This window comes from Nomascus leucogenys, chromosome 5, assembly GCF_006542625.1.
Source record: "Nomascus leucogenys isolate Asia chromosome 5, Asia_NLE_v1, whole genome shotgun sequence".
In the NCBI taxonomy this organism is placed as follows: domain Eukaryota; kingdom Metazoa; phylum Chordata; class Mammalia; order Primates; family Hylobatidae; genus Nomascus; species Nomascus leucogenys.
Genome location: NC_044385.1, coordinates 113,934,042 through 114,078,220, shown reverse-complemented (window position 1 = coordinate 114,078,220; position 144,179 = coordinate 113,934,042). Strand labels below are relative to the sequence as shown.

General features: G+C 34.7%; 1 long non-coding RNA gene across 1 annotated transcript in view; it reads right to left on the bottom strand.

Moving 5' to 3' along the window:
• The window catches only part of LOC105739825, a 3,516-nt gene extending 1,550 nt beyond the window's left edge, over positions 1-1,966 (bottom strand). The window contains exon 1 of the long non-coding RNA XR_001115807.2: positions 688-1,966. This is a non-coding gene — a long non-coding RNA (uncharacterized LOC105739825). The remainder of the gene's footprint in view (positions 1-687) is intronic.
• Between the last annotated feature and the right edge of the window lie 142,213 nt (positions 1,967-144,179).

Genomic DNA, 144,179 nt, shown 5'->3' with positions numbered 1-144,179 from the left:
AAGATTATGAGAACACAGAACTAGGCACCTAACCCACACTGGTGGGTATGCATGCTTGGAGGGATGTTCAGAGAGGAGATAAGGAAAGGAATTAAGATACAAATAATTATTGAAATAAGTATTAAAGAATTAATAGATATTAGAAAGACAGAGAGTAAAAATAAAGCCGTTCCAAACAGAAGGAAAAATATCATCAAATGTACAGAGGAAAGCAAGCAAATAAAAAGCAGAATGTATGTGGGTTACAATATATTACAGTATTGTACAATATACAATACAGTAGGACAGTGTTGGTATGCAAAACGCATGTCAAGAGAGAAATAGTTGAAAAAAGTGATCATTGCTCTGCTTGAGTTTTCATCTGTGGCTAAAATGTTTGATATACACATAAAGAGGACAAGAGAACTACTGATAGATATGACTACATTATTTAAATCATTTTGTAAAAATTAAAACCAAATACATAGTTCTAAGCACTTTTGTTCACCAGTTTATTTATTACATCTCAACACCCTTGTGCTTTGCATGTGATATCTATTCACAATAAAAATTATTTATCTAAAATATTAGGAACATCAGATGATAATGAACTGTTATACGAACATATTTACATTCTCACGTTTGTATTTTTGTATTGGAGGAAAAGCAAACTAATCATCGATATATACAATCCTCAGTCTGTCTTACCTGAGCAAAAGCGTGATATGATTATTCCTTAAGAAATTTCGAGGCAGGTGAATCAGAATTAATTCATTTAACAAGTATTTGTGGAGTCCTTTCTATGTGTCTGGTGCTGTTCTGGACAGAGAGGATAAAACGGTGAATGGATACTGGCATATTTCTAACACTTAAAATCATAGGGTCTAGTGGAGGAGGCAGACATCCATCAAGTAATCACAAAAAATAAATGTTAACAACGTTACAAGTGTTATATGACACATACAGAGATGGTAACAAGAAGATTCTATTTAATCTGGGAGTATTGTCTCTCACAGGCTCTAAAGGAGGCAAAAAAGTTAACTGTGATCTAAATATTGAATCAAAATTAACTAGATAATGGGAGACAGAATAAAGGGATTAGAAAGGGTATTTCAATCAGCCTGGTCAATATATGCAATTCTCACTAGAATGAGAGTGCATAGGCTGTCTCTGGAACGAAATGAAGGCTGAAGAATGTGTTATGGGGAAAGGACGGAGAGGAAGTGTGGTGTGATGGCAAAGAGAAAGGACATGAGCAAGTCTGGGTAGAAACTCTAGGTGCCAGACCAAATAGAACTTTGTACTTAGTTCAAAAATTTTTTATCCAGAGTTTTTGTTTTGTTTACCTTCTAACATTTTTTTAAAATTTGAAATTAATTTCAAACTCCCAAAAAGCTGCACAAATAAAATAGTTCAAGGAAGAGCCTTATACACTTTACCAATTCACTTGTCATAACTTGCCCTGTTTGCTTTGTAATTTATTCATTCTCTCTCTCCCTTCCTCTTTCTCGCGTGTGTGTGTGTGTGTGTGTGTGTGTGTGTGTTCCGGAACCAGTATGAGTAGTCTGACTGTCCGTGTTTTAGCCCTGAATGTCCTGTGTCCCAGGAAACCTATCAGTCCAAGATAAAACATAACAGTTAGTCACTCTAAAAGTATCCAGCCTGTGATGGAATATTGCACTTAGCTATCATGTCTCTTATGATTTCTTTTAATGTGAAATTTCACACATTTTTAATTAAAGTTGTACATTTTTCGCAGGATATCAAATCTAGACATGCAGTTTGAACAGCTATGTATTAATGTTCATCCTTTTATATATTAGTATCTTATGGTCCAAACAAAGTGTTATCTGCAACACTTTAGAACAAAACAATAAATTGTGTAATAATGAGTCAAGAAAAGGAGACTTAAGTTGGATTCAGAGCTCTGATAGATGCATACAAAATTAAAATATAAAAAAGTCATTGTTTGTAAAGAGTTGTGTTAGATTAAATATTATAGTCAATACACACACTGTATAGTTATTATAAATTTAATCAATGCTAAAGGAATACTTTAAGAACCCCTCAAAAATTAATTATGAAGTTTCATCATTGACTAATTAAATATCTGTAGTTCTCTTATAATGCTATGTGTTTATCTTGTCCACATAATCAAATGTAATGATCAAACTCATTTTTTACCCTATACTAGATTCGTATTATTGCTGAAACACATTACCAAAAAACGGTTGCTTGAAACAACACAAACATATTATTTTACAGATCTGGAAGCCAGAAGTCCAAAATTAGTCTTGTGGGAATAAAATCAAAGTGTCCACAAGCTAGTCCCTTCTGAAAGCTCCAGGGAGAATCTGTTCCTGTCTTTGAACTACTCATAGCATCATCATTTTTTGTGTTCCTATCATTCCAATCTCTGCCATTGTCATCACATTACCTTCCTTCTAATCTCTGATACTTGTGTCCTTTTAAGGATCCCCATGATTACATTGGGCACATCCAGGTAATCCAACATGATCTCACAACTTAATATCTTCAACTTAATCAGTTATACAATGTCTTTTTGCAATGAAAGGAAACATATTCACAGGGTCTGGGGATTAGTACGTGGACATTTTTGGGGTGCCATTATTCAGTTTACCATAGCTCCCAAATTCTGTATTGAGTTCAGATCAGATATGTAGCTCCTAAACACACAAGTACCATAAAGGCTACTTGTCTGAAACTCAGCTCACTTGTGCCTACCAAGTCCTCCTTTATCTAATTTATGAATCTCCATTTGAACTTTCTTCGGTTTTTTTTTTTGAGACCGAGTCTCGCTCTTTCGCCCAGGCAGGACTGCAGTGGCACTATCTCGGCTCACTGCAAGCTCCGCCTCCCGGGTTCAGCTTTCCCAACTTAAATTTATCACATCCAGAGATATGTTAGTCATCTAAGGCACTCTTTCTTCCCTACTGCTCACACATATCCAGGGATTAAATCTCATCTGTCCTTCCTCCTTTGCATCTCTACTGCTGTAATCTCAGTTGAGGAAGTCACAAAGTGCACTGAGATGCTGACTGAGGTGTCATTCCTAAGAACAATGTCCATTCTTTAGAGTCTGGATACTTTCAGCTCATTTTTTTTTTGTAGCTCATTAAATTTCATCAATACTTAAGTACTTGCAATTTCCGCAATGTGTTTTCTTACTTTTTTTTTTTTTTACTGCTATGGAAACTAGAGTTCATCACATAGAAAGCTATGGCTATTTTGAATGACTTCATACATACGTATAGTCTTATATGCACACATTTTAAAAATAAATGTTCCTTCCATGCATAAAAATTACTGTATCACTTCAAATATGTTTTTGCCACAGACTGGTACAAGACTTCTTGATGGGGAGGGCAATCTGAACAGTCAGCTCAGCTTGCAATGCGCCCCTTTGGAGGCAGTTGTCTCTGCATCACTGTGACTCTTTTCCCCAAACTGTGTTTTATGGAACTCTGGGCCAAAGTATTAGAGCTTCTACAAAAACAGTAAGATGTCAGTGATTGAACAATTTTAGTAACAGAGTTAACGTACTAAACTAGGTTTCTTAATTGCAAGAATTTTCAGAGACTTCAGTATTTTAATAATATTGTGATTTATCACATAAGTATACATGTACTGTGTAGAATTATTCAAAGGCTTTTAAAACCAATTCTCCACTTATTTTCTCAGAAAATCAATCAGCTATTGAACAACTATTTTTCACAAAACACAACTCAAGCTACTGTTTTGCTTTACCCTCATACTAGTTTCTTGTGGCTGCTGTCACAACTATCACAAATTTTGTGGTTAAAATAACATAAACTTACTCTTTCACAGTTCTAGAGGCCAGATACCTGAGTATCACTTGGCTGAATCAAGGTGTTGTGAGGACTGTGCTGCTTCTGGAAGCTCTAAGAGAGAATCTACACCTTGCCTTTTTGAGCTGCTAGTGGCTGCCTTCATTCCTTGGCTTGCGGCCCCATCACTCCAACCTCTGTTTTCATATCACCCCTTTATCTGTGTGAGAAAAGTCTCCATCTGTGTCTTTATAAAGACACATATCATTGCATATGGATCCACTCTGCTAACCCAGATAATTCACCTATCTTAAAGGTGAATTATTTTTGGATATTAATAATCTTAAAATATTAGCTTAGTCATATCTGAAAATACACTTCTCTCCAAATAAAACCTTGCAGGTTGGGGTCAGCAGGTTATGCTCTATTTGCCCTCTCTTCAAAATTGTTAATTTTTTTTTTAGTTACCATACATGAAACACCTCCACTATACACAAATAGGATGCATAGTCATACACTGATTGACAGTGTAACATCAATAGGTCTGAACTCTGACTTAGGCAACCTGGGTGCTTAAACTGTGTGTACCCTACAATATTATTTAAACTATCCCTATATACCCAAGCTGCATAACTGCAATTCTTTTTTTGATAAAGTTTTTCTCTCTGTTGCCCAGGCTGGAGTACAGTAGCATGATCACAGCTCACTGCAACTTTGACTCCCTGGGCTGAAGCAATCCTCCCACCTCAGCCTCTTAAAGAGCTGGGATTATAGGCAGGAGGCCACACCCAGCCCATAACTGCAATATTGATGGGCTAGATTGAATTATTTAATTATCCTTTTTAAAAAAATTGAGTGCTATTTTTAATATAGCAGTGTAAACTATCCATTTGTGAGCACCTGTTAGAATATGAGCTCCACAAGGACAGAGAGCAGTATTTCTCTCACACTGGCATGTAGTAGACACTGAATAGGCATAAAATAAACACAAAAATTTTTGTGTCTCAACTTTTTTAAGAGAATGTAATAAAATGTAAATACTGTGTATGTTTATACAAAAAATAATTAAGTTTTACACTAACAACTGATTTCATGAGAGGCAAATTATCAAATAACCACTGATTATTTCCGTGGTTAAAAAGTTGCTTTTCTCTAAATTTAGTTACCTATAACTTGTTGATAAAAGTAGAAGTTGTAATATAGTTCATCCTCAAGTGAAGGTCAGTCAGTTAGAACTTGGCCATTCAATTATGTGGGGAGTAAAAAAAATGTATGCCAATAAAGCTACTGGTAAGACTTAGCAAAAGACGTAACTATCACTCCATTCATGAGAGCAGCATACAACATTTCTTCTGTATAAGATTTTCCACCCTCTATCCATCTTGCCATTTATTCTTCAGCTCTGTGATTTAGACAAAATGTTTGATATAACCAGGCAGAGCCTGAGGACATCAGAAGGCATGAAGGAAATATTGCTTATACCCAAGTAATCAGGAGTGCAATGGAAGTGAGGGTTGTTATTATAAAGGGTTTGGAAACCTCTTCGTGAAAAGATCAAAAATAAGCTGCCAGAAGAGGGTGTGACAGGGATATGGGCTATTCATTGTTAGTGGTCTTGGACTTTCCCTACTCCCTCCCTTCCTTCCTCTTGGGCAATTCAGTTTCCCCCAGCCTTGTTGTGGTGTGTTTGCATCCTCAGTCTTGTCTACAAGAACTCCTAGACTTGCCTTAGTCTCCAAGGTCTCTGTTTTCTGTTATTGTTTTCTTTTTCTACATAAAAAAAGGATTATGGCTCCTTTCCCTTGTACTTGTCCAGGTTCTGTGTAGCAAAAGACTGGGGGAAACTGGATTTACTATAAACAACTGGTAGCTTAAGAGATAACTTAAAAGAATTATTAATTTACCTAAAACAGAAATTGAGTGATTTAAGGTAAGTTGTTACAAAAATCAATTTTTTTTTTTTCTCAGTTATCTCCTAAGATAGCTCCCAAGGACCAGAACAATTACACTCATCATTATACACAAATGACTGAAGAATGGCTTGTGACTCATATAATACTGTTGCAGTCAGCTTAGCCCTTAGTTCAGCTAGGACCAAGTTCTTGTCCTGTGACTAAGAAGAATGAGGTACGTGGATACTGGAGAGTGAGTAGAGTAGGATTTATTAGCAAAAGGAAAGCTCTCAGCAAAGACAGAGGGCCTGACAGCAAGTTTCCAGAAATGGGGTGGAGTTCTGGGTCTTTTATGTGGCAGAAGCCAGGAAGCCTTCTGTGGGTTTTGCCCAAATGGGAGGAGTAAACTTTCCTCCTAGGGGTGTTGCATCTGCACATGCCTGGGCTTGGCCAGAGTGACTCCACCTTGGTTATTACCTATGAGTGCCTAAATGAAACCTATTAGTCGGAGGATAAAACCACAATGCTAATATCATGTTAATGACATTATAATGAGCTGGGTCAGGTTAAGGACATTTAGGTTGATTTACTAAGCCTGCACCTAAGTTGGGACAGTTCCTTCTGAGCAACATCCTGGCACAAGAAGTTCTTAACCACATTTCTTCCTATCAGCTGCAGAGGTGGTGTAGGTGCTGTCTTGTGGTTGTTCCTGTGAACACTGCCCTTCTCTGTCCTTCTCCCGAGGCCCTCTCTCTCTGTCTGCCTAACCAGCCCCTAACTGCATCCTTTCTCAATACTTTCTTCTTCATCCAGAATCTCTCCTCTTTTAAACAATCAACAAACAGAAAGAAGACTCAACTTGGCTGTGATATTCCACCGTAAGAATATCCAGGTCTAATCCATACACAATTAAATCCTTGCATTTACTTTTCCCAACAATATTTTGTTTTGGAATCATCTGTGAAATATTCTCCCTTGCCATAGAAGTCAATAAGACTCATTTTGCTTTATTCATAGATTTATTTACTTCAGATGGGAACTTTCTAATTTGATAATGATTAACCAATTATGGACTATGTTTCTATAACTAAGCAGATATTTTACATGTGAGAAAATTTTAGAATTTGCCTAAAGACATTTATAATAAGAGTTTCAAGAAAAGGTAAGGTTTCAGTTAAAAGTTTCTATAGTATGGATGAAATGTGATTAAGACAGTCTTAGTTGAGCCTGGCCCCTGACAAATGAGAAGATATGGGAAGTACATGTTAAGAAGAACCAGATACAATATTTTTAATAACACACATGGATCTACTTTTTTTTTTTCCAGAATATATCCTAAAACAAGAACTTCAAAAAACCCAGCTTGTGCTTTTGAAGACTAAGGTTCTGTAACTCAAGTTTCTAATCAATACTTTTAGATAGGCAGGAATAAAAAATTCTCTTAATGGGTACAATATTTGGTTCCAAGTTCCTCTAGAGAGGAATTTTACCCCATGTATATAAAACCTATGAAAGCAGAAGTATACCTTATAAACTCCTCTGATGTTTTATTATGAAGAATTTTGTGCTGACTCAACTAAGATCAGTAAATCAGTTACTTGATATTTCAGGATTATGAGTTTGTTTTTTTTTATGTGGGAAAATACTCAAGAAAATGATATATTTTATTATTTTGGGAGAAGAAAAGAGATATTAAGCAACTTGAAGTTAGCTTTCTGCTAAGGGTGAGCTAAAATCGCTATTAAATAAGTGCACATGAGACAAATGTTCCTTTAAAAAATCACATTGTGACATTCAAATTGATGTAAATATCTTCTTTTGAGAAATGTATATCAAATATGTCAGAGGAAATCAGTGAATTAACTAGTATTAATTGCATTTAACATTTTATTCTAAAAATACTATTTTACATAAGAAGTTATTTTTAAAGTGACTTTTATTTTACTCATTTTAGAATTTTTTAAGTAAGATAGTAAATTATGATGTATAGAAAATTCAGATTGATTTCTCTCTTTGAATTGTATACATTAAAGGAAACCTCTGTAATTGTCAGGATTTATTTACTACATGGAAGTAGATTTCCATCGGATTAACCTTTCATTTTAAGATATGCTGCTTAATTGGAGTTGCTATTTTTTTTAATTGTGAAGAGTAGATCTTATGACTAACTGGTTTTATGTAAACAATCCCTGCTTGTAAACAAAACAAAACTTTGTGCTTATATTGTAAAATGATGCACTCACACTACAGTTGAAAAGTGAAGAAATATTATAAGTGCTAAAAATTACTTGCATTTTGTAGCCTAGAAGGCAATATGCAATTTTCAGCTTATAATGTCACAGAATATTTATTAAAACTTATTCTATAAACTGATGAAATAAAATGATAAATATATAAAAGTATGAAATATTTTTCAGACATATTAGCAATGACTCAGGAAAACTTTTAAATTTATTTTTAAAATAGCTATGTTCATTTGTGTGAGAAAACTTTAAAAATCATATACTATTTCACTATCATATACTATTTCACAGGAGGTAATATTAATAAAAATTGTGGGTTTTAATTTATGCTAAGAAGTTAACCACTACATCAAAGTAGTACTTTAATTTTAAAATTCTAAGAAATAGTTAAAACATAGAAATTGTTAATATTACATGTATTCTTCCAATAATTTACAGATGTTCTAATACTATTTTCAAAAATATTAAGGGGTATGAGGACATTTTCTTTCTATAATGCTAAAAGAATGCATCATAAAACAAAACTATATATTGACTATGTTATAACTTGTGTGTGGGTAATTTTAAATAGAAATTTAAGCAAAACCTGGGAAACACGTGATCATAGTGTTTAATTTTTCGTAATGTTATTTGGAGTGACTTGTCTCCTTTTTTTCTATATATGTTCTGAATAAACCAATCATTTACATTTAATGTAAATGAATCACCTATTCAGTTAAAAATAAAGTGTGCTTTAGAATATAGGACTTTTTATTAAAAATAATTTCTATAGAATATTCCCTATAAATACTTTTATTATGTGTTTATTTTCTCCTGATAAACTATAGATCTTGAACTAAAAGATCTTAGTTAAAAGACAAAATAAGTGAAACTGTGAAATAAAAATGGTATTTAAAATGGAAATTGTACCTTTGCCTTCTAAAATTATTACATAATTCAAATTATTCATATCAAGAAGTCTGAATATTGCTCCCCTCCATATGTAAAACCTTGTTAGAGAAAGGAATGATAAAACCTAGTCACTGCCAGTGATTCTTTGTTGCAAAGAATGAGAGCCAAAGGGGAAAAAAAGGGCCCTTTCTTACACTGGTCTCCTTAGCAAGCAAATGCTTAAATTCATAAATGATGGGGAAATGAAGAATTGAAGAACTCTGAAGAGTCAAATGAAAGGAAAGCATATTGGAAAAGAAGGGAAAGAGATAGTGCTGTTGTACCAAATGAAGAGTTATGCAGACTTGGAATGCACTTGGGAGCCACCTACAACCACAGGAGAAACCTGCATTAGGATAAATTTTAAACTCTGATTGGCATTTCAGAAGATGGAAAGATTCTGGTTTATTTACAACACTGCTAATATGCTGGATGACTTTATCACTAGGTTTATTCTGATATAAGCTTATACATTTCCTATTTGTTTAAACTATAACCTTCATCAAAGGCATTCTAACTGATATATTGTCTTTAAGTAACCTCAGGTGGCAACCAGGGTTTCACAGGGATATAGCGATATCAAAATATGCTATTGCATCTCCAAGGAAACTAGAACAGAAAACAGAAAACTCACTAGGATAAAAATGCCACCATAGTTTCTCTATTTCTGTCTAAATCTTTGAGGTCATGACATTAAGCTTCAGTCTCTCATTTTATCTTCACCTAATCTCTGTGCAACTTCTGCATTTTTCCCCCTTTCTCTTCACTGTCTCTCCACTTTGCCACATATTTTCCAATATCACATTACCTCTGATATGCAACACACAAGAAAGTCAAGTAGACAACCTGGTTTTCAATTTCAAATTCCCAGGAGATAGATTACTGACATCTTCTGAATCATTGTTTGACTATTGCAAAGGAAAATTTTTCTTAATATTTCATGTGGCAGAAAGGAATTGACTATTGACTGTGTTAAAATCAGTTGCTCTATTCTATATTTCTAAGTAATAAATTCTCTTCAGCTTTTGACAGGAAAAAATCATACGCATCTATTGACAATTTCTATGTTACTTAGGTGCTTTTTTGTTGTTGATCATTCAACAGACATTTCTTTTTGAGTGAAAAATGACATATGTGTTTAAAGAACTTCCCTTGAATAAAGGTGGGCTGGATATCATGAAAACGCTTTTTAAAAAAATTTAGAAAACTTGATTAGGAATTCGCTGCCTGAAGAGACTTAGCTGGTACAAATAAGGGGACAAGTAGTTGGTGTCTGTTCTAGGTACTATTGTTGTATAATAATCCATACTAATTTTGAGGTATAAAAGAGTTGTTCTATTGGACTCAGAAATCCTGAGGCCTAGGATTTCAAGAATGAAACAATAATGGCTGGCTGTACTCATTCATGTCTTAGGCCTCAGCAGGAAGATATTAAGTGATACAGGACTTAACTTATATGAGCTGGAATCATCTGGAAACATCTTATTTCTTCTATCTGGCAATTGATGATGGCAGTCAGTGGAACCTCTACAGTCCATCAGCTGAAATGTGGCCTCTCCATGTGATTTCTTCACGTAGGTTAGTTAGGACTTCCTCACAAGATGGCTTCCGGTGGATTCTAAAAGCAAGTATCTGAAGAGAGTAAGAAAAGTATGTGCTATTTTGAACACCTAGCCTCAGAAGATACATAGTGATACTTCTAGCATACTCTTGTGTTTGAGGCAGTTATGATAGTTCATGTGGTTCAAGGGAGAGGACACTTGGAAGGAATGTCAAAATTAAATCCTTAGAAGAGCTTGTGAGGTGGGAGATATTGTAGCTAATCTTTAGAAAATACAATTGCCACAAGGCTTTTATTTGTTCTAACAATCTTTAAGGATCCATGTCTGTGCCAAAATCAAAAGGCTCTATCAGCATATGTGAGATGAGCACAGCAGCTTGCCCATCTAAAGTGTCGTCAATATGTAAATGTCGTAGACATAGAGCTCTGAATCAACAAAAGGGTAGTCTACGGTTACCAACACAGCCTGACGAGTGGCTATGAACAATTCTGGCAGCAAGTATATATTTTTAAATGATTTTTAATTCTGTCCTTTAGCTTCAATTAAGAGGGTACTCCATAAAACTGTGTATCGTACATAGGCATCTAATAAGGCAATAAAGTTATTCAGATTGGATTTGTCTTGTACTACCCTATTTTTCTACCTGTTCTTTAATATTCCCTCAAGCAGCTAAGTATGCAACTGTGTTAATGATCTGTTTACATAAAAGCTTTACATAATTGTTATGAAATTTTGTAATTTGTCATGTGTACTACCACCTCTGAAGAAAAAAGTTTTTTTTAATCTTTGCACTTTATCTTCTATTTAATTTTATAATATACTACATTGTTCATCAAATTTTACCTTTTTTTTCTTGGAACTGTGTGTTAAATTTCTATTTTTTGCATGCTAGTGTCTCTGTGGTAATATACTACAGACTTAAATGAGACTCAAAGGTTTTTAACAGTTGGAAGGCAAGTACTCAATATTTATCCTGAAGTTGCCATGGCTACTAATGCAGACAAAGTTTACTGATCAAGTTCAAGCTAGAGATAGCCAGAAAAACACAAGGGGTCTCATTAATGGTTTCAACGATTAACCACAGTGAAAAATAGTGACTGAATGTTCTGTCTTGGTTTCCTATTCTGTTGTTCTCACTAAAGATAAAGTGAGACTACTTAGGAAAATATATACCTAAGTAAATATAGTTTGATAAGTGTCATTCATACTGTTGATAAGATGACAGGGCAAAAATTACTCTAATTTTACTCCATTATCACCTGAAAACACTAATGTAAATGATTTCTGGCCATTATACTTCACCTAATATCACAGGCCAATAAGCCTCTGCTATTGACTAAATATTCGTATTATACTTTTAATGCATTAAATATTACTGAAAACCTACAACATTAAGAAAATATATAATTGTGTGTGTGTATGTGCATGTGTATGTATCCAATATAGTCTTACTCAGAATAAAAAGAGGATTTCTTTTCTTAGGATTAATCCATCTTAGTTTGTTTTTGCCATTTAAATATTATACTTGTTTATACTTTAAATGCTAAATTATCAGTAAGCCTGCATATAGTCCTGTTTAAAGTTGATCGATCGTCAAGAATATGGTTATAAAGGTAAATTCATTTTCAATTTCACTCAAAGGTTGTTGCTAATTAAATCTATAATGATTTTAACATAGAATGATTTTATGCAGTTAGAATACACTCAGTTACTAGAATAGAATATCCAAATACTTTTTGGCTTAAGAAATAAAGAGAACACCTAAGAAGCAGCCTGAGGTATTTGGATCTAGAGCCTGGGCACTGATTCGTTTGATTTATTGAAGAATTACTGAATCTAAGTTTTTCCCAGTCAGTACATTGTTGATGACCCTGTCCATAATTCGGAAGATTTCAATCATAGCCTTGAATATCACATCCTTGCTATTTATCAATATACAAAATTGCCTTCAAATCCGTCATCTTTCTTAATACACTACTGAATTATTGAGTTCCACTGGGGGAGGGTAGTAATCTCATTTTGCTACTCCTAAAACTTGTTTATTCTGATAAATTGTCTCCTGCCTTCTACCACGATACTTTAGCATTCTTTAACCTCTGTTATCTACTCATAAACATGGAAGAATCATTGTTCGTTCTTGCATCAAAGTTACACTCTCTATTCCAGCCCCAGTATTATGTATGTGAACAATTGCTCAAAATCCAAATAATATAGAACAATCTGGAAAAAAATGTTAAACTCCAGCTGGCCCCTGCTCATTGGGTTGGATAATACAGTTTTGAAAGTCATTTTACCTAATCCTAATGCACCTATATTTGTAAACCACCAGTGCTTATGCAGAAAGCTCAGGATGTTTGATTAATGTCATTCTAATAATGTGACTTTTCCAAATGCGGGGTCTGATGTCAACACTAAATGTGAAATATCTCTATTTTCTGCAAAAATGTTATTTTTAATTATTATGTTTTTTGGTGTCTAAAAATATGCAGGCTTTTTAAATGGTTTACTATACAATTTTGGACAGGTCATTGTTTGGAACAGGAAATTTTAAAACATAAATCTGTGCGTAACTCATCATTAATATCTCTGGTAGATACCAGTGCAACTGCAGATCTTTTTTCTCCATTTACTGGCTGAATGAATTTGAACATTTTTCTTGACCTTTCTGATATCATGTTTCCTCTTCTATAAAACGCATGTTCTTTTTGAAAAATTGCTAATCATTGAGCTAGGTACCATAAAACCAAAAGTGAGTCAATTGTCATGGCTCTATCAGAATTCTAGTGTGTAGGGGGAAAAAAGACTCAACTCTTTATAAAAGCAGAGTGAAAGAGTATTTGCATAGTATTACTACAAGAATGTTTTAGAATCGTGAAGGACCATTAATCTTTAAGGGAAGACAGGGAGGATTCTTGAAAGAGAAAATATCAAAAGGAGTCTTATAGTTTGAGTAGTACATGCTAGTAGCAAAAGAAGGCTATTAAGACAATCTAGGAAGAAGCCTCTATATAGAATTCAGAGCTTTGACAGTGCAAGTAGGCTAACCAACTATTCCCAACGGCCTGGGACCAAAGGGTTTCTCAGGATTCAGTATTTTAGTGCTAAAAATTGGGCAGTCACGCTCAAACCAGGACTATTTTTCACTATAAAAGTGAACTGTAAATTAAAAAAAGGTAAGGACGCTAAACATAAGATCTACCTTTTTAGTACATTTTAAGTATACAATACAGTATTGATAACCTTAGGCACTCTGCTGCATAGTGGCTCTCCAGAACTTCTTATCTTGCATAACTGAAAGTTCATACCCTTTGACACTATCTCCCCATTCCCACTACCCCAGCTCCTGTTATCCACCATTCTACTCTCTGCTTCTGTGACTTTGACATTAATAATAAAGGGATGGGAGTAAACTATGGAAGATAATGGACACGTGTATGACCTTGATGGAGGAGATGGTTTCACAGATGGATATTTATCTTCAAACTCATCTAGTTGTATACATTAAATACACACAGCTTTTACCTATCACATCTTAGTAAATTGGTTTAAAAATAAAGTCAATCATGGTGTGGTGGGCAGCTTCTAAATATCTCCCCAGTAGTAGCCCTGAGGAAACCTCACCCTCGACTGTGAGCTGAACCTAGTGATTTGCTTTTAAAATCTGAACACAGTAAAAGTGATGGGATGTTTCTTCTGAGATTAGGTTATGAAAGATCTCTGGTTTCCTTCTCACTTGCTCTCATTAACTCTTATTCTGAGGGAAGCCAGCCACCACATTGTGAGATGCCCTATATCAAGGAGAAACAAACAAACAAAAAACAAAATAAGAAAATAAAGTAGGCCTCCAGCCCACAGTCAGCAAGGAATTAAAGCATTCCAACAATTTCATGTAATCTTGGCATGAATTCTCCCTCAGTCAAAGCTTCATTTGAGACCATGCCTCAGACACCTTAGTTTCAACCTCATGAGAGAAGCTAAGGCTGAGTTACCCAGCTAAGCCACATTCAGATTTCTGACTCATTGAATATGTGAGATAATAAATATTATTTATAAAGTCTCTAATTGTTAGGTAATTTGTTACATGGTAATAGATAACCAAAATATATAGTATGGTTGAAGCAGAGTGTGCTCAGCTGGAGCGTGGAGCGTGATAGAATGTATGTGGTGGAAATGTGGTTTTAGGCAAGATTTTAGAATGATTTAATATCCGTATGTAAAGGCACCTCCTTCTCTTCCTTCTTATTAATGATAGATTTTTCTGTCAGTAATATTATCTTTTTTTCTCCTGATTTCCTGCTTCCACTTTTCTTACTTTATGCAATAAATTATCTAAAAGTACAAAAAATTATTTAAAATTGAAAAACATGTTAATCTCTTATTCATACATTGCAAAGGAAGTCATCATTTGCAGTATCATCATTGTTACTCTGCTTTTTTGCTTAGTAGGATTGACAACATTTATAAGGAATCGTTTATCTGTATATTTTCTTTCAAATTGCCTATCTCTATAAACTATTTCTGTTTGGTTTCATCACGTGTGTGACAGCTGTCCTGTGCCTGTCACAAAGTAGGTGTTTTATAAAATTTTGTTTACGTGATTGATTTAATATTTACATATTCATTCTGAAAAATTAAACCTAAGCTTCTCTAGGAAAACTACATAAAGTAGTTCATGTCATATTAGGATATTCCATGAACTTACTCATCCTTTAGGAGACAGTAGACAGTATATATATATATATGTGTCTGCGTGTGTGTGTGTTTTTGTGTGTGTATACACACACAGATAATACATAGAAAATAGAAATTACTGATAATGGAAATTACTGATAATAAAAGGGCAATTAATTTAGAGAAAGGAAGAATATCTCTTCCAGCTTCTCCTCTATTATGGAGAATATTTTGTCCCAATTACAGTACAATTATCATATAAGAAAATTAATTACATGAGAACATATATTAATCAGGTAAAAATATGTAGACTGAGATTTAAGTATGATAGATTGAAACATGCACAATGCATCTGAAGATAAAGAAATGTTTATATTGTATCTGTATAAAGAAGTTCTAGTTTAATTTCTATAAGGAAGATAATTTCTAAAACAGACTAAATTCCTACAACCATTATAATTGTCTTGTCTATCCCTTTCTTTTCTTTCATTCTTCATTCATGTATTCATTATAACACAAAAGTTTATTGCTCACATTTTTTGTACCACGTTCTGAGATAATTTGCTATAGATAGTACAATAAATGTCCACAGACTATGTCCTAAAAAATACAATGATACGCTGCAAGAATAATCGTATGTGTCATTGGTCCATCCAAACATCCACAAGTAGGCATCATATCTATTAGCTTCTCCATGAGTGGTGTTCTCGTATGACCTTCAAAAAGTTTATCATAACTTTCCAAAGTCCAAAGTTTGACTCATATAAATGTTAATATTGTCAAGTGAATCTAGAAAATAGCATTGCCACATTGTAAAGGTTTCTGGTCATTCTAATCTCTATCTTAAACTTGCATTTTGACCGGCTACTATATAAGGGAGAAAGATATAAAGGTCTCATAGATGTCAAAGTGTGACCTCTTATATTATGAAACATTCTTTTCTCCCTCAAAAATGTACACTTAAAGCAAATTTCATCAAAGAAAATTTAGCTTTTAAATTGATTTCCACTAATAAATAAGTTGTATCTTCCTAAGTGTTGAAGGTCTAAAACAAACATGATGAAGGATCCTCAGTTTCCCCTTTGTTTCCTACCTTTGTCTCCCTTCGTCCTACATCTCTTTCTGGTGAAGCTTGAAAGAACAACTGCTAAGCTTGCAAAAAGCATTCTCAGAGGGTTCTGTTTTGATTATTAGGATCATACCAATGCACTAATGTAGTGTGAGAATGACTTTTGATGGGAAGTTTCACTTAGAGACAGAAACTATTGCCTCAGCCAAAATTACAAGAACACTTTATAAAAGACAACTTATAAACCTTACAGACACCTTATAAAATCCCCAAACCTATTTTGATCATGGGGCCATCTGGTCTCTGGTGCTCCCTTATAGGCTGATAGGTGTAAGATGAATAAAGCTTTTACCTAAAATTTGACTGTTTTATATATTTTTTGAACATAGGAATGCAATCACCAATTGAAATACAACATTTTAACAATAAAGAATTTGTGATGAGAAGCAAATTCTGACTTGTATAAGCCTATATCATCTAACAATTTATTTATAATTATATTTATTAGAAAGTCTTACTTTCAAGCTATCTTCAAAATGTATTACAAAAGTCTACGGTAACCAAAATGGCATGACAGCGGTATAAAATCACAATCATTCACAGATCATGAAATGCAATAGAGGACCCAGAAATAAATCCACAGTTACGGCCAATGTACTTATTTTTCAGAGATTCCAAGAACATACATTGCAGAAAGAAAAGGCCACCATCTTTAATAAATGGTTCTAGGAAAATTGAATATTGATATGCAGATAAATGAAACTGGACCCCTGTCTCTCACCATATATAAAAATCAACTCAAGATGGATTAAGCAGTTACGTGTAAAACCTGAATCTGTAAAAAATACTGAAAGAAAACATGGGAAGAATATTTCAGGACATTGGTCTAGGCAATGGTTTTATGGCTAAGACAACAAAAGCATAGATCACAAAAAGAAAAATAGACACATAGGACTGTATTAAAGTAAAAACCATCTGTGTAACAAAGGAAATAATGAACAAAGTGAAGTGACAACCTACTGAATGGGAGAAGATATTTGCAAATTATTTATCCAACTAATCTAGAATATACAAGGAACTCAAACAATTAAACAGTAAAAATAACCCCCACAAGTAAACCTATTAAAAAGTGGGCAAAAAACTTGAATATATATTTCTGAAAAGAAGACATACAAATAGCAAACATGGATATGAAAACATGTTTAACATCAGAGAAATGTAAATCAAACCACAGTGAGACATCTTACCCAGTTACAATGGCTATTATTAAAATGACAAAGAATAACAGACATTGGTAAGGATGTAGAGAAAAGGAAACACACACTGTTACTTGGAATGTAAATTAGTACAGCTAATATGGCAAACCATATGAGGACAAAAATTAACTCAAAATAAATTAAAGACTTAAACATAAGACCTAAAATCATAAAAATCCTAGACAAAAACCTAGGCAATATCATTCAGGACATAGGCATGGGCAAAGCTTCATGTCTAACACACCAAAAGTAATGGCAACAAAAGCCAACACTGACAAATGTGATCTAATTAAACTAAAGTGTTACTGCACAGTAAAAGAAACTACCAGCAGATTGAACAGGCAACCCTACAGAATGGGAGAAAATTTTTGCAATCTATCCATCCGACAAAGGGCTAATATCCAGAATCTACAAAGAACTTAAACAAATTTACAAGAAAAAACACAACTCCATCAAAAAGTGGATGAAGGATATGAACAGACACTTCTCAAGAGAAGATATTTATGCAGCCAACAAACACATGAAAAAAAGCTCATCATCACTGGTCATTAGAGAAATGCAAATCAAAACCACAATGAGACACCATCTCATGCCGGTTAGAATGGCGATCTTTAAAAAGTCAGGAAACGACTGATGCTGGAGAGGATGTGGAGAAATAGGAATGCTTTCACACTGTTGGTGGGAGTGTGAATTAGTTCAACCATTGTGGAAGACAATTCCTCAAGGATCTAGAACTAGAGGTCTGTGGCAATTCCTCAAGGATCTAGAACTAGAAATGCCATTTGAATCAGCAATCCCATTACTGGGTATATACCCAAAGGATTATAAATCATTCTACTATAAAGACACATGCACACGTATGTTTATTGTGGCACTATTCACAATAGCAAAGACCTGGAACCAATCCAAATGTCCATCAGTGATAGACTGGATAAAGAAAATGTGGCACATATACACCATGGAATACTATGCAGCCATAAAAAGGATGAGTTCATGTCCTTTGCAGGGACATGGATAAAGTTGGAAACCATCATTGTCAGCAAAGTAACACAAGAACAGAAAGCCAAACACTGCGTGTTCTCACCCATAAGTGGGAGTTGAACATTGAGAACACATGGACACAAGGAGGGGAACATCACCCCTCAGGGTCTGATGAGGGGCGAGGGGCTAGGGGACGGATAGCATTAGGAGAAATACCTAATGTAGGTTATGGGGGTTGATGGGTGCAGCAAACCACCATGGCACGTGTATACCTATGTAACAAAACTGCACGTTCTACACATGTATCCCAGAACTTACAGTATAATTTTAAAAAAGAAAAAAAACACAAAAAAACCCTAAAACTAGAGGCACACAATTCAGTAATCTTGCTACCAGGTATTTATTTAAAGAAAAATAAGTCAGTATATAAAAGGGATACCTGCAATCACAAATGTATTGCAGCAATATTCGTGATAGCAAAGATATGGAATCAACCTAAAAGTCCATTAATGGAAGAACGGATAAAGAAAATATAGTATATATACACAATGGAAAATTATTTAATCATTAAAAAGAATAAAATCATGTTTTTGCAGCTGGAGCATGGATGAATGAAACTGGAGACTATTGTGTTAAGTGAAAAAAGTCAGGCTCAGAAAGACAAATATCACATCTTCTTACTCGTATGTGGGAGTTTAAAAAGTTGATTTCGTGAAGATAGAGACTAGAATGATGGACATCAGAGAATGGAAAGTATATTTGGAAGGGGGGGATAAAAAGAGGTTGATTAATGGGTACAAATATACAGTTAGAAGAAGGAATAACTTTTCATATTTGCAGAGTAGGGTGACTATAATTAACATCAATGGTTTGTATATTTCAAAAAGCTAATAGGACTTGAGATGCTCCTAACACATCCAAATTATACTCCAGGTAATTGATACCCCAGATAGTCTGACTTGATCATTACACATACTATGCATATGATAAAATATCACATGTACCCCATAAGTATGTATAAATATTATGTATCAGTAAAAAATAGTGTGGTGCCAAAAAAGCACTTGAAAAATAAAATAAATTTTAAAAGTCTTGAAGATATATTCACATTAAAAATATTTTATAGTATTTTCTACTATTGTGAATTTGAGGCATTAGTCAAACTAGAATATTGTTGAAATATTTTGATACTGTTTGGTATATTTATCAATAATTTTTTTGAATTACCGAACATAGGGTAGAGTGACAGCAAATTGGAAGATAAATATGTAATTCAAAGTGACAATAATGGCATCCATTTTGTTCTAGATTCTGAGAGGTTTCTTAGAAACCATTAAATGATAAACTAAATATATATTTGAGAAGCAAATTCTGACTTATATATATATATTACATGTGCCCATATTTGGAAAGGCCTATAACTTTGTTCAATATATAAATGACCCAACCATTTAACATGTCACAAATTTTGTGACTTTGTTTAATTTATTCTTTTGTTAATGTTTTTAGTCATATTCATCATTCTGAATGGAATGAGATGAAGACTTTATTAGAGTACTCAGTGTTTCCATAGGCAATGGAAACCTCTTCAATTCAGCTAGTAGTAATGTGAAATCATTTTTGGAGGTTATTCAATATATGCACAGATAATTTATGTTATGCCCTAACTTAGCCTTGAAAAACATTTTACATTCAATATATTACTTACATTTTATCTACTTCAAATCAAAAAGTCAAAAAGTATTTAATTGTTAAGGATATTTGAATATGATTTGCAGTTCTCAAGATACTGCAACAAAATCATTTTCTTATTCAACTAATAAATCTCAAGTTGAGTAATGTTTCTTGGTAATTGAATAGGACTTTAACATTCACAATTTTACACTCTTTTAAAAAGCTGATTTATTAACCATAATCTATGTAATTATTATTAAATAAATATAGGGGGAGGATGGATATTTGACAGATTTTCAGAAATATTATTCTGTGGCTAATAAGTTATAAAACTGTGATTTCATCTTCCTGTTCATTTTTTGGTAGTTGTCCCATGTTTTCACTTTGGAAATTTATAATTAAAAATTTGGTGTTTGAACAATTAATTCCTAAATAACAATATAAAAGCATAATCAACATTTTTATCTAACTGTGTCTTCAAAAATATAAAAGGCAAATCATGCAAAGAAAGGCCATATGTTTGGCATTAGCACTTTTTGAAAACTTTGAACAAATTTCTTTGTTTTATGTGTTAAAACCAAATAATAAACGACATAATAATTATATTTAAATTGGAATTTATATTCAGAAGACATTCAACAACAAATGGATATCAATGGTGGTCTGTGATTCAAAAGGCCAACCAAAAAACAAAATAGAAATACATGTTTAAGACAAAAGAATACGAGATGTTATTTATGTTGTGTTTTAATTACATATATTAATATATTGTTATATTTTAAAGTCATTACATGTTGTGCATTACACTAGATGTAATTAATGATATTTGGGGCTATTTATAACAATTATGGTGGTCATTTTTTCAGTTTATTTTATGTATAAACAAACCTCTCTCTAAATAAAATCAGGGCAATCTGTTTTCAAGGATTCAGATATTCCCACTTGCTCACTCCTGTTTCAAGTTTTGATTATACTCCAAGTAAAAATCATAGTATATGTATTTGTAGTGGTCAAAGTTGTGTGTGAAGGTCATTTTTTTCTAAATCAAAAATGATATTTTGGTATTAATAAGTAAGATATAATGATCCTTTTTATTTTCCATATAACAGCAAATATTACAAGAAGTAAAAGTGCTACTTTGGTGGAAAACTGAAAATAATAATCCAGAGTGCAGTAAGATACCATTTAGTTGTAAATATTGTAGCAAGAAAACAAAATGTGAGATCATGGCAATATTTTTTTACTTCCAGTTGGAAAATTCAACAATTAGGAAATTAAAATACACCTCAAGTAAACATTTTTGGCAAAATGGTTTTTAAGTTGTGTTGAATGATTGGAATAATCATAATTCATATCTGTGAACTAGCAATCAGTACTTAAAATCAATAAATAGTAATAATTTCTTTATTCTAAATATGTTGTCTATCAATTTCTTATTTATTTTTGGAAAACATTGCTTTTTAATAATATAATAAAATCTTTATTAATCAAACTGTGGAAGATTATGTTTGTCTTTTAAATATATATGTTACTTAAATGACAATGTAAATTAGTGACTCTTTTAGTAAATAGTTACTAATTATTGGCATTATCACTTCACAGCATGAATATATTATCAAAGCAAGCTTTGCAAATTAACAAACCTAAAGAAATTATAACCTTAATAAATTGTTTTGATATCTTTAATTATGTAACCATTGATTTTATTTATATTACATAAATTAAATTCAAACCTTAGAAATCAGGGGTTAGACTAAGATTTAAAAGGTCAGCATTGTGAGGGCAACTGTGATTATGGTAGATAATAATATGTCTGAGTTCTTTGATTTTAATTAAGACATAGAGTCTGGCATTGTGGAAAATTTATTATTGAAACACTCAGTATAAAGTTATTGAAACACTCAGAATATAAATTTCAACGAAAACTCAGTAAATGTTGTTTTTTAACCAATTTTGTATGCCTTTGCTTTCTAAAGTCTAGATAATTAAAGATGCTAGATTATAGTTCTGGTTTTGGAACAGTATGCTCAAAACAACAACAAATAATAACAGTGATAAAAATATCCAGAAAAAATGAGATAACTAAATTAATGAGAATTAATAATAGGAAACAATGAGGAAAAAAGAAATTCTAAAACCTTAATTTATATGCTAATACAAATTAAAGACCACTGTAAAAGGCCAATTCTTTACTAATTTTTACATTATCAAGAAATACATGTTGGCCAGGTGTGGTGGCTCACTCCTGTAACCCCAGAAGATCACAAGTGGCCAAGGTGGGAGGATTGCTTGACCCCAGGAGTTCAGGACCAGTCTGGGCAAAGTGGCAAGGCCCCATCTCTACTAAGAATAAAAATTAAGCCAGGTGTGGTGGTGTTCACCTGTGGTCCCAGTTACTTGGGAGTCTGAGGCAGAAGGATCACTTGGGCCCAGGAGACAGAAGTTGTAGTGAGGTGAGATCACGCCACTGTACTCCAGCCTGTGTGACAGAGACAGACCTTATGTAACAAAAACAGAAACAGAAACGAAAGGAAAGAAAGAAAGAAAGGAAAGAAAAAGAAAAAAAGAAAGAAAGAAAGAGAAAGAAAGAGAGAGAGAGAAAGAGAAAGAAAGAAAGAAAGAGAAAGAAAGAGAGAGAGAGAAAGAGAAAAAGAGAAGAAAGAAAGAAAGAGAGAAAGAAAAGAAAAAGAAAAGAAAGAAAGAAAGAAAAAGAAAAAGAAAGAAAGGGAAAATTAATTATAGAAAATGTACAAAATAGTGTAAAAGTTTGAAAAATTTGAAAAAATGGCTAAGATGATTAAACAATTGTTCATTTAATTTAAGTTTTAATGTATATTTTTATATAAATAGAAATCATATAAGCCATATAAATCTTGGTTTTGATGTTTTACACCAGCATTTTGCATTTTATTAATTTTATATAATCATAACTCTTAATATTATACTATTAAGTGGATATACTGTGATACAGTTATATTTCTACTTTTTCTTTTATTTTATGCTTTGGATATTCTTCCCTAATATATTGTCTTTTTATTATGTTCATATTAATACATTGACCATCCATATTATCTGTATTTCTATCATACTCTACATTGTGAAATTCCAGATCATATTAAGACATTATATTGCTCTAATTAGTGTCATGACATTATTATGTAACAAACCTCTGTCAACCATATTTTGGTTGATTTTTCTACTTTTTTCTTCCCAGAGAAAAATCTAGCATATTTTGTTAAACCGCATGGCTAAACTCCTATAAAATGGGGATTCAATTTTATTTAAATATCTAGTGATATTTAACAAAAGCTGACATATTTTCCATATTTAGTTTTCAAGAGTCAGGAGGCATACATAAAAGATGAATAATATACACAACAAGTAAAAAAAAGTAGCAATTATAATTACAACCAAAATTTCTGGACCACTTAATGACAGATATAAAGATTAAATTCCAGGAGGTGCAGTGGCTCACGCAAGTTGGGAGGCCAAGGTGGCCAGATTGCTTTAGTCCAGGAATTCGAGACCAGCCTCGGCAACATGGCAAGACCCCGTATCTACAAAAAAAGTTGGCCAGGTGTAGTGGTACATGCAGTTTGTCCCAGCTACTCAGCAGGCTGAGGCAGGAGGATTGTTTGATCTCAGGAGTTCAAGACCAGCCTGGACAATGTGGCAAAACCCCACGTCTACAAAAATTTAGCTGAGAGTGGGCACTTACCTGTGATCCCAGCTACCTGGGAGGCTAAGGTGTGAAGATCACTTGAAGCTGGGAGGTGAAGACTACAGTGAGCTGTAATCACACCACTGTACTCCAGCTTGGGTGACAGAGTGAAACCCTTTCTGGAAAAAAAAAAAAAAAAAAAAGAAAAGATTAAATTCCTCTATGACAGATGAGGCTGCATTGAGGAAATTCTACACAAAAGTTAGAAACTTCTTGAAAACCAATATTTTATAACTTTCTATTTTACGGGTTTTCATTTTTACAGATAGATAATTTTAGGACCAACTATAAATCTAGATGGCCTTTTCTCTCTCAAGGCACTGGTTTTAAATTGCAGTCAGATTTACTGTTAATGTTATTACAAGGGTCACCAGTATCATGATTATGTTTAATACATTTACAGCACTCTGTTCAACACTATAAAGAGGAGAAAAATTAAAAACTAAGAAGGTAAAGGTTGGACAAGAATAAATAAAAATGTAATTATTTACAGCTTATATCATCTATTCCCCCTCCAAAACAGAATCAAACTCTTAGAATAAGAGTCTTTTGCATGTTTGCCAACCTTAAAAACAGATTCAACAAATAATAATATTATGCAAAGCTAACAATAAATAGCTATGAAACTTACTAAATTAAGATACCATTCACAAGAGCCTATCATATAACTTGTGATATAAAGTGCGTATTTTCTTATGCGTTGACGAATTGTCCTACTCCATTGGAAGTTTGGATTGGCTTCCAGTATTTTATCTTTGCACTTCAAATGTCTTGAAATGCTTTAGAGTAACTTTATTATGAAAATTTTGGCTGACATCACTTCTTCTGGAACAAATTCATCCTATTTGTCCAACCACTTTTCTCATTTATGCCAATAAATCCACCTTCATCAAATTCCTCTGGTTGTATATTTAGAGTCTCTCCAATAGCAACAGTGTCAACATTCCCAGGTCAGCTATTTCTTCTCTAATTCCATTTACATTTGGTTCACTTCCAGAATTATCGTTTTTAGTTTCTTCTTTTTATTTTTTTTGCTGCACCTTCATTTCTGTGGGTCAATTTCTCATTTGTTTATCCATTTTTAAATTAAGTGTCACATGAATATAGCATTAGGACACAAGGAGACAGCACAATTAAATGCTTGGCTGTCTGTATGTGAACTGAGAAAGAGAAGCACAGTGACCCTTCACCAACAGACATTGAAAGAAGAGCCTTGATAGCAGCATGGCTTATAATCCTTTGAGTATATACCCAGTAGTGGGATGGCTGGGTCAAACGGTATTTCTAGTTTTAGATCTAATGGGTGCAGCACACCAACATGGCACATGCATACATATGTAACAAACCTGCACATTGTGCACATGTACCCTAGAACTTAAAGTATAATAAAAATAAATACATAAATACAATAAAAAAATTAAAAAAAATATCCTCTCCCCTGCCGCCAAAAAAAAAAAAAAAAAAAGAAAGAAGGAAGAGCCATGGTTAATCTCCGAGCATGAGGTGCACCTCTTAGTTAAATGTGATTAACATGAGGGAAGAGCTAGCAGTGAAGCTTGTGCTTTGTGAAATTACTCATGGTTAATGGACCTTGGTAACTAAATTTTGATTTGTGTGGTTGAGAGATTGATAATATTTAAATGAAGAGAGGAGAGAGAGCTCAGCGACAGCCTCAAGTAAAGACAAATCAGTAGAGGATGAAGCATTTCTTTAGTAAATGAAATTAGAAAATAAGTTTCCCCCTTGGAGAAACATGCAATTGGATATCTCCTGTAACAGAAAAAAGAGGAAATTTTAAAACTATGTTTTAAAAATATTTAAAGCAAGCTATAAAATTAACAACAGAAAATGTATATAATATCTTTGTGAATGTAGATGAGAGAAATATTTTCTTTTAAATATCCATTTTTTATTTTTCCTTATCCATTTTATTTCATTAATTTTTTAAAAACATTTTGATTGATAAATAAAATTGTATATACTCATAGGGTGCAACATAATGTTTGATATATGTATAGATTGTGAAAATGCTAAATCAAGCTAATTAACATATGTACTACTTCACATACTTATCATTTTTTGTTATGAGAACACATAATTAAGTCACAGCAGTTTTCAAGTGTACCATACCTTATTATTAATTATAGTCACCAAAATGTAGAATAGATCTCTTCAACTTATTCCTCCTGTTGAACTAAGATTTTGTATCCTTTGACCAATATCTCTCCAGTCTTCCAATCCCCAGCCTTGGCTAACCACCATTCTATTTTCTACTTTCATGAGTACAACTCTTTTAGATGCCACACATAAGTGAGATCAGGTGGTATTTGTCTTTCTGTGCCTGATTATTTCACTTAACACAATGTCCTGAAGGCTTATTCATATTACAATTTTTATTTGAGGAGGTAAAATGTTAACATGGCTCTAAAATCCAGTTTATACAAACAAGTATTCTCAGAGAATGTCCCTCTCCACATCCTTGCTACTCCATGCCCTCATTCCTCTCCTTCTCACATTTTTGTTCTGCATAAATATTAAAGGAAGTTTGAAGCATATCATAAGCTGAGACAGAACATGTAGAATATATGTGATTTAAATACATAAAAATCTTTTAGAAGTAAATAAGACCAAGTCAATGAATTACTACAAAAATTGGCATTTATTTGAAGAATAAAAATAAAATATTCAATAACCATGTAAAAAGGAGCTCATTATCCTAAATAATATTTATTTAGATGAATCACATACTGTATCATATCTCCACCACATTTTTAAAAAGTGAATGACAATATTTTTGGTGAGTATGTGGAACAATGGGAACATACACACCTACTTTTTTGTTGTGTAAATTTATGAATCACCTATTAAGTCATCTTCCACCTATTATCTACTGAAGCTGAAAATGTGCATACAGCATTAAACAGAAATTCCATTCTCATGAAGAATGATAAACATAAAATTCAGAAGTATGTTTATCCCTGAAGCAGGAGACAAAGGATGAAATGGGTGATATATTAAAATTAAGAGAAAGGATTTATTTCATAAACCGATAAGTAGATATGCTGGCGTTCATCATATCATTAATTGTAGAAGGTAGAATGATTCCCCAAAGATGCCTACCACCTAATCCCTGGAACCTGTGAATAAGTTACAGGACATGATGAAAAGGCCTTGCAAAAGTCATTGAGGTTAAGGATTTCAAAACAGGGAGATTATCCTGCATTATCTGGTTGAGCCAAATCTAATCACATGAACCCTTGAAAACAGAGATTTTTGTTTTGTTTTCTTTTTCTTTTCTTTTTTTTTCTCAAGGTAGAATCAAATAGATGTGGCAGGAGGAGAGGTTGGGGAGTTTCCAAGCACGAGTGAAACTCTACCTATCATTGCTGGAGGTGGGGGTAGGACGGATGTAGAAAACATGGGAAGGGATGCAAGCAGTTGCTGGGAACAAAATCTCTAGGCCCATGGCTGACAGCCTGCAAGGGAATGCAGATATCAGCCCTACATGTGCGAGGAACTAAATGTGGCCAGCAACCTCAGTGAGTTTGGCAGCAGATTCATCCACAGAACCTCCAGAAAGAGTACAGCTTTACTAATATTACCATTTTGACATTTTGAGGCTTTAAGCAGAAGACCCAAACTGGGTTATACTATACTTGGACTTCTGACCTATAGAACTATGAGATAATAAATGAGTGTTGTTTTAAGCCACTAAATGTACGATAATTTGTTAAGGCAGCAATGAAAAAAATGCACTAGTATGTGTACCTTACACTTATATGTAAACAATTACTGTAATTTATTTATTGATTTGTATAATAAAAATTTACCCCAAATTAATAAAAACTAAACTTGTAAAACCTTAATTTTTTATATATACTACATTAGCTAAAAAGTTAGAATACCAATTTTATATTATTAAAACATTAAAAAATAAGGACATTAAATATTAATATTAAAAATAAGTCAAACTTTTACTCAATGGAAATCTAATCCTCATGGCTTCCAGAATTAAATATGGTTTACTACATAGTGGAGAATTCAAGATTTCGAATTCGCAAAGTTGATAAACAAGTTTCACATTCTTACCACTTCATTTGTGCTGTCTATCTATGCTTTTCTGTTACAAAGGACAAAGTGAGCACATACAGGTAACTAATTTTATTTCTCAGTCAACTCAAATTTACTTTGACCCAAGCAAATGATAGTTATCCTTACTTTCCACATTTACTGGAAAAAATTGTTTTCTGTTTTGTATGTTTTCAATGAATATGTAATAAAATAGCTTAAGGCATGAGTCAGCAAACTATGACCCAAGAGCCAAATATGGAGTGCCACCTGGTCTTGTAAATAAAGCTACATTCGGAACACAACATCCACTTGTTTACTCATTGTATATGGCTGCTTGCATGCTACAATGACAGTTGCGTTGTTGTGACAGAAACCATAAGGTCTACGAGTCATAAATGATTTACTATTTGGCTTTTTACACAAAAGATTTTAAACCTTGATTTAAGAGAACATATAAATGAAAGTTTTCTAATATCTTCCTGGTATAAAAATCTATCAAAGACAAATTAGTGATAATCAATTAATTTTAAAAACAAACGTCTATGATCTTACAATATTTGAAAAATGAATAATTTAAATATATCTTCAAAATTGTTTATAAAAATAAATCTTTCAATTAAAAGAGATTGCCTGTCAAAAAAAGAACATGAAATAAAAAGATGGAAATTTGTGCCTGAAGGTATACAAGTATTTAGCATTGCATTATATTCTATAAAGCTCAACATGCCCTGCAATTTTCTATCTTTGTTTGTTTCTCCTTTATACGGAAACTAAACTTTCCCTTTCACTTTTTTTTTTTAGAAACAAATTACTGGTCCTTGATTTATGTCATTACAAGATGTTTCAATCATACATAATGATGGCTAGTATTCTTCTATAAAATAAGGTCAAAAAGTGAAACAATTAAAAGTTAATAAATATGTATCTTTTTTCTTTATGGTATAAAAGAAAAAAATAATTTTGTAGCTCATTGTTTTGCTCATAGAATTGCTAGAATTAGAAAGAATGAATTGATTTATCTGCAGTGGAAAAAAGTGAAGGTTGAAATTGGACTATATTCTACGAGAAGTGTAATTAGATAAGGTTAATGTTCCAAGCAGGATCTATATGTTCTGTTTCTAATTTCCAGTCTTCACAGAGCTTCTAAATCTTTTCTGACTCTTGGCATAGATTTAATCATCACTTTCACTGAAAATGATTTAAAATGATTTCATTCTGTGACTTACTTATACAATAATTGAGCAAGACTCCAAGACTAGTCATGGCCTAAAACAAATAGAGAAGAAAATATAAATAAGCAATAGCCAGCATATACTATGCATAATAAAATTTTATTTGCACATTTTTTCATAAGTCACCAGCATTTGGAGAAATACATTTTAATAAAATAGTTATGCATTGTTATGGCCTCCTGAGTTTTTATGTCTTTTCTTTGCTAAAAATGGATGACTATATGGAACGATTGGATTTTCTCTCTTAAGAAGGAAGACTGAGCTGTAATATCGTCTTTAAATATTCACTTCTGAAATACATCCTAAATTTTCCACTGGATAGTCCTATGAGGGGGGCATAGGGATATATAACCAGGAATCTTTTTGCTGGTATGATCAAAATAGTGGCTTGCAGAGTCTGTGATGGATGCAGAAAGTGGTTTGCTGGAAGAGGAAGATTGGAATGTTTTATTCTGGAGAACTTGAAGGTTAAATTTAATTACTTCCTTTGTTCTTAATGTAATGAGTTAGTGTTCTGTTCTTACATGGAGTCCAGATAGGAATAGTTCTATGTTCAGAAACAAAGTGTACTTGCAAAAGCTTATTTAAAAGGGAGTAAGTTAAGGATAAGAAAGGAGCAATAAACATTCTATTTAGTGTATTCAACATACACTAAACTCTTATTAAGATGCAGAGAAATATCAACTCTTGGAATGGGTGATCTGGAACACTATGTAGTATGCAATTTATAACCTATGGTTTGAGCCACCTGAGGCACACAAGTGCATGGACTCATAGCAGTTTAGCAATTCTCAGGCAATAGAAAGTTACTATCCACCCTGGCAGGAAACCTGGAATCAGCTCTGGTTGAGAATTTGTATTCATTGCTGGACAAATGTTATATTTTTTTGGAAAATAATTGTTAAATTGACAATTATGCATACATACCTGGGATAATTGAATCAGATAAAACAATGCAATCTCTCTGAATATAAATGTCTTAATCTGTAAAATATAGGAGACATTTGGTAATTCAAGAAAGTATTTTGAGGATGAAGTGACAGTGTTTAAATTGCCGGCCTCTCGAATGCTCCTAAAACCTACCTAAATAGTCCATTTCTTTGTAATTTATACATTGGGCATCTACCTTAATGCTACTAGAACAGTTTATCTATATGTAAATGTGATTAAACCGCAATCCCTCTTAATATCCAAGCAATGCCTATCTCTTCATGGCTCTGACTTTAATTTTTGTGAAATAAAACATTAAAACATTTATGAGCTGGCCCTGCCTTCCCTTTTATGTTATTCTTATAAAACACTAAACTCCTTTATTTTCTAAGTAGACAACAAATGTTCCACTTACACGGTGTGTTTACATTACTCATTTTGTCACATATGTGGGAAGGTGAGGGTAGGGGGTTTCCATTTCTAGTCATTAATGATCTGATTATTCTAATTCTTTAAGAGGCCTTAGATTTCACACTGTTGGTAAATGTCCCCTGATATAACAAACCAACAACAATCCCCCTCCACCCAAAACATAAATGGTTAGATGTTGTGTTGTTCTTCTGGAATACTAATCCAAGCTCTATAATATCACTTATTACATGTAAATTAAATCATATTTTAATATTTCTGTATTTTCATGGTTATAGTAAAATATTTGAGGGCAAGAAGAACAATTTATTCATATGTATAAACTTAGGTAATAGTGGCTAGCCTAATAAATCCACACAAAACAAAACAGAAAATACATAGTATTTTGAGTAGCCAATAGTAGTAGTCAATATATGTGAGTTAAATATCAGCATTTTATTTTACTTTATTTTATTTTTCAAAACACTGAAATTTATTATCTCACAGTTCTAGGGCTAAAAGCCTGAAATTAGTATCAAGGCTGAAATCAGTGTAGCAGGATGGCCACACACTGTCCGGAGGTGCCAGGGAAGAGCCTATTTCCCGTCTCTTCCATTCTCTCATAGGCTATCAGCACTCTTCGGTTTGTAGTCACATCACTCCAATAGCTGCCTCCATGGTTATCTCCTACATTTCTGGATGGGTAAAATTTCTCTCTACCTGTCTGTTACAAAGACATTTATAATTGCATGCATGCACTCAGATAATGCAGGATAATTTTCCAATGTCAAGATCTTTAACTTAATAATATCTGCAAAGATAATTTTCTTAAAATTTTATTTTCGATTCAGGGAGTACCTATGCAGGTTTATTACCTGGGTATATTGCCTGATGCTGAGATTTGGGTTACAAATGATCCCATCACCCAAGTACTGAGCATAGTACCCAAGTGTTAATTTTTGAAATTTTGCCCTCTTCTCTCCCTCTCCTTTCTAGTAGTCCCCAGTTTATACTGTGGCCATTTGCTGCCATCTATATGTCCATGAGAATTCAATGTTTGGCTCTCATAAGCGAGAAAATGAACTATTTGGTCTTCTATTCTACATTAATTGGCTTAGGATAATGACCTCCAGCTGCATCCATGTGGTTGCTAAGAACATAATTTCATTCTTTTTTATTGCAGCATAGTATTGCATGGTGTATAGGTACAATGTTTTCTTTTTTCTTTTTTTCTGTATATATATATATTTATTATACTTTAAGTTCTAGGATACATGTGCACAATGTGCAGGTTTGTTACACATGTATACATGTGCCATGTTGGTGTGCTGCACCCATTAACTCGTCATTTACATTGGGCGTATCGCCTAATGCTATCCCTCCCCGCTACCCGCACCCCACAACAGGCCCTGGTGTGTGATGTTCCCCTTCCTGTGTACAAGTGTTCTCATTGTTCAATTCCCACCTATGAGTGAGAACATGCAGTATTTGGTTTTCTGTCCTTGCGATAGTTTGCTCAGAATGATGGTTTCTAGCTTCATCCATGTTCCTACAAAGGACATGAACTCATCATTTTTTATGGCTGCATAGTATTCCATGGTATATATGTGCCACATTTTCTTACTCCAGTCTATCATTGTTGGACATTTAGGTTGGTTCCAAGTCTTTGTTATTGTGAGTAGTGCCACAATAAACATACGTGTGCATGTGTCTTTATAGCAGCATGATTTATATTCCTTTGGGTATATACCCAGTAATGGGATGGCTGGGTCAAATGGTATTTCTAGTTCTAGATCCCTGAGGAATCACCACACTGTCTTCCACAATGGTTGAAGCAGTTTACAGTCCCACCAACAGTGTAAAAGTGTTCCTATTTCTCCACATCCTCTCCAGCACCTGTTGTTTCCTGACTTTTTAATGATCACCATTCTAACTGGTGTGAGATGATATCTCACTGTGGTTTTGATTTGCATTTCTCTGATGGCCAGTTATGATGAGCATTTTTTCTTGTGTCTGTTGGCTGCATAAATGTCTTCTTTTGAGAAGTGTCTGTTCATATCCTTCGCCCACTTGTTGATGGGGTTGTTTGTTTTTTTCTTGTAAATTTGTTTGAGTTCTTTGTAGGTTGTGGATATTTGCAATCAGATGAGTAGATTGCAAAAATTTTCTCCAATTCTGTAGGTTGTCTGTTCACTCTGATGGTAGTTTCTTTTGCTGTGCAGAAGCTCTTTAGTTTAATTAGATCCCATTTGTCAATTTTGGCTTGTGTTGCCATTGCTTTTGGTGTTTTAGACATCAAATCCTTGCCTATGCCTATGTCCTGAATGGTATTGCCTAGGATTTCTTCTAGGGTTTTTATGGTTTTAGGTCTAACATTTAAGTCTTTAATCCATCTTGAATTAATTTTTGTATAAGGTGTAAGGAAGGGATCCTGTTTCAGCTTTCTACATATGGCTAGCTAGTTTTCCCAGCACCATTTGTTAAATAGGGAATCCTTTCCCCATTTCTTGTTTTTGTTAGGTTTGTGAAAGATCAGATGGTTGTAGATGTGTGGTATTATTTTGGTTACTGTAGGCTTGTAGTATAGTTTGAAGTCAGGTAGTGTGATGCCTCCAGCTTTGTTCTTTTGGCTTAGGATTGACTTGGCGATGCGGGCTCTTTTTTGGTTCCATATGAACTTTAAAGTAGTTTTTTCCAATTCTGTGAAGAAAGTCATTGGTAGCTTCATGGGGACGGCATTGAATCTATAAATTACCTTGGGCAGTATGGCCATTTTCACGATATTGATTCTTCCTACCCATGAGCATGGAATGTTCTTCCATTTGTTTGTGTCCTCTTTTATTTCATTGAGCAGTGATTTGTAGTTCTCCTTGAAGAGGTCCTTCACATCCTGTGTAAGTTGGATTCCTAGGTATTTTATTCTCTTTGAAGCAATTGTGAATGGGAGTTCATTCATGATTTGGCTCTCTGTTTGTCTGTTATTGGTATATAAGAATGCTTGTGATTTTTGCACATTGATTTTGTATCCTGATACTTTGCTGAAGTTGCTTATCAGCTTAAGGAGATTTTGGGCTGAGACAATGGGGTTTTCTAGATATACAATCATGTCATCTGCAAACAGGGACAATTTGACTTCCTCTTTTCCTAATTGAATACCCTTTATTTCTTTCTCCTGCCTGATTGCCCTGGCTAGAACTTCCAACACTATGTTGAATAGGAGTGGTGAGAGAGGGCATCCCTGTCTTGTGTCCGTTTTCAAAGGGAATGCTTCCAGTTTTTGCCCATTCAGTATGATATTGGCTGTGGGTTTGTCATAATTAGTTATTATTTTGAGATACGTCCCATCAATACCTAATTTATTGGGAGTTTTTCGCATGAAGGGTAAAATGGATATATACCCAGTGATAAGATTGCTGTGTCAAATTGCATTTCTGTTTTAAGTTATTTTAGAAATCTCTAAACTGCTTTCCACAGTGGCTAAATTAATTTACATTCTCACCAAAAGTGTATAAGCATTCACTTTTCTCCACAGCCTTACCAGCATCTGTTGTTTTTTGATTTTTTAAGTAATAGCTATTTTGACTGGTGTGAAATAATATCCTATTGAGGTTTTGATTTGCATTTCTCTGATGGTTTGTTATTTTGAGCATTTTTTCATGTTTTTTGGCCACTTGTCTGTCTTCTTTAAAGAAGTGCCTGTTTATGTCTTTTGCCACTTTTTAAAGAAGTTATTTGTTTTTCTTTCTTGAATTATTTAATTTCCTCAGATTTTTGGATATTAGACCTTTTATAGATGTATAGTTTGCAAATATTTCCTCCCATTCTCTAGATTGTCTATCTACACCATTGATAGTTTTTTTCTTCTGTTCAGATGCTCTTTAATTTAATTAGGTCCTACTTGTTAATTTTTATTTTTGTTGTAATTGCTTTTGAGGCCTTAGTCATAAATTCTTGCTCAAGTGTAATGTCCAGGATGAGCCAATGGTTTTTTTCTGTGATTCTTGAAATTTGAGGTTTTTAATTTAAATCTTTAACCCATCTTGAGTTAATTTTTTGCATATGGTGAAAGGTAAGGATCCAGTTACATTCTTCGGCATATAGCTAGCCAGCTATCTCAGCACAATTTATTGAATAGCAAGTCCTTTCTCCATTGCTTATTTTTGTCAACTTTGTCAAAGATCAGATGGTTATAGGTGTGCAGCTTTATTTCTGGGTTCTCTATTCTGTTTCATTGACCTCTGTGTTTGTGATAGCAGCAGTGGCCTATCTGGAATGGCTTCTGTGAAGATGCCAGCTTCAGCAGGGGAGGCACGGCTGGGGCTGCATGTTTCACAAGCCAATGAGAGCCAGAAACAAGCAGAAGCCTCATTCCCTTCCAAGTTGGCAGGGTAGGAGCCCTGCCCTTCAAGGCACAGCTGAATCTACCCATCTGCGGCTGCAGACCCAGGCATTTCTACATTCTCCAGAGCCTGGGAAGTCCCTCCGACCCCACAGGCTCAGAAATGCCTGCTCCTCCTGCCTGGCCTCTCCTTGTTCCCAGCATGCACTCTGATTTAAGAACAAAGTTGAGGGAGAGACTGGGTGGTGTTGTGACCTGGCTGGGTCTGTGCACACTCAGGGCGGTGCTGACACATTGGGCCCCTGGCACCTTGGCACTCTCTTTGGACTTGGGGCACCAGTGAGCATGTGGGCTGAGGGAAGCTCAACATGGGCCTGCAGCTGCCTCTTCACTCATGAAGCTTAGTTTGGTGGGATATAAAATTCTTAGTTGGAATACTAGCAAACCTAATTCAGCTGCACATCAAAAAGTTAATTCACCATGTTCAAACAGACTGCATAAGTGGGATGGAAGGATGGTTTAATATATGTAAATCAATAAATGTGATTCACTACACAAGCAGAGTTACCTGTGAAAACCATATAATTACCTCAATAGATACATGAAAGCTTCCAATAAAATTCAACTTAACTTCATAATAAAAAGTCTCAAAAACTAGGCATCAAAGGAACACTCCTCAAAATAATAAGAGCCATCTATGACAAACAAACAGCTAATATTATACTAAATGGGCAAAAATGGGAGGCATTCTCCTTGAGAACTAGAAAAAGGATGCTGAGTCTTACTTCTCCTGTATAACATAGTATTGGAAGTCACAACCAGAGTAATCAGAAGGCTGATAATAGGCTCCCACTATCTCCTGTTTTATGAAATGTCTGCTGAGAATCACACTGTTAGCCTTACGGGGGGGTCCCTTTGTATGTGATTGGACCCTTTTCTCTAACTGTTCTTCTATTTTCTTTAGCATTGACCATGGACAGTCTGGTGATTATATGCATAAGTGATGTTAATTTTGTATAGTGTCTCACAGGTTGATATGGTTTGGCTCTGTGTCCTTACCCAAATCTTATGTGGAATTGTAATCTGCAGTGTTGGAGGAAGGGATTAGTGGGAAGTGATTGAGTCTCCCTTGCTGTTCTCATGATAGTGAGTGAGTTCCCAAAAGAGCTGGTTGTTTAAAAGTGTGTAGCACTTCCCCTTTAACTTTCTCTTACTCCTGCTCCTGCCATGTAAGATGTGATTTCTTTCCCTTAATCTTCTGCCATATTTGTAAGTTTTCTGGTGCCTCCCAGCCATACTTTCCATACAACCTGCAGAACTGTAAGTCCATTAAACCTCTTTTCTTTATAAATTACCCACTCTCAGGTAGTTTTTTACAGCAATGTGAAAACAGCCTAATACACAGGTGATTCTCTGGATTTCTTATATCTGGATGTCTCCCTCCCTAGCACAGTCAGGGAAACTTTCTAGAAATATTTTATTTTCTCTAATGTTTCCCAGGTTTTTTAACTTTTTCTCTTTCTCCCTCAGAAGTTTCAATAATTTGTATGTTGACTGGCTTTATATAATTTCATATTTCTTGAAGACTTTGTTTATTATTATTATTATTATTATTATTATTACTTTTTTATCTGACTGGATTAGCTCAAAAGACCAGTCTTCAAGCTCCGAAATTCCTTATTTTGCTTGGGCCAAACTGTTGATAAAGCTTTCAATTGTATCTCAAAATTCCTTGAGTGAGCTTTTCAATTTCAGATTCTCTGACTGATTCCTTTTTAAGATATTTATCTCTTCATTCATATAGTGAATTTCTTGAGAAGTTTCTTTGTGTTGATTTTCAACCCTGTCTTTGTTTTTTTTTGAGCTTCCCCACAATTCATAGTGTGAATTTTTTATCTGTCATTTCCGAGTATGTTATTTCTTCATCTGTCATTTCTGTCATATCTGAGTTTTAATTTTGGTTAGGGACCATTGCTAGAGAGCTAGTGCAATCCATTGGTGATGTCACTACATTCGGATTTTTTATGGTGCCAATTATTTTCTCCTGTTTCTTCTCCTCTGTAGATACAGGCTCCTGTAATTATTAAAATTATTTTTATGCAAGTAGGATTTTTATTTTTTTCTCCATTATGTTATATTTTTTTCTCTTTCCTTTCCCTTAGGCTGCTCCCTAAGGAGTGCAACTGTAGAGAATTCTTATTAGAGTCTTTCTGCTTTTCTACTATAGCCCTATGCACTTCTTTCTGCAGGTTTTATACTTGGCTATACCCTTTGATCTACAAGCAAGTAGATTGCACTTATAGGTAACAGCCATCTGCAGCCAACATGGCTAGGTACATACTTGATCCTTGTTTACTGGCAGAAGCTCTCTGTTGCCTCAGGCAATGAGATAATTAATGACTGGTACAGTGGTCTGTGCTTGCTGCTCAGCACTGGAGGTATGAGTTCATGATGTTGGGCAACCGAGGCTGCTGAACCAGGCAAGCAGGTTCTCTGAAAGCCTGAAGATCTGCCTGGGCATAGAGTGGAGAGGCCCTTGCTGCACTACAATCAATGCCCAGAAAGTGTGTGGTGACTCATGCTGCTGAACCAGGCAAATGGGTTCTCTGAATGTCTGGAAATCTGCTTGGGCATGAAGTGCAGAGGGCCTCACTGCACCACAGTCTATGTCCACGAAGGGTGAGGAATCTCAGGCTGCTGGTTGAGGCAAGTGGGTGCTCCAAATGCCTGAATTTCTGCCTGTAGGTGGAGCAGAGAGGAATCCACTTCGCCACAATCTCAGGAGAGCAGGCTGGGGCACCCAGTAATGACACACACAAACCAGTTCCAGGTAACAAAGCTGGCGTTGGCTGCAAGTCTCACCACCCAGGATAAACTGCAGCTGTAGCAGTTTCTCTCCCACCCCAGGTTTGCAATGAGTAAAAACACAACTTGAGCACCTACTGCTGAGGTGCTTTCCACAATGCTGGCTGTGAAGGATCCTACCCTGATCCAGAGCAGGCACTCCAATCTCTGGCCCAAGACTGAAATGGCTATGTGGCCATGCTGCTGGCCCACTAAAGAATGGTGGACTTTGTATGCACCTGGATTAAAAATAATGTTCTGCTCTCAGTCCTAGGTCTGGGAAAGTGTCTGCAGCTTTTTCTAGTATCTTTTCCTCATAATATCTCCAAGGCTCTTCCCAAGTTAGCTCTAGGGCTTAGTAAAAACGAAGTACTCTCCTGCAAGTTGGGTTGCTTGGATCTTCAGTGGAAAAGTGAGTCACAGAAGGAGGCTTTCTATGTCTCTCACATACTGGGACTTCACTAACTTTTATCAGCTGGATGCTACTTGACTGTGATCTCCTGGGGATCTGGAGTCCTTCACAATTCTGGTGGATTCCTGTTTTTCTTCTTAAATTAAAGCTAATAGAGTTGATCTTTATGCACTATTTTGCAATTTCCACATGTCTCAGCCATGGTGAAAACCTATTTTCTGCCATCTTGGAGGAAAAAACTATCAGCATTTTATGGACAACAGAAAAGGAGTGCAAAATAAAATTAATTTAAAATTACCTTTATATATTCAAACTTATATAATTTATATAATTTGTTTTTTTCTATAAAAAAGACACAAATAACATTTCTGTGTATAATTTACCATCCTCATTCTTTACTAATGTCTATTATTCTGTGGGATTTTATTGACCCAGGCTTTCTTTGATTCTCAAAATGCAAGTTAACTCAATGCCAATTTTGAGAAAAAATATAAAAGTTGTGTTTAACTGTCCTCTATTTCTTAAATTTCTAGAATGTTGGAGATATATTTATTGACTTAAGCCTTTCAACATTTTTGTAAATGTTGCTTTCTATGTAAATACTCTACGGCCTTGTAAAAACATGTTTTCATTAAAAACTGCCTTTAACATGGAGGAAAATATTTGATTCAACTTAATGTTTAATGAGGTTTAATAATGAACACAAATAAATTTAGCTTATGTTTTATTGCATTCGTGCACTTAATATTTTTAAATCATATGGTTATAACTCTAACACCAATTGTTTACTTATAGTTTATTTATTTTAAGCAATTTTACTAGGAACTGTTGGATAGTGATAAGGTAGATGATGCAACATTTGTTTTTCATGGGTTCTCTCTTTGAATTTGCATGGCAGCAAAATATGTTTGAGCTTTATTTTATATCATTCTGGAAAAGATTTTGTTAGCTCTTTGTGCTGGGGAAATTAAATGGTAGTCTTACCTAGTTGAATTAAACTCACTTGTACCCTGTGATTCTTTTGAAGTAAATTGTATAACATAATGAATGGGGAAAAATCAATAGCTTTTATAAATAATTGTATAAGGCATATAAATTTAAAATATCACTGTACAATTACAAAATTCATAAAATTTAGTTTTATACTCTACGTAATAAATTTGGTAATGTAATCCAAATATAGAAATTAAATTTAAAATTTAATAAACAAATTACATTTTTATTGTTATTTTCCCACTGTTATAATTATCTACTCATTCATTCTACAAATACTCATTGTGAAACTTTTTTGTGAGGCACTCTTTTAGACAATGAGAACATATTATACATAAGATAGCAAAGAAAGTCTCTATACAAGAAGCTACTTTTTCCAAAGTGGTTTGAAAGATACTTGAAAATGATTAGATAGACAAGATAATTTCAGAGATAGAGCAATGTTATGGGGAAGAGAGTAGGATGAAATAACTATAGAAATAAAAGTTACTTTAGATACAATGGTCAGGAAATGTCTTCATGCAAAAATTCGCTAAAATTCTGGAAACAAAAACCAGTCAAGTTCATATGATGGTGAAATAAACCAGAAGGAGTGCAAAGCGAGTTAATGAAAGAATGTACATTTTATCTTCATAGAAGTGAAAAACAATCCGTGGAGGTTGAATAGAGTGTGTAATATAAAGATGGGGAAAAAATCACCTCAAAAAGACAGGCAGAGTATCTGCAGAACCATGCTGTCAAGATGTATATGCATATATAAAATACAGTTCATTTCTATGCAGTATATTCATTGTATATTTCTAGTGTGTGTGTATATATATATATCTTATATATATGGATATAAATATGGATATTCTACTAAAAAATAGATACAGAGAAGCAGTTCATAAAAACAGATAAAAGGAGGCAGATACAAGGATTTCAGTTGTAAAGCTATGATAGCATTGTAGCAGCCTACATGTAACTGCATGTACATGTAACTGCATGTACTCTTAGATGTCGTCTTCTACATTGAAAATCTCTGCACTTACACGAGTATTTTTTCATTAATTGATTTTGCAAATATTTATTAAGTTTATGCTTGTTCAAAAATGTACTAGGCATTGAGAACACAAAAATGAATTAGGTATTATCTCCAAATTGGGTACACAACACTTAACATTATGGAACAAATCCAATATATAGAAATGTGTATTAAGGACTAAACCTACAAAAGAAAGAAAAGATCTGGAGCTGACTGTGACCAGGCGGGTTTCATGAATGATTTTCAGGATGGCAAACCTAGTGTTGGTTGAGTCTAGTAAATTAATATCATGTCATTACTTCTGAATGCCACCAGTTGCTGTCTCCAGATTAGCAGAGATACAATCTACTAAAAGCAAATGAAGAAGACTCTAGTTCTATGAAAAATATAATTTGTTTAGTTACACAGCAGATTTCTGACATTCTACTTGAGAAGAATTGTCTTGAGCATGAGTGTACATTTCAGAGGTGAGTTTTCCATAAAGCCAATGAAGGTAAAGACGCATGTCTCCTCATTGCATAAACCCCTTCACAGGGCTTTAGCAAGGTGTTCACTATGATTTTTATGTCTTTAAAAGATTTTTTAAATGAAGATGGTGTCTATTTTTACTCTTCCTTTCCCTCTCCATGAGACTTAGCTTGCTGTCCATTAGCATAAATGTGGTTGCAGGTGCTTTTGGAATAAGGTTATGATTAAGGACAGTAAGGAATACATTTGGTTTCACTTTTGTGGCATATATTCAAATGGTTATAGTCAGATCCACCTGTAGTTAAGTAATTGTTAGAGGTCTCAGTTTGAAAATGCCTTCTAAGAATCTGGATGGAGTACTTCCAGTTACGTTCATCCATGAACTTTTAAATTTATTCAACTATAATTTATTGAGCACCTATCATATGTCAGGAACTATTCCAGGAATTAGGAATAGAATGGTGAACAAAAAGATATTTATCCAGCTACTAATATTTCTGACTGCATTTCTTACTGACTGTATCCTTGCTCACTTTGCTGTACACTTATGACTTTTTTTCTTCCCGTTCTTATTCCAGGTACATGTGCCCACTTTCTTGGCATCATGACCTTAGTCTAGGTATGGAAGATATGTCCACTATTTGCATAGATTCTAAAGGAGGTAGCAATGGGATTATGTAGATTTTGAAGGGAAAAGACCGTTCACCAGACTGAATTATCTTTACTTAAGAAATATCTCAAATTATTTTTATAACTAGAGGTTATCAGTGAGTATTTACCTAAATGATACAGAAAAAATAATTATTATAGAAGTGTCAATGAGTAAATTACAAAGAGTATAATGACATTTTTCTGGATTTTGTGATATATATTGTAATTTCAGTTTTATTAGCTTTGTAATTGGCTGTAATTTTACTCATTAAAAATAAATATTCATGTGCATATAAATTATTACTTATTATTTGTATCCTTTATTTCATATCGTAGAAGCTTCAAAGCCCACAAAACCTGAATCTCCCCGTGGCTACATTCACGTAAGAATGTATTGTTTATGTAGTATTTCATATACAGTTTCTCAATTAATGTCCTTTCAAATATGTATTTGGCATCTGCATTTTGCATCAGAAAAAGAAATTAAGGCTCTGAGAGTTTAAAGATATTTTTTCCCCAAGGTCATACAAGTGAATTGCGACTCAGACATACATTTTCCCATCCCAAGCCCGGTACTCTCCCATATACACAAATTTTTCCTGTTTGCATCGTGAAAAAAAGCAGGTGAATTTGCTAATTTTGGTAAAGCAGGCTATTTATGTTTCTAAACACAGTTTACATAATAATAGAAATGTTCTTAGATGTTATTTCCTTGACACAACAACATATTTCCAAAAGGGTTCATAATGCATATCCTTACGATAGTGTATTTGAGGAACTGGCTAAGGTCATTTATATGTGCAATTTTGACTAGAATATTGGTGTACCTAAAACAATCATGAAGATAATATTTTTTTCTTTTTTCTTTTTTTTGAGACAGAGTTTCACTCTTGTCACCGAGGCTGCAGTGTAGTGGCGTGATCTCAGCTCACTGCAATCTCTGTCTCCTGGGTTCAAGTGATTCTCCTGCCTCAGCCTCCCGAGTAGCTGGGATTACAGGTGTACGCCACCATGTGCAGCCAATTTTTTGTATTTTTAGTAGAGACAGGTTCCATCATGTTGGCCAGGCTGGTCTCAAACTCCTGACCTCAGATGATCCACCTGCCTCGGCTTCCCAAATTGCCGGGATTTACAGGCTTGAGCCACTGCACCTGGCTGAAGATAATTGTTTCACAAGATAATCATACACTCCTTGAGAAACGAACAACCACCAACAACAAAACAAGAATCTATACCAGAAGAATTCTCAAGCTTTTGTGAGAGTGTGAGGAATTTACCCACAAAACTGCAGTGAATCATTTTATAATAATTTATGACACTGTATTTTTGTGTTTCTAAAGTAAGATTTTAAGGTTTTAACCACAGAAGGAGTAAAGATTAAGCCAGTGAATTGGAAAATCAGAAAGCTCATTGTGCATTCCATAATATTTCCCAGACAAACGTTTTATGAGCAGCTTGTTCCAGTACAATCCAAAGTAAGCTGACAGTATACTTGTGAAAAATATTAAACATTCAATAGTTCAAGAAAGTTGTAAACTAATGTAATTTTAGGTAGAATAGTGAATAATAAAATAAGGTAAATTTTAAATTACATATATTAAATATAGAGACTCTATGTTTTTAAAATACAAAAATCTTGTAGCCTAAGATGTTTTGTTAATCAAATAAATACTAGAGAAATTCTATTTGATGTGAAATGCAAATTCTAGAGGGAAAAAATGATACAAGTGAATAATTTATTGAGAAAGAAGGTACAAATTATTCCAAGCCTGTTTTTAGTACAAGAACTTAGTGATAATTATTAACATATACCAAACTTTAGTCCCATAATACACCATTCTAAAATTAGATAGCATTTATATTTTATGCTTTCTGATATTATATGCAATTTTTATATAACCTTAGCACAAATAAATTTAACTCAAAATTTCAACTAATTTCAAGATCCTAAAAGTCTGATCTTAGGATCACCTTTTAAGTCTTTTTTCAGACTCCACATATTATCAATTCCTAACACAGATGTCTCCACCACCAACAAACATGCTGAGTCATAGGTGTTAAGAAGTAGGGAAAGATTACCATATTGTTTGATAAATTATAGTTATTTTAAATTCCATGTCTAATAATTATCTGAGTTTAGTTCTTATTATTGACATTTACCCCTGGAGTGTATTTTTCCTTCCCTTTTCTTACATCTCATTTGCTGTTCTTAAAAGACAGACACCTTTGTAGGAAGGTAGTCCCTGAGTTAAATACGGTTTATGTTTGCTGATGGTCATGACTTTCCATCTGTTAGGACTTTAATGTTGGATTTGTTTTTTGGAATTTAGTATGATGTTTGTTTTTCTTATGGTTACCATCAGTATACCAGAAGCTTTGAATCTCTGTTTAGTGTGTGGGTGGTTTGCTGGAGGTTAATTTCTTAACATCTGTTTTCCTTTGCCTTTGGGTCTTTCCTTTGCACTGTGGCCTGGAGAAAATCTGTCTCTTGTAACTATCTAAGTTGTATTCCACTGTTACTTTTACTCAATGCCTGAGAACCTGTTATGGATGAAGTGGCAAGAGAATGTTTTCTGTATTCAATAAGCTTCAGTCTTAGGTAGGCACTGTATTCCAGGATCTCATGTGTGTGACTTTTCAAAACTTTTCGCCCTCTTCCACTAGAGAGCTAAACATAGTATGTCTATTCATCCATTTTTTTGCTGCTGATAAAGACATACTGGATACTGGGTAATTTATAAAGAAAAACAGGTTTAATGGACTCACAGTTCCACGTGGCTAGGGAGGCCTCATGATCATCTCAGAAAGTGAAAGGCACATCTTACATGGTGGCAGACAAGATAGAATGAGAGCCAAGTAAAAGGAGAAAACCATTATAAAACAGTCAGATATCATGAGACTTACTACCAAGAGAACAGTATTCGGGAAAGTGCCCCAATTATTCAATCATCTCTCACCCGGTCCCTCCCACAACACGTGGGAATTACAGGTGCTACAATTCAAGATGAGATTAGGGTGCAGACAAAAGCTTGCAATAGGGTACAAACTCCTATGCTGATCCACTAGCATGCTCATGCTAACTCATGCTCAGCCTTTAGCAATTGATTAAATATTTTAATCTGAACTTTCCTTTATGCTGCAACCCATGGCCTCTGCCTTATAGAAGTAAATGTTCAAGCATTTTTTCTTTATTCAGGTGCCTTTTTTTGCCTGTTTTTTCAGTCAATTGTTTGTCTTGAGACCTCAGTTCTGAGATGGGGTCCAGAAAAATTATTAATTTGCAGTCTGTCCGACTTTTGCCTTATAAATTTGGGAGTGATGCCATTTCAAACCCTCTTCACTGAAGTGAAACTACCTTGAGTTGAATTGTTGTTGTTATTAACTTAAAGATTATTAGTTTTATTTCTGGTAAAAATGCCGTTATATATTATGCATTTCATTTAGTTTATATATTTAGAGTAACTTATTTATAAATCTAATTCATAAAGTATATATATATATACTCATAGGTTTATGAATTCACTGTCATTCACATATAATTATAAAGAGAAAGAAATGAAAAACAATCGTAGAATCTTTTTGATGCTGATGTTAAAACAAAATGTGGCTTAACATTTGATATATTAATGTTACATTTCTCCTTTCCTAAGCAGTCTTTTTCTTAGGGTGGTATCCAGTAAAGTATTCCAATGACTATGTATTGCATCCTAACTGGGAGGTAAGTTTTCAGGAGAGTGGGTGCTGACAGAGACTTTCACTTTATTAAAGCTGCCTATTCTCTTTCATCCCCAGAAGAACATATTTTGTGTAACAAACTTCGTCTCATTTTACATAATATTTTCCCCAGTGTATTTCTTCAATTCAGCTTTTCCTTCTTTATAAACAGATTTAAAACTTCAAAATTAAAATAGCTTTTTTTTTCTTTCCATCCCTCCCTTGTCCTCCGCTTCACAACATGCAGAGACTCTAGCACACGGTTTTCCGAAGTCCTATAACCTAACTTAAATCATTTCTTTATACTGGTATCCTACATTTTTACAGAGATTAAAATGAATTCAGGTGTGTTTTATGTATACATTTTCATGGTAGATATTACTATTTTAGAGACATTGATAGCATGATCCCAAAGTACTTCATTTTATTTTTCTAATACTCTTATACTTGACTTCTTCGGGAGACAAACACCTGCATATATAAAATATTAAAATAACTGTATCTGATATAACTCAACCAAACTGATAATTTCTCTTTCTCTCTATGTATGTCCACTTGTTTTCTTGTTTAAAATTTATGCATTAAAATACAAAGTAGAATAATCAATTAATGTAGGTAATTATATTCTAATGTGAGAAATATTTTGAACTCAGAAGCATTTAAGTCTAAAGGAAAAATGGAATAGGTTCTTGATTAGCATATGTTCAAAATTCATTGAAAGTGGTATGGAAATAATCCAATATGAGAAATATATATCTTCCTGCCTAAAAAATGTAGTAACAATCAAGCATGTGTTGCACCGCACTTCTTATCAATACCTAGATGCAAGTGAATGATAGTTTTTGCTTCTCTAGTTTCTATTATCTGTACCTCTAATTCTTCTGTTGTACATATTTTATTATGTTTCACATTTTTCCAGTTTATCACAATATATCACTAGGTTTTTTGCTTGTTTGTTTTCAATTCTTTCTTTACAGATTGTCTAAGGTAAGTTTCTTTCTCTTACTTTTTGCTAATAACTATTTAGAAATTAGTTTTGGATTCTCAAATCTCTCCTCTAATTGCCACGTGTTCTAGCTAAAATATACTCTAATGTATCAAATTTCTTCAAAATGCTACATGCAAGTTTCCCCTGAAAAATTTAAAAAGAAAAAACTAGATAATTTGTCACTTGAAAAATGGAGTGGGAGGGATTTGAAGTGAGAGCTCTACTCATATACTGATATTGCTAGATGGCACACTTGTCATTTTTTGGGAGGATAGTGGGAGACTCGGTAAAATTACTTAAATAGACACACTTTATTTTTAATTCAATTTCCAAGAATTTATCTTGGGTAGAAAATCACAGACATACACACAAAGTTTCAATGAAAATGTTCAGACATTTTAAATTTCACTGATTTGGGATTTTTAACACCTCAATGTACATCAACAAGAGATTTATAAATTAAACCATGGTTTCTTCCTGAAACTCAATTTGTAAAGCTAACAAAAATAATGTCCCCCCCAAAATGAATTCCCTTTATAATATCTCCACCTACGTATTTATCCTGTGGCAGCACTCACATTTCCTTCTACTCTTTTACTGATGCCATATATTGACTAAAAATGTGAATATTTTATTTATATATTCATACAAAGTTCAATATAACCATCATACTTTGGTCACTATCATCAGATGATAATTAATCAGATTGAAATAGGAAAAGTTTTCACTCTTCATGTTGGTGCAAATCCAAAAGTTTTAAAGCTTTTGGTAAATTTAAGGCATACATTTACAGTGGAAAAATTCAAGCTGAAAGTGTAAATGAGTTAGCTCTAATTTGCCAAAAATATATGAATATATATGTATATATGTACACATTTTATATATTGTTAATACAAGGAAACATTAAAAATAAGAACACAATAAGAGTGGTAGATAGCAGAAGCATATTTAAATTTTCTTTGACTTGTCTGTTTTTGACGAGTTTCCATCAGAGCTGAGAAACTCCCTTTGTTTCACAAGCATGCCACAGTCATGTACTACTACTCCACAAACATACCTGTCTCCTGTGCATATGTTTACTCTGGTTTTTGCCTAGATGACAAACTCTAGTACATAAAATAAGTCCTGCCATCTGGGCTACTTTTATATCAGGTAGAAGACTATATTCTAAAAGAGAGCTTAGATTACTGATAGCACATTCTGCTTGATAACATCAAATTTCAGTTTCGAAGTATGAGCCATCAACAACCAATATTAGGTCAGGGTTCTTCTCGATAGAAGTCTGTAATATACCTGAGCAATATTTACAGAGAATTCCCTAACCAAGGTAAGACAATCATGAAGCTCCTTTCTTCTGATAGGGGCAGAAGAGTGGCTGTGTCCAGGGTGTTGCGATACCAAATAGTGATGCAAGAAGGAGAGAGTAATAAAATCTCATAAGAGGTAAATCAGCTGGCTGAAATGTGTTGTGTGTTCTCAGTCAGTAACAGTGTTTCTACTTCATGAAGATCATGAGGTGAAATGGGGAGCCTAGAACTACTTCAGCAGAATCATAGAATTTTTCTTTGGCAGTTATCATCCTAACATAAGAGAAATATGCCTTTGTAATCAGATCAAGGGTAAGGGGTATTTGATGGCTGCCCTGAAGTTAAGTTAAAATTCCAAGAGCTTGTCCAGATTGCTCATGCACAAATAGATGAAATGGCAATTTGTGCTTATGGTTGTCTAGAGAAAGAGGCTGTTGAACCATCTTTAGAGTACAAAGGTCCTGTTCACGTTTGAGCTTACAGAATAGAGCATATTGTACATAGGACTTAGTCAATTCATAAAGAGGTATAGCAATCTCAGAAAAAAAATGGCAGTCATTCACAGCAACACTCAAATACAGAAAATTTTTCACTTGTCATACTGTGAGGGGTGTAGATAAATAGTTATTGGATAACTATCTTTCTATCAGAAGGGAATTTTTTTTCTCTCTTCAGATAGGTCATTCCCTAAATAATTAACTGTGTTCTGTCAAAATTGTAATTTAACTTTTGAAACTTTATACATTTTTTCTGCAAGGCTGAGAGCAAATAAATGAAATTATTTTTACAGGTTTCTTGGTTTTCTGAAAAAAGTAGCAGACAATCTACATCTTAGGTAAGTATTGAGTCATAAGGGAAATTTAGATATTTCAAGTCTTAGATCTGGGAAAAGTAGGAGGAAATTTTAATGATCCCTGGGGCAGACTGTTGAGGTATGCTGTTGTCCTTCTCAGGTAAAGGCGAAGAAACGATCTCAACTGGCCTACAGGTACATTGAAAAAGGTAGAACACAGATCCATTAAAGTGAAGCAGCTTTAGGAGAAATTGATGACAGGATGGTATTTGGTTTAGGTACTATCAGAAAACAAGATACAGCAGTTCTGCTGGTGGTCTTGAGGTTTTGAGCACATTGATATCATTGATATCCTTGTTCATTTGGTTTCTTTACTGGTAGGATGAGAGTTAAAAAGACTCACTTTTTACAAAGTGCAGGACACAAGATGATATTTGGGTATAGGGTTTCAACTACAAAATTGAGACTTTCTTTTGATTTTGTTCCAAAGACTATCCAGATATTTTTGTAAGATTTATATTTTATAGCTCCTTGGCCGGTTATTTTGTCTGTATCAACAGAACATTTAGCCCATAGATAGGTGCAGTGGCAAGACTCTTGTGCAGGGTGTATATTAAATGTAATGAGGAAAGGAAAAAATAACTAGAGTAGACCTAACTTCATTATGAATACAAGAGTCTCTTTGACCTCAAGAAAAAGCCCTTTGGATATGCATTTAATATTGAATTCAATTTGCAAAGTATGTCTGTATTGCTAAATTTGAAGGAGTTAGGTATCACAGAGCAAGAAGAAATGTTTTGCAGTCAAGGGCACCAGATTTATGGTTAAGTGTTAGGAAAAAAATCTGTTGGTTATTTGAAACACCTACCACCTATGTGGCGTGTTAATTCCAGAAAGAGGTTGAATAAAGGTAGCGGAGTTTAATGTGGCCAGGGTGGTAACCATATGTACCAGAAATTCATGAGGGTGACCATCTGTATTTATAGTTAATTTACTTTGAGTGTTTGAGAGTATGGCAGGATGTTAGATGATTTTTCCTTTTCAGAGCACCTCCTTTGATCTAAATTAAGGGATTTTTAAAATATTGGTTTTTCTTTTGTAAAATGAGACCATCTTTTTTCCAGTGTTCACTCTTTTTACAGTATCTACCACTGTCCTTGTCAGTAGGTGTCCAACTGGGAGGTGAGCCACCAAACAATTTCACGTTAAGGACTAAAACTTTATATTGGTTATGTCTCATATTTATTCTAAATCGATTTTAAAATGTGCTGCCAAATACTGAAGTTCAGATAAAGGGATTATTTCCCTTTTTGTCTTTTTAATTAGGTCTCCAATTTCCAGTTTCACTTTACTGACAAAATGAGATCAAAGGGCTACTACTATATTAGCACATTACTTAACTCACAAGTATTTTCATAAGGTATTCTCTATTCTATCCAGAAAATATCCTATTCTTTCATCTTTTGTTTGTTTGTTTGCATAATTAAACAATGATATATTAATTTTTATTAGTCATTTTTCAGGTATGACCTTTAGGAGACTTTCATCTACTTGTCTGGCCTTTTAACAGCCTTCAGGTTAACTGTGGAAAGAAAGAGCTCCTAGGTTCCTTTTCAGGAGTGTCAAATCAGCTCTTTTTATCACATATTTAGCATCCAAGGTTCTGACTGACATTTGTACAAGGTGATACTGGTCAAGTAATCCTGTGTGACATGAAACCAAAATAATTCTAAATTCTCTCATGAATATTTACTTATCTTACTTGGGTTGAGGTAGATTTTTATTTTTAACTATTAATTCAATTCAAGTTCAACATTTAATTATATAATTGCCTACATTTGTAGTTCACGAGAGGGATAGATATTTAGAAACAACTGGCATATTGGGATTTTAGGAGAGTTGTTGGGAAAATGCAGGGTTTTCTGGTCAATGATGGAGGAGTTGACAGGAGTGCCAAAAGAGGGAGACTAAAAGGAAAAGAGAGAAAATCTGAGTATAAGAAAGGAACTGGAGCTTAAGAAGAGAGGATTTACTAGGGAAATGGATTTAGTTTGTTGTTGCTTAAGTTTGTTGAATTGCTCATGGTCTTTGAGCCAAATATGTTTTAGTAAAGCAAACTTTAATTTAGAATTTTATTTGGAGGAATTTGAATATCAATCAAAATATGCTACCCATTAGGTCTGAGAAATACTGCCTTTCTTTTCTAAGACACTTCTCAAATGAACAATTTTATTTAAATCTGGCAGTCACCACAGCGGCTACACAAAACTCAAATCAGCCATGGTGAAGTTGTGCCAGTTAGAAAGATAGGTACAAATAGTAGAATTGTAATGAGAGTACATTGAAACAGGATTTTTTTTTTCCTGAAAGAGGAGAGGATTCACACTTTAGAAACCCCTATTAGAGCCATCAGTGACAATGAGGGACATACTTCTTGTATTCCTTTTGTCTTGGGGCCCCAATCTGAAAATTGGTCATCTCTGAACACAAACTGAATAATCTATGCCCCGTGGCAGGTGGAAAACCAGAAAGAATGCTCACCCTGAATCAAAGCCGACTTCTCAGGACAATAAAAATGAGATGGAAGAACTTCATTTGGATTTATTGATCACTCACAGCATAGTTTGTTCAAGTGAATGTGGATTCAGTCGGAATTACAAACTCACCATCCTTGAAGCTGGTTTGAAAAATATGCTTATAGGGCCTATGCCTATATTCTACTCTGTGTTTTTTCTTCTTATAAGAAGCAACACTTCTAGACAGCACAACATTAAATAGTAACACAAAAGTCAGCAAAAAGAGATGAAAATAAATAGTATGAATCCACCAAGGATGTCAAAAAATAGAACTTATGACAAAACCTAATTACCAAACATTGAATAAATAGCAATGAAATCTACCACAGAGTCGAGTTCAGACCCAGTGCTGACACAACATTATTGAAAATCCAACCTGTGAACAGCAAGTTGCAAGCATCCTCTCTGGGTTATGCACTTGGTTGAAGATTTGGGGCCACAGCATCAGACAGTGCAGAGCATATCTTAATAGAACCTTCACTATAACTGTGGAAATAAATGGTCACTCAAATAAGAACAAGTAAAGGCATTTATTCAGAGTTTGCTAGAGCAAGAGAGTTGGCAACCACCAATTGTGTTTTGGAAAAGACTTGAAAGAAGGCAGAGGAGTGAGAAAGTTTTATGATGAACAAAAGGGAAAATTCTAGTGTGCCTTGGTTGGAACTGTTGGCATGGAAAGGCTGTAGGCAAGCTACCTAGAAGCAGGGCATCCTATGTAAATGCATATTTAGCATTTTATATTTGAAGCTAAGTTGGATGTTGGGGCAAAAAATAGGAAATCTTTTAGTTATTAATTAGGTTTTACTCATTTTTGACTATTACAGGGATTATTGTTTGGTTTTCTGAAATGGTTCCTAATGATAGTAGTTTGACTTCCTGACTGGGTACTAGATAGATGTAGATAATGGCTTGGCTTACTGGATTAATGGCTATGGTTGTGAGTCAGTGTTTTATTTTTATATATGATCTGAACATTATCCATTTGCATATTCAGCTTCTCAATGTACTCATCACTCTGCAAAGGATTTTACATGTAGTAAATTATCCTGGTGTAAGTCCAATGATACAGATATTGCTATTATCTTTATTCTACACACAGAGAAGTTGAAGCCTAGAAAAGTTTAAAAGCATCTCTAAGTCACTCACAAATTATGATAATATGATTTAAACAGTCTACTGTGTTGCTCTTAATCTACATAGACGTGCTGGCCAATAGAAATTTCTAAGATGAAAATATTTATTATATGTCATGTCTAACATGAGTAATCTCATTCACATGTGACTACTGAGCACTTGAAATGTGGCTAGTATGACTTAAGAACATACATTTTAATTACACTTAGTTTTAATTTAAATATTAGTTCAAATAGTCACATGTGGCTTTTTGTTTCTGCATGAAAGAACATAGCTAAGTTTTAATTTAAATATTAATTCAAATAGTCACATGTGGCTTTTTGTTTTTGCATGAAAGAACATAGCTCTATATAATTCTATGAAAACAAGTTTTCAGGGAAATAAAATGTTTTTAAAACGAACTCATTTGAAAAGAAAAAAGTATGAAACAGCATGCAGGAGACTAGCATGAAGCATAATTGCTTTATATCATATATATGTATATGTGCATATGTGTATATTATATATATTCTATGTATGCATATATTACACATTCTATATTTACTAGTAAATGTGTTGTATATAAAATGAGTAAGAATATTTATAGCTATAAGTATGGTAAACTTAATAGGATATCTTGATATACTAGTAGTAGCAACAACAACAGTAACAAGGAATTAAGCTGAGTCACTATAAGAAAGATCAAGAATTCTTGCTGTTGATGGAGCAAAGAGATAACTGAGTGAAATACATTGGATATTTGTTCCCCAAATATCATGCTGAAATAGAATCTGCAATATTGGAGGCGGGGCCTGGTGGGAAGTGATTGGGTCATGAAGGAGGATCCCTCATGTCTCGCTGCTGTTTTGTAATAGAGAGTTCTTATGAGATCCGATTGTTTAAAAGTCTGTGGCACCTCCCTCCAACTCTTTCTGCCACTTCTGCCATGTGAGAAGCCTGTTCTCCTTCCACCTTCTTCCATGATTGCAAGCTTCCTCAGGCTTCCCCAGAAGCTGAATTGATACCAGCATCATGTTTCCTGTACAGACTGCAGAATCAGGAGCCAATTAAGCCTGTTTTCTTTATAAATTACCCAGCCTCAGGTATTTCTTAATAGTGATTCAAGAATGGCCTAATGCAGAAAATTGGTACCAAGAAATGGGGCATTACTATAAAAATACCTGAAGATATGGAAGCAACTTTGGAATTGGGTAACAAGTAGAAGTTGGAAGAGTTTGGAGGGCTCAGAGGAAGACAGAAAGATGAAGGAAAGTTTGAAACTTCTTAAAAACTGGTTAAATGGTTGTGACCAAATGATCATAGTGATATGGACACCAAATTCCAGGATGATGAAGTCTCAGATGGAAATGTGGAACTTATTAGGAAATGGAGCAAAGGTCAAGTGGGTTTTGCCTTAGCAAAGAACTTGCCTATATTCTCTTCATGCCCTAGGGATGTATGGACATTTTAACTTCAAAGTGATGATTTAGGATATCTGGGGGAAGCAATTTCTAAGCATCAAAGCATTAAGAAGTGACCTGACCTCTTCTAGAAACCAAACTCAGATGCGAGAGCAAAAAAATGACTTAAAGTTGGAATTTATTTGTAAAAGGAAAGGAGAGTGTAAACATATGGAAGATTTGCAGCCTGGTCATTTGGCAGAAAAAAGAAATAACTTTTTCAGGAGATAAACTAGAGCAGAGTATGGAGCAATCACTTGCTAAAGAGATTTGTATAACTATGAAGGAGGCAGATGCTGGTAGTCATAACAATGGAAAAAGGCAGGCCTTCCCATCACAGGCCCTGAGGTCTAGTCTGTGCAGTCTAGGGACACTGCTCTTCACATCCCAGATGCTCTGGCTCCAGCCTTAAGTCAAAGGGCCCCAGATATAGCTTGCATCACTGCTTCAGAGGGTGCAAGCCATAAGCCGTGGTGGCTTTCATGTGGTGTTAAGCTTGTAGATGCAAATAATGTGATACTGAAGGAGACTTGGCAGCCTCTGCCTAGATTTCAGAGGACATACTTGTGCCAAGGCAGAAGCCTGTCAAAGGTGTAGAGGCCTCACAGAGAACCTCTACTAAGGCAGTGCAGAGAAGAAATGAGGGGCTACAGGGCCCAAACAGAGTTCCCACTGGGGCACTGCCTACTGGAGCTGTGGGAAGGGGGCCACGTTCCTCCAGACTCCAGAATGGTAGATCCACTAACATCTTGGCATCTGGAAAAGCTACATGCACTCAACGCCAGCCCATGAAAGCAGTACCAGGGGCTGTACTCTGCAGAGCCACATGGGTGAGCTGCCCAAGTCCTTGGAAGCCCACCATTGAATCAGCGTACCCTGGATGTGAGACAGAGAGTCAAAGAAGATTATTTTGGAGGGTTAAGATTTGATGACTGCCCTGCTGGGGTTCGAAGATTCATGGAGCTTGTACCCCCATTCTTTTGGTCAGTTTCTCCCTTTTGTAATGAAAATATTAACCCAATTCCTATGCACCCTATTGTATCTTAGGAGTAAATAACTTGTTTTATTTTATAGGCTCATAGGTAGAAGGAACTTATTTTCAGATGAGACTGTGGACTTGGATTTAGGACTTTTGAGTTAATGCTGAAATGAGTTAGGCTTTGAGAAACTAGTGAGAAGGGATCATTGTGTTTTGACATATGAGAAGTACATGAGATTTAGGGGGCCAGGGGTGAAGTGACGTGGTTTGGATATTTGTGCCCTCAAATTTCATGTGGAAATAAAACCCCCAATGTTGGAGGTGAGGCCTCATGGGAGGTGATTGGGTCAAGGGCATGGATTCCTCATGGCTTGGTGCTGTCCTCAAGATAGTGAGTGAGTTCTCATGAGTTGTGGCTGTTTAAAAGTGTGTGGCACCTTCTTGCCCCCATTCTTGCTCTCACTATGTGAAAAGCCTGCTGCCCCTTTGGGTTCCATCATCATTGTAAGCTTCCTGAGGCCTCACCAGAAGCTAAGCAAATGCCAGTATCATGCTTTCTGTACAGCCTGCAGAACCATTAGCCAATTAAACCTCTTTTCTTTGTAACATACCCAGTCTCAGATATTTCTTTATAGCAATGCAAAAGCAGACTACTACACTGAGTCACCAAAGATCTTTCTGTCCCAACTGTGCTGTAGTCTCTGTAGGAACAGCTGTCACTGAGTTTATACAACATTTTTATGATCTTACTTCTATACCCCATTAGTTGAGATTACTTGACATTTTCAGTTTCTAAAAACCAAATGAGTCAAATACATTACACTTAATGTGTATAAGTTTTCATTGAACCAAACACTAATTTCCTCTTTAATATAGTATGCTTTGTATGACACACTGCACTTTAGATGTTGAGACTCAGACATTCTTTCTCCCTATATAGGCATTCAGTATACGAAAAATAATAATAGTATACATAAAACAAAAATATAAATGTAATACTGCAGAAATAAGGACCTGAAGTTGTTATATCTGATGTACTTTCTGCTAAGATAATATTATACACTTCCATTCAACCCTGACATATTCATAGTGAAATATGTATTCTCCTGTTATTGACAAATGCCAAACAGCAACTTCTCATTTTTAAGTATTTTGCATAATGATAGATATTTTCCAGTTCAAATTACAGTCAAAAGTGTATTGCTTAGAAGACACCATTTCTTATACCTCTATAATGGCAAATTATACTTTTGAAGCCACTCTGTAAGAGCAATCAACTTTGATCATTACCTCTAATGCTGCTTCTAGAATTATCTGTTTTTCTTTTTGACAAGGAGCACTTTAAATTCTTCAAGAACCAGTTGTAAATTTTACTCCTCAGAATACATAAGATTCTGGCATATGTTTAAAGACACAAAATCTTAATGCTGTCTATTTTTTTCCATCACTTTGACTAAACCAACACTGAATGACTATTTTTACCATGCACTAAAGATAACTGTAATTTCAATCCTCATGTTAGTTTCTAGGTTTTGAAAAAATAGACAACTAAGTAAATGTTCTTCAATATAATATGTTCATTATATTGAAGGACAATGACAGCTTTATGTATAGAATGCTATAGAAATGCAAACATAGAGCACTTAAATAGCCTTTAAAGTTTATTGAAAGCATCCTCAGGGAGTACTATCATACAATAAAGCTAATAATGACAAGAAATTATAATATTAACAGCAAACAAAATAAAACAACATTATATTTATTCACCCTTTCATGTTCCTTCTCAGATACTCTGAGTACAGAAATCATGAGACATTATTCAAAGAATAGAGTTTCATATTTTGTTCCATCATTGATACTCATCCTTGAACTTTTTGAAGCATTGACATGCATTTTTGTTCCCTTAATATGGTTTTGATAATGAATAATCAATCCAGATTTACATTTTTAGCAGCTTAAAAACAAAATATAGCCAGATAAATTAAATTGGAATCAAGACATGAAAAATTACTTGTGAATAATCTCATTTCAGCATTTTCAAATGTAGTTTTCTTGTCAATTCATAAATAATAAATGCAAATGTATAACAGTAAGGTGATTGCTTATTGTTTGTTTTCCTAGATGGAGACTCTGGATCATCACATTAAGATAAAATTACACTTTAAAACTATTAAGTAACTCAATGCAACACGAATATATTAAGTACGAAATAGACTAACAGGTTTAGAACTCATTAATGAATTTCCATAACAACTATTTACTGAGCACCTTCTACATATGAGGCAGTGTTCTAAGTGCTGCGGTCCTGACAGTTAAAAAACAAAGCAAAACAGAAAAAAATATCTGCTCTCCTTCAGCTTACATTCTAACAGTGGTCATCATTTGGTTTGAAAACCTTACATATCTATTTTAAAATTTAAAATTTTATTGGCCGCAGTCTTTTGTTTTTCTAATTTCTATGGAAGATATTCAATTATAATACTATCTTCAGACTTCATTTAAGATTTTGCAGGCTATTAATAACTTTAACAAGGACTAAGCTGGTATTCAGATATATGGGTCCAGAAATTGTGATTTACTCATTAACACTAAGAGACGATGTTCAACTTGTAGAGTTTGTCTGCATAGAAGGAACAAATTGAAGATACGTTGTTTGAGAAATGTAAAGTAGGATACTGGCTATTATTTGTGGTTATTTTCATAGCACTTTTATGAGTAGTTCTAAAAAACTCTGCAGACATTTCTTTACAGTTCAAAAAATTAAGTATACTTAATAAGGATAAAAATATACTAAAAAATTACTTTTTTCCTTTTTGACTTTTTCATCATTTTTTTAGAGACAGGGTCTCACTCTATCACCCAGGCAGTGATGCGATCATAACTCACAGCAGCCTCAACCTCCTGGGCTCAAGCATTCCTCTTGCCTCAGCCTCCTGAGTAGATAGGACTACAGGTGCATGCCACCACACATGGCTTTTTTTTTTTTTCCATGAGACAGGGTTTCACTATGTTGCCCAGACTTGTCTCAAAATCCTGGCCTCCAGCGATCCTTCCACCTCACCCTCCCAAAGTGCTGGGATTTAAGGTATACACAACTGTGCTGGACCATGAAAACTTCTTAATTTTTTATTTTTCCTTTATTTAGATATCACATAGACTACAGTATAGCGATCCCAGTAGGTTACAACACTATTGAGAAGATTATAACTCATGCAATTTGGGTCATCTTTTGTGAGGCCTGAACTTTGAAGATATTATTTTGTCTTAGAAAAATGTAGGCTGATGTAAATGTAAGAAACACAAGGATTCTTCTCACAGGCATCTGTAAATAATTATTTTGGCTTCATTTAAATTGCTAATATATTTTATTTTAGGGTTACTTTAACATGAAAAGCCTAAGATGGTTATGCCAAGGGCTGTAAGTTTTAGGTGGAGTGGCATAGTTGTCTGGGGGGGATGACATAGGAATAATATTTTTAGTGATGAAAAATCTGACGAAGACACTACCGATTGATAGGTGCTCGACTGAGTTAATTAGGAAGGGATTGTTTTCATTAATAATAGAGTTGTGAATTGAGGTTGTCCTATCAGTGCGAGGAAAATGATACAGTGCTACAGACAGCTGTCAAGGAGGTGGCAATAAGAGTGATTAAAAGGGCTCAGGCATTGGTACACAATGTGTTTGTGGTTATGATGATGAGGTCTTTGGAGTGGAAGCCTGTGAAGAAAGGTATTCCTGTAAGTGAGAGGCTGACGATAATAAGGGAGGAAGAAGTGAAGGGCAGAGCCTTGAATCATCCTTCTATTTTTTGGATGTCTTGTTCATCGTTGAGGTTATGGATGATGGATCCAGAATATATGAATAGCATAGCTTTAAAAAAAGCGTGAGTACAGATGTGAAGGAATGCCAGGTGTAGTTGATTAATGCCAATTGTGATTATTATAAGGCCTAGTTGGTGTGGTGGTAGGGTGTTGTTAACCTGAACCATTATCTGATTTTCCAAATAATCATCAGATTTTTAGTGTTACTGTGATTCTGGGCTGTGAACTTCACAAATGTTTCTTCTTGTATAGCCTCCCTTCTTTAGTTCAACCAGGGAGACTAAATCACCTGGAGTTAGAGGAATTCCTTTTCTCTCATTTTTGGTACAAGGTTCTAGTACCGTGTTTGCCCTGAAGAGTAGATACTTGTTATCAAGAAGGTTCTATATGAATTTCATATGGGTTACACTTTCTGTTTCCTAGCCAGAGCCGGATAAGGATCATTATCAGATCTTCAACATGAGAACTTAGTGGAATTCTGGAAGTTAAAACCTTGAAAGCGTGAGGCTTCCACTAAGACAGTTGACCGAGGAGATTTTTACTCTCACTTCAGCCCATATTTAGCTTCCAACAATTCATCAAAATTACAGTTAAGTGACCCAACCAGTTTATGGGTACAATGGTTTCTGTTCCAATTTAGCGGATTCTAACTGGGGCTCTGAAGTCATCTGTCTCTCCAGATTTTGGTGTGGCTATTTTCTCTGCAAATAATTTCTTTGATAAGTTCAAGAAAAGTCATTGGTTTCACTTTGTCTAGATTTTTCTTGTTATTAGAATGGGCATGTCCCTTTTCAACCTCTTTAAATGGTGGCACTGAAATGGAAGTTAAAATATTACCTCTTTAATCACGGTTTGGGGCAGTGACTTTTTTCCTTAACTCTTTTGAAATGTTAGAATATTATGGGAGAAGGCATAAATATTAGTTCTTTTTTCTTGCCTCCAACCCCAGAATAATGGAGTGTGCATGAATAAGAGTTACTAAAATAGGCTGACTTTCAGAAAAAAGTAGCAGATTACGAAAATCATGGAATTGTTTAATGATTAAAACTAATAGAGACCTTATAAATTAGATATTCAATATTCAGAATAAAAAATCTATTTCGGCTCAGCAGGCAACAAATCCCCTAAAGAATGGGAGTGTGCCTGGTTTTAGCAAAATGGTAGAGCAGACATAATGTGAAGGATGAACTGTGGTCAGGAGAAACACCTTTGGAGAATTTTGACTGAAATTGCTTCTTACTTCCATATAAATTCTTATGGCAAATGATGATCAGACAATAGGACCAAGGTAAATTAAAATTTGAAGATTATATAAACAGGTTAAGCAAGCTAAAGTAAGTTTTAATTAATATTTTGATAAACTGTAATAGTTACACTGTATTTTAGGCATTATTAGAGTTAAATGATAAGGGCGTTGGACACAACAGGCGTTTTCCATGTCCCCTTCCCATTAACATGATCGCATGTCAGATTGTTATTTGTTTTAATCTTTGATAACAGTTATAGATTTTAGAAATGTAAACACTGGATTCTATACAAGTATTTGGAGAATTTTATCAATTGATAATGTGAGATAAGTGCCCTTTAGATATAAATCATAGTTAATATTCTTGGTTGACATAAAGGAAATAGTCACTTGAATCATTACTATTCCAAAGGCTACTACTGGAACATTCTGCATTTAGGAAAATTAGACTATATAAAATGGGACGAATTAAAACAATAACAAAAGGAAATCAACTTTAGTGTGCCGACAGACCGAGAGCAGTAAGAAGATGAAAGAAAAATAAAGAAGAATGAAATAATTGAGCTAAAGTTAGAAATTATTTTAGGAGAAGATATAATATTGTGGAGGCTAAATTTTAGAAATAGCAATCAGCAAAATAGTTATTCTGAGAGGGTCCTAAAAGAGGTATTTATTTTAGCTATTAGGAGATTAGGAAACTATAAAGAACATATGGTGTTCGGAAACCGCCAAGAAAAAATAAAATGTAAGATCTGAGAACATATATGATTCAGAAAATTATTTTAAAGTAGCCAATAGTGTGGAATAGAGATGTTGGCATGTAAGATCTAGGAATGTTATTAAGAAACATTTTCCAGAGTAATGTAGAATACTTAAAGCAGTATCGGTTAGATGTTAAAACATGTATTGGAGAAAAGGAAAGAAAATGTACTAAACCAAATTTAAGAGCAAACCTGTTAAAGTTTACGCACTCAAAACCTCATGGAGAGTAACAGAAATAATAAATCCCACAAAAAGATGCCAAGAATTAACTAGATTTACTTTTTTTCTTTTTTTTTAAGTCAGTGTCTTACTCTATCGCTCAGACTGGAGTGTGCAGTAGAGCAATCTTGGCTCACTGAAACCCCTGCCTCCTGGGCTCAAGTGATTCTCCTGTCTCAGCCTCCCAAGTAGCTGGGATTACAAGTGTGCACCACCATGCCTGGCTAATTTTTATATTTTTAGTAGAGACAGGGTTTCACCATGTTGGCCAGGTTGGTCTCAAACTCCTGACCTCAGGTTATCCGCCTGCCTGGGCCTCCTAAGGTGCTGGGATTACAGGCGTGAGCCACTGCGCCCAGCATTGGATTTACATTTGTTCAACGATGGAGAATAGACAAGACATCTTACGGATACTATTCCTAGTGAGGGAGAAATTAAGTGAGCAGAAATTTTTTGAGAACATTTTTTTTTAAATAAACAATACATTCAATGAGTTCGTGGCTTTCACTATGCATGAGGCCACAAAGTGTAAAAACAATAAGAAAAGCAGAATAGAAAGACCTGCTTTGAGGCTCAGAGAAAAAGAGCAAAAAGAAAATTCCTATAATCTGGGAACAGTGATAGCATTATATGTGGTTAAGGAGAAAAGCAGTCAAGCTAAGAAGGTTAAACATGTTTTAATGCCATTTCCAACTGTTTTCAAGTAGTGGGAAAAAACAGAGAATCAAAAATCTAGAGTTATAAGATCATGTGAAAGATGAAAAGAAAACTTAAATGGGAAATGGTGAGGCTTCAGAAAAAAAATAGGAAACTACTTATTGGCCTTTATGAGAAATATGAGGATTCAGGGTTACAGAAGCACTAAAGACTAAAGTTTTTCTAAGAGCTATGGTTAGTTTGTTTGCTTGTTCTTTTGTATTTTTGTGACCTTCATGCCTGTTTTTAGACAGAAATGTTTTTAATGTTTTATTTTGTTTTCACAATTGTTATTTAAAATATAAAGTTATAAGTTCAAAATTGTCATTTGGAACCCTTGATGTTTATTAAATTTTAAGTTGATCTTACAAAATAATCTCATTGTTTGCCCTAAAATAATCTTGCCAATCATTTCTAGGATTATCAGAATAATTTTTTGTTTCACAGACTAAAATATCGTTAAACCATTTTAAATGTTTTAAATACATTTAATAGATAAGTACTCTGTTTTATAAAATAATTCAATAATCTGATTTAATAGACAAAATAATTGTAAGTACCAAATAACTATTAAATTCAACAGATTAAAATGGCCATTCATAGAAATTTATGACTTAGTCTAAAAAATTCACAAGTTTAAATGAATTATTCAATGCATTTCACACTGGAGTTGTAAGGCTGTTATTGTAATAGCCCGTGTTCTTATATATCTTAATACATAAACCACCTAATAGTCACAGAATCTTTATTAATATGATGAATTAAAACCATGCTTGTTATTTTCTTAAGCTTCCCCTTGGATTATAGAGTAGAGGAAAGCCACCATTGAAAGGTAAGAAAAATGGTTTTTGGTTTTGTTTTGTTTTGTTTATGGTGCCTCCCTTGCCCCAAGCTTGCACAGATAATTCCCCTGAACCCACTGTTTCTATAGTGAAAAAAAGTGAGTTGGAGGCAGACTTTCAGTTTTGCCACAGTTTTGGGACCCCTCACAAGAGCTTCACTCTTGTCTTGTTCCACAGTAAACACTGGAACCACCAGCAGGGCTAGGCCACCTGGGATCAATTAGAAACAGGTGAATTTTGGGGCCGGGCACGGTGGCTCATGCCTGTAATCCCAGCACTTTGGGAGGCTGAGGCGGGCGGATCACCTGAGGTCAGGAGTTCGAGACCAGCCTGACCAACATGGAGAAACCCTGTCTCTACTAATAATGCGAAAATTAGCTGGGCGTGGTGGTGCATGCCTGTAATCTCAGCTACTCGGGAGGCTGAGGCAGGAGAATTGCTTGAACCTGGGAGGCGGAGGTTGCGGTGAGCCGAGATCGCACCGCTGCACTACAGCCTGGGCAACAACAGCAAAACTCCATCTCAAAAAACAAAAAAAAGAAAGAAAGAAAGAAACAGGTGGATTTTAGTGGTTATTCTGCATTCTGGCCAAAAAAGTCACTACACATCATGGTGCCTTCAAGTAGGCAACACCATCATGCTGCAGGAAACGCTGCCCATGTGTTTTTCGTGTTTTTCAGGCTTGAATCCCTCGTCAGCTAGTTAGCTTCCCCACACAGCCCATGTGCTTTTGATAGGTCTTCCCCAGGTCAAGAGACAACTATAGGTCAGCAATTACCCACAGAGAGAACATCTTCTGCCTAAGACTGCTGGCAAATACATGATCCATCTAAGTTCCAGTGCTCAGGTTGTCCTTCCACGAGTCAAAAAGCAATGGCAGGTCAGCAGTTACCTAAGGAGGGCCTAAATAATACCCACAATCTCTTTTCCTCATTTTATTCTCTTCCTTTTCTTTCCTCTTTCCCTCTCCCCTTCCCTTCCCTCCCCTTCTCCCTTCCCTTCCCCTTCCCTCCCCTTCCCTCCCCTTCCTTCCCTTTCCCTTCCCTTCCCTTTCCTTCCATTTTCTCATTTTTTCTTCCCTTTCATTAACTTTCTTCCCTCCCTCTCCTTTTTTCCTTTCCTTTTTAAAACAGTCAAACACAAGGAGTATTCAATTTACTGAAAAATGTGTTGTGCCATGAATGATTTATATAAACCGAGAATCTATTCTGCAACAAATCCATTAAAATTAATTATATTCACCAATTGTTGACAAGTTAAAGTTTTACAGAGTCATTGCTAATAGAATGGATAAAATTTTCATTTGTCTAGAAGAATGATGAACATTCTCTGCTCTCATCTCAACAGACAGACTGTTCTGTCAGTGGACTAGAAGAACAGAGGTTTCCACAGAGAGTAGAGATACAGTAGGCTCAGTATAAAAAAGAAAAACATTTGAAATTTGAAGCTGTTTCAAGTAATCAAGGAACATCTTTATAAAAATAAACTGCCCTTGAGGTAAATGAAATAAAATAAAGATGCAGAAATAATCATATGTGACCTAAAGGTTAAAGAAGTAATTGTATTACAAACTAGCACATGGAAAAAATAAATCTTAATAAAACAGAGATACAAGAGGATAGGGTTAGTAAAAACACCAGGTTCTAGCCACATTGGATGAGAATAAGATAACTTCCTTGGAGATGTAGAACTGGATACTTTAACAACACATTGCATATCCAATATAATGTATTGTTTAGAAAAAGTCAATATACACTTTATACAGTTATTATTATATGAACAGGATTAATCATCTTTATAATTTCCAGTGATAAAGAAGCCCAATGAGTGTTTGTATATATAGTTAACAATATTAATATAAAATTAGCTATTTTAACAAAAGTGTTAATTCTAAAATAGGAAAAACTAGGAAAGCTAATTGCTGTCAGATTTCATCTGTATAAATTCTCTCTGTCAGTCTTAGTCTATAATACATTTTCTCTCCTATTTATCTAAATATGATTACTTTTTCTGGGGCCTGGAAAATATTTTCAATGATTTTTTTATGAAATCCTCCTATTTCAAGACAGACTGGGCTTGTGATATTAAGCAGGTGCCAGCAGTTTTTGAATTCAAATATGGAGCTTACTGAAGAAGCGAGATACCTGACCTTTGGATTTGAGTCAAGCATGGACTGCTTACTACTCACCAAACCTTTTTGGGTTTTGTTTATTTTTAGTGATAAAAATTTCAGAACAACTTCAGAGGGCTGATTTTCAATGTTGTTTTAGCTCTCAACAAATAGATTTCATACAAGTTTCACTAACTCTTTCATCACTTTATTTTCTAGATTGTCTGAATTGTATGCTGCAGATCTTGAAGGACTCTCTGTGAGGCATCCGTTACTTAGTTATCTAGTCACTACAGACTCTCTTACTTTGTCTACTCTAAACCAGTTCACAGACTGTAAAGGGAATACCAAAACTTGATATAAGTAGTGAGTAAGTAGCATAGACTTTATTCTCAATCTCCCTTTGCAAGTATCTGATAACAAACTTTTTTCCAGAATTCATATTTATTTGTAATTAGATTCCCTAATTCTATGAACACTCTATTACAGATGTTAGCCTTCTGATATTTGACACCCAGGGCGTTAAAACCACAGGCAATGCTGAAAATTCAGTAGCTGATTTTGGCAACATGAATGTTTTAGTCTCTCCCTAGATTGCCGAAATCTTAGGAGACTAAGTAACAAAAGACAGGATATTTGCATCTGAGGGATAGATTCACTATACTTGCCCATGTCTCTTTCCATGAAAGATAGCATGAACATTTGCTCTTTTGTTTTACGTTCTTTAAAACTACTAACTGCCTTCTGATATATACACATTTGGCTGTACATTTTCTAAAGTCAGTGGAAGTTTTCCAAAGTCAGTGGGCATGTGAATTAATATTCAAGACACTATAAGCAATAATCACACCAGCTGTGGTATTTTATAATGCTATACAATCTACCATCTTCTCATGCTGCAGTGGAGGAATCCTAACTTCCAGCTACCATGAAATGACAATATAGTCAATAAGAATCTATTTCTAGTAAATCTCCTTCAAAGTATTACTAGATATTTTAGGCAGGATTGCTTTTAAAAGAAAAACTCATTTCAAATTAGCTCAAAAGGCAAGTAATTTTTTTCATGTGTGTATATGTGTATATAAATATATACAATGTATGTATACATAATAAATGATAATAAATGATACTAATACAGTTAAATTATTTTTAGCTGATTTAACAAAAGCTATATTATTCCCCCCAAACCCTATTTCTGTGCTCATTTTACAGTTGTGCTGAGAGCCAGAGATTTAAGTAATTTTCTTATAACAGCCAAAAACTAGTTAGCAGAAGTGTGTGTGTGCTTATAATCACAACGCATTTGGAGAACGCCATGGAATAAGATCACAATAAATGTACTTTATCTTCATTGGAAGAAGTATATCACCAAGCAGCTCATCTTTTAAGAATCTCATGGTCACATTTGCTTCTATGCTCTTGTCTCTACTATCCCTGTTGTGCTCTCCTCCCAAATCTACCATCTGTTTCATTCTACCTTTCTTTCCTAAATTCCTCTTGGTAGACAAGCTTCCTTTGGTAAAAAATTCTGCAATTTGACTTGTTTGTGTGTCTGACTTTATTAAACCAGCTTGTATATCTCATTTGCAAATTACCAAAATATAACTTAATCGTTTGAATTAGGTTCAGAGGGTGGTTGCTTGCATATGTGGATTTTTGGTTCTATGAAAGTGGTGAAGTGGTCAATTTAAAAACTTTTGTTAAGCTTTGAGTTTTGACTAGCTTTTCATATATTTTTGACCTGTAATGTAGTGAAAACCTGAAATGAAATAGTCAAATATCTTTATCTAAACAATTTGTATCAAATGTTTTAAAATTTTATAAATCTCATATTTTTTCTATCAATTATATCTAAACATGTATAGGCAGACAATAGTAAATGTTAGATTTATTTTAATTCTCACTGTAGTATTATTAGTCATCTCATGCTAATATTTCTCTTCCACCTTCCCTGGAAACACTATTCTTTTTCTTCAAAGTGTATCAGTATCTATACTTCCTTCATCCACCCTGTGTAGTGTTTGAAATGGAATAGGTATTACGTTGACACCCTTGTCTGTTCTGCTACATTCAATTTTGCAGTAGTCAGAAATTTCTTAGAAAAATCTATCATTACTCTGAATTTATTTCATATAAAAACTCAAGAAATGTTCAAGCTGTTTATTTCAAAGACAGACATCCTAAATCAGGACTGGGATATACATGTTCTCTTTTATTCAATATTCTGCTGGCATATGCTATGACAAGTAAATTTCCATTTTGAGGTTGATACTAAGCAGCTTCTAAGCAAGTAGCAGTAGTATTAGCAGCATAAGGAAAATGCAATGATCCCATTATCAATCCCTGTGCTTCCAGTTTATTCTCTACCAAAATCAATCATTTTAACTGTTGTTATATAATCTTCAAAATTTCCCTTTCATCATGTCATAGTACTCGCCAAAACACTTCAGTTTTCAAAATTCATTGTCTCAAAGAAAAATAATAGTTTGCTTTATAGGTTTTTCACTGTCAGTTTTCAAACTACCATTTCAACTTCATATATTAATATTCTAATATAAATGTTCTCAATACTAACTAAAGTGTTCTACTTGAAAACCTCACACTGAATTTTTCTGACTTTACACCACTCCCTGAAATAATATCACTTGAGATGGTTTTCTGAAAGCCAAATCTTTTCTATTTCCAGATGGGAATTTCAGGAAATTTCAGAACACTTGTCTTTTTCTGAATTCTCCTCTCCTGAGAAGTCTGAAGCTGATTTTGTCATAAATTATATAACCTCTATTAACTTGTGTGTTAAATAATGATATTGTACAACATCTTTGTCTTAAAATGTCTCTTGTTTACAATGTAGGATTTGTGTGATTTAGTGTATGTGCTACCAAATTATTAATGTTAAATATTTGAGGACACTCAAGCTTCAATAAATCCATTAAAACTCAATTATGCTGCAGTTATTAATGAGGTTACAACAGGTCAAAAACTAAGAAGATACAAATTAAGGGGCTAAACAAGTAATTGTAAATTTTTTCAAAATATTTTTCTTTTTAGTGTATTTCTCATCCTATATTTTATATATATACACTTATTGTATATCTAATACAATATATTATACACAATAAGTATTAAGTATATACTTAATACTTAATATATGATATACACTTATTGTGTTACTTTTATACAGAAAGTAAAATTAATGAAATTTAATTAATTTCTTTGAGAAAATATTGATTGTGACCAACACTAGTTTGGAAAAGAAAGAAAAAAAAATGTACAGGTTTTAGCCATCAGTATGCACAGACTTTGATATCATTTAGGTTTCATGAAAATAACACATTATCCTAGGTCAACTTGGTTATTGTCTGTTTTTCAAGTATTGCAGAACTCCAGTGAAGCATGACTTTCAGGCAGTGCCCTGGCAGCTATACCAATGTCATGCTAAGTCAATCTACAATCCTACTTCATCCATCAAAATTACCTTGACCTTTTCCCAATAAAATGTCATAATCTTTCAATCTAAAATACTTCTGTTCTTAATCTACTTCTTTTATAGTATGATGTAATACATATATAATGTGTGTGTGTGTGTATATATATATATATGTACATGGATTTTTTTTTTTTCGACTGAGTTTCACTCTCGTTATCCAGACTAGAGTGCAGTGGCATGACCTTGGCTCACTGCAACCTCCACCTCCCAGGTTCAAGCGATTCTCCTGCCTCAACCTACTAGCTGGGATTAGAAGCTTGTAGCTGGGATTAGAAGCTTGTGCCACCACACCCGGCTAATTTTTGTATTTTTAGTGCAGACAGAGTTTCACCATATTGGCCAGGTTGGTCTCAAATGCCTGGCCTCAGGTGATCTGCCCACTGCGCCCCACCAATATGTATATTTTTTATTTCTACATACATATTATATTTTGAAGATTGGCATCTTGCCTAGAGTTGGTATGAGAAGAGTTTGGAATCTCTCTTTTACTGCCTCTACAATATTAGAAATTGTTCTGTATTTCTCTTTTCTTCTCCTAAATATAAAGTGTAGGATTTAATATTTTGCTTTTTGTTTTCTTCAACATTTATTTTAAGTTCAGGGCTATATGCACAGGCTTGGTTATATAGGTAAATGTGTTCCATGGTGGTTTGCTGCACTCATCATCCCATTTTCTAGGTATTAATCCCAGCTTCCATGAGCTATTCTTCCTGATATTCTCCCTGCCCCCACCTCCGATATGTAGTAGTTATACTTCTATATGAGGCATAATGAATATACATGTGGGAAAGGCAGGGTTTCTACCTTAAAGGTCTTAAACTCTAATAAAAGAATCCAATGGCTAAACAAAAACCTCAGTGTCTTATATGCAACTAGAGAAGGAAATATAAAAACATAGACTTTTGCAACTACTCAGTCTCATAAGGTTGCAGTTGGAGGTTGGGGGTGTGTGCAAATAAAAACAGCGAAAAATAGTGGTAATTAGCATTCATTGAATGTTTACTATAGGACAGAGTACATTATTCAGTTTGATCCACAAAACAAAATGTTAGGTATATTGGCATTATAATTCGGTTATTAAAGGCTTAGAAAAGTTCAAATAATTGGTTTGGAGCCTGTTATGTTTAGCTATTATGGTATATCCTATCCCATCAAAGTTATAAATTATCTTTAAGCTGAGGTCAGAAGGATAAATCCAAGATAAGAAAAACAAAAGATGGAGCAGGAGAAGACTGCATGCAAAAAATAATGTTATGCTTAAAGACCAGAAGCAAGGGTAACATAATACATTCCAAAACGTGTTTCAGGATCAGCTCTATGAAGATTAGAGTGAGACATAGCCTAGTTTTTAGACATCACATTATAACATTTTAATTTTCAATACAAAATTTTAAAAGCAGTGACAGTCATAAGGAGCTAGTAAAGGTCTTAAGACAAGGATATATTATACGGTTTGTGTATAGAATGATCATTCTACTGGCAATGTGAAAAATAAATTTTAGGAACTTCCAATTCTAATGACAATAGCGTAAATTACTTATATCAAACCTGAGGTAAAAAAAAAAAAAATTCCAGAGAAATTTAAAAACAAATAGCCTAAAAATACTGAAGAGATTTAAACAATTGGAAATATTCACACAAAGCTATGGATAAAACCTTGCTTTCACAAAGGTAAGTAGAGTATTAAGGCATCACATTTTTTAAAAATTGGATGGCATCTTTTTGTTACCATACACTAAGAGTTAAGATCCAAAAAGTTGCAGAGTTAGGAGGAAAAAGTGAAAACCAGAAAACTTCCCCAAATAGGGAGTCTATAGCCATATTATGCAGATATCTCTAATCTCTACACACCTTCTGGATAATAGCAAAGCAGAAATAGATCATCCTACCCTACCCACAGTCGAACTGAGTTGCTGCCGATTAGAACAGAACAACCATAACAAATTTAAAAATGGGAGAAGCTTCTGGTAAACTATTACTATGTATTATGAAAGTACGAACTCCTACTCTTGATATACACAAGACCCGGGTTGATCAGGGAATCTCAAGCAAGAAATTCGCATTATAGTGGTTTCCGTCTGGGGTGCAAAAGGAGGCAAAGCAGCTTGACAATGTGGTGTTGAGAGAATAGTGCTATCCACACTTTGTATATTTGGATTATCAAATTATGTAGTAAAAAGTAAAACAAACTACGGGTAATTATAATAACCATTATGAGGATTTATTGAGAGATTTTAAGAAGACAAATTAATGGGAATGTATGCTATGCTTATGAATTAGAAGAACCAACACATAAATCTATAATTGTATGCACAATTATTAATACATTCAGTGCATTGTTAATAAAAATTTCAGCATTTTTCCTATAAATAAATAAAGTAAAATGTGTGTAAAAACATGAAGAAAACCCAAGACATTCTTGATGATAAAGAACACTGTGGAAAAAGAAATTATGCTACCAGATATAGAGATTTACTATAAAGCAAAATGAGTAATACTCTGTTGTTTGGGCAGAAACATAGATAAATAAATGCATGGAAGAGAAAAGAGTCTCAAAACAAACCTGTGACATACGGTAGTTTTATGTAGAACAGGCATGTTATTCCAAATCAATGTAGGAAACAGAGGCTTTTTTCTGTAGTGGAGCTTAGTACTACTACAGTAGCATAACAATTTTATAGATAGAATAAATACCTAATGGCTTTAGGTAGTATATTAACAAAAATAATAGTTGAGAGGAAGAGAAATGTACAAAGAAAACTCAAAAACATATTCAGGAAACTAAAAGTAAACAAGGAAAGTAAAGTATGACCCTTATGAAACCAAAGGGTTTCATTTAAAAAATGAAGTATTTAGGAATGGTAAACACTGTCAAAATTTAAAAAAACTTTCGGGAACACCAGTAAAAAATAATCCAACATAATATTGATGAAATCTTTCTCAGTGTAATGGTGAACTTTTTACAGATTTGAGGAACTAACTTATTGTGAAGAATGCCTAGGGACAAAATATTCAATAGTAACATTTTGATGGGCTTGGTGTTAAGTACGAGGTCTGGACGGAAAGAGAGCTTTGAAGTGGGCTTTATTTTCTCTGTTGCAACGCTTTGAGAAAACTATCATGTCAGTGTGAGATGGATATCATAACAGATTGTCACATCGCAGGTGGAGTAAAGAGCTGATAGCAACAGCATCCCCACCTTCCATTTTGCACTACAAACAAACAAGGAGAATACTTAATGAAACAGGTAAAGATGGTTTTCCTGAGGTTCAGAATTTTCTAAAAAGAAAATTTATTATCTGGGTAGCCAAACTCAACCTTGGTACTCTGGCCTCTGCCATGGAGAATGCTTTCCCTACTCCAAACTCTGCAAATACCAAAGCATTAAGCCTTGCTTCTTCTACCTTGAATACTTTACAAGCTAACTATTTGGTACTTTCAGGAATAAACAAATTCAAAAATAAACATAATAGGCCAGGCGTGGTGGCTCACGCCTGTAATCCCAGCAATTTGGGAGGCCGAGGCAGGCGGATCACCTGAGCAGGAGTTTGAGACCAGCCTGACCAACATGGAGAAACCCTGTCTCTACTAAAAATACAAAATTATCTGGACATGGTGGCACATGCCTGCAATCCCAGCTACTAGGGAGGCTGAGGCAGGAGAATCGCTTGAACCTGGGAGGCAGAAGTTGCAGTGAGCCGAAATCGTGCCATTGCACTCTAGCCTGGGCAACAAGAGCGAAACTCCATCTCAAAATAAATAAATAAATAAATAAATAAACAAAAATAAACATAATAGTATCATAAATAAGAAGAATATATAAAAATAAACACCTGTAGCAGATAAACCAGGGCACTATGACAGTATAAATACATGAAAATATTAAATTAACAATAACACCTCAAATGGATGATATGGCATGTTTACATCATGAAGCAGGAAGAACTAGTAATAAAGAACACTGTGGAAATATTGAAACTGGCCCAATTCTCCCATAGAATTGATGTTCATGATTTCTTTGGAATAAACGTGGAAATTGATCCTCTCAGTCTTTAGACTTGTGAAAGTTATGATTGTCTTATCTGAGTTATTTTCTCAGGAAACTAACCTTTAGTCCTCCCAAATAGTGTCACGGACCTAAAGCACACCAATTTACTGCATCTGGATAATGAAAAACCAGACCCCTCACCAGTCATGATTGTCTAACCCACCACCGGCTTCCTGTTCACCAGTACCTTTTCCTTACCCCTGCTTTCCTGCATGTGGCTACATTTCTTCCTGCTATATAAACCCCCGATTTTAGTCAGTCAGGGAGGTGGATTTGAGACTGGTCTCCCATCTCCTCAACTGCAGCACCCTGTTAAAGCCTGCTTCCCTGGCAAAACTTATTGTCCCAGTGACTGGCTTCCTGTGTAGCAAGCAGCAGGACCTAGACTGAATCTCTGGCACTTGGTTAACAATATTAGCTTAAAAAAATAGTGCAGTAAATAAATAATTCAATAGATGAGGGAATAACAAAACTAATACTATTTAATAATATGGATTGCACTCAAAATTTATTAAAGAAATTCTTGCAGAAAACGCATGACAAATAAAAGGATGACATGTAATAAAATTATTAGGTATAAAGATGTATTATTGTTAAGAAAGTCTAGGTGTATGAGAAGAACAGAGAAAATCAAATATTAATACGGATAATTGCAAAGAATAATAGAAACATAAAAGACTTGTGGTTGAAAGGAATCCCAAAATTTCAAACAGAATAGTTAAAATAAAAATCACACATAGTACAATATTAAGATCAGCAAGAAAAAGTTATTTGAAAAGTTACTGAAGTTCATAGACTTTTACAAGGTAAACATGTCAAATTAAGATAAATAGTCAAAGAACTGACAAGGAGACCAAAAAATAAGCACTATTTTCTAAGTTGTGATAAAAAATAATTTTGAATTACAAATGCATGTCTTACCAACTTATTATTAAAACGTGGACACCAAATGCATATGCTTTCCAGCATAAAGCTTTAAAAAGTTTACTAAAGTCTATCTTTGTAAAGATTCTTGGTAGATACACCAAAACAAAACAAAACAAAACCAACAACAAAAATAAACTATTGAAAGAGAATGCTACACATTTAAATGAGAAATAAAAATAAGTAAATATTTAGTAAAAAGACTCTAATATTGGATAAACTTCTTCAGTACCAATTAAGTAATGAAGGAAAAATAGTCAACTAAACAAAGTAGAATTTAAAAGACAAAACAAACTCCAGGCACAGAAAAAATTAAAATGAAAAGGAATGTTAGAAGAATTATACATTAAATTTGGATCTTAATTAGAGATAACTACTTGAAAAAAATAAAAATAAAAATCATGATTTTTAAACTCTAGTAGATAGACTTTAAGGTAGTCATCATGATCCTTTCCTCTGGTGTTCAAATTTATCTGAAATCTCTACCGTTGAATGTGTCTGGGCCCTCTGACTTGCTTCTAACAAACAAAATAAGACAAACATGATGGGATGTCATGCCCATGATTATGTCATGTTGTTTAAGACTTTGTCTCGTTAGAAAACTCACTCCAGAGATTCTCTTTACAGGCTGGATGTTTTAGACTGAATGTTTTCGCTCCCCCAGAATTTGTATGTTGAATTCCTAACCACCAGTGTGGCTGTATTTGGAGATGAGCTGCCTTGCAGAGCTGTGTGGAAGACTCTACTACCCCTGTGGTCCTTGAGGACAGTGCATCAGATGAAAGACGAGACATCTTTAGCCTTAAGATCTAATGGAATTTGCCTTGCTAGGTTTTGGACTTGGTTGGGAAATATCGCCCCCTCTTTCCTTCTGATTTTTCCTTTTTAGGACAGGAATTACTATTCTCTGCCTGTCCCAACACAGTATTTTAGAAGCACATAATTTCTCTCATTTCATAGGTTTACATTTTAAGAGGAATGTCATCTGAAGACAAATCATAGTTCAAGTCTCATGCATTTCTGATATAGATAAAATTTAGATGAGACCTTAGACTTTAAAGTCAGAAAGTTAATACTAAAATGTGTTGAGACTTTGGGGACTATTTGGATGAAATAATATATTTTACATGTTAGAAAAACATAATTTTTGGAGAGCCAGGGGTGTAATGTTATGAACTGAATATATATGTCCCTCCAAAATTTATATGTTGAAGTTTTACTAAGCCCCAGTGTGGCTGTATTTAGAGGTGAGGACTCTAGGAAGTAATTAAGATTAAATGAGGTAAAAGGGCATGATCCTAATCTGATAGGACTAGAGTTTTCATAAGAACAGACATCAAAGAGAGCTTTCTCTCTCCCCAGCGCAACACCTCCTTGTGCACATTCAACAAGGAAAGACCAAGTGAGGACACGGAGAGAAAGCAACCATCTTCACGCCAGGAAGTGAGCCCTCACCCTGCCAGATATTGATCTGGGATTTCTAGCCTCCAAAGCAGATATACATATAAATACATATGTGTGTGTATATATATATATATATATATGAATGTATGTGTGTATATATGTGTATACATATATCTATGTGTGTGTGTATGTGTATGTATATATGTATATATATACATACATGTATGTATATATATACATACATATATGTATGTGTATATATACATATATATATATATAACCAACTGCTGTTGCCTGGGGCAAAATATGATATATGTATGTGTATATATATATACATATATACATACATATATATGTATGTATACATATAGGTACATACATATATATGTATGTATATATAGGTACATACATATATATATGTATGTATATATATGTACATACATATATATATATTTGGGAGGCCTGCCTTGGCCTCCCAAATTGCTGGGATTACAGGTGTGAGCCACCACGCCCAGCCTATTATGTTTATTTTTGAATTTGTTTATTCCTGAAGGTACCACATAGTTAGCTTGTAAAGTATTCAAGGTAGAAGAAGCAAGGCTTAATGCTTTGGTATTTGTAGAGTTTGGAGTAGGGAAAGCATTCTCCATGGCAGAGGCCAGAGTACCAAGGTTGAGTTTGGGTACCTAGATAATAAATTTTCTTTTTAGAAAATTCTGAACCTCAGGAAAACCATCTTTACCTGTTTCATTAAGTATTCTCCTTGTTTGTTTGTAGTGCCATATATATATATATGTATATATATATATATATGTATATATATATATATATATATACACATATATATATATATATATATATTCTGTTGTTTAAGCCATGCAGTCTATAATATTTTGTTATGGCAGTCGAAACAGGTTAATACACTGAATTAAAAAAAAAAGTAGGTATTCTGAGCAAAGCCCACGTGGCAAGGAACTGCAGACAACTTCCAGGAGGTGACAGCAGTTTAATCCAACAGTCAGAAAGAAACCAGGGCCCCCAGTTTTACTACTGCAAGAAAATGAATTGCACTAGTGAACTAAATGGTTTTGGAAGAAGATTCTTTCTTAGTCAAACCTCCAGGTGAAAATACAATTTGGCCATTACTTGGATTACAGTTTTGACAGATACTGTCAGAAGACCCAGCAAAGCCATGCCAAAGCATCTGGCCCACAGCAACTAAGAAACAATAATGTGACTTGCAGTAAATGCTAAGTTTGTGATAATTTATTACATAAGAATTGATAATACTATAATAAAATCTAATTAATTCATGTAATTTAACTCATAACAAATAATTCATGAATGGTAAATAGATAATGAAAGTGTATTTGTAGAAATAAGTATTAATACATGACTTAATTACTCTGTGTTTGTGTGTGCTAAGCTTACCAATGTAAAACAGATTCCCAAATTAAACTTAAATATATCTATAAAATATATAGTTATATAAATTTAAAATAAAACACTAAAACTAGAGAGATGAAAAAATGATATCAGTGAAAATGGTGGAATAGATAGCTCTAAGGTCTTTTCCCTTCTCAGAATAATCCAAAAATGAGCCCAAAACTGTCAGAATAAAGTTTGTTATAATTGCGAAGAACAGTCAAAAATTTACAGCAACCAAATGAATGCTGAATCAAGGAAAAGACAGCTTAATATGGAAGAAAAACTTAGGCATTTTACCTGCTTTTTCTCCACCTTCTTCTTTTGCTCAGCAATTACCTTGAAGATGACAGCCATGCTTCCAGTGTGGAATGCCGGTCCCTGGTTCTGTACAGCAGAACTTATACTCAAAGAATTGCATTTGTCTGTTCTAGCCTGCCTGGGGACTTCTTGAAGGACTAATGCGAGACAGTCATCTTTGATTGGCCTAACTCAATATTCACTCCAATTATAAAAGTGGCAGGCATTACCTGAAAACATTTTAAGGCAAGCTAACCAACTGCTGTTGCCTGGGGCAAAATATGATAGTTGGGGTACAAAAAATAGTGCACCTAAAGCATAGGCGGAAATCCTAGAAACAAGAGTTTCTTTGGGAAACTAGCATTCAAAAGTTTATATGTATACTGGGGAATCTAGAAAGTCACATGCTTGCCCGGGGTAGGAGCTATGATTAGAACATGCATAAAAACACTTAAGTTTCATTTCTGGCTATTACATAGATTCAGAGCAAGCAGAAAATAAAGATAAGATATAAAGATATAATTAATAGTCTGGATAAGTGTTAAAAAAATGCCCAGCACAGAATTAATCAGCAAAGACTGGAAGATTTTGTTTACTTCTTTCCTTTTTCTTTTCTCTCTCTCTCTTTTTTTTCCTTTCTTTGGTTCCTGGCATTCAAGAAAATCTGTGTCAAAACACTAGCTGAACACAAGCTAAAGGAACATAGATTTCTGGGACCAAATATGAAGGAAAAAACTACAAAAAGAGTTTATAAAGGTCATTAAACAAACAAAAAGCTACAGCCCACAGCAAAGATGGGTAATAATATAATATCCAAATTACCACATTATAATGTTCAAAATCTCCAGTTTTTAACAAAAAATGCAAAGCATGAGAATAAACAAGAACATATGACCCAGTTAGAGAAGAAATTAATAGAGAATGTACCTTCAAAAACAGTCATTGAACTTTCTAGACAAAAACATTAAATCTATTATCTTAAATACGTTCAAGAGTTAAATAAAGCCAGAAGATAGTATAAGAAAATATAAACAAAATTATGATAAGTACATAAAAAGAGATAACATAAAGATTTTGGAATTAAAAAGAATAATAACTAAAACGAAAAACTTACTGGATAGGTTTAATGGCAAATTTGAGCAGGACATAAAACATAGCAGTGAATTTGAAAATAGGTAAATTGAAGTTATGCACTGTGAGAAAAAATAAAAAAAAAAGAACGAAGGAAAATGAACAGAGATAAGAACTATAACAGATATCACCAAGCACAACAACATATGCATAATGGAATTCCAGAGGGCAGGAAGAAAGAAAGGAGCAGAAAAAAAAAACTTGAAGAAATGACAATAAAAAAACTTCCCAAATCTGACAAAAGGAAAATATCTACACATTTAAGAAAATTATTCAAAGTGTAAATTCAAAGCAATCCACACTGAGACACATTATAGTCAAATTGTCAAAAACCAAAAAAGTTATTGAAAGCAGCAAGAGAAAAAATTCATTCCGTTCAAAGGACACACAATAAGATTAATAAGTAATCTGAGAAGCAGATTTTTCATCAGAAACCATGGAGGCCATAGGGAGTAGGATGACTTTTTTTTTTAAGTGCTAATAGAGATAACTGTCAACCAAGAATTCTACATCCTTCAAAAATAGCCTTCAAAAATAAATGAGACATTAAAGCATTACCATCCAGGTCCAAGTCCGCTCTGCCCATGTACAGCAAATCAACTACTGTGACATGGGTTTTGCAAAAGAGAGTTTTATTCACAAAACCACTGAGTGAGCAGGCAGGAAAAGAGGTCTCAAATCCACCTCCAGAAGATAAGACTTAGGGATGCCTATGTGTTAGGGAAGTGGTGTGGGGAAAGGTGATTGACAGCGGAGAAAAATAAAGTATCAGGTTTATTCTACACAAGCATAGTCAGAGTTCATGACATTTCAAAGGAAATATGTCCAGAAATGTGCAACATTAGCATGATCTGAAGGTGAAGTTTTTGGCCCTCCAATGTCAAAATGTCAACTGTGCAAATGCAGTTGAAGGGTCCGTGGTCTCAACCAGCTTGAACTGGCCAGAAGTTGGACCAAGTTCCTGAAAGACAACTGACAACATGATGACCTATGACTGTTTTCTATAAAGTAACCAGTGAAATTTAAGTTTCAGTTTTAAGCAGTGAAAGCTTCAGCTACTTCAGTCTTCAGCATCATGGAAAAAAGAAAAAAATAATAATAACAACAAGCAAGCAATCTAAAGCAAGCAGGGCAGGCAGACTTGATTAAATTAACCCTTCAGTTTCCAAAGTATTCCCCATTTAAAAATAAATAAATAAAAGCTAAAAGAGTTAACACTGGTAGACCCACATTACAAGAAATGCTAAAATATTTTAGGCTGAAATAAAAGGACACTATGTAATAACTCAAAGCAATATAAAAAACATAAAGAACTCCACTTGTACACAGGTAAAAGACAGTATTATTGTATTTTTCTTGGAACTTCTGTTTTTATTTCCTATATAATTTAAAAGTCAAAAGCGTAAAACAATAATTTAGTAATTCAGTAATGGTCATACAATGTACAGTTGACCCCTAAATAATACAGTTTTGGACTGTATGGGTCTACTTATACATACATTTTTTTCAATAAATATATTGGGAAATATTTTGGAGATTTGCAACAATTTGAAAAACATTTGTGCATTTAAAAATTCTGTCTACTTATTCTTATGACTTAGTACTTTTGGGAATTGTATCTATAGAAATCTTTCGAGACATGTCGACTGAGCATTTCTTCTGGAAGGATTTGTGTTTGCTTCTGTCAGTTACCTCACAATATGTAGACCTATTCTCATGTTGTTTCAAAAAGCATGTGGTCTGAGATAACTTGAGATTCAATAATCAAATTGTGTGAGACTCTGACAGTAGTAATATATTCTCAAGGGAGGCATTTTTTAAAAATTCTACACTCAAAGCTAGGGAAGCAGCAGAACATTTCTCTGGCTGTTCAGCCTTTATGGTGGAATTTCTTTTTCCTAATTCATTATTTTCCTGAGAGGTAAGATTGCTTTGGAAATCAATATACATAACATGGTCTTGAACCCAATTCCCACTCTACGTAGACCGTGGTACTAAATTTCTAGACCATCATCATCTATTTGTGCCCCTTAGTATCTAAAAGCTTCAGAATTTATTTCATTCTCTGGACTTAAAGAGCTTCGCTCCTTTCTTTAGTGGATTTGCATATTGTCTTTAGGCTCTCTAACAATATATAAAATCATAACTATTATATTTAACATACTTGTGTATAAAATAGCAGAAGAATATGAGCATCTCTCTCATCTTACTGAAAGCAGAGGCTGATGGTATTCTACATAAGTAAAAAATGATTAAAATAAAATACGAATTATATTTTATCGTGAATATGTCCACCACCACTCAAATATTCAGTTGGTGAACAACTGAATTCTGTATTTTGCATTGGCATTCATACCATAGAATATGCTGTATATAGCACATGTTTTATAGTAGCTTTTAAATGGACTTCAAAAATTAGTATAGTTCTATGGAATTTCATTGGGAATGTAGTTTGACTTGGCCAATTGATCAACAGTGCTTCTTGTAAGATATGTTTCTGCATGAGGTTCATATTCATTTTGTGAAAATTAGCATATCTTACTAAATAGATATATGACAAATGGCTAATATTTTATCTCCCTGAAATGTACACATAGTTGTAGCATAATTACCATAGGAAGTATTTAACATCTTGTTCTAAAATGTGTAAATTGTCAATACAGGAATACGCAATAAAATTCTATGATCCAACATATCTTTAAAGCACATGTCATTTCCCAAATTTATTCTTCTGCATTTGTTAGTTAAGAGCATATCTTCTGCTTTCCTAATAGAACATCAGTAAGCAATTGTATCAATAACCCAAATGTAAACAATGCTATGATATTGTCTAATTATTATTACTTCTGAAGAAATTTAAATATCAATGATATATAATATAAATATAATCATATAAATATGTAAATATATTTATATTAAATAAGTAGCTTATTTTTAGATAAAGTGAGATTTTATTTAGACGCTAACAAGAACTTGTCTGTATGTTATATCAACAAGTTTCAATGCTTCATATAACTAAATGATTATTAACAGTTAAAACAGTTCTTTCCTCCACTAAATAATCTCATGATAATTTAGGTATATTTTTAAAAATACATTTTTGTATTCATTTTCCTAAATAATATAATGTTGTTTTACACCTGAAAATCATCTGTAATATCCATTTCACAATTGGATAATGAAGACCATCTTCCAACATACTGTGCAGACTCTAATTTTGATTATATGTTTTTATTTATGAGCATTTATTAAACATATTTTATTTATTTCTCTATAATTTTTACTCTGAATTTTGTGATTTTGTTTTGTAATTTTTCAGAATTGTTTCATAATTTTATTTCTGTTTTTTCAATTATGAGTATTACCAGTTATATTATTATTTCCTCAAAACTTCGTTTTATTATTGAAACTACAAATTTTAAAATATTTGCATCTGTAGCTCAGAGTGCTTTTCGTTAGTTTTACTTCTTGTTAATATTACTAAATAATAATATTTTAACTTTAGATGCAACAAGTTGTTAACACTTTTGTCTTTAAATATAACTAGCAGAGCTTAATTGAGTTATAGTTTAACTCACCCATGAGTATGTTCTTATTTTCTTTCCATATTTTAAATATGTTCTAGACTTATGCTGCCATAGGTATTGCAATAGTTATTATTCCAGATTTATCTTTGTTCATTATATGTTTAAGGTACTATAAAATTATCGCAACTTTCGTCCTAAGTTTATTCATTCAACATATGTTTATTGACTGATAATATGCCAGGCACTGTTAAAAGGACTGAGGTTATGTTGAAGAGTAATCAAGGTGTAGACATGAACAGTGACTAAAGTACAGTTACTGGGGTGTTCAAAGGCAATCAAATGCTTAAGTGCAAACATAAATCTAAGAAAACTCTTCATTTAGTTTTATTTTAATTTAGAAAGCATCAATTTCCTCCAAGTATAGTGACATGATTTTAATAAACTGATATAGAAATAGTTTGGTTAGTTTAATTAGGTTGAATAAAATGTTAAAAGCACTGCACCTCAGTTTTGCTGCCTCATAGCACAATATAACTTTTGCAATATTTCCTAAATTATGCCATAACATAATAGTTAACATTTAGGTATCCAAGATGACTGTTATCTCTATCTTTGAGCTTCCAGTCCTTTTTCATTTTCAAAAATATTGGACAGCTTACGGCAGTCTATGTGGTTGAAGAGTGAAAGTTTATGCACCATTTGCTGCTAATGACACCAGACAGGTCAGATGTTTTCCAGTTTTATTTGCATGGAAAAATGAACACTAGAATGTAGAATAATAAATATACCCCTTGAGATTGCATTTTTAAATTACTATGAAGTTCCCTGTATGTAAATCAATAAACAATATTTTCAAGAATGTATAATATATTTAACTATGAGCCATCTGTAGATTAAAAACATTATTTTAAATACATCAATGTATATGCTCCATTGTTATTTTATTCAGGGTAAAATTAAGAAATCTGTGGGGTAGTATTTACAATCTGAAGAACTTTTTTTTTTAAATCAGTCATTTAGAACTAAACATAGTCATTAAAAAGGCAAATAAAAGTAATGTAATTAATATAGTAATGCTTATTCTATTTAAATGAGCAATTATTTTAGATTTTCATTGTAGTATAATTTTTACATAGGATCATCTAACTCATCAATATTAAAAATAAATATAGTTACTTCAATAATATTTAAGTAACTAATAAAAAACTAAGTTATTCTAAAGTTGGAAATCATATCTGCAATTCCAATGTAGTGTGAATAACATCCAGTTTGTGCAGTAGAATTCAAATAACCACTCTGAGGACTTTAAAATTTTATGACTCAGAAAAACTATTTGAATAAATATTTCATTTTTCCAATGAGTTTCTTTAATATCATGTAGGCATTAGATAAGAGACGTTCCTATTCTTGTTTTGTCTGAATTTAACACTACTTTAAATTTCCTTGCATTGGATTAGCAGTGATTATGAAATTATATAACCAACTTTTCCTGCTATAGTACTTATATATATTTTAATGTCAATCATTTGAAGCACAGCAGGTAACTATAGCTTACTGAGTCTTATTGTTGAATACTTAAATATTTTACACCATCTCCTTGCTGGTGGCGACTCTCTACAGAGTCTCAAGGTAGTGAAGGGCATCGCATTAATAATTCGATTAAATATTTTGCTTAAAATAAAGCAAAAGTAGATTTAAAAGTATAAAGTCTGGGAAATATAGAGAAAAAATACAGTGCTGTAAGATTTGTTTTTATATCCTGTATGTATTTTCATGCCTATATACAGAAATTTTATAGTTTAAAAAACTTTTTCTAATTAATCATAATTTTATTTCTTGACCATCTCACAAACATGTCCATAGATAAGGGACAAATATGGTGCAATATAGGATATCCAATAATGCCAAATTCAGTGGATTATCTTGCACCCTGCAGATGTGAATTATGATTATGAAATTATGAACAGACCATGAAAATGCCAGCTACAAACAAAAGGAGAGGATAACATTCAGGTGAACAAGTCTATCAATGTGCTAAAATTAGAGGACATTTTTCAGGAGCAAAAGAGTTCATTCAGGGATTGTGAATTACGGGTGAACTGTATGCTATGGCCTATTACCCTCTCCCTTACCCTCTCAATCTGGTGTTATACATATGCTTTACTTGATTAGTTTAGCTTTTAGTGGGCCTTACAAAACTACTCTTGGCTAATTTAGTTGAATAGTTTAGAAACTATCTATTGGTGAAACATTTTTTGGTTTATTTTAAAAATAAACACTCAAAGCTTATATATGCAATTATGATTTGTCAATTTAATGGTAATAAAATTTAAAAAGTAATAAAAATGCTCAAAGCTTATATTTTGCAAAATTGCAAAATTCCTGTTAGGAAGCAGGCCACATAGCAGGAGGTGAGTGGTGTGCCAGAGAGCATTACCATCTGAGTTCTGCCTCCTGTCAGATCAACTGCACCATTAGATTCTCATAGGAGTGCAAATCCTATTGTGAACTGCACATGCAAGGGATCTAGGTTGTACACTCCTTATGAGAATCTAACTAATGCCTGATGATCTGAGGTGGAATAGTTTCAGCCTGAAACGAGTCACCTTCTCTGTGGAAAAACTGTCTTCCACAAAACTAGTCACTGGTTCCAAAAAGGTTGGAGACCCTTGCTTGATAGCATATAATACTTTTGATGCTGTGATCATTTTATGTATTAACATGATTAGGCCACAGGTTTCCTAGATATTTAGTCAGGCCACTATTATGGTTGCATGTGTGAGGCTGTTTGTTGAGATCAACATGTATGGTAGATTGAATAAAGCAGACTGTCTTCCTTCATGTGGGTGTTAATCATCCAAATCAGTTGAAAGTGGGAATAGAATAAAACATGTTTGACTCTCCTCTGAGCAACAGGGAACTCCTTTTGCTGAATGGATGAGCTGGAACATGGGCCTTTTCTAGCCTCCAGACTCAAATGGAAACACCAGCACTTGCTGGGTCTCCAGTGTTCTGGCTTTCAGACTGAAATTTGTACCATTGTCTCTCCTAGTGCTCGTTGGACTGGACTAGAACTACATCTTCTAGATCTTCAGCTTTCCAATTGCAGATCTTGGGACTTGTCAGCTTCCATAATCATGTGAGCAATCCCTTATAATAAATCTCTTTATCTCTGTGTATATACATTATATTGGCTCTATTTTCTAGAGAGCCTTAATTTAATGCCAATTTTTTTGCATGCTTGCTTACATTTGGTCAGTGCGAGGCACCAGAGGAAATGGGAGGGTCTAAGGAATGTTCTCCTTTAGGACTAGTGGTTGTAAAAGATCCTCCACTGTTCTCATGACTTTATTTATAATATTAACTTTTAAAATGTGAAATACATTACTGTAATGATTTTTATCCATGAATAAAAATAAAATGTCATTCACTTAAAAATTATAAATCTGGCCAGACTCAGTGGCTCATGCTTGTAATCCCAGCACTTTGGGAGGTCAAGGCAGGCAGATCACGAGGTCAAGAGATCGAGACCATCCTGGCCAACATGGTGAAACCTCATCTCGACTAAAAATATAAAAATTAACTGGGTGTGGTAGTGGAAGCCTGTAATCCCAGTTACTTGGGAGGCTGAGGCAGGAGAATCCCTTGAACCCAGGAGGCGGAGGTTACAGTCAGCTGAGATCGCACCACTGCACTGCAGCCTGGCCACAGAGTGAGATTCCGTCCCAAAATATATATATATATTTTTTTTGGACCAGCAAAGAACGTATATATATATATATATATATATATATATCTTTTCTTGGCTCAGGGAACTTCTCTGCTTCTCTTCTAAATACTAAGAAATATTCTTTCTAACCACATTGAAGAGGAATTTTACAATGACAGCTAGTAGGCTTTATTTCTGCTATGCTTTTGTGATTGATTGTGTTAAGTTTTGCTTCATTTCCTTTGGAATATATTTTTCCCCAAGTTGAAGGATCAATATAGCTGTTACAGTTATATATAATTTAATAGGAATAGTAGTTTAAAATATTAACCCATCATAGTTTTTTGTTTTTTAAATGCATTTCTTTGCATCCTTTCACTAACTAACTTGAGTCATGAAGGTTCTCACCACAGTGTAAGTAGTTTGGTGGTAGCTTATTACAGTAGGAAAGATGGGGATATTTGAATTGTTCTTTGCCCATCCAAAAACAAACACCACAAAGAGAGGCATATTAGATAGTGTGAGAACAGGAAGGAAAATAGTATTGAGGCAGCTGTGTTTGGAGGCAAGAAAAAAGCTTGTATAAATACTCTGCAATTGTCTTGGCACCAATGTAGCACTGAATGGATCCAAAGTTCTTCAATACACCAATAAAATATAGTAAATATCAGCAAGTGTCACACTGGGGTGATTATATAAGAGATTATTTAGGCAGAAGAAAGTGACCAGGTACTTGAGGGCTTTGTGGCAGTTAGTTCTGGCAAGGAATAAATTTGTGTCCTAGCCATATTTCAGAACATGCCAAAAAAGAATAAAGTGTGGCCAAGTCATTAGTGGAGGACCATAATGTACAAGCAACTCCAAAGAAGAGACCATATGTTCTCCAAATTCTAGAATCAATAACAGATGCCGGCAGAGGTTCAACACCCAGTAGAACAGGAACCATTGCCCCTGTTACCAGTATAGTCAACACATTGCTCAACTCCGGGATGCCTAGAGTGTATCACAATGTAAAACAGTACAATGCAGAGTTCCTAGAGGTTTATAGATCCTGTCTCCTTGATACAAGCACATGACACAAGCTTCTTTAACCCACCATCAACATATATACATCAAAATTCCATAGGTAATAAAAAGAAATCTCAAAGACAGGGATGTCCTTTCTTTTCCCATAAAACTTATAGTGATGGAATTAAAAATTGATACAAAATCGGTGGAATTCAAATGCTCATGTGTAATGAGATTTTACATATTTTATCTTTGAAAATATCTTTTCATGCAGAGAGGTACTGCCAAATGCTGATTTAAATGCATAGGTATATTATTTTAATGAGCATATTTATTAATTACAAGTTATTTATAGAGTTCTTTTTTTTCTTTTCTTTCTTTTTTCCGTTTTTTAAGAGATGAAGTCTCACTCTGTTGTTTAGGCTGGAAAGCAGTGGCATGATCATAAGGAGACCATTATATTTGTGAAGAATACTGCTAAATCTAAACGTTATTTTCATTTGATAAATTAATATGAAATATTAAGACAGCTCTATGATAAGTGTTGAGTCATTTCAGTGAATGAAACTGCGAAAGTTCTGGTGATTTGAAAATTTGTCTTTATACATACTTATCACATGATTCAAAAACAAAATATAAAGGCAAGATAATACCAATAATTTAGTAATTCTTTTATGTTCTTTGACATCTCTGCCAACATACATACCCTTGTTTTCCAACTATTTGGACTTAATTTTATTTAAAAGTGAAATACATTGTTTCAGTTATGGGAGAGAACTAAATTCCTATTTTGTCTCTGTTTTCTATAGATTTGTTTCCTGATATTAAGTTAGGTTTCTTGGTGTTAATTCTACATTCCAATTTTAGGACTCTGCAAAATGGTAATAAAATGTTAAGTGAATAAACTATATTTGCATAATGTGTCACATATCAATAGATAGGGCAGATAGGAAGAAAATAAGAAATGGAAGAAAGAAATAACAAACGAAGAAAGGAAAGAAGAGAGGAAATTTGGGAGGGAAGAAAAATAAATAAGAGGGAAGGAAGGAATAGATATATTAAAGATATAAATAATATTAGGAGTGTTATCCCACTCCTTTCCCATTAGATATCTGTATAGCTCATGTTTTGCTAATGTTATTTGAACTTTTTGATTAATCTACATGTTATACAATGTACATACATCTCACTATAAGTGTAACAGTCGAATTGTTAAAACAAATAAAAATTATTAACAAAATTGAGTTTTGTTTGGCTTTGATATTAACCATGGTTTGGTCCTGTTCTCAAAATTAAGAAGAATCAGGCTGCCTTTGATATTTTTAGTCTATCTCTTAAAATTTTAATATATGCTAAAGTTTCCTGCACATATATTTCTTTAGAATGTACATTATATTTTTCTTCAAATCATGTACATGTAATGTTGAAATATGGAAATGTGGAATTTCTTATTCATATTGGAGATGCCACGAACATACCTTTGTAAATCACTATTGTCAGAAAAAGTTTCTTTCTCTATTTTCCACATGTTATGAATAGGAATACAAAGAATTTAATGATATTATAATATACTTCTTATTTAGGTTTTAAAAATACCATTAAGTGAATAGAAAGTAAAACAGTTGCAATTACAAACTTATAATCTCAGGGCTATAACAGAGTATATTCAAACTGCATATGCTAAATATACACATATTTATATAATTGAAAATATTTTTATAAATTTTTAAATATAAATATTATTTTTAAAACTATGTTTAATTTAAATTTTTTTAAACTATACCAAAAACACATTTCTGTAAACTGTGACAGAGTATACAATTCGTAGCTCCTTTGTGAGTTTTGGACATCTATAAATTAAATGTTTGGTGAATTTAGAAATAAGACAAATTCCTCTTTACAATATTCCTAAAGGTGTGTGTTCAGTGATACTGATTTCTTGTCATCACTTTGAGGTAATATTTCTGTGAAACATCTTATTCATAATTGTGATTATTCTTTGGGCTACCCCAGACTTCTGTTGCTGAAGTTAAATCATGAGTATATGTGGCTGAGAACAGGGGGCTTTCTACTTATTTTCTGGCCCCACTAATAGGACAAGGTTCTCTCATTGGCATAACACCATAGGGAATACTGATGCCAGGATCCCAATTAACCTTGTACTAACTTGTGGTTACACACAGAGATAGGACAAGTGTGACCTGTGCTGCTGCTATGTGTTGAGGAAAAAATATTGCTGTAAATGTCTATATTATGAAAACAAGACAAATCTCAAATCTATAATTTAACCTCACCATTAGGACATTGGGACGAAAGAAGAAGAAATTAAACTAAAAATAACTGGAGAAAAGAAATTATAAATACAACAGCAGAAATGAATTAAGTATAGAATGACAATGAAAAGAAATAAAAAGGTGTCCTTTGAAAAGTTTAAGAAAATTGACAAATCCTTTATTGGATTGACCAATTGAAACAAAGAAGACTCTATTAAAATCAGAAATTTAAAAAAGGGTAAAATATTGCCAATTTTGCTGAAATTTGAAAATAAGTAAAGATAAAGGAATACTATGAACAATTGTGTGCCAGTAGATTAGACAACTCAGATAAAATGGAAAATTCCTAGTAAGACAAAAATTATCAAAATTGACTGAAGAAGAAACAAATGATCTTTACAGACTCACAATATATAAATAGAGTAATTAGTCAAAATAATTATAATACCCAAAAAGAAAATTCCAGACCAACATTGATTTGCTGAAACATTTTAGCAAGCATGTGAAAAATTAAACATGATTTATTTAATGTTTTATTAAAAAAGTTTTATTAAAAAATGTTTTATTTAATTTTTCACAAACCATTACAAAAATAACAAGAAACCCTTTCCAACTATTTCTGTGGTGTGACTATCAACTTGATATTAATGTCAGAAAAATACCTCAGAAGAAAAGAGACTAAAGATCCATATATTCTATAAATATGGAAATAAAAACCCTCAACACAATACTAACAAACTGAATCCAGCAACATTGAAAAAATAATTATATAACATGACTAATTTGGACTTCTCACAGGAATGCAAGGTTGGTTTAACACCCAAAAGTCATTCAACATAATACATCATATAAATGCAATTAAAAAGAGGCATGGTAATATCAATAGACCAAGAAAAATCATTTAGCAAATACAAATTGTCTTATAATGAAAACAAACTCAACAAGAAATAAAAAAGTCTTTCCTAAACCTAATAAAAGTATTTATAAAAAACTCAAAGCTAATATGTTAGTTAACACTGAAAGATGGGTAGCTTTACATATAGCTTTGAAACAAAACCAAGATGTCTGTTTGGCCCATTTTATTTAGCATTGTACTAGAATTCTACCAGAGCAATGGCATGAAAAAAAATTAGAAATATCAAGAATGGTAGGGAAGAAACAAATTTATCTACACTAAAAAATGGCATCATTACACCTATAAAATATTAAGAAATACACTTAAAATAGTTTAAATTAATAAATGAGTTGATCAAGGTTACAGGATGCAAGATCAATACACAAAAATTAGTTATATTTTATACACTTGCATTGAACAATACAGAAAGGAAATAAAGAAAATAATTCCATGTTATGTAGCATAAAATAATAAAATATTCAAGAAATAATTTAACCAAAAAGAAAAAAATATGCTTTGAAAACTACAAAACCTCATTTAAACTAATTAATTATGATCCAAAAATATAAAAAATCATTCCATGTTCATGGATTTGGAGATTTCACACTATCAAGGTGACGATACTCCCTAAATTAACCTACAAGTTCAATATATTCCTAATAGACTTTCAGCTGCCTTTTTTCTAGAAATTCATAAATGGATTTTGAAACTTACATTGAACTGCATGGGGCCCTTAATAGCCAAAACAACATTGAAGAAAAGAATATAAGTGGAGGACACACACTTCTTGATTTGAAACTTACTACAAATCAATAGTTATCAAGTTAATATGGTACTGGCATAAGAGAAGACATATATACATATATATATACACATATATATATATACACATATATACACATATATATATATACACATATATATATACACACATATATATATAAATGGAATAGAATTGAGATTTCTGAAATATATCTATGTCTCCATGGCCAACTGATTTCTGAGAAGGATCAATAAGATTAAAAGGGAATGCATAATCTTCTCAAATAATGCAAGGGCACCAGGATAGCCACATGCAAAACAATGAAGCTGGACTTTTAGTGCAGGGCATATCCAAAACAGATCAATGCCTTAAATATAAGAAGAAAAACAATGTTATGTTTAGAAGAAAGTATGAAGCTATATATTTATTATCTTCAACTGGGCAATGGATTCATAGATATGATACCAAAAGCACAAGCAACATAGGAAATATAGATAAGTTAAACTTTATAAAAATTAAAAATACTTTTCTTTTAGAGGATACAATCAAAAAAATGAAAAGATAATTCACAGAATGGGAAGAAATGTTTGTGTGTTATATATCTAATAACAAACTTGTATCTAGAATATATAAAGAACAAATACAACTTAATAATAAAAAGACAAATAATTCAATTGAGAAATGGGCAGAGGACCCAACAGACATTTCTGCAAGGAATATATACAACTAGCTGATAAGCATACAAAAAGATGCTCAGTATCATCAGTCAGGGAAAATGAAAATAAAAACTGTGAGATATCACTTCACACACACTACGATGGGTTAATGAGAAATCAGATAATAAAAAGTATTGATCAGGATGTGAATAAATTAAAACTCTCATATACTGCTGCTGGAAATGTAAAGTGATTCAGCCACTTTAAAAAAGTCTGGCAGTTTCTCAAGTGGTTGAGCACATTAAACATTGAGTTAACATATGAACCAACTTTTTCACTTATTGGTGTATATCCAGAAATAATGAAAATGCATGTCCTCAAAAAAATTTGTACATGGATGTTTTTAGCAACATTATTCATGATAGCCACAAACACCCATCAATAGATGAATGGATAAACAAAATGTTGTGTATCCATAAATGGAATATTATTTGACCATAAAAAATCAAGTACTGATATGTGCTACAGGATCAATGTACCTTGAAAACACTGTGATAATTGTTAAAAGCCAATCACAAAAGTTATACATTTCCATTTATATAAAATGACCACAATAGGCAAATGTATATCAACAGACGAGATGCAGGTTAGTCACCACATAGGGCTGGAGGAATTGAGGAATAGTAGGGTGAGAGCAGAAAGTGTACAGAGTTTTTTTTTAAGTTGTCAAACTGTTTTAAAATTTACTGTGTTGATAGTTGTACATTTCTGTGAATGTTAAAAACCATTGAATTGTACATATTAAAGGCTTGCATTATGTGGTTTGTGAATTATATCTCAATAAAGCTGTTACAAAAAACTTACAATAAGTATAAAAATGACTGTGAAGTTAGTCCCAATAAAATTCAGTGCATAAATTCACATACAAATTGTGTTATAGGTGTATGGGCACATGTGTATTTCTGAATATTTATACAGACATACACATGTGCCCATACACATATAACACAAACTTAGTATTTAGAACCCAAATGAAAAATATTTTTCCACTGATACATGCACATTTTTATATTTATGTACGTACTCATACTTGCTTGGTATATTCCAAAATGGCATAAAAGCAATTTTACAAAATGAATAGTCATAGAGTATTCACATGCTTAGAGGTTAAATAACAAAGCATTTCACATATTCATTGCAAAATAAGCTAAATAAAAATAAAATGTAACAATAAATCTTTTTGTTTCCTCTGTCTATATTCTTTATTTTCTCTACAATCATGGACAACTCTGATATATTTCAACAAAACTTAATCATAAATTCCAAGGCATTAAAATTTCATTAGTTGATCAATTGCAAAATTAACACATTTTGGCAAATGACTGTCATGTTACAATGTTGGGACAATTAATTAGTTTGAACTTATAAAATTACATTTTGATTTTAAACATAACAGAAGAATAAAAAATAATAATGTAAGTTAAAAGATTATGGTAAGTATCATGGTGCTGTTGCTACTTGATTTTGCATTGTCAGTTTAGGTCCAAGGTTTTCTTCATCTACAAATCTGCTACAAATTAGCTTTTGAAAATCTCATTTATAAATTTGTTGAATCTATTAGTAAATCACATTGTTATCTGTTTTTTCAGTAGGATCAAATTGTTTTTTTTCTTAAGTAAACAAATTTAACTGAGTTTACTCACCATTACATAATGTATTAATTAGTTCTATTAGAGAAGGTAATACAAATTAAGTGATGCATCTTTGGTTTATGCACAACACCTTAGGAAAAATTAAAAGTTTAGGTTTTAGAATCATTTTCAAAAGTGAAAATAATCTTATATTTTCATAATCTGACCTAATCGTAGTTTAGCGAGATACTTAATTATTCTTAACTGAGATAAAGCTAAAATATTTGTAAGCGATTTTCTCATACTGATTTTGCCTGATGTTGTCGTTTGCATGAAAGTAGTATCAATAGATTTTATGCTAATTCAAACTAGAAAATAGAAACTATATGGTTAAATGATAGCTGATATAATTGGGAATCTATTCCTAATGAACAAAGTGGTAACTATCCTTTGGGATTTTGAATTTCATTGTAATCTCCAGATTCTTTTTTTTTTTCATTTTTAAGATATTGCTACCATTGTATACATATAAACAGGACTCTAGGTAGAGAATGCTTGCATAAATATTTTGCTAAAAATGCCTGAGAGCTTCTTTGCTGTTTTCTGGAGTAAGTTATGCTTGCTTAGCTGTCAGAATTAGATTTTGAACTCTCTGCCACAGGAGTATCCCTTTAATAGAAACAGATGTGTATCATTGAAAAATATATTTTTTAAAAACCCTTCCTTAAAAAACAATTGTACAGATTTAAAAATATGTATTTTCAAATTTGTTCTAATAATAGTATTACATTTTGCACTTCCGAATTAATTACCTTGGTCATTTTCCTGTCAAAACATAAAGATCTGGTGGAATAACTTAGATGCAATGGGTTTTGGCCACAGTAATTTATTCTATAAGCTTACCTTTTTAGTTAACATTAATTAAAAGCAGCTTTTGAGCAGAATGTGCACAGTGAGGTAAATAGCAGCAGATACTGTTATACACATTGAGAGATACAAAAACTTTCAGGTAGAGTTAGGAAGTCAAGAAGAATCTGTTCTGATCTAACTATTATATTCTGAGTCAATCTTCATTATCCATTACTGGAAAACGATAAAGCCTAAGACATTTATCCTTTCCCTATCTTATCTGCTTCTTTTGGAACATACCAATTATTTTATTTGATCTAAAATGCTACAGATATTCTTAGAATCAGTGAGTGATTACTCCCTAAAATGGAGAAGAGATAAGTTTATCACTAAAGCATAATTTATTAACATTGGTTGGGAGATTAAAAGGAGGAATTTAAGTCTTAGTCACTTGGAAATGACATATATTTAATATGGCAAATGCTTTGAGAGAAAGCTAGATGAAACTCTAAAAAGAAAGAAAATAGTAGTACAAAACACAGAAAATGTCAAGCATTTTAAATATGAAAGTAAACATGTAATGCAGAAAAATTAAGAAAAATATGTAATTATTAGAATTGTGATGGAGATGGAAATTAGTAAGCTGGATGTGATTTTTAGTATCTTTAGCATAAGAATGAATAAGAATTGTAAGGGGAAAATAAGGAATGGGTTTCTACTCAATGACACACAGAACATAGAAACCATTAGAATAAGTGTAAAACTATAAAAATACATATTTTATATGGTATTTTTATCCTCCAAGGTTTATAAGCAATAAATTCAATAGCAAATCAATAAAGTGAGATTGGTAGGCCAGTAAAGCAGAATGTGTGTCCTGTTAATATCGTTCTCCACCTTGCTGAAGCAGACCATGTGTGTGTGATTTCCTTACTTTCACATACCTTAAATCTCCGAGGCAGGAGCAGAATCCGCTGGAGGCGAGAGTTAATGCATGAAGTCATGTGTACAACTGATAGAGTCAGCAGCCACACAAGCAAGGAATTTTAGATCAGATGAATCCTAGAAAATATTTTGAAATGTGTGTAAAAAGGCTTTTATTTCTAGATAATTGATGGTGAATTCACAATTACCCGTGAAAGAAAACAGAATCTTGAACCCCAAACTTGCTATTTCAAATGGAGAGTTAAAATTGGGAACTGAGACACACAAAACTGCCTTCCTATTGTTTTCAGACAGCTGTAATTTCACAAGCTTATGTCATAACGTCATACATAAGCCAGGTTCCCACAGTGGTAGAAGGCTACAGGTCTTCCCAGATGGCCTGTCTCACAAATTTTGGACAAGAAAATTCCTTGTGGGCCCCAAATTGTTTAGAATGCATGCTGCCCCTTGAAACTAGCCCTGAAACCAAGTTCTGTTAAATCTTTTCTTGACAGTGTCAATTACCAGCTTATCTTCACAGGTACAGGCAAGACAAGGACAAAATTAGAATTCATCCCTCTTCCCACTCTGAGATGAATACATCATTGATTTTTCCTCTACTGTCTGCTCTTTCACATGTAAAATGTAGATTCACTGAGCACTAATTCGAGCCTCATGAGAATGTAACCACTTGCTTCATTGCTCACCCTCCCCTCGTTTTTTGTTCTTCTCCTTCTGCTTACTCTGTCCCCTTTAAATACTGAGGTTCTCAAAAGCCTCTTTGGAAAATGTGCAGGTCACAGATGCTACTGTGATTTGTGTTTCTCCTGGGCACGTTCTCAACCTTGGCAAAATAAACCTCTAATCGATTGATACCTGCCTCAGTCACTTTTTCATTTATATATGCTACTCTTTATTTTTTTAAGATAAAGAAGATAACACATAATTCATTAAATAGCCCTCAAAAAATAAACAGTATTTTGTTTTTTAAAGTTAGAGTTTTATAAATTTAAAATTTAAATAAAATTTTGAATTTCATTTCCAACACCATTATTTAAAAACATCAAAAGAAGGAAATTATAAAATTATCCCCAATAGATACTGAAGCACAGTTTCATTATAAAGGTGGCTTACTGTCAAAGTGTACATGTATAGGATGCATATATATGTGTGCAGATGTAATTATGCATACAATTATATGTTATGTTTAATATATTCTCACATGTAATTTCCATCAGTAAAAAAAAATTCTGTGAAGATTAGAAGTTATTTCAAAACCAGAATGTAAAGTTGTATTAGGATTCTCTAATAGGAGATTTAAGATCCTCTATCTATATCTGTATCTATATTTAAATCTAAATCTATCTATTTACCTATCTATCTGGAGAGTGAGAAGGAGAGAGAGAGGGAGAGAAGAGATTTATTATGGGAGATTTCTTACAGGATTATGGAGGCTGAGAAATCCCACAATATTCCTCTTATGAACTGGAGAACTAGAAAAGCTGATGGTGTAACTCAGACCCAGTCTGAAGGTCTGAGAATAAGGAGTTCCTATGTCTGAGGAAGGAAAAGCCAGATATCTCAGAGAAAGAGATATAATTTACCCCTTCTTCACCTTTTTATTCTATTTGGGGCTCTCAATAGGTTGGATGAGTGTATAAGTTCATTCTCACACTGCTATAAAGAACTGCCTGAGACTGGGTAATATAAAGGAAAGAGGCTTAATTGATTCACAGTTTCAAATGGCCAGGAAAGCCTCAGGAAACTTACATTTATGGTGGAAGTGGAAGCAAATATGTCCTTCTTCACGTGGCAGTGGGAAGGAGAAGTATAGAGTGAAGTGGGGGATAAGCCCCTTATAAAACCATCGGATCTCATGAGAACTCACTCAGTATCACAAGAACAGCATGAGGGTAACCACTCGCATGATTTAATTACTTCCCACCAGGTCCCTCCCATGACACTTGGGGATTATAGGAACTATAATTCAAGATGAGATTTGGGTGGGGACGCAGCCAAATCATATCAATAAGGCACACCCTAATAGGTGAGAGCAAATCTTCTTTATTCATTCTACTGACTCAAATCCTAATCGACCCCAGAAACACCTTCATAGACACAACTAAAAACACGGTTTTATCAGTGATCTGGTTATCCCTTGGCCCAGTCAACTTGACACACAAAATTTACCATCACCACAGTGTTTTTGGAGTGAGAGAATCCTGAAAGTAGAACAGTAAATAGTGTACTAGAAGTAAGAAAGAAAAGGATGGAATAATTATCACAGATTTAGAATTATTAACTTGATCTTAAACACAAAGCTGGGGGGTGGTGGATATGTGTGCTGTACTAGTGCAAGTTTGTCTTCACTTATTGAGCTCACATAATGGCCTGGTTATACTTACTTTAAAGTTAAGTATGAGCAAGTCTAGGCTTGAGTGTGTATTACAAAAATACTCAAAAAGCACTATTGTAAAAATGATAGAAGGCTATTTTTTACAAATTGTCAAACAAGTACAGGAATCATGAATCCAAGATTTTTAATCCACTTGAAGGTGAGACGGATTAGTTACTCTCAATCATAGTCTTTTATTTTCTTTAGTTTCTATTCCCAGATTTACCTCTTAGTACAAGACTATAGCTGAAGATTCAGCAGTTACACCTGGCATTTCAAACAGCAAGAGTAAGAGAAGATAGATACAGGTCTCTTCTCTATAAAAATACTTCTAAGAACTATTCTTGAGTGCCAACCCTATGAATTTAATCACGTTACCAAAACTGTCTAAAAAGTCTCTAGAATATTCAGTCTGTACTTTGCACCTATGCATCTAACCAGATTTTCATTAATGAGGAACAAAGATTACACACATAAACATTTCATAAAAATATAGAGGGACTTCTAACATCAATATTCAGTTGTAAATCAGTATAACCTTGAGTTAATAATGACATGCCAACATTGGTTTACAGACTATGAAAAATGCACCATAGTAATCTATTAGCATGCTCAATGTTTCACGCATTTCTTGGTAGAGTGTTGGAGATGCCACCTTGTTTCATCTGACTGCCTATAGTAAAATTAAGGAGGAGATACATGAGGTTAAAATTTAATAAATATTTTTAAGAATTTAAGCAAAAATTAAAATAATATTAATAAGATAAAGCTTTCTGGGTTTAAAATTTAAATTATTTTTTATTCTCTCCTATTCAAGTTTCTCAAATAAAAAGGGACTTCAGAGGAAAAGTTAAATTCAGTATGTAAATATAATATCATTGGCAAAGACCACAGAAAAATCCAAATTAATGCCTCAAAAATATTCAGTTAGACAAAATATTCATTAATTATTAGTCGGCATCCCTCATACTTTTCACTGAAGTGCATCTGAAAATATTAAGAAAAGTGTCCTAATCAGTCTTACAGGAAATTCAAGGCAGAGAAGGTCTTATGTTGGAGATTTTTAATGTGTCTTTTGTCTAACGGAGTGAATAACCAATTAATTCATAAGACCCACAAAAATGTTTTATAGAGCTATTTAAGCTTGAACTAGAAGGAACAGAAACAGTGCAAAATTAAAGGGGATCTTTGGACCTTCAGACTTCTAAAGGCCAACAGCAGGCTCATGAAATGATTTCACCGGCCATCTCTGCACAATTGTGCTATGAATGTTTGTATCTTCTAGATGTCTGCCATTCCTCTCCCACTTTTGAGTGGCAGTGGCTATAGTGATTATTCAATTTCTGTTCCACCATTGTATTTGGGTTGGGAGGGATATCTTGTCTTGTTCGTTCTTTATTCTTTAATTGAGATAAACTAAATGTACAATGTTTTACCAAAGAAAACATTTCTGAGGAACTCTATTGATACATAGACCAGATTCTCATGTGCAGACCTTGAACCTCAGGAATGAACTTGTTGCAGTAGATCAGAAGTCAGCAAACTGTGAGCAGCACCAATGTGACTCCACATTTCCCTCTTGTACTGCCCTAGCAGAGGTTCTCCATGAGTGCCCCACCCTTGCAGCAAACTTATGCCTGGACATCCAGGCATTTCCCTACATCCTGAAATCTACAAGTCCTTTTACCAAAGGAAACATTTCTGAGGAACTCTACTGATACTGATACATGGGCCAGATTCTCACGTGCAGACCTTGAACCTTGAAGAAGCACTTCAATGAAAAGTATGATGCATGCCGACTAATAATGAATGAATATTTTGTCTAACCGAATATTTTTGAGGCATTAATTTTGATTTTTCTGTGATCTTTGCCAATGATATTATATTTACATACTGAATTTAACTTTTCCTCTGAAGTCCTTTTTATTTGAGAAACTTGAATAGGAGAGAATAATCTGAACTTGTTGCAGCAGATCAGAGGTCAGCAAACTGTGGGCAGCAGGGCAATTCTGACCCACATGTTTGTAAGTGAGGTATTACTGAAACACAGCCATATACATTCATTTACACATTGTCTGGGGCTACTTTCAAGCTATAATGGCAGAGCTAAGTAATTTGGACAGAGATTGTATATACAGTACTAAAAATATTTACTGTTTCATATATGATTCTTTGAAAATGGGTCTTAGAAAGTAGGATATATTTTTTTATATGCAAATAATGTAAACCTCATATGGCCAGAGGTCAACAAAAAGGTCTGCACATATTTGGGTCAATTCTCCAACCTATATTTGAGTGTACTTTCTTTCTCCTCAAATATAGGGTCACCTTAGTTTCTAATTTGTAATGTGTACACTGCAGTAGAAGTAACATTGTCTAAAGCACGGTACTAAAAATTATTACAGCTTTTGCTGTCCTTACTTTTTCTCAGGACACACACTCTTGGAACCCAACAACTGTGCTATGAGAAAGCCCAAATTAGCTTACAGGGAGAGAAACATAGAGAAGTCCAAGTAGAGAAAAGTTGACAGCCCAGTTGAAAGCCACCAACAACCACCAGATGGAAGTGGGAAGAAGTTTCAGATGATTTTAGCACCCTAGCAAATAAGAAATGAATGTACAATCTTGAGACTTATTGGTTGTGGTAGATATCTCACTATTTAGAAGTAGCCAACCTAGTAAAATGGTAGAATGCCTTATAAAATCTGAGTTAATTTGCCAGACTGGAAACAAGACCCTGTGTGTTTGGATGTTTTCCTCTAAGATGCTGTATATGAGCTAGAATATAGTGCTGTGTCCCAAACTACTAGAATTTGTGACTTCAGGAGTAATATTGCCCCTGCTCTTTGTAAGTCCCTGTGACTCACCTGTAGAATTTTTGCTTAAATCCTCACAACTTCTGGCTCTGCAAATTTGAGATCCTGATTTTGAATTAGGAATATGAGTGCACGTTTAATAAACAGAGTTGTAAGAATTTCAATAAACTCAAAGCTATGAATAACACCTGGTCATTTAGGACTCCTCATTACCTCATTAAAGGTGAAAAAAGACTGTATGAATACTTATTACAAGTTTTAAGATTTTTTGTGGTTAACTGATAATTTTTGTATACATTACAAAAACAAAAACATATGTTCTGGATTTGAAAGATTTAAAGCTCTATTGTACTATTTTCTGTTTTTACTTTTTATTATGTTTTTGATTTGTGATACACTACAATTGATAAATCTGAAGAAGATTATATTTATGTTTCCCATTATAACTTTTATTTATGCTTTCTCAAATTATCTCTGCATTTCTTACAGTTTTTGGCTAAAAAAAGGTATGCTACTAAGCTCACTTGGAACTTGCATTAGTCTGTTTTTATGTAGCTGATAAAGAAATCCCCCAGACTGGGTAATTTATAAAGAAAAAGTAGTTCCATGTGGCTGGGGAAGTCTCATAATCATGACAGAAGGCTAAAGCCATGTCTTACATGGTGGCAGACAACAGAGATAATGAGATCCAAGTGAAAGGGTTTTCCCCTTATAAAACAATCAGATCTTGTGAGATCTATTCACTACCACAAAACAGTGTGAAGGAAACTGCCCCCATGATTCAATTATCTTCCAGTGGGTTTCTCCTACAACACATGGGAATTATGGGAGCTATAATTCAAAATGAGATTTGGGTGGGGACAGAGTCAAACCATATTATTCTGCCCCTGGCCATTCTCAAATCTCATGTCCTCACATTTCAAAATCAATCATGTCTTCCCAACAGTCCCCCAAAGTCCTAAATCATTTCAGCATTAACTCAAAAGTCCACAGTCCAAACTCTCATCTGAGACAAGGCAAGTCTCATCCACCTATGAGCCTGTAAAATCCAAAGCAAGTTAGTTACTCCCCGGATACAATGGAGATACAGGCATTGGGTAAATACAGCCATTACAAATGGGAGAAAATGGCCTAAATCAAGGGGCTACAGGCCCCATGCAAGTCTGAAATCCAGTGGGGCAGTTAAATCTTAAAGCTCCAAAATGATGTCCTTGGAGCCCAGGTCTCATATCCAGGTCATGCTGATGCAAGAGGTAGATTCCCATGATCTTGGGCAGCTCTGCCCCTGTGGCTTGCAGGGTAGAGTCTCCCTCCCAGACACTTTCAAGGGCTGGGTTTGAGTGTCTGCAAACTAATGGTGGATCTACCATTCTGGAGTCTAGAGGACAGTGGCCCTCTTCTCACAGCTCCACTAGGCAGTGCTCCAGTGGAGAGCCTCTGTGCATCCACAGCCTCAACAACACGAAGAAGTTGCCAAGGCTTGGGACTTGAACCTTCTGAAGCCATGACCAGAGCTTACCTTGGCCCTTTCTTTTTTCTTTCTTTTTCTTTTTCTTTTTTTCTTTTTAAGATGCAGCCTCGCTCTGTCACCCAGGCTGGAGTGCAGTGGTGTGATCTCTGCTCACTGCAAGCTCCACCTCCCAGGTTCATGCTATTCTTCCACCTCAGCCTCCCTCCCGAGTAGCTGGGACTACTACACCTGCCACCACACGCGGCTATTTTTTTGTCTTTTTAGTAGAGACGGGATTTCACCGTGTTAACCAGGATGGTCTCGATCTCGGGCCCTCGTGATCTGCCTGCCTCGGCCTCCCAAAGTGCTGAGATTACAGGCGTGAGCCACTGCTCCTGGCCACCTTGGCCCTTTTAAGTTGTGACTGGAGTGGCTGGGATGCAGGGCACCAAGTCACTAGACTACACACAGCAGAGGGAACCTGGGACCGGCCCAGGAAACCTTTTTTTTTTTTTTTCTCCTAGGCCTCTGGGTCTCTGATGGGAGGGGCTGTTGCAAAGGTCTCTGACATGCCCTGGAGACATTTTCCACATTGTCTTGGTGATTAACATTGGGCTCCTCATTACTCATGCAGATTTCTGCAGCTGACTTGAATTTCTCCTCAGAAAATGGGATTTTCTTTTCTATTGCATTGTCAGGCTGCAAATTTTACAAAGTATTGGGCTTTATTTCCCTTTTGAAACAATGTCTTTAACAGCACCCAAGTCACCTCCTGAATGCTTTGCTGCTTAGAAACTACTTCTGCCAGATATTCTAAATCGTCTCTCTCAAGTTCAAAGTTTCACTAACCTCTATGGCAGGGGCAAAAATGCTGCCACTTTCTTTATTAAAACATAAAAAAGAGTCACCTTTGCTCCAGTTCCCAACAAGTTCCTCACCTCCATCTGAAACTACTTCAGCCTGGATTTCATTGCCCTTGTCATTATCAGCATCTTGTTCAAAGCCATTCAACAAGTTTCTAGGAAGTTCCAAACTGTTCCATATTTTCCTGTCTTCTTCTGAGACCTCCAAACTGTTTCAGCTTCTGTCTGTAACCCAGTTCCAAAGTCGCTTCCACATTTTCAGGTAACTTTTTAGTAGAGCTCCATTCCTGGTACCAATTTACTGCATTAGTCTGTTTTTACGCTGCTGATAAAGACATACATGAGATGGGATAATTTATAAAGAAAAAGAGGTTTAATGAACTCACAGTTCCACGAGGCTGGGGAGGCCTCACAATCATGGCAAAAGGTGAAAGGCACAACTTACATGGCAGCAGACAGGAGAGAGATTGAGATCCAAGTGAAAGGGGTTTCCCCTTCTAAAACCATCAGATCTTGTGAGACTTTTTCATTCCCTACCATGAGAACAGTATTGGGGCAACGGCCCCCATGATTTAATTATCTCCCACTGGCTCCCTCCCACAACATGTTGGAATTATGGGAGCTACAATTCAAGATGAGATTTGGGTGAGGACACAGCCAAACCATATCAGACCCCTATAACCAGGAAGGGCTAAGGTAACTTCTGCACGTTTGTAGTAGATAACAGGGTGTTTGGAAGCCGTATCTGAACTTTGTGTCAGAAATTTTTTACATATTCCTCTCTAGCCATTTCATTGTGTGTATTACCACAGCAGTCACAAACTCAGATGCATCACATTAGCAGAAAACAAAGAACTGAACATCAAAACTGCACACTATGATTTTTAAATATGAAATATAAAAATGGCTTCACTTTGAAAGCTATAAAATGAGCATTTAAAAATATTCTTGCAAATAAGTTGAAGTGGAGATATCATTTGAAATGATGCAACTACTATATTTTTTATTTCCTGTAATTTCACACATTGGTATAAATGTCAAATCTTTCTTTCTCTTGTCACACATTTTCTCTTTCTTCTAGCTTTGTGCCACACAACCTCTTCCCTTCCTCCAGGAAGAGTCTATATATTAAGCTAGGAACATTTGTTTATTTCCAGAACAAGTTGGTAAAGGGGCAAAAAAAAAAAGATGTAAAATCAGAATTGAACCATATTTCCAAATTTGAGACAGAAAGTTGAAAACATTGGCCAAAAGCCCTAATTCTGAACATGCATTCATCTCCTTGATTTAAAATATATTATCAAAGATATTTTATTTGCTTTGTATTTGAAATTAATTTTCTAGATAATTTTTTAAATATAATAATTTCCCTTGGTATCACCTTTTGTTTCGCTATCACTACAATTCCCCTGAACAAATTTAATCTCTATTCTCTTCAGATTACTTTGCTGGCTGGTAGCAAAGAGCTGATTTTCAGCAGGATAATATTTACAATATTAAGTGGTTATTTTCTTTTGAACATCCTTTTCATTTCCTCTTCCATGTTCAGTTTGCTCGTATCTTTTTTCTCTCTCAATATAACGTGAATGAATAGCATGATAGAATACAAAACTGCTTATCCTTGACTTTTTACTGAAAAGAGTTTGGAAAAACAAACATTTCTTTTTTCAATATCAAAGCCAGCATACTGAAGTGAAAATAAATAATGTTTATACCAGACATAAAAAACTGAGAATATCACAGACTATGAGGAAATAAAAGTAATATCTTGTTGGGAAATTGTTGTAAGCTACTGATAAAGAGAGCTAAATTTCTTCCATTCATCCTTCCCACCTCCACTTGCTCCCAGGGTAATGCCTACAGCATGCAGAAAGGAGTAGGGGGAAATATAAATCCAAAAAACATGAAACAAAAAGTTTTGGGAAAATGTATATCAGAATAGGACCATTCTGCACTTCTGGGTAGAATTTGGGGAGCAGCAAAGCTGTGCACTCCTCATGACTCAGAAATAGCAGAAGCAGGAGATTTGAGATGGCAGACACATCCCCAGATGAGAGCAACTATTTCCTACATATCAATGAGAGATGGGCTAAACAGTCTGGAAAAAACTTTTAGTGAGGAAGGTATACTGCACTCTAAAATAAAGATTTCTCACAAATTTCATTAAGTGACGAACAAGGACAAAGATTCTCCCCTGTTTAAAAACAAAACAAACATATTACTTGATTTTCCTTAAGGGCTTCGTAGATTATTCTGTCCTATCCCAGAATGAGATGATGAGAAACACTAAAATTTATTTATTGAGACTCAGTTTCACAGACTGGGGGAAGAAAGATTCTAAGTAAAATTCAGACTCACTTATAAAAAATAGAATTTCTTCCATATCTATATTTATGAAATGGGATATTTTTAACTGCTATATGCAGAAATGTAGGCAATTAAACATTAAACACTAATACTGTTGATAAAAAATGTTAATGTTGAAAAATATACTTTGATGTAATGTGTCTAACTAGTACATGAGCATGGCATTATGTGTAAGGCACAAAATTCAGTGTTTAAGAGGGATTTACTTATTTCAAAGAGTAATAATTATAAGTCATGTAAAGAAACAAGTCACAAAATGTTCCTTTTTTTTTTTTTTTTTTTTTTTTTTATGAGATGGAGTCTCGCCCTCTCACCCAGGCTGTATAGTACAGTGGTGCGATCTCGGCTCAATGCAACCTCTGCCTCCCGGGTTCAAGTGATTCTCGCACCTCAGCCCCCAAGAAGCTGGGATTACAGATGTGCATCACCATGCCCAGCTAATTTTTTTGTATTTATAGTAGAGACATGATTTCCCCAAGTTGGCCAGGCTGGTCTTGAACTCCTGACCTGAAGTGGTCTACATGCCTCAGCCTCCCAAAGTGCTGGGATTACAGGCGTGAGCCACCACACCTGGCCAGAAGTCACAAAATATTCTATATATGATTAGTTATTTTTAAAATTACAAGAGATATCAAAAATATATTTAAAAATTAAAATTAGCTAAAATTTATTATATTAATCTGCTTAGGCTGTGATAACAAAATATCACAGACTGTGTGGATTAAACAACAGATATTTCTTTTCCCATAGCTTTGAAGTCTAGAACTTCCAGATCAAGGTCTGGCAGGGATGATTTCTGTTTAAAGCCCTCTTTCTGGCTCACAGATAATCACATTCTTACTACATCCTCACATGGCTTGGCCGAATTTACATATGTAGATTAAGAGAAAATTTTCTGATCTCTGTTCTCTATGGGTATTAATTGATATAGTGTGGATATTTTTTCCTTCCAAATCTTATGAGTTGTGATTCCTAGTGTTGGAAGTGGGGCCTGGTGGGAGGTGATTGGATCATGAAGGCAGATCCCTCATGAATGGCTTAGCACCATCCCCTTGGTGACAAGTGAGTTCTCACTCTGATTTCATGCAATATTTGCTTGTTAAAAAGAGCATGGTATTTCCCCACTCTCTCTTTTACTCTCATTCTCACTGTGTGGTATACCAGCTCCGCTTTCTACCATAACTGTAAGCTTCCTGAGGCCTTCGCCAGAATCAAATACTTCTGTATAGCCTGCAGAACCATGGGCCCATACTTCCTGTGAGCCTGCAGAACTGTGGACCAATGAAGCTTCTATTTCTTTATAAATTACCCAGTCTCAGGTATTTCTTTATAGCAACACAAATAGCCTAACACAAAAAATTGGTACTAGAAGTGAAACATTGCTAAAAAAGATACCTGAACATGTGAAAGCAGCTTTGGAAGTGGGTAATGGGCAGAGGTTGGAAGAGTTTGGAGGACTCAGAAGACAGGAAGATGAGAAAAAGTTTAGAACTTCTTAGAGACTGCTAAGATGATTGGGACCAAAATGCTGATAAAATATGGCCAGTGATGGCTAGGCTGATGAGGTCTCAGATGGAAAAAAGGAAGTTACAGGGAATTGGAGTAAAGGTCACCCATGTTACACCCTTACAAAGAGTATGGCTGCATTGTGTCCACATCCTAGGAATCTGTAAGTCTGAACTTAAAAATGATGACTTCAGTTATTTGGTGGAAAAAACTTCAAACCAGCAAAGCATTCAAGAAGCACTGCAGCTGCTTCTAACAACCTACAATCATAGATGGGGGCAAAACATGTTAGAACTTGTATATAACAGAGAAGCAAAGCATAAAAACTTGGAAAATGTGCAGCCTGGCCATTTGATAGAAAAAGAATAGGCATTTTTCAGGAGAGAAATACAAGCGGGATGCAGGGCAGCCACTTGCTAGAGAGAGTAGCATGACTAAAAGAGAGCAACTTGCTAACATCCAAGACAATGAGAAAAAGGCCTCAAAGGCATTTCTGGGATATTCAAGGCAGCACCTCTTATGACAGGTCTAGAGGCCCAGAAGGAAAAAAAAAAAAAAGGCTTCAGGGACCAGGCCCATGACCCCATTGCCCTGCACAGCCTCAGGAAACTGTTCCCATCATCCCAGCTGCTGTAGCTCTAGCAGTGGCTCAAAGGTCCCCAGGTACAGTGTGGACCAACATTCTGGAAGGTACAAGCCATAAGCCTTGGCAGCTTCCGCATTTTATTAAGTCTGCAGGCACACAGCATGCAAGCATGAAGGAGGCTTGGAAGCTTCTCCTAGGTTTCAGAGAATGTATAAGCACCCTGGGTTCCCAGACAGAAGCCTGCCACAGGGGCAGAACCCTCACACAGAACTTCTATTAGGACAGGGTGAAGGGGAAACATGGGGTTCAAGCCCCCAGACAGAGTCCCCACCAGTGTACTTCCTAGTGGAGCTGAGGGAAGCCCTTCAGATTCCAGAATGGTAGAGCCACGACCAGCTTGCATCCTTGTCTAGAAAAGCCACAGGTACTCAACTCCAACCTGTAAGAGCAGCCATGGGGGCTGTACTCTGCAATGCCAGAGAAGGGGAGCTACCCAAGGCCTCAGGAACCCACCCTTTCCACTGGTGTGCCACAGATTTGGGATGTGGAGTCAAAGGAGATTATTTTGTAGCTTTAAAATTTAATGACTGCCCTGCTGGATTTCAGATTTGTGTAAGGCCTGCAGCCACTTTCTTAAGTCCAATTTCTCCCTTTCGGAGAGGGAATGTTTACCCAATGCCTGTACCACCATTGTATCTTGAAATTATATGACTTGTTTTGATTTTCCAGGCTCATAGGAGGAAGAAATTTAGCCTTGATTTGCAGATGAGACTTTGGACTTTTGATTTAGTTGATGCTGAAATGAGTTAGGACTTTGGAAGACTATGGGAAGAAATGATTGTATTTTGAAACTTGAGAAGGACTTGAGATTCGAAGGGCAAGGGTTAAATAATATAGTTTGGATGTTTGTCCTCTCCATGCCTCATGTTGAGATGTGGTTCCCAGTGTTGGAAGTCTGGCCTGGTGGAAGGTGATTGGATCATAGAGATGAATCCCTCATGAATGGCTTAGCACAATACGCTTGGTGATACGTGAGTTCTTGCTTTGAGTTCATATAAGATTTGATTGTTTAAAAGAACGTGGCACCTCCCCTTATTTCTTGCTCCTGCTCTCACCATGTGATACAACTCCTCGTTCACCTTTTGCCATGATTCTAAGCTTCCTGAGGTCCTCACCAGAAACAGATGCTGGCACCATGCTTTCTGTACAGTCTGTGGAACTGTAAGCCAATTAAACCTATTTTCTTTATAAATTACCCAGTCTCCGGTATTCTTCAATAGGAACACAAATTGCCTAATACACTAGTCTTATCCAATCAGGGCCCCACTCTTGTGACCTCATTTAATCATAATTATGTCCTTACTCTAAATATAGACACACTGAATGTTATAACTTCAGCATATGAATTCTGGCAAAACACAATATTCAGTCCCTAACAGTCACCATCCTGAGATGAAATACAATAAACATAATTTTTTTCATGAATTCTATAACATAGCTTATGTTATATTACACCTGAATTTTTTGTGTTTTTGTTTTGTTTTGTTTTGAATTTGGGCACATATATTTACTGAAATGTATAAGGGCATTTTTTATTGCCTCAGTTCTGCATGGCAGAGGAAACCTTGGGAAACTTACAGTCATGGTGGAAGGCACCTCTTCACAGGGTGGCAGGAGAGAGAATGAGTGCTAGCAGGGGAAATGTCAGATATTTATAAAGCTATCATATCTCATGAGAACTCACTCATTATCACAAGAACAGCATGGGGGAAACTGTCCCCATGATTCAATTACCTCCCACTGGCTACCTCCCATGATACATGGGGATTATGGGGATTAAAATCCAAGATGAGATTTGGGTGGGGAGACAGGCAAACCATATCATTCCATGCCTGGCCCCTCCCAAATCTCATGTCCTTATATTTCAAAACACAATCATGCCTTCCCAATGGTCCCCCAAAGTCTTAACTCATTACAGCATTAAACCAAAGTCCAAATCCAAAGTCTTATCTGAAACAAGGCAAGTCCCTTCTGCCTATGGGCATGTAAAATGAAAACCAAGTTACTTACTTCCTAGATACAATGGGAATATAGGCATTGGGTAAATACATCTATTCCAAGTGAGAAACTGGTCAAAAGAAATGGACTACAAGGCCCCATGCAGGTCTGAAATCCAATAGGGCAGTTATTAAACCTTAAAGTTCTGAAATAATCTTCTCTATGTCTCACATCCAAGTCATGCTGATACAAGAGGTGAGCTCCTATGGCTTTGGGCAATTCCATCCCTGTGGCATTGAAGAGTACTGCCCCCTTCCTAGCTGCTTTCACAACTGTCATTGAGTGTCTGCGGGTTTTCCAGGCACATGGTGCAAGCTGTCAGTTGATCTACCATTCTGGGGTCTGGAGGATGGTGGCCCTCTTCTCACAGCTCCACTAGGCAGCGTCCCAGTGGGGATTCTGTGTGGGGGCTCTAACCCAGATTTTCCTTCTGCACTGCCCTAGCAGAGGTTTTCCACGAGGACAACATCACTGCAGAAGGCTTCTGCCTGGACATCGAGGAACTTCCATATATCCTCTGAAATCTAAGTGGAGGTTCTTAAACCTCAATTCTTGTTTTCTGTGCACCTGTAGGACCAACGCCATGTGAAAACTGCCAAGGCTTTGGGCTTGCATCCTCTGAAGCAATGGCCTGAGCTGTACCATGCCCCCTTTTAGCCACAGCTAGAGCAGTTGAGAAACAGAGCACCAGGTCCCAAGGCTGCACATAGCAGGGAGATGCTAGACTGAGCCCAGGAAACTGTATTTTCCTCCTAGGCCTCCATGCCTCTGATGGAAGGGGCTGCCATGAATGTCTCTAACATGCCTTGGAAACATTTTCCCCATTGCCTTGGCAATTAGCATTTGACTTCTCATTACTTATGCAAATTTCTGCAGCTGGCTTGAATTTCTTCCCAGACAATGAATTTTTCTATTCAACTGCATTGTCAGGCTGCAAATTTTCTAAACTTTCATGCTCTGTCATGTCTTGAGTGCTTTGCTGCATAGAAATTTCTTCCTCCAGATACCATACATCATTTTTCTCAAGTTCAAAATTCCACATATCTCTAGGGCAGGGACAAAATGCCACCAATCTCTTTGTTAAAGCATAGCAATAGTCAATTCTGTTCCATTTCCCAACAAGTTCCTCATCTTACTATCAGCATTTTGGTCAAAGCCATTCAACAAGTCTCTAGGAAGTTCTAAACTTTCCCACATCTTTCTGTCTTCTTCCAAGCTCTCCAAAATGTTCCAACCTCTGCCTGTTACCTAGTTCCAAAGTTGCTTCCACATTTTTGGGTATCTTTATATCAGCACCCCACTACGTCAGTACCAATTTACTGTATTAGTTTGTTCTCACACTGTTATGAAGAAATACCTGAGAGACAGGAATTTCTAAACAAAATAGGTTTAATTGACTCACAGTTCCACATGGCTGAGGAGACCTCAGGACACTTACGATCATGGCGAAAGGCACCTTTTCACAGGGCAGCTGGAGAGAGAGTGAGTATCAGCAGGGGAAATGCTAGACGCTTATAAAACCATCAGATTTTGTGACAAGTCACTCACTATCACGAGAGCAGCATGGGGGAAACTGCCCCCATGATTCACTTACCTCCTACTGGGTCCCTCTCATGACATGTGGGGATTACAATTCAAGATGACATTTGAGTGGGGACACAGCCCAAACCTTATCTATCAAATAGATAAGCCACTAGTTAGACTAATAAAGAAAAGAGAGAAAATTCAAATAAACAGAATCAAAAATGATAAGGGGAATACTAACACTAACTCCACAAAAATACAACCATCAGAGAATATTATGAACACCTCTATGCACATAAGCTAGAAAATCTAGAAAAAAAATGGATAAATTGCTGGACACAGGCCAGAAAGAAACTGAATCCCTAAACAGATGAATAATGAGCTCTGAAATTGAGGCAATAATAAATAGCCAACAAACAAACAACAATAACAACAACAAAAAAAAGCCCAGGACCAGATGAATTTACAGCTGAATTCTATCAGATGAACAAAAAAGAGCTGATACCATCTCTGAAACTATTCAAAAAAATTGAGGATGAGGCACTCCTCTTTAACTCATTCTATTGTATGAAGCCAGCCTCATCCTGATAACAAAACCTGACAGAGATACAACAAAAAAGGAAAACTTCAGACTAATATCCTAGATGATCATCAATGCAAAAATCCTCAACAAAATACTGGCAAACCAAATCTAGCAGCACATCAAAAAGCTTATCCACTACTATCAAGTAGGCTTTATCCCTGGGATGCAACGTTTGTTCAATATACACAAATTAATAAATGTGATTTATCAGGTAAACAGAACTAAGACAAAAAGCACATGATTATCTCAACAGATGCAGAAAAGACTTTTGATAAAATTCAACATCTATTTGTGCTAAAAGCTATTAATAAACCAGTTATTGAAGGAACATACCCGACAATAATAACAGCCATCTTTGACAAACCCACAGCCAACATCATACTGAATGGGCAATAGCAGGGAGAATTCCCCTTGAAAACTGGCACAAGACAATGATGCCCTCTCTCACCACTCCTATCCAGCATAGTATTGGAAGTCCTGGCCGCGGCAATCAGGCAAGTGAAGGAAATAAAGAGCATCCAAATAGGAAGAGAGGAAGTAAAACTATCCATTTGTAGACAACATTGTTCTATATCTATAAAACCCCATAGTCTTACCAAATGCTCCTTAAGCAGATAAAGAACTTCAGCAAAGTATCAGGATACAAAGTCAACGTTCAAAAATCACTAGTGTTCCTATAAACAAACAACAGTCAAGCTGAGAACCAAATCAGGAATGGACTCCCATTCACAATTGCCCACAAAAGAATAAGATACCTAGGAATACAGCTAACTAGGGAGGTGAAAAATCTCTACAACGAGAACTACAACCACTACTCACTCAAAGAAATCAAAGATGACACAAACAAATTGAAAAATATTCCATGGTCATGGATAGGAAGAATCAATATCTTGAAGATGGCCAGATTGCCCAAGGCAATTTATAGATTCAATGCTATTCCTATTATACTGCCATTGAGATTCCTCATAGAGCTAGAAAAAACTATTTTCAAATTCATATGGAACATGAAAAGAGCCCAAATAGCCAGGGCAATCCTACACAAAAAGAACAAAGCTAGAGGCATCATGCTACCCCACTTCAAACTATAATACAGGGTTACAGTAACCAAAACAGTAACCAAAATAGTATGGCACTGGTACAAGAACAGAAACGTAGAACAATGGAACAGAATAGAGAACCTAGAAATAAGACTGCACACCTATGACAGTGTCTTTTCTACTAGCATATGCATTAGATACTTAAAACCAGTTTTTCATTATTTTCAGGTTAATATTTATATTTTGACAACATTTTAAACCCTAAAATAGTTAATTATTAATTTGTATCATGTTCTTTGATTCTATAATGAAAGAACAGTATTTGGACCTTTGTTTTATCATATCTGCCATGCATATTTTCAATGATAATCATTCATCATTTTAAACCGCCTTTTACCTTTTCTTCAACAAAGCTGACAAAGACAAGCAATGGGGAAAGGATTCCCTATTCAGTAAATGGTGCTGGGATAACTGGCTAGCCATATGAAGAAGATTAAAACTGGACCCCTTCCTTACACCATTTACAAAAATTAACTCAAGATGGATTAAAGACTTAAATGTAAAACCCAAAACTATAAAAACCTTGGAAGACAACCCAGGCAATACCATTGAGGACATAGTCATGGTCAAAGATTTCGTGACAAAGATGCCAAAAGCAATAGCAAGAAGAGCAAAAATTGACAAATTGAATCTAATCAAAGAGTTTCTGTACAGCAAAAGAAATTACCAACAAAGTAAAAAGATGACCTACAGAATGGAAGAAAAGTTTTTGCAAGCCATGCATCCAAAAAAATACAGGCGGTGGCCCACGCCTGTAATCCTAGCACTTTGGGAGGCCAAGGCAGGTGGATCACCTGAGGTCAGGTGTTCAAGACCAGCCTGACCAACATGAAGAAACCCCGTCTGCACTAAAAATACAAAAAAAATTAGCCAGGTGTGATGGTGCATGCTTGTAATCCCAGCTACTTGGGAGGCTGAGGCAGGAGAATCACTTGAACCTGGGAGGCGGAGGCTGCAGTGAGCCAAGATCATGCCATTGCACTCCAGCCTGGGTGACAAGACTGAAACTCCATCTTAAAGAAAAAAAAAAAGTTTTCAAAAGACATGAATAGACATTTTTCAAAAGAAGATACACATGACCCCAACATCACTTGAAAAAAAGCTTAACATTACTGATATTAGAGAAATTCAAATCTAAACCACAATGAGACACCATCTAACACCAGTCAGAATGGCTATTATTAAACAGCCAAAAAATAGCAGATGCTGGTGTGGTAGTGGAGAAAAAGGAACACTTAGACACCTGCTAGTGGGAGTATAAATTGGTTCAACCGTTGTGGAAGATACTATGGCAATTTCTTTTCTTTTCTTCTTTTTTTTTTTGAGACAGAGTCTTGCTCTGTCGCCCAGGCTGGAGTGCAGTGGCTCAATCTCGGCTCACTGCAAGCTCCGCCTCCCAGGTTCATGCCATTCACCTGCCTCGGCCTCCTGAGTAGCTGGGACTACAGGCACCCGCCACCGCTCCCGGCTAAGTTTTTTTGTATTTTTAGTAGAGACGGGGTTTCACCGTAGTCTCGATCTCCTGACCTCGTGATCCACCGACCTCGGCCTCCCAAAGTGCTGGGATTACAGGCGTGAGCCACCGCGCCTGGCCCCGGCAATTTCTTAAAGACCTAAAGAAAGAAGTATCATTCATCCGAGCAATCCCATTAGTGGGTGTATACCCAAAGGAATATAAATTGTTCTACTATAAAGACACATGCATGTGTATGTTCACTTCAGCACTATTCGCAATAGCAAAGACAGTGGAATCTATCCAAACACCCATCAATCATAGACTGGATAAAGAAAATGTATGTATATGGAATATATACACCATGGAGTACTATGCAGCTTAGAAAAGAATGAGATCGCATCCTTTGCAGGTACGTGGATGGAGCTGGAGGCCATTAGCCTTAGCAAACTAAGGCAGAAAGAGAAAACCAAATACTGCATGTTCTCACTTATAAATGGGAGCTAAATGATGAGAACACATGGATACATAGAGGGGAACAACACACACTGGGGCCTATTGGAGGGTAGGGGGTGGGAGGAGGGAGAAGATCAGAAAAAGTAACCAACTGGTACTGAGCTTACTACCTGATTAAATAATCTGTACAGCAAACCCCCATTACACAAGTCTATCTATGTAACAAGCCTGCACATATACCCCTGATCTTAAAATAAAAGGTAAAAACAAACTTTGCATTAAATATAGCTCTATAAACTCATGGCTAATCTCAGACAATATTCTTGTAATATTCAATAAGATTATTATATGAATTCTCACATTTTCACTATTGATTTTATCCCAAAATTAGTACACATAACTCTTTTGTGTGCTATTAAAATCTGTACACCATTTTGCCTCATCTCTAAAATTTTAGTAGTATGAAGGTATTTGGAGGAAATGCTATTTCTCTTTGTAAATAGTTAAAGTTACTATGGTTGTTGAGCATCAGGTCCTCTTTCAATTAAAACGTCTGTTATTTTGGGAAAGCAGCTAATCATAGATATTAATAGCATCTTCTCTGCACTCAGATTACATAGGTGCAAATCATCATTGTGGGGAGAATTACTTAAGAATTCTTCTTAGTTGCTTTCTCTCTAAACTGGGAACACTAATATTATTGACTTCATAGCATTGTTGTAAAGATTAAATGATGGATATTAGAACGTTGCTTGGCACATGGTAAGGAATAAAAATGAAAGGCTCTGGTTTGAGTTTGTGCTAGTGAAATTCCTGCCCCGTGTAGCAACTATAAGCTTTGCTTTTATAAATTTGTCTCTGCTTTGAAGTATATCTGAAAGGTATTCACACTGGGTAAATAGGACGTCTTTATAGCTGCATATGCATTTTCGGAAAAGAAAAGAAAATACATCATTTAATCGCCCTGGTGATGACTATTTATGTATAAAATGGGCCTGAATTTCAGCACCGTGAGTTATACTCTCAGAGTATAAATTAGCCATGTTTAGGAGCTAATGTAACACTCTGATACTTTCAAAATTTACTATTTCAGTGAAATCGTAGTTCTTGTGTGTATGTGGAAGTTAATTTGCTTGTTGTACAGTGTCTTTTCTACTAGCATATGCACTACTTAAAACCATTTTTTCATTATTTTCAGATTAATATTTATAATTTGACAACATTTTAAACCTGAAATAGTTAATTATTAATTTGTACCATATTCTTTGATTCTATAATGAAAGAACAGTATTTGGACCTTTGTTTTATCATATCTGCCATGCATATTTTCAATGATAATCGTTCATCATTTTAAACTGCCTTTTACCTTTTCTCAAGATCCATTCCAAAGTAATCTTTATAGTAGAGCTGCCTGCTCTTTCGTATCCTCACCTCAGTACATGAATTGGTAAACTCTACCCCATCTTCAGCATGTGAACTGCATAATAGATTCTTTAATTAATATAAAAATCTGACAGGAGTACTGTGCAAATTTTATCTACAAGGGATGATTAATGAGGTTTTGACTGACAACAATTAAAGAAAAAAACTAAGACTCATTGGTTTAAGTACAGGGTCTATCAAAAGTGAATTATAGGCTACTAAATTTAACACTAATGAGAATGTTATTAAAGTTTCTAAAAAATTGGAATTCCAAGTTTTCATAAAAAGGAGATGATTCCTGGATTCTAAGTACTAATACAGCTTATTATTATGGATGGTATAAACATGTATTTAACTGAGATATATTTAAAACTAGTAAAAAATAAATCTATCATGAGTTACTACAAATCACACTTATATTTATTACAAGTTATTTATAAAATACTGATCCACAAATAGTTTCTATATTGTGTATGCCTGTGCATGTAAAATATCTATCCATTAAAAAAATGGTGATGAAGAGTTGCTACACAGAAGTTACCACTTTTCGATACTGTACCACTATTCAGAGACTGAGAAACCAGCTCTCTCTGTGTGTGTGTGTGTGTGTGTGTGTGTGTGTGTGTGTGTATGTGTGTGTTGGAGTTGGCTTATCCCTTAGATTTCATCAAATACAAACTTTGTATTCCCACAACTGAATTTAATAACATATATAAGGTTGGTGCAAAAGTAATTGCAGTTTTTCCATTAAAAGCAATGGCAAATACCACAATCACTTTTGCACCAGCCTAAGGATTCCCCCCACCTTTTTTTTTTTTTTTTTTTTTTGAGACGGAGTCTCGCTCTGTCACCCAGGCTGGAGTGCAGTGGTGTGATCTTGGCTCACTGCAAGCTCCACCTTCTGGGTTCACGCCATTATCCTGCCTCAGCCTCCCGAGTAGCTGGTACTACAAGCGCCCACCACCTCGCCCAGCTAATTTTTTGTATTTTTAGTAGAGATGGGGTTTAACCATGTTAGCCAGGATGGTCTCGATCTCCTGACCTCGTGATCTGCCCGCCTCAGCCTCCCAAATGCTGGGATTGAGCCACTGCGCCTGGCCCCACCTTCTTTTTTTTTGAGAGAGAGTCTGGCTCCTTCGCCCAGGCTGGAGTGCCGTGGTGCGATCTTGGCTCACTGCAAACTCTGCCTCCGAGGTTCAAGCGATTTTCATGCCTTGACCTCTGGAATAGTAGCTGGAATTAACAGGCATGCACCACCACGCCCAGCAATCCAATACATGTAACTTGGTGTCAGTCACAGATTAGGCAGGTGAAAAACACTGGTTGAATGACTTAAAATATATTTCTCAGTAACACAAAAAGTACTTTATTGGAAGATATCAAGATAAAAAAGGGACCTCTTTATAAAACAGTGAATATTAAATTTGATAGCGTCTTATTGTCAATTTTTAATATAGACCTGGCTAGTGATTAAGCAACACATGGTCATTCTTCATGTTTCTTTATTTTCTCTACTTACTTTGGATGGCAGTTCTGACAAGTCATGCAAAAGCAGCTGTAAAATACAAACCCAATTTTTTAAAAAGCCAGAGAAGATCCTCAGAAAAATTAAATAAATTGTGTGCATGTGTGACATGCATACACAAAGTGCTTTTCTTAACTAATTTTCATTTCTGAATGGTACTATTACTTTCTATTCAAGAATGAACTATCAGAATTGACATCTGGCTATTAGTGCATATTATCTACCAATAGTATAGAATATCATATTTAAAAGTTTAATCAAATGTGCTTATACAACATATATTTATCTCTCTAAATTTTACTACTCATTACATGAAGTTCAATTCCCAACATGTAAAATTAGAATTTGCATATGATTTTATGCAAATAAAATTATCCAAAAAATCAATATCCCATATTCTTAGCATTTCATATAAATAAAAGTTGTAATTTAATAATATATCACTCTTTCATTGACATGTGAAAGAATAATGTAATAATGTAAATTTCCAACATTCAAACGTATTTAGGTGTAAGTAAATATATTATGGAACATTTTAGTGTGCAGTGGAGCTATGTCATTTGGATTTAAGTTAAAAATAATGACTACTAAAACAGAGTGAAGCAAATAAATTTTTTTATAAATTAAAAATATGAGTTACAAATCATTGTATATTCACTTGATCAAAATTTACACTTATGCATTTGAACATTAAGTTGATATTTGATAAGACATTTTAATTAATTTTTTAAAGTGTGCTAATGATATTGTGTTTATAATTTTTAAATAAAACTTTATCTTTTAGTGGTGCTTACTAAATTTTTAGGAATGTAATGGGGATAGAGGAGAAGTGGTTGAGTATATATGTAAAACAAGATTGTCCATAGGGTTGAGAGCTTCTTAAGTCAAGTGATTTATGCCTGCGTTTTTTGTTGTTGTTTTTTTAATTTTTCTACCTACTGTTATACACATTTAAAATATTTTTCTTAATAAAATATCTTAAAGACAAAAAAATTAAAGCGAAGCAAACTTTGTATTTTAAATCAAAGCTATCTTAAATAATTTTATATAAGAAAATATAATATTACATAATATATTACAGTGCTTATATAAGAAAGCACTATAATCCTGACATTTTTACTTTAAGGATGTGTGTTACCAATTGCTTGCCTCTATACCTGTCTAACAGAATTGATCTTCCCTTAAAGTTGTTGTCAATCTGTTGTGATACAACTGGAATACAAAGTTCTGCCAGCAGAAGTAGAATGCAAAAATTATTCTATAAACATGTTTGAGAAATTGTCGGCAGCAGGGACACACATTGTGCCTCAATGTGAATCAATCATATCTGAGCATATAAATGATGGAATGCAGATTCATCCCATAAGTAGTAAATTTTCAAATGTTGTTTTAAATGCTGTGTTTCTTTAAAAAGGGGGAGTTTGAAAATGTCTTCAGGGGGCCGGGCGCAGTGGCTCACGCCTGTAATCCCAGCACTTTGGGAGGCCGAGGCGGGTGGATCACGAGGTCAGGAGATCGAGACCATCCTGGCTAACATGGTGAAACCCCGTCTTTACTAAAATAATACAAAAAACTAGCCAGGCGCAGTGGCGGGCGCCTGTAGTCTCAGCTACTCGGGAGGCTGAGGCAGGAGAATGGCATGAACCTGGGAGACGGAGCTTGCAGTGAGCTGAGATCGTGCCACTGCACTCCAGCCTGGGCAACAGAGTGAGACTCTGTCTCAAAAAAAAAAAAAAAAAAAGAAACAGAAAATGTCTTCAGGGGAGCGAATAATATGATACTCATCTTGGGAGTGTTTTCAGGACCGGTTTCTTGACTTAGATCAGAGCCAAAAGTTTGTTGACCTAAGTTTTAGGGCTTCTTTTATAATGTAATATATGAGATAAGGAAAAAGAAAATACTCTTAAATGGCAAAATGTAGACATATGGTGAAACATTTTAACCACTTCTGGTTGAAACTCAGTATGGTTTAGCTAAATGAGGGCTCCGTTGCAACTTGGACAACTAGGCCATCTGCAGCTTGCACCCTTGGCAGAGATGCAGCTTTTTCACTGACAGCTCCATGTTCAGAGTCAGGGTGCACTTAACTTCAAGGGAAATAAGCATTGTGAACTGGAAATCTGTGCACTAGATATAATTAAGGGTGAAGGAAGACTATATGAGAGGTCATATTTGATGGATACACCCAACAACTGAATGAGACTTTTGAGCAGGGCTACAATAATCTCTGAATTATGAAGTTGGAAGCATGGTTCAAGAAATGTCAGCTACTCCTGTAAATGTGACCATATTAGAACAATCATCTGATCTGATCTCGGAGAATTCTATTAAATGCATTCCATAAAGTACAAAAACATCTCAAGTCCACTATGCTAACGCAGGTCAAATCTACACAAAACATCATTTTGTTTTGTTTTGTTTTTATTTTTGGACAGGGTCTGGCTCTGGCTCTGGCTTTGTCACTAAGACTGGAGTGCAGCGACATGATCTTAGCTCACCGCAACCTCTGTCTCCTAGGCTCAAGGGATTCTCCCACCTCAGCCTGCCCAGTAGCCGGAACTACAGGTACGTGCCAACACACCTGGCTAATTTGTTATTTTTTTTGTAGAGACAGGGTTTTGCCAAGTTGCCCAGGCTGGATTTGAACTCCTGAGGTCAAGACATAGACCCAGTTTGGCCCCTCAAAGTGCTGTGATTACAGGCATGAGCCACCACAACCAGCCCATTTTTTTTTTTTTTTTTTTGGAAAAAAGTAATATTAATAATGGTTCAGAGGAAAAGGAAAAATAAATATTTTGTAACTGGAATATTGTGTTATTGTGTATGTCATTGGTATACTTCTATAAACACAGATCATATATTTGTATAATATAAAAAATAGATTAAAATTAAAAAATATATATTTTAAAAATAAAGTTGTAATATGATATTAATAGAATGAATATCCAGGATATACTTCTTCCCTTACCAACCTTACTACCTCCCTAGTCCCCAGAGGGTTGTTTCAAGCTCTCTTAAGAACAAGCGCTGACTTTTATCATGGTCACCATTGTACCTGTTACGTTGGCAGCTCATCAGCTTCAGTACCCAGGTCCAGCTCAGTTGGAACCATGCAGACCCTGACTTTTCCAGTGAATGCTAGACAGGGCATATTAATACAGGTCAAAAATGTGGGGGTGTTCAACCCATTGAGGCAAACTGTAACAATAAAATACAGGTGACATAAAGGAGTTAGCCAGATAAACAGCTTGATTCACTTTCTCTAATACCTAAATGGACAATTCCAGACGTAGTGACTCCAAACATCCTGTTAAGGGATGCCTTTGAAACTCAGTAGGCCCTGTATTCCTTGTGAATTGATGGATGGTTATTCACTAACATATATTTCTTCCTCTCCTTCCTTCCCACATTCCTCATATTTATTCCCTCAGTCTTGTTGTCCTGGTAATGCAGCAATCCTTCTACCACCTCTCACCCCTTATATATATATAATCATACATATACATATGCTATACTTGTGGGTAGATTTTCAAAAGAATCTGTGATAATTGGTTACATCAGTGGTCCTATAAATAAATCCCCAGAATGAGATTTTAGCCTTGTGCTTACCATTGATCTGAAGTCAATAGAGATATATTTCTGTGGGTAATTAGGGTGAGTAATAATCCCCAGAATTCGCTGGTATCATATTTACTAAGGCTTTCAGCAGTGCTTAATCAGGAAGAAGTTCAGATGCAATGTAAGAAGTTAGAAGGTGACTAAACTTGTTTTGTATAGAGGAATGATAATTATAAGAAATGTCATATGGGGTGTCTGTTTTGACAAATTTGGAGACCTTGAACAAAACACGCACACACACACATACACACACACACACACACACACAGAGAGAGAGACTGAGAGAGAGCGAGCGCGCTCAGGACAGATTTTTCTTCGACCTTAAGCATGCTATAAATATCTCAAGAATTCCTTTGTAGTATTAAAAGCAATTTTTAACTACTGTAACCACTAGAAAGATTAGGCTGAAAATCAGGCCGAAGACATGGTTACAAGTTTGGAAACACTGAAGTGAAGACTCAACACACAGTCTTGGTATGTCTTGACCTTTATAAGGAAAGAATGGGACTGTGAGAAAAAACTGGCAAAATTTGGGATAAAGGGATTGAAAATATTGAAAACCTAAATTTTCCTGAACTCTGCTGGTCAGAAGGCCTCATGAAATGACCTGGTCTATAGCATGTGTGTTAAAAGATGATGATGTTCTTTTCAATATCTGCTGATTTTATATGCTAGCCTCCAGAGTTATAAGAATAAGTTCTCACCATAGGGTGGGGAAGCACAAGCCCTGGTCAGGAAAAAAAAAAAAAAAAAGACAAAAAAAAAATAAAACAAACCCAACAGCCTACACACCATGGGGATGTGGAAGATTTCACCTGAAGGAATAGCGTGGTATATAAAAGAGTTGAGGCTCAGGTTGCTGTACAAGTTGCCTTACAACTGCATCATGTAACACAGAGTATTTGATGGTCCTCTAATTATCCATGGAGGATAGGAGTACTAAATAATGTCTTTGGAATGTCCAGCAGAAGATGAAGGCTCCCAAGCTTCTTTATCAAAGCCAAGCATTGTAATGTTTGTTTTCTACAGAACGAAAAATAAGACATAGTCTACATGTGACTTATTGTTTCCTGTTGATTAAATTAATTAAGCATTATTTGATTGCCTTTCATAACTACTCAGTTTATTAAAAGATATGTGTAGCCAATTCTTTCTTTTTCCTCAATAATTATTTAAGGAAGCCTATTAGTCACAATTATTTTACAATAGAGATATTACTGATAACAGGTAAGTCACAACAAGTAAATCTTTTGAGTCTTTAGATGAATGTTATAAATCAATGAACATTTTGGTCAAATTAGAATTTTACATGCTTTCAACCTAAAGAACACAATACTCTCATTATACTACACTGTACTTAGGTAACAAGATCAATGTATCTTTAGAAACCCTCTTATTCATTCATTTCTATTAATGAACATCTGATCTACCATGTGCCAGCACAGCCCAAGGCCTTAGTATTATAATGGAGTATAAGACAGACACTCCAATTAAGGAAGTAACCCACAGTCCACACTGCCATGACACACAAATCACATATAAATAACTTGGAAATATCTTACCCTACAGCTATGCAACAATATCTGCATTTTGGATATTAAATCTTACATGAAGTCAAATATACCATAAATAAAAAAGGTGACTTCAGAGAATGATCAGTTCTATGGAAAAAAATTAAAAAGTCAATGAGATGAATAGTGAGTAATGGGGAAGAAGTGTGCTTTATCTAGAGAGGTTGGTTGGAAGCCAGTTTAGCTCACTTGAAAAGGCCTAGCAATAGGAATCTCTACAGAAAATCATCCTGAGCAGAATTAATTGCCAGTGCAATGGCTCAAAAGTAAAGTAGAGAAAACTTTGGCTTCTTTGAGGACCATTTTTTAAAGTCATTCTGAGTGGGTTGGGAATTAGGTAACAGTATTGCTAATATAAAAGCAGAGAAAGAGGTAAGGTCCAGGTAATACAGGGTCATACAGGTCATAGAAAAGGATTCCTATTTCGATTGCAGTCAAAATTTCTTGATGCATTTTAAGCATGCAACATGTACTGATTTGTGCTATAAAGTTATTACTCTACATGAAATGAGAAGAGGAAATTGTAGGGGAGTTGAGAAGAAGTGAGACTTGTTAGGAAGTTAACTCACAGTTTTCAACCCCGAACAACTGAATAGTGAAAGCATTAATTGAATGGAGAAGGCTGAAGAATTCAAAGATGTTGCAGTTTAGATTTTCCTTAGGACACAGGAATTTTGAGGTGTCTCTTACATATCAAAGTAGAAATATCAGGCAATTGTTACCAAAATGCAAGGGGCTCTGTCTAGGTCCTGCTGCTCACCTCACAAAAAGCCAATCACTGAGACAATGAGTATTTCCAGAGAAGAAGGCTTTATTTGGGTGCTGCAGCAAAAGAGATGAAAGATCAGTCTCAAATCAGTCTCCCTGATCAACTCTAATAGTGAGTTTATATAGAAGGAAAGGAATGTAACTACATGCAGGTAAACAGGAGTTAGGGAAGGGTAAGAAAATCATGAAAGATATGGGTCTTGTTTTTCACTGTGTGAATATAGTGATCTGGGGAGTTTCAGCTCACTGATACTATCTGGAAGGCCTGGGGGTTGGTTTTCTGAGGAAGAAACTCAGGTAAGACAAATGTAAGTTTTAAGCTTTAGGACCAGGAGAGTCAATTTCTATGTTTATTTTAAAATACTGTAAACATCAGTTTTATGGGACAATTGGGCCTGTTTTAAGTCCCCCCTTTCTATTTATCAGTTCCAGGGAATTAGGTTAAAGATCTCTTTGATTGCTTCATGCTGAGGAGTGGCATTGTGAGATAATCATGAGGAATGAAAATATTACCTCTGCTATAGGAAGTACTCATGAGTACCTGGTCAGCATCTGGCTTGTTGAAGCACCACAGCCTTAGTACTTTTATTAATGACTTTAGAACAGCATTTTAACCCATGTTGACTAGGTTGATTAATAACATAATCAAAATTTTAAAATATCAAAGGATATGGAATGAATATCCTAGAGAATCCAAGAGAATTATCCTGAAAACCACATGTTCCGTAGGGTATTTGGACGGGCTTTGAATATTAACATAAAGTCATTCGATGGTTCATAAAACCAATCCCACAGGGACTGATTTTATCTAAGTTTTGTAAATCCATGGCTTACCATCAGCTAACTTGACAGATTAATTGTGGTTATGTACTTCAAAAGGCCTGACCCATTGTGGTGGCAGCTGGTTTTCAACTTGTTTGAATTTCCAGGTCTTCAGAAAGACCTGGTCCCTTAGTTTCGAAGCGTGATGAGGCATGTCTATAGGGAACTGAAGCCCGTTGGAAGCAAACTCAGAGAGACTGGTTAATATATCTCCTAGTTGTTTTATACATGACCTAGCTTCTTTATCCAAGTGAATGCCCCTTGATTTTAATAATGGTAAACAGAAAGAAAGTATCTTGAGAGAAATCCCAGTCAATCTAATTTTCTTAAAAAGTCAGTCTTTCCCACACATTAAAACTTCCTACTCACATCACAGTTTTTCCTCATTAACTAAAGGAAAAGATCTGAAACCAAATCAAATTATTGATTGAATTGAACTACATTGGTAAGAAACACCATTTAAAGATTTCTACTCTCACCTACTTTTCCAAATAACAAAATAAAGAATTGATTAGTTCTGTCAGAACTTATAAAAATGAGTCTTTTTTTTCCCTCCAGGAAGCTTAAAGCTCTGATAGCTCTGTAGATCATCAGAAGTAAGCAAAACTGATCGAATATTGAATGGCTGATGTGCTCTAGCAATTTTTGGAGGCTTGACAAAGGTGGCTTAGAAACTTTATATTAATAGAGCAAATGATGAATTGTTGAAAATGCATAAGAAACAAAATGACATTCCCTGAAAAGGTAGAAGGTTTTCATTAGAAACTGCCAACATCAATAGTTTTATATATGTATATATAAGTAAAATCCAAAGTAGACCAAATAGCAAATGAATGAAAATTAGAAGCCAAACCAAATAAAGAGGAAACCAATCCCACTTTTTACCCTCATTATTTTTACCAAAAATATATATCTTCGTATCCATAATTTTCTTTACATCTCTCTCCCCTACTTATTGGTTCCTTTCTACCTTACTTGCTAAATAACCTTTCCAAGTCCATAATCTGAGTTAATCTTTGGATAACTTTTGAACTAGACAAAATGATTCTTTTTCTCAATCAAAACACATTTTTTGGTATGTTTTATATACAGAATTATACATTAACTAGAATTCTTATTCTTAGCAACTTCACTAAATTCTTAATTTTAGTGAAAATCTAGGAAGCAAGAAATCCTGAACTATCAGATATTAGTTCTGATTGGATGCTACAGTGGTAACCAGAGCCTTAAAAAGAACATGTGATAGATATTTTGTTTCTGGCATACAAATTAATGCCTTTAGGTCTACTAAAACCATTATACATGTGTACAACTAACAAATTCACTTCAGGCACATGATGAGTAAGTACAGTAGTGCTAGTACCACCTTTGCAGAATAGCAAATATAGTATGAAACAAAGCAATGCAGGCATTTTTGTGAAATTTGGCTTCATGCTAAATTTGGCTTCATGCTAAATTTGGCTTCATGCTTAATTATATTAAAAAAGAATTGTCAAACTGCCAACGTATTTCCTTACAGTATTTCTTATTTTACCTTTGTCAAGATTAAGAGCTTTAACTATGATCAGTGTCAACTGGCCAAATTTTTCAAATTTCCTATCAGGTTTTACAGAATATTTTACTATACAAGCTTTTGCAACTTCCTGTTTTCTCTGTATATGGATGAAGATACAGAGAAACAAATAAACAAAATACTGCATATGACTTACACATACCAACTATAACATGCTTAAACTTTGTCCTAAATTTTCTGTTTTAAATAGTTATTTTAAATTTATCATACAAGATCATTTTCCATATAAAATTATTCTTTTTTCTTTATAAACTTCTTTTATCAAAATATATATATGGAAGGTTTTCATTAGAAACTGCCAACAACAATAGTTTTATATATGTGTATATAAGTAAAACCCAAAGGAGACCAAATAGCAAATGAATGAAAATTAGAAGCCAAACCAAATAAACAGGAAACCAACCCCATTTTTTACTTCCATCTTTTACCAAAAATATATATCTTCATCATCATAACTTTCCTTATATCTCTCACCTACTTATTGGTTGCTTTCTACTTTACTTCCTAAATAAGCTTTCCAAGTCCATAATCTGAGTTAATCTTTGGATAACTTTTGAACTAGACAAAATGATTCTTTTTCTTGATAAAAACACATGTGCTTTGGTATGTTTTATATACTGAATTATACATTAACTCGAATTCTTATTCTTAGCAACTTCATCACAAATTCTTAATTTTAGTGAAAATCTAGGAAGCAAGAAATCCTGAACTATCAGATATTAGCATTTTATAGATGAGAAGATTCCATAATTTTCAAAAATATGTTTTCCCATATTACAACCCTTTCTCACTTGGAAATGACTCAGACAATCTAGAAGCATCAAAAATAATTTTAAGATTTTAAATGGTATTGTACCAATTTGCATTGATTCACTTTTCTCATTTTTAACAGTTTTATCTAGATTACTTTTGAGAACTGAGATGTTAGAAAAAGCTCATCATTATTTTCTTGTTAACCATTTTATAACATGTGAATACTAGATGTTCACATAAGTAAGGACCTTGAAGTTACTTCATGGGTATTTTCACCAAGAATTCAGACAATTCAGCTATTTTCATTAAACCAACAATATTAAATTAGCCTTAATTAGTTAAAAGGGTCACACAAATGAAGATCATTTTGTTTTGTCTGGGTTTATAGTTTAACCACCTTCTGTGCCAAACTCTGACACCTCAAAATATCTAGCCGAGACATACATAAAACTCAGACAGAAATATGTGCTGACAATTTCAAAGACATTTTATTTATATCTTACCAATAATTTTAAAGATAGCTTGTTTATTAATGATTTACTTATGTCACGTGAGTTAAAAAATGCTTGGATATATTTACTTAATATACGAGTGCTCTTTCATTTATAAGTCTATTTGGTAGACATAACATATGACATAATAAATGTACATACACATAAACACATCCAAGCATGTATATATGCAAGGATTCGATAGCTTTTACCTTGAAACTGTAGTCATGAGATAGAAATACAAACTCACCAGTCTATAAACACGTTCAAATGGCTAAACGTTGTTTCCCACGATAGGTAATCTACTGAAGGCTGTGAACCAAAATTTCAGGTAAAGCAGTTTCCATGGCAGTATAATTTTTAAAGGCAAAAACCTCCCCAGACTCCAGAGAGTACTGGGGCCAAACAGCACCACAGAAGAACATCACATACTAACCAATCCCAACCCTGTGTAAAACTGCACCATAAAAGCTTGGATACATAGAACTCCATCCAATTTTCCCTTTCAACCACAAAATGGATCCAGAAAAAGGCAAAACTTCCCTGGATCCCAAAGAATATGGGGCCAAACAGTATTACAAAAGATTATCAGCTCATTAATTCTGATTTCCTTGACTATATTGATACACAATCATCAAAACACAATCCAACTGCTGCAGTAACTAACCAGCCCCAAGAATGTCCAAACTGAAACAGTCAGGGTGATTTGTCCTCTCCCAGTCGGCTTGGCTTGCTCAACCTGTGAAGAGAAACTTTCTCAGAATTTCCCAAATCGAGTGGTCAGATTCCACTGTCTGGTACTCACATGTAGAAAAGTGAGACTCACTTGTCCAGATACAGATGACAAATTTCAAGGGATGTTCTTCCTAGGCAATCAGGAACACAGTTGGGGCTGGAAGTGGAGAGATCAGAGAGAAACCACAACACAAGTTCAGCCAATGAAAGGGCCTGGCAACTGCTTAGGAAGGCTTCTGAAACTTCAAGTCTGCAGCAGCCATGCCACAAGCAACATATTCCTAGTTAGGGAACCAAAATCTGTTTCCAAAATGGCAGGAATTTGGTAGAGGTCCTGTTGTTCACAACACAGAAAGCCAATCACTGAGACAATGAGTATTATCAGAGAAGAAGGCTTTTTTTGGGTGCTGCAGCTGAGGAGGACAGCAGATCAATCTCAAATCCATCTACCTGACCAACTAAAATTGGGAGTTTATATAGCAGGGAGTGAATATAACTACCTGTAGGTAAACAGGAATCAGGATATGGAAAGAAAATCATAAGGGATGAGAGATCTGGCTTTTCATTATCTGAATGTTGTGATCTGGGGAGTTTAACTTCTTTGATACTATCCAACAGGCCTGAGGGTTGGTTTTCTAAGGAAGGACTCAGATAAGACAAACGTTAAGTTTCATGCTTTAAGACCAGGAGGGTCAATTTCTATGCTTATTTTAAAAAATTATAAATATCAGCTCTATTGGATAATTGGGCCAACTTCACATCATGTGTGCTAATGTAAGTAAGGTTAAAATTCAGATAATATGATAAATTCTGGAATATCTGCTATGTAGATTAAATTGTAATCCCTTTCTTTCCCACTGCACAGACAAAACAAATTCACTGAGACAGCAGCATTGCAGTAGAGAAAGAGTTTAATAATGCACCGCTAGCCAAGAAAGAGAAAGGGAGTTTATTACTCAAATCAGCTTACTTAAGGACTCAGAGACTAGGGTTTTTATGAATAATTTGGTGGACAAGGAGCTAGGGAATAGGTGCTGATAATTGGTTGAGAATGACATCATTCAGGTGTGGAAAATGGTCCTCGTGTGCTTAGGGCAGGGGCCACAGGACTGATGGAGTCATGAGTCATGAGTCTGGGTGGAATCAGTGGGTAACAATGCAGAAATCTGAAAAACATCTCAAAAGATCAATCTTAGGTGCTGCAATAGTGATCTTATCTACAGACACAATTAGGGAAGTCAAAAATCTTGTGGCCTCTGGCTCTATGACTCCCAAGCAGCAGGGGATTATAGAAAAGCAAACTAGGAAACAATGGCTGGTTATTGTTTAACTACGCCTACTTCTGAGGAGTATTCAGGCCACTCCCATAACCCTAATTTTGTGGCCTTTTATTAGTCTTATAAAGGTCATTTCCATTTCCAAACAAGGAGGAGATCAGTTTTAGGGAGGGACTATTATCATCTTTGCTGGTAAGTTAAAGTACAAACTAAATTCTTCCCATGGTTAGCTTGCTCTACACCCAGGAATGAGCAAGGTCAGCCAGCCTGAGAGGATAGAAGCAAAACTGAGTCAGGCATTCTAGACTTCTCTCACTGTCATAATTTTTGCAAAGTCAGTTTCAGAATCACCTGGTGCTTGGGGATTTGTAAAACAGACTGGAACTTAGTGACAGAGCCTGGGTACTCAAATATTTAACTGAACAAACAAGGTGCCAGGACTTTAAAAAGACAAAGAAAGTACACCAGAAGAGTTTTGGTGTGCAGATAACAATACTCCCAAGTTTGGTTCTTTGGCATGCTGAGTACTTTGAGTTAGAAGAAATTGGAGGGTCTTAGAAGCTGCTTCAGAACCAAGGACTTCCTAATCTTCTCTTGTTTCTTCCCACACACCCCCACCCCCATGTGCAAGGAAGGACTATCTTTGGAATTTTCTTATCTGACTAAGAAGACTTCTTTCCAAGAGAAATGCAATTGTCTTAAGGTCCCTCCCTAGGAATCTCATCAAATAACCAGCAAAGATCAGCCTAGAAAAAAAGAGACTAAAAATCACAGTACCCAGATAGATTTCCTCCCTATTCTTCTGAAGGAAGCTTCGAGAGAGATTACCTAGGAGACTTTACCTACATAAAAAGACAACCTTTGTTCACAGTGCAGTTTGGGCCCTCACCTAACTTGTTGGACACATTCTGTTTTCTAAAAAGAATCATTTACAAGATAATGTCTGCTGCCTAGGTTCATTCATTTTCCCTAAAAAGTATTTATTATTATCCACCTAAAATTTCCTATAGCCCTCTCAGTTTCCTCTCCCTTAATAAGAGAATATTTAAGCCTCAATTATCAGGTCCTTTGAGTCTCATATTTGAGGGATTTTCATGTTCACATGCACATTAATAAATGTGTGACTTTTTCTCCTATGAATGTAACTATTGTAAATTCATTTTCAGTGAAACTTCAGAGGATAAAGGGTAAACTTTCCCTATTCACCCCTACAAGAGGAAGGTATCATGGAAACCTAGAAAACATTTCAAGGATGACGTGGTGGTAAACTGCATTTAAAATGTTGAGATATTAAGGTAAGTGCAAGACATAGAAAATTGGAGGCAAGTTTTCCCCATTTCCATAAATGGCCTTATAGTGACCTAAGTCAAAAACTTGGAGTCATCTCTAACTGTATTGTTCTCACCCCGCCTCCTACCTATCAGTACAATATGTTGCATCTATTTTAAAATATATATCTGTAACGAGAACATCTACTGTCATCTCTAATGCTATTATTCTGGTCCAAGTCATAATAGCCTTTTGAGTGGTCTCTAAGTTTCTATTCCAGTCCTCTTTTATTCTGTTCTAAACACTATAATCAGTGTGCTCTTATTAACTTGAAAGTTACATTATAAAAGCATCCTACTCAAATCTTCTAAAGGCTCTTCATCTAATGACAGTAAAACTAACATTTTTACGGTGTTCTATCAGCCTCTTCCCCTTTTAGCCTCTGTTGCTTTTGGTACCACCACTCCTACTGTAGCTTAAGTCACTCCAGTTGTTCTGGTCACCTCTGTTCTTCAAATATACAAATATTCCTCCTTCAGAGTCTTTGCCTTTTAATGTTGTCCTGTGAGATATTTCTCCTAGACATTGGCAAGGTTTTCCCCTCAACTCCTCTATGTCATCACTTAAAGGTCATTTTTTGGTGAGACATTCCTTGACCATTGTGGTAAGTAGGATAAAGAATATTCTAACCTCCATAATCTGCAAATATATGTTACTTTAAATGGAAAAGGGGACTTTGCAGATGTGATTTAGTTTTCTGACTCTGAGGTGGGAAGATTGTCTTGTATTATCTAGATAGGCAATACTTTAATCATATAAGCCTTTAAAAGTGGACAATTTTTCTGTCTATATTGAGTGAAAGAGAGAGAACCAGAGAGACGGCAGTATGAGAAGAACCACATGTACCTTTTTCGGCTTTGAAGATGGAGGAAGGGGTCATGTGCCAAGCAATGGAGGTGGCCTATAGTAGATGGAAAAGGGAAGAAAATAGATTCTCTCCTAGAGCTCTCAGAAAGGAATAAAGCTCTGGCAACACTTTAATTTTGGCCAAGTGAGACTTGTATCCAACTTATTACTTGAAGAAATATTAGATATTGAATTTTTGGTTTAAGCCACTAATTAGTAATCTTTGAGAGCAACAGAAAAGTAGTAGAGCCCAGCTATCTAAAATTGCAAACTTCCCATAGAATCTCCCATTTTTTTTCTGCCTTTTTTTCATAGCACTCACAGCCCTCTGGCTCCATTTTTATTCATTCATTTCGTTTATTGACTGATTCTTTTTTTTTTGAGACAGAGTTTTTCTCTGTTGCCCAGACTGGAGTGGAGTGCAATGGTGTGATCACAGCTTATTTCAGCCTCGACCTCCCGAGTTATTGCTGACAGCCTTTTACCACTGGATTATAGGTTAAATAAGCAGAAATTATTGTCTCTCTTTTTCTTTTTTTTTGGTCTTTTTCAATTAAAAAGGTGTTCTGCTATACCTCAGAATCCTTTTTTAAATGTTTTATTGACACATAATGATTATACATATTTATGGGGTACATGTGGTCTTCTTATACATGCATACAATGTGTATTGATCACATCAAGGTATTTAGGATACTCATCACTTCAAACATTTATCATTTATTTCCTTTGGGGACATTACAAATCTTGTATCAATTTTGAATATACAATATATTGTTGTTAACTACAGTCACCCTACTGTCCTACTGAACACTAGAAATTATTGCTTTATACCACAAAATTCTTGATGATCACTTAATCCACAAGAGCTCTTGAATTAAATCAGGTAAAATAACTAACAAATTAATAAACTAATATACTCTATATTTCATCATTCAAGTAAAACTACTGCAACTCTGTCATCTTCAACTGAAAAATCCAATAAATAGTTTTACAGGCTCAACTTTCTTGACTCCCTAAAAGTCAAAACTCACTGAAGAGAACCAAGTTTTTGATAACAAAACACTGTTTCCTCCTCTTTCATAGTTCCACATTCTCCTATAATCTCTTATTTACTAAAAATATTCGAGTAAAATTATCTTAAGGACCCAAACTAGGTCTCTTTCTGCACATGCTCACATTAGCTGGCTTCATGGATTCCCACATTAATCACACCGCCTATATGCTGAACACCAGATGTACTTCTCCAGCCTAGGCCTGTTTTCTGGGTTTCAGACATCTATATCCTAATGTTTACTAAGCATTCCTACTTGGTCCCACAAAAGGCATGTCAAATGCATCCTCTCCAGTTTGAACTCTGAAATCTTGCTGACTGAATGAAGACAGTCATTTTATATATTTAATCTAAAGTTCATAAACCAATAAAGTTCTGGAATCACCAGACGTTTAATACTTACACTATACTAAGATAATTTTCACAGGAAAATTAAAAAAAAAAAAGACTGTGATAAAGTCAAGTGGGTTTAACACTATTCTAATAGAGTAAAAATCATCCTTTCTTCTGAACACATTGTTTTCTATCTATCATCTGGAATAGAGGATATTTCACCACTCTCACTCTTGGTATATTCACTATTATCGGAGATTGGAAAAAGGAAAGGAGATTAGGCTAAATTAATCTGTTCCCTGTAGGGCATACACTTTTATTGAAACTGCCAGTTAAGGTGATATTTCATTTTAGCTGCCAGGTCTCTTATGTTGGCTTTACCTTCCTGGGTTAAATGACTATCAGTTCTTTGGAAACAACCTGTCACTGATGGCAGGTGATGCAAAGAATGAGGAGCTCAGGCAGCTCACTGGTGGAATCTTCCTGTTACTTGATTCATTTAGAGAGGAAATTAATGCCATTCCTTATCCTAAAGGAAAAAATAGAAGCAATATTAAAATACAATAAAATAATTTATAGGTAAGAAAACAGATATCATAGCTCATCTCCCAGTTGCAACTTAATTTGGTTAATGACTTTCTTTAGGTCACTGGTTGGAATAATCATAGTATTGTTAGACAAGTATAACCAATAATATTGTTAAACAAGTTTAATTTGTCTAACCTTATAGACAAGTTTAGTTCAAGGTTTTCTTGAATAATTCTACCAAATTATTTTGTTTCTTTTTAAGCTGTAGGGAAAGGACTCACCTCTACTAAAGCACGTGAAGGCTTAGAATATAATAATAACAATCATAATGTTTATCAAACACTTAATATGTGCCAGGCTTTGTGCTACATACTGTACATATTTTGTCTTCTTACATTATTCCATTTCTATTTTCATAGAATGCTTTTCACTATGAATTTAAGATCTCTGCAAGTTTTATATTTTTTTCTAATATTTGGAGGTTTTAATTTAAAAAAATTGTCTTATTTCTCACATATCTGTTTTTCTATTTTAAAGTACTTTTCTGCCTTTTTAATATTAACATTTTTACCTTCAATTTCTCTCTTTTTTTCAAATATATGATAATGTTTTGTTTTTCAACAAAATCTTAACCTCAGAAAAGTATTGGCACACAGTAAGCAGTTAAGTGATTCTTAAAATTATTATTTCAAATTATAATTTTTCTTGTAATAATAATAAGAAAAGATTGGTTATATAGAGGCTTTCCTTTACAGTGAGCATGAGAGGAACTAACCCTTATGTTCAGGTTTATCCAAATGCTAGAAAAAGGAAGGCTATTCTTAAATTAACAACATCCATATTAACTGTACACTCTTTCCCCAGAGGGATTATATAATCCATCAGAAAAGAATAGTATTTTCTTTTCTCTTGGTAGGCAAATTCCTGGCTGCCCTGCAATCTCTAAATAAAGGCAGAGGTGGGAAGTGTGACTGCATAATATACTGTTATGTAAATGACATTCAAGTTTGCAGTTAGGATTTCTGATTTCTGCCTCCACCTCTCACTCCTTTCCTCTGATAAACCTGCTGTCTCTAAGTCCAGAGTTCCTTTGGTTTCTTTGTTCTTCTCAGCATCCTTCATCAGACTGCGACTTTCTCTGCTCTAAGCCATCCATAAATAGTCTGTCATCCACTTTTTAAATTCTAGAAATTAGTTAAAATTTCTCATCTGTAGAGATGCTCCTTTAATTATTACGAAATCATGCTCATTAAATGCTCCTCTATTGACTTAATATGGCTGGGAACAAGGAATATTATGAAAGCAGGGACTCAGTCTTTTATTTTACTCTAGAAGTCACTTTGAGGATGTTTATGACTTTAAATTTTTATTAGCCTTCCAGCTTCCAATCCAGATTGCATAGACCTGGAAAGAACAGTACTCCAATGCTTGCAACAAAATGTGAAGTTATTTGGGCTACAAAATTCACAATGTTTTTAACCTATTAAAGAGGAGGGCACAGAGCAACCAACTTGGGCAAAATTCTCAAGACAGGATGGAGGCAGTGAAAAAAGAACTGTAAGGATTCATTTATCCAAAGTAGATTCAAGGGTAAGAAGAGTTCAGTTAGAATAGATGTAGACTGATGAAAGTTGAGTGTGGGCTGGCAGGACAGTGTGAAACCACTGGGGGCTGAAGATATTGGAGTTTATACCCTTTTTCAAACATTCACCATGAACCCTGCTGAGTGCTCAGAGGAAAAATTGGAAGAGGCCCTGAGAAGTGATCATGTGGTGCAAACCTCGGGTAGGAAAAAGCAGCTGCACAGAAAGGGCAAGAAATTCCACGTGGACTTGTTTCCCTCTTTGCTACAGAACAAAACCTTTACTCTTTGGGAATGAAGGGAAACCAAGGACTGCAATCCTTAGTGCAATGGTGAAACAACATTGCAGTTGAAAAAAAAAAAAAATACGTCAGGGTTAAAAAGCAAAAAAAACAAAAGCTATTGTTTGAAAAGCAGTTGGATGATGCATAGAGCCCACAGCTACAGTCAGAAGACAAGCAGCAGGACAAAGAAGGCTGTATCTCCCAGACCCTGAGACATTACTCCAGGTCAAATACTGAGGTTTAACTACTAATTAGAGAATGCATCTCATTTTACGAATTAGAGAATGTACACCGTTAAGTGAAGCAGCTTCAACTTACAAGTCACAGCAGAGCATGCCAAGAGACTTTCTGAGGCTCAGCACAGGGGCAAGGCCTGAGACTCAGCATTGGAGAGGCATTGCTCTGGAAAATCAACCTTGCTCTAAATACAAGGTATTTCTACAGAAATTTGAAGCCCGTGGTATGCTAATAGTAACCATAGCAATAACCCTACAAAATCAGTACCACCCTTAAACATGTTGATGCAGACTTTTCCATTAAATACTTAGGGGAAAGGTATCCCCACTTCCAAGTACACATATTATTTAGCTCAAACTGTGCTTTACCTACATATGATGTCACCAAGAAAATGAAATACGATGTAAATGTAAAAGCAAGAAAAAACATTCTAAGAATACACAAAATAAAATCTGAACCAGACTCTGATATGACACAGGTATCGGACTTGTCTGAGAGGGAATTTTAAATCACTATAATAAATACCTTAAAGGCTCTAATTAAAAAGATGGACAAAATGTAAGATGAAATGAGTGATTTCAGCTGAGGGATAAAAATTCTATAAAAGAATAAAAAAATGGGGAAAATAAAAACACAGCAACCAAGACATTTAATAGAGCCAAATAAAGAATCAGTGAATTTAAGAAGCAGTCAATAAAAATTACACAAATTAAAACACAAAGGGGGAAAAGAGAATTAAAAAAAAAAAAAAACAAAAAACCAAAACACTAGGAAATTCAAGAGCTGTGGAACAATATCAAACGTTCTAACTTAGGTGTGATAGGAATCCAAGAAGGAAAAGAAGGAAGTTCTTTTAAATAATCATGAAAAGTTTTCAAAATTAATGATAGTTAATATAGTACATATCCAACAAGCTGTTGAACACTAATAAGAAACAAACACACATCAGATACTAAAAGGCTAAGGACAATGAGAAAATATTAAAGGTAGCCAGAGAAAAAGAAACACTACAAAGAAGCAAATAAAGCAATGTCGGAAATTATGCAAGCTGGATGATACTAAAGAATCTTTAAAATGAGGAAAGAAAATAATTCAGTCTTCCTAACCAGAAATTTATACTTGCAACACAGAAATCCATATCTAAAGAAAATAGCTTTTAATAATAAAAGGGCAATAAAGCCTTCCTCAGGAAAACAAAAACTCTAAGAATTCACTGCTCACAGACTTTCTCAAAAAAAACATTAAAAATGTTCTTCACGCATAAAATATATGATGTCAGATTGATATTTGGATCTACGAAGAAATGAAAAGCTCTGGAAATGAAATAAATGTATGGTAATGAATTAATTTTCTTGAGCTCTCAAAAAAGTGAGATAAAAAAGAAATGTATCAATGCCTAACATGCTCTCTTTTTGTTTTCTTTTTTAAAAGGACAGGGTCTCGTTCTGTTGCCCAAGCTGGGGTACAGTGATGCCACCTCATAGCTCACTGCATCCTTGAACTCCTGGGCACAAGCCATCCTTCTACCTCAGCTCCCTGAGTGGCTGGGACTAATGGTATGTGCCATCATGCTCATTTTTATTTTGTTTTTCATAGAGACAGGGTCTTGCTATGTGCCCAGGCTGGTCTTAACACCTGCCCTCAAGCGATCCTCACATCTGGGCTTCCCAAACTGCTGGGATTACAGGCCTGGAACCCCTTGCCTGGCCCCAAAATGCTCTTTCAAAGAAACTTTTTATTCACATATCAATGCTCAGGAATAACAGCCAGGTTGTTATGGATTAACTTTACTCAAAGGAGTGAAACAAAAGCTGTGTAGACCAATTATGCTTGATACCAAAAGTGTAGATATAGACATGTTTTCATAAAGTGAAAGCTATTAGAATTAGAATGTAAGATAGAGTTTATAAATTTTCTTCTTTAAAAGTAATTTGGTAATTTATACATTCTTCAAGTTGTTTTTAAACTCAATGATTTTGTAGCTAATTATATCAAAATGCTTTCATGCTTGAAATCCTGATGGTATTTAAAATATATATTTTCTTCATTGTAGAATATGCTTTGATTGGAATTTATCAAGCATAGGCTTTGATATGAAAATCAAAATTATTATCCAAAAATACTTAATTTTTATGGTTGAATTGGAATATATATTGCCAAATAAAGTAGTAGGGTGGAAAGATGACTTGTCCAATAAAAGCTTTCAGGGAAAAAGAAACATTTAGAAGGTGTGAGGATTCTCCTTCTGGCTTGAAACCAGAGTGAGACTTCTAAAATGCAAATAACACTTCTTTTTTTTTTCTTTAAATGTTGTCAAAATTTTTGATTGCCTTAAAAAATGTTAACACTGTTTGATGTAGTTCTAGAAGTCATGGCCTGTTTATCCTGCCTGCCTTATTTTTCTCCATCCATAACTTTTACCTCCTCTCACTTCACAGCTGTGGTTATATTGAACACCTCTCAGTTACAAGCATAAAATATCTTTGGATTCTCAAACAATTTTCCATCTGCCTCAAACAATTTTGACTGTTATACTTTAGTTATCAGATGAAATGTAATTCCTACTGACCATCCCTAGGCTGATGTGTTAGATAATGTTTTTAGATATAATTTGTGAAGCTTTTTTTTTTTCTGCCTTACCACATTTTCTTCTTTCTCTTTCTCTGTAATTTTCAGCATAGCAGGTCTCATGTCTTTCTGCCTCAGAGGAATTGTCTGCCAGGTAAAAAAATAAATAGAACAAGTCAGCAGGACTTCTGGATTTTGCCTTCAAAATCTTAAAACCTTCAAGAAAGGCTAGGGTTGTCAGTAAAAAGGTGTACATTAGTAGAAGAAAGAGAATCGACCCAGTCAATAATCATAGGAAAAAATTATACCAGCAAAGGAGAAGCAAGAGAGTAGTGTTGGATCTATACAGCTCAGCTCCCGGACTTTGTTCCCTGCCTTTGTCCAAGTAAGATGAACACTAGAGATGATTTATGTATCTGCAATATATTGGGGGATACAGAGGTGCAAGCAATGTAATAGTGTTTATTAAAGATACTCAATAAATGTTCTTTAACTATATGATTGCACCAAAATATAAATGCAGAACAGAATAATGCTAGAATTAGTGAGGCAGCATCTTCTAAGAGCCTAGAGGCATTGATGGATTGAAGAACAAATTGAATTAATTTACAGGAAATTAAGTGACATTTCTTTATACCTGTGTGCCTGAAGACATAATGATACTACTAATAGTAGTATATGGTCCCATAGAAATTTATCACTATTGTAATAAAATTTGCCACATTTTATGCCTACTGTTTAATTGTGCATGTTTTCCCCTAGAATGGGGACAGTTTGGGACTGTCCACAAGTCTATTTTGCTTTACAATTTGTTCTCAAATGCCTAACAATAAATGACAATTAATGATCTTATGTTTAAAGAATAAGGTAAGAGATGAATGAAAAGTTTGATCGCCTGGGATGAATTCTGGTTCAAATAACAGTATTGTTACTGGATATTTTAGAAACTATCTAATTCAGAGTTTTATCTGTCATCTAAAATTCACTCCACTCTGTGTAGTTCATATCGGTCTTTTTAAAACTGCAACCACATACCTTGCTGGCTATGGTATGTAAAACATGCAAAGCGCTGCATACATTTACTTTACTTTCATTGGTATTGAAAGATAATTTTCTCCTGGATAAGAATTTAAATCTGTTAAGAAGGTAAGACGCATATGAAGATCACTTTGAGAAGATGATATGTATCTGTGGACAAGTGGGGTTCATAAAGCACTGACTGTAGGGCTCTGACACCGGGGACTGCCCTATAATGTTTTTACATGAAAATGGAAAGGAAACTGTGTTGTCTGCAGACAGGTAGTCAAGAGAAAAAGAAAGTTGTTGAGTCAAGAATTCCTAGTTCATTATTTCCAAATTTACCAGTCAAGTATGTCAGAAACTTGGCTCATCTTACAATCACTGAAGGCTAGGTAGCATGTTGAATTTGTTGTCATTGTGTTTCCATGAGCATCAAACTTTCTGGATGCGCTTTAGCAGCTGGGAGGAAAATTCTGAGATAACAATTCTTAAAATTGTTATTTTGAGAAATGTGGCAAACCAAGCCTCTTGATTTCTCAGAGGTTGATATTGTATGGAGAAATATGAACATTGATGACTCTGAGTACAAATACATTTCAAACCGTCATTAGACCATTTATTTAATTTGTTTTCATTCCTCATGTATACACATGAATGATACGTAATAAATATCTAGGTCTAATTAAACTTGCAAGACTTCTTTCTGTAAATATAAAATAAAAAGGCAACACAATCAGGAATCTTTCCATAATTGGATTTGTAAATTTTTCTATTAATTAGTGTTAACAGAAAATAATAGTGTGCCTTGTAATTGATGGCATCTTATGTTAAAGGAAGTAAGATAGTTCATTGAAATACACTTGTAATTAACAAGTCCATATCCAGTGGGAGTAGTATTTACTTAGCATTTCAAAGTTAACCACTGAACAGGCTTTTGCTCCTTTGGACAATTGACTATGGATATTAATTTAATTCAAATAATCTAAGTTAGTAAGTGATAAAGAAAATGCTATTTGAAGCAAGATTCCTATGAAACATGCTGAACCCTCGGATGGTAATAGCTTAACAGTTACTTATCTTTTTTTAATTAAATTCTGGCCCCCAAAACCTACTTCTGCCGTCTAGAATGAGAAAGTGTGAAGATAAATTTTATTTCTATTCCCATTTTGCTGTGAAGAAATAAAATGTTATTAGACTAGGCAAGCTCCTTGCAATAATCTTGGCTATTGTATTCATGTTCTCTTCATAGATCTTTTTCTTAGCAGATAAGATTTAGATATTCTCTTTTCTAGCTAATATAATTTCAAGCCCTGGTTTCATTTTCCTTAATTTTTGGTATTCAGTGTGAATATCTTGGCCATAAGCTGTCCTCTTTGGCTCCCAGGTCTCTCAATTTTACTCTTATATTCATGTAATGGATCTGTATTTTCTACCATAAAGCCTTCTTTTTATTACAACTCAGCCTTTACCTTGGGTGAAATTCTTCACTGAGATCCTGGACTCCACAACTCCCAGAGAGATTCCTCTGTCTTCCTGGCAGACAGCAGAGTTCACTGGGCATTACCCGCCAGTATTTCTGCTTTAATAAATCTCCCATCTCTCACTGATCTGGGACACTTCCTCAACTAACTTGTCCAGTTTTCCAACCACCTCTATTTTTACAGGTAGAATTAAGCTCTTGGAATCTGTTAGAGACTTTTCTGGTTGTGCTCACAAGTAACTGTGTATTTTAAGTTCCAGAATAGTACAATATCCATTCATGTTGTCTCTTAAGTATCTGGTTTAACATAGTTTTGCATTAAAAAAATTCTGAAGCTTCTTTTTATATAATTGCTTAGCTTATTGGACTAGAAATAACTCTACTTTACTTTTTGGACATAATATCTCAGCTCCAGCTGCTATTTCTATCTTTCTCTCCTGCCCCCACAATTTCTCTTTATGATGCAAACTACAGGATAACCCACAGGTTAGCAGCATGCAGTCAAATAGTTCTTATCACACCTCTTAAATTTTTTTGACTAGTTAACTTTCACTATTATAGTACCCACTTTCAATTATCTATACTCCCAACTGCTAATCTGCTGAAATTTCTAGATAATAGAAAATTTTTATAAAACATAAGTTAATATATATTCAGTTTTTCTTTTTCTTTTTTTGTCCTTCTTTTTTTTTTTTTTTTTTTTTTGAGACGGAGTCTTGCTCTGTCGCCCAGGCTGGAGTGCAGTGGCGCGATCTTGGCTCACTGCAAACTCCGCCTCCCAGGTTCACGCCATTCTCCTGCCTCAGCCTCCTGAGTAGCTGGGATTACAGGCACCCGCCACCATCCCTGGCTAATTTTTTTTTTTTTTTTTGTATTTGTAGTAGAGATGGGGTTTCACTGTGTTAGCCGGGATGGTCGCGATCTCCTGACTTCGTTGTCCGCCTGTCTCGGCCTCCCAAAGTGCTGGGATTACAGGCGTGAGCCACTGCACCCGGCCTATATTCAGTTTTTCTAAACTCATGTCTTCATATACCAATATTCTTGTCTTCTATACAAAAATTATTCTTTGTGAATCTTTTAAACATAGCATATCAGAATACCAGATATTGAAATATAATTTTATAGTATAGTGTTCACATATAAAACTACATGTATTTGGTGAAAAGGGGAATGTTTGGTTTATGAAAAAGTAAATAATTTTCTCAAGGTATCAAGTATCTAGCTTCTTCTCAGATCACAGTTATGGCAGTGTTGTTCTTATTTTCCTACTATGTATTTAAATCATATCAATCAACCATAGAACAACTAATGTATACTCTCCCTTATTTTGCAATTGTGGAGGCCATGAAAATAACAACTAAGAATGAACATTTTGTCTAAGAAATTTAAAAATGGAATTTAGACATTCAGCAAGTATTATATGAGTGTTCATTCACCAAGAATGATTTTGAAAGTAAAGCAAGTATCCTGGAATTATTAAGAATAACAATAATCACAAATTGAGGTTGTCCCAACAAACCAAGAAGGCAAAGTCTCCATAATTATTAATATAACCCTGTCTAATATGTAAACACTTCTTGACTTTATTTAGTTTACCGGAATTACATAATTTTTTTTTTCTTCCTTTCTTTCTTTTTTTTTTTTAGACCGAGTCTCACTCTGTCCCCCAGGCTGGGGTGCAGTGGCGCAATCTCAGCTCACCACTACCTCTGTCTTCTGGGTTCAAGCGATTCTCCTGCCTCACCCTCCTGCGTAGCTGGGATTACAAACGCACACCACTACGCCTGACTAATTTTTGTACTTTTAGTAGAGATGGGGTTTCACCATGTTGGTCAGGCTGGTCTCAAACTCCTGACCTCATGATCCACCCGCCTCGGCCTCCCAAAGGCTAGGATTACAGGCGTGAGCCACCATGCCTAGCTGACATAACTTTTTTAGGAGCAAAATGAAACTATTGAAAGAGCTTATATTTATACAAATACAAACATATATATGTATGTGTATATACACATTATATACATAGAGTTGATTTATGAGCTCACAGAGAGTATGCATTTCAATTTTTGCTAATGAGTGTCAAGTTGTCTTATAAAAGAACTGTACTTAATTATATCCTCATCATTGGTGGAAATCTTTGTCAACACTTAGTACTGTCTATGTTTCAAGTTTTATTCCTTGTTTTTTATTGTTGCCAATCTGGCCATTGTAATATGTTACTACTCTGTGGGCTTGATTTACATTTATCTAAAAATGTGATGATACAGAATGCACTTCCTATGTTCATTGACCATTCAGTTTTCCTCACCAGTGAAATTCTTGTTTTTCTCACCATGCTTGCCTATTTTTGTACTGGGTTTTTGTTTTGTTTTGTTTTGTTTTCCTCTCTGATTTTCAGGTGTTCTCTACAGATTTGGAATTCTAATTCTAAGTTGGGATGTATCTTCTCCCACTTGTAATTTCCTGTCTTATTTTTATGTTGTATTTTGGAGCACAGGCATTAGGTATTTCAGTATGTCACATTTTATAATTTTTCTTTTAGGTGTTATGCTTCTGTGTCATTTTTGAAATATTGTTACTTGTTTTAAATTCTAAAATTTATTCTCATATAATCTTTTATAATTTAAAGTTTATTTTATATATTTAAGTCTATGAAACACCTTGAACTGAATTTTATAATTACACATATCAAAAAAGCAATTTTTAAAAGACATTTTATCAGTCTAGGTTTGGTTGGTAAACTGGAACCACTATAAGTATTACAGACACTAAACATAAGAAATTAGATGTTAAGTATGGTGGAAAGTGGCAGAATCTGGGTGAATGAAGATCTAGAAAAGAGTAGAAAGATGGCAGAGTGTGTCACTAACAATTTAATCTGAAGCGCAAGATCTCATGGAGCAGCTGAAGCTTGTGGGGAAGTTTGAAAAGCAGCCTGTATCTGTCTTCCCTCGTAAGGTTCTGAAGCAGGAGCTTGGAGAGAATCCTGCAAAGAGAATCCAAGGTCTGATAAAACCAGGGTTCCTAGTGAAGCTGCCACATCTGATTGCCATAACATATCAAGAATAATGGCTTCTGTCTTAACTTCTGCCTTCACTATGACACTTAGTTCCTTTCTAAACCAGGCTAGAATCTATAGGGCAAGGAATTATAGAAAATGTATCATGCAGCTTTATCCTGGATAGGTAGCACCAATTCATGGGCAATTCAGACAATTCCCAAAACTATTTATTAAATAGTTGAAAATTTACATACTGCTCTTCAGTTTGGCCACACGTGTGTTATAACAAGTTTCCATATATGGATATGTATGTTCTGGGTTTTCTTTTACTTCTTTCGAATTGCTCTTTTTCTCCTGTATCTGTATCTCAGTCTTAGTTATTCTAGCTTTATGTTAAGACTTGATATCTGGTACAGCTACATCCCCATAATGTTGAAGAAGCATCTCTACTTTTCCCTATAAAATGCAGAATCAGCTTGTTAAATTTCATTTTTAAAAATAAAAACCTGTTGGTGTTCTGAAGATAATTGTATTGCATGTATACATTAATTTGGCTATATTTCCCTGCCAAACAGTTCTGTTCTTTACCTTCCTCTGACTTTCTGAGTCTTAATTCAAAACCACTTCTACTGATAGCTCAGGACTCTTGTGCTATCTCAGTGACCAGGCACCAAAACAGCATGTAGCCTATTACAGAATTACAACTGAAGAACCTTAGCTTTCTGTGACACTGGCTATGAAGCTGGAAGGGACAAATTTTCTCCACTGGGACAGCTACATCCAAGGCCCTGACTTTAAGAAGTGATTATAGATCTAATCTTTTCCTTAGATAGGATTCTGTAAACTCTTTCACACTGAAGAAGCCAAATTCCAGGCAATATTTTACTGTTTTCAGACCTGGAACCCAACAGGCCTGCAGCCTCAGTGACTAAGTTTTGGTATTGGCTACATTTCTATTTTATTATTAAAAATATGTATATTCATGACCTGCCTGGGAAACATGGAAAAACCCATCTCTACAAAAGCTACAAAAATTAGCCAGATGTGGTGGTGTCTGCCTGTAGTCCCAGGTACTTTGGAGGCTGAGGTGGGAGGATCGCTTGAGTCAGGGTGGTCAAGGCTGCAGTGAGCTGTGATCATACCACTGCACTCCAGCTGGGATGACAGAGTGAGACTCTGTCTAAAATAATACATACCTGTATGTATCACTTTCTCTCAGTTTTTTTCTATTTGTTTTATATTTCATCAATTCCTGCTATATGCCTGTACTAGAGGGAAGTCTAGCAGTGAGAATTCACTGATTGTTTTGTCTGAAATTATCATTGGTGGACATTAGCATCATCTAAGTCCTTTAAAAGTGAACTTTTTAAAAATTTTATTTTCCATATTTCTTTTTTATTGTAATAAAATTAAAAATCCACTATATTAACCATTTTACAGGTACGGGTTAGTAGTTTTAATTATATTTACATGGTGATGAAAGAGGTCTCCAGAACTTAACTGTCATTACTGAAGCTCTATACCCATTAATAAACAACTCCCCCTTTTCTCCTCTGACCAGCTCCAAGTAAGTGACATTGTACTTTTTATTTTCATTTTGACTACTTTAGATAACTCATATAAGTGGAATCACTGTATTTGTCCTTTGGTGACTGGTTTATTTCACATAGCATAATTTCCTAAAGAATTATTCATGTTATAGCATGTAACCATATTCTCCTCCTCTTTATGGCTACATAATATCATATGTATTACCATACTTTCTATATCTATTTACCTACCAATGGACATTTGGGTTGATTCCACCTCTTGGCTATTATAAGCAGTGCTTCTATGAACATGAATGTGAAATATTTCTTAGAGACCCAGGTTTTAATTTGTTTAGATACACAGTCATGCATTGCATAAGGACAGGAATATGAGAAATGTGTTGTTAGATGATTTTATCATTGTGCAAACATCATAGAGTGTACTTACACAAACCTAGATGGTATAGTCTTCTACACACCTAGGCTATATGGTATAGTATTTCTCAGAATGTATATGTGGTCCATTGTATAGGTGGCTTGTCATTGATTGAAACTTTATGCGGTACATGTCTGTATAACCAGAAGTGTGATTGCTAGATCATATGATAGTCCTGTTTTTAATTATTATTATTATTTTTGATACAGAGTATAACTCTGTTGCTAAGACTGAAGTGCAGTGGCCAAATCAGGTCTTACTGCAGCCTTGACCTCCCAGGCCCAAGTGATCCTCCCACCTCAGCCTCCTGAGTAGTTAGGACCACAAGCATGCATGACCATACCTAGCTAATTTTTTTAAATTTTATTGTAGAGACAGAGCCTCTCTATATCGCCCAGGCTGGTCTCAAATTCTTGGGCTGAAGCAATTCTCGGGCTGAAGCAATTCTCCTGCCTTGGCCTCCCAATGTGCTGGAATTTTAGGTATGGGCCACCACACCCAGACTATTGAAGAACTACCATAGTGTTTTTCATAGAAGTTGCACCATTTTACAATTCCACCACAGTGCACAAGGGTTTCAGTTTCCCCAAATCAATTGTTTTTTTTATTGTAGCCTTCCAAATGTAAATTTGTGTGAGGTTTTATATACATGTATATGTGTGTGTATATATGTGTGTATATACATATATACACACACACACATATATATGTAGTGTGTGTGTCTGTGTGTCTTAACTTGTGTTTCTCCGATTAGTCATACTGTTTCTCATGTTTTAATAAAGTTTTTGGGCATCTGTTTATCATCTTTGCAGAAATATCTATTCAAGTCCTTTTTCCATTTTTTTAATTGGGCTTTTTAAAATTATAGAGTTGTATGAGTTCTTTATATATTCGGGGTATTAACCTGTTATCAGACATGTGATTTGAAACTATTTCTTCTATTCTGTAGATTTCCTTTGTACTCTAAAGATTTTATCCTTTGATGAGTAAGTTTTTTAAGTTATATGCAGTCTTATTTGTCTACTTTTACATTTTATTTTTTTGCTTGTGCTTTTGGTGTTGTGTGCAAGATATCATTACCAAATCCAATGTTGTGAAGCTTACTCTGGTTTTTTTTCTAGGAATTTTATAGTGTGGGTCTTCTATTAGGCAGTTAATCCATTTTAGTTTTTTATGGTGAAGATAAGGGTCAACTTCATGCTTTTGCATGTGGCTAATTTTTCTAAAACCATTTGTTGAAAAAACTGTCATTTCTCCATGAATGGTCTTAGCATCCTTGTCAAAGATTTTTTGATAATAAATGCAAGAGTTTATTCTTGAGCAATCTCTTTTATTTTATTAGTCAATACATCTGTCTTTAAAGGATGTTGAATATTGTCAAATGCCTTTTCTTCATTAATTGAGATAATCATGTACTTTTGTCCTTCATTCTATTAATATGATATATTACATTGATTGACTTTTGAGTGGTGAACCATCCTCAAATTCCAAGAATACTTTCCAC